Raw genomic sequence first — 106,598 nt, 5'->3', positions numbered from 1 at the left:
TTAAAACTGTTTTTAAAAAAGAATTAAGTTATGAGATAGAAGTGAAAATTCTATTAATGTTTAATGAATCATAGTTAATATCTAAATGTTTGAAAATTGAAGCAGCCTAACATAAAAAGCCAAACAATCACAAAGAAAAGAGGGCCATTCCATTGTTCTATCAAGCCAGTTGCTTCAAGATGACGGGGAACATGGTAAAACCAGGTGATCTCACAAGCATGGGCCCATCGCCACACTTCATTTGCTGTGAAGTGAATCCCTAAATCTGAAGTGATGCTGTGCAGGGTACTATGCAAGTGGATAAAGCCTTCTGTAAGTCCATCACTGGTCATTTTGGCAGAAGCAATGTGTGCTGGGGAGGCAAATCCATATCAAGAGTAAGTGTCTATTCCAGTGATAACAAAACAGTGCCATGTACTTTCCATGCTGGAAGTGGAACTGACCTGCCACGAGTTTGGTGGTGGTTCTCCCGAACAAATGGTACATACTTTGGACTTAGTGTTAGTCTCTGCTGCTGGCCAATCGTGCATTCAGCAGTGACAATATCTAAGTTGGCCTCTTTGAGTGGAAGTTCATGTTGATGAGGCCAAGTAGATCAAGCATCAATATGGATTCACATTTAGTTATTGTACACACAGGCAGTATCTATAGAAATAACTATAACTGTGTTTGCATATATATATATATATATATATACACAGGATATGTGGCAACATATATTGCCACAGGATGCTGCAAGAATTAACTAAAAGAGGTCCCAGTGGACAAAACTGGAAACATTTACAATAAATAAATCAGATCGTATTGAATTATAATTGAAAGTACAAAATGAATATTCTTATTAGGTGCTGTCTAGTTGGTGGTTCTGACGCATGGAAATCCTGTGCCTGTGCTTCCTAATTTTTCATGTGTTTGAGCCCATTGTGGCAGTCACTGTATCAGGTCATACATTGAGGAAGCATACTCTTCTTTGCTGACCCTCTACTTTACCATGCAACATATCCTTCCCCTGAAACTGGTCTCTCCTGATAATATAACCAATGCATGCAAGACAACGCCGCACCATTTTTGCTTCTCAGGAACGTTCTTGTAGCATTACTTCCAAGACAGATCTGGGTTTTCTTCTGGCAGTCCAAAGCACTTGCATTATTCTTCACCAACATCATACACATTGGGCTGTTGATCGCAAGGTAAACAGTTCAAACCCACCAACCCTCCGGAGTGAGAAAGATGAGGCTGTCTGGCCCCCGAAATATTTTGTGGCTCCAGGTAAGATATTTGTGACTCCCATGATTGCCCACCTAAAGGCTATCTCTGCAGAGGAGGATTTTAATAATCAAGTGGATAGATAACATGGTTGGTAGAATGAGCTCACGAACACAGTAGCTATGGTGGCAAGATTAGCTGTTATGCTTCAGAATCTTCATCTTTCTCCCATGGAGGTGCAGGCAGCTTTGAACAGCTCACCTTGCCCTGAGCAGCCAGTGCATAACTACACCATCAGGGTCAATATGAGCTGGAATATACCTGATGGCAGGGAGTCCAGTTTTGAGTTAGACTAACGTACACATATATAGATCTAGAGTTATTTCTATAGGTAATAACTAAACATGAATTTGTACTGATGTTTGAGCTAGTTCCAACTCTGCTCTAGTACCACATTCAAACAGTGAGAAACTTGGCTTTCACTATCTGTTATCCATTTACTTAGTTGTCGGATACCAACACTCATGGATTACTATGATTAGAATTGCTAACCTCTACCCATGTGGGACCCTACCTTACGAACGACAATGCAATTTCACATATAAGTGCTTCCTCTCTCCATTAGTCTTACAGATTCCACCAATGTCCATACACCTTTCCCCCCACTTCCTTTATAAAGGTTGCCTCATACACATGCATAGTACAGTTAAATTCTTTTGTCAAATTATTCATTCCACCCTGGGACCCTAAATAGCATTTAAGTTACATGTCAAGGTTCACTCCTTGTACTGTATATATAGTTTGATGAGTTTGGGCAAATGTTAACTGTATCGTATAGTCACTATTATAGAATCACGAGTAGCTCTACCACACTGCAAATTCCCACACTCCACCTATTAAATGAACCATCTCTACAATTTATTTATCTGCTTACTGTCTCTATAGTTTTGCCTTTTGGTGAAAGTCGTATAAATAGACTCATTCACGATTCAGTCTTTTCAATTGGTAATGAACCACTGATCCATTGATATTCAAGACCGAAAATGTGCTTTTTATCAATAAATAGTATTCCATTTTATGACTCTAGTGCCTTTGTCCGAAAACTATGAAAATAAATGTTGGTCCTTCCTACTTTTAAGCAATTTCAAAGAAAAATACATTGGCGTGCAAGGTTAGTGTGAAGCTATTTTTTGATTTCGTCGTTGGATTGCATGGCAAACCTATGATTCGCTTTGTAAGAAATTCCCAAACTGTCTTCTAATGTCCATGTTGCACTCTCCCCAGAAGTGACTGAAGTTACCCGTTGCTCTGCAGCCCTGCCACCCGTTGAGATTGTCCGATGTGGGGACGTTAGCCATGGAAGCGCTGGTAGGAGCCCTGAGCCCTGGTAGTGCAATTGCAAGGTGAGCCCTTTGACCCCACCAGGCACTTTGATAGAGAAAGATGAACCTTTCTGCTCCAGTGAAGATTTGCAGCCTCGGACACGCAGAAGACAGCTCGACATGGCCCTAGGTTGCTATAGGTCAGACTCGATCCAATGGAAGTTGGTTAATAGGCCCGTATGTAGTTTTTGTATGCGGCAAATGCCTAAGCTCTCCATTAACTAGCTAAAAGTTGGCAGTTCGAACCCACCCTCAGGAAACTAACCTGGGTATCTGCTCCGGGAAACCTTGAAAGCCCCTATCCTTCGACCCTGGACACAGCGGGCGCCTGTGAACTGGAACTCCTTGACAGGAACTCCCAAACCCAGAGCCAGCTCACTGCCATGGCACTGTGCCGGCTCACCGCGGCTCCACCGGTAGCCCCCCTGCAGGGCGGGGTGGAACTGCCCCTGTGGGTTTCGAAGACTGTAAAGGGAGGCGGAAGTACTTCTTTCTCCTGTGGAGTAGCGTGGTAGTTTGGCATCATCAGCCTGGTGGTTGATACATAACTTCTGTGCCCCCAGGACTCCCGGTCAACAACAACCAGGCCCACAGAATGAGCATAGTACAATGGCATCTCATTCTTTCTCTTTTTTTTTTTTACAGCCAGTGATGTTGAGCATCTTCTTATATGCTTACTTGCCATTTTTATATCTTCTTGGTGAGGTGTCTCGTCAGATCTTTTCCCTATTTTTAACTGGGTCCTTTTCTAGTGGTTGAGATTTAAGGGTTCCTAGAAGAGCCTTCTTGGTAAGCTGTCAGGGAAGCTTGGAACAACTAACTATCAAGTCGGCCGGCAGTTAAAAGACACCAACTACTCGGGAGGAGAAAGAGAAGACTCTCTGCTCCTTTCTCTAATTTAATAAGGACTTTGGGATTATTTTTGTCCAGTCTGTGTATTGCCTTTGATTCTTTTAGTGTCTTTCATAGAAAAGAAGTCTTTAATTTTAATAAAATCCAATTGATTCATTGTTTTTCTCCCATGGATCATGCTTTTGGTATTGTATCTAAGAACTTTATGAAACCCGAGGTCATGTAGATTTTCTCATGGTTTCTTCTAAAATTGTACAGTTTTGTATTTTAGTCTCATGCTCATCTATGGTCCATTTGAGTTTTTGATGAACACTGTAAAATCTATTTCTACATTTATTATTTGGGGCATATGGGCATTCACTGCTTTAAAATGTTATCCTTTATAATTTTGTCAGCGATCAGTTGTCAATATCCCTTTAATGATATTTTTAATGATCCACTGTGAAAATACCTTGATTTGATTATTGCCTACTTTTCCAAACTGATTTTTCATTTTCATTCATAAAAGTTTTTCTATTCCTAAAACACACCAAAGTGACACTTGTTTTGGGTCCCAGACATTTTTTAATGGCATACTTTAATCAGCATTTCTTACACGATCCTGAAGGACCTCTGACATTCTTGCCTGTCCTCGCGGGAAAGAAGGCAAAATTAGCAGACTGTGACTGCTAATAAGTTTACACCAAGATCGGGAAGTTCCTTTTCCAAAGATGCCTTATTCATATTGTAACAAAGGAAGAGATAATTCAATGTTTGTAAAGTTTCTAGGAGAAATCTTAAGATGAGAAACCCTGCTGACTTACAGTTTAATGTTTCCATTTGTAAAACAGAAAAGGCTCTACCCCTACTGCCACCGATGAAGTGAAAGAAATGGGTGTGGGTGTTATCATAGCCCATTGCTTCCATAATAGAAAGAGGTCAGACCAGGTCAGAACCCTCCCATCCGCACCATGGAAATAGTCACTTGGTCTTTTCCATGGCCTCTTTTGTCCAATTGAGCTTGGCGTCTGAAGCTTCACAGACACTTAGCATTTATTCACTGCTTGGTATCCACCATTGTCCTCTTTGTGGTACTGTGGCAGCTTGTGCACTATCGTGATACTGAAAGCTATGTCACTTCAAATGCCAGCAGGGTCACCCAAGGTGGACAAATTTTATTCTAGCATCCAGATACAGCAGACTAAGAAGGAAAGGCTGGCAATCTACTTAAAAGAGTGAGCCAATGCAAACCATTTGGACCACAGAATGTTCAGTTGGGTACTTGGATCCAGTGATTGTTCATTCTGTTGGAGAAGGGCCCATGAGTTGGAGTAGAGTTGAGGACAACTAACAGGAGCAATAGCCCATCCCTTAGCAGAGAACTGAAAGTAGTCTGAATGTCTGGGTCTTATCTGAATATTGTCTTGAATTAGGAATATAGATATAGGTCTATATCTATCCTACATAAAAATCTTTCAGCTAGCCTCTGTCTCTTGGCATCTGTGAACTTCCATAGCATGTTTAAAAGAAGCCAAGGCATTTCCCTGGCAGGTTCTTCTCATGATTCACTTCTTCACCTGACCACATCATTAAAAAAAAAAAAGAAAAACTAAAATCCTTCAACTGGTCACTATGTTATTTTACTCACAACTTTTATTACTTTCAGAAAAGATGTTTTTGTTTTATTATTGGCAAGTGAAGTGATCTTTCATTACCTACCCCTACCCTCAACTATCTTCCCCCTTGCATAGACATGTTCCACCATTAGAATGTAACTTCCACAGGGACCATGTGGTAGTTGCATGATTTCATATTAACTAAACACACCTGTCAATCAAGCGGTCGTTTGATGATTGTAGGAGAGTAAGGGACTTTGGAAAATGCCCCCCTTTCTGCCGCTTCGCCTTCCTTCTCAATGGGACTTCACTGGGATTGTGTGGCTGCCTCTGAGGGTGACCCCATGTGTTCCCTCCACCCCTGAGAACTGTTGGTGCCCTGGCATGTTTCCACCACCTCGGAGCCACAAAACTCTACCCACTGGCCTGGGATCATCTTGTTTCCCGTCTTCTGCATCACTGGTCTGCATCTGCGTACTTTGTAAGAGGGACTTATGGAGTGGCATCCAACTTGTGGATTTGAGTTGGACAGGGCTTTCTTGATATATAATTACTTTTGATAGAAAGCGTTTTCTTAAGCGTATATCGATGTCACTGGATTTGTTTCTCTAGACAGTCCAGCCTAACACAGGTCAAGATCTTGGCTGTTTTGGTTATCACTATATCTACAGGAGCACTGGGTGGCTGTAGTGTGTTGCAGGTTGGACTGCTAACCCCAAGGGCAGCAGTTTGAATCCACTAGACTCTCTGAGAAAGAAAGAGGTTTCTGATCGCCTAAAGATACACAGCTTCAGAAACCCAACGGGGCAATTCTATACCAGTTTATAGAGTCTCTAAAGGGTCAGAATCTACATGATGACAGTGACTTTGATTTTGTTTGTTTGATAGTGCTAGGCCCTAAAATAAGACACAGGTTTTCCATAAAATATTTTTTTAATTACTGAGTAACAAATCAATTGAATGGATCCATAATGGTAATTGTAAACCATGCATTTTTACAGAGCCTAGAATAATTAGCATTTGAGTATTAAGTTGAGAATATTGTATCAAAGAGAATGCAGAAGCAATTAACTTACAAAATAACCTTTCCAAATAGCACTTTCTAAGGTTATGACATTCACTTTACTCTTTACAATAAACAATTATGCTCTGTTACCTAATTCACACATTTGAACATTCTTGCAATATTTCTCAAAAGCTTCCCACTGTACAAATAACAGGACAAAGATCTAGAAAATACAGGTCAAAATGCTGTTCATTTTTTTGTGCTATCATGAAGTTAATAGTACCATCGCAAGGCACTTACAGGACATTGAATAACCCTCACGTCTCCGAAAATGTTCAACTAAGAATGGGGTTAACGCAGGAATAAATTCGCCAATCCATAGAACGTTTGAATGGGAGGGTGCATTAGTGTCCCCTGTCGCCATGGAGTCGATTCCAATTCATGATCACCTTACCTGTGTCACAGTGGAACTATGCCATCTATGGTTTTCAATGTTTGAAGCAGATTACGAGGTCTTCCTTTTGCAGCACATCTGGGTAGATTTGGAATTCCAATCTTTCTGAGAGGAGTTAAGTGTGCTATTTGTACCACTTAGAGCATCTGGTGGATACATCCCCACTCATTGCTACAAGTCCATCCCAATTCACAGTGGCCCTTTAGGATGGGATAGAACTGCCCCTGTGGGTTTCCATGGTTGTCAATCATGATGGAACCAGAAGGTCTCCTCTTCATCTTTCTGAGTGGCTATTGGGTTTGAACTGCTGGCCCTTGAATTAAGCAGCCCAATGTATAACCTATTAGAGAGTTAATAACCTCCACTTTACATTCTGAATAGGAGGATGGACATATGAAGGAAAGTGGCCTGCTCAAAGGGACACAAGTGTTTATATATGCATTTGGGAACTCTTGAGCACAATGGGATAGATAAAACTAATATAATTCTAGTTACATTACACCAAAGTTAGCAGTACATTTAGAAGTTATAAAAGAAAATTTAACATTTTTTGTTATTTGCCATGGTGCAAGCCAAATAGTTGTTGTAAGAGAGCTCTGAATGAAGATGAGTGGAAAAGTTTTCCAAAAGCTCACGATTTTCACATGAGAATCCCAGCAGAGGCATCACATCGCTCTTACTTCCGTATAGGTTTGCTAGCGGCTGTTGCTACTGCTGAGTTAATTCCAAGCCACAGAGACCGCTGTGGACAGGCTGGAACCTCTAAGATTTTCTAGGCGGTGATTTTATGAAAATAGATTGGCAGAGCTTCTAGGTGGGTTTGAACTGCCAACCTTTTGGTTAGCAGTCTAATGTGTAGTCATTTAAACCACCAGGGCTTCTTAAAATCAAGCAACCAAGAATGAACAGATTACTTTTTGAATAAATTCATATTTTTTGGCCTCATTAAAGGAAAAAGGATTCTTTTCAAGTATCCTATTTTTGAAATTAGTACGTTTCTTTCATTTTACTTGTATTGGAGGGATCTTTTCATGTTGGATCAATTAATTTTCTTTTTGAGATATCTCTTAATTAGTAACAGAATTCAAGATGTGGTAATCCTAAATATAGGCAATCAAGTCCAGGAAAAGTATGCCAATGTTAGCAGTTAATTGCCCCAAAAATGAAGAAGTAGAAATCTTCCAAATTTTCTTAGCAATCTGTCGTGATTATTATCCGAATACGCTGCTATAATAAAGGCTTGGAAAGTCCTACATCCTTCACCCTCCACTCTACATTTATTCCAATTTTTTTCTTTTTTTGCATTTTATTAGGGGCTCATACAACTCTTATCACAATCCATTCATATACATACATCAATTGTATAAAGCACATCCACACCTTCCCTGACCCAATCATTTTCAAAGCATTTGCTCTCTACTTAAGCCCTGGTCCTCTTTTTTTTCCCCCTCCCTCCCCGCTCCCCCCTCCCTCATGTGCCCTTAGTAATTTATACATCATTATTTTGTCATATCTTGCCCTATCCGGAGTCTCCCTTCACCCCCTTCTCTGCCGTCCCTCTCCCAGGGAGGAGGTCACATGTGGATTCTTGTAATCAGTTCCCCCTTTCCAACCCACTCACCCTTCACTCTCCCAGCATCGCCCCTCACACCCTTGGTCCTGGAGGTATCATCCACCCTGGATTCCCTGTACCTCCAGCCCTCATATGTACCAGTGTACAACCTCTGCCCTATCCAGCCCTGCAAGGTAGAATTTGGATCATGGTAGTTGGGGGGAGGAAGCATTTAGGAACTGGGGGAAAGCTGTGTTCTTCATCGGTACTACCTCACACCCTGATTGACCCATCTCCTCTCCTAAACCCCTCTATGAGGGGATCTCCATTGGCCGACACTTGGGCCTTGGGTCTCCACTCTGCACTTCCCCCCTTCATTCAATATGGTATATATATATATATATATATATATATATATATATATATATACACACACACACACACACACACACATACATATACACACATATATACATATACACACATATATCTTTTTTACTACAGTTCTTGGTTTAATATGGTATTGTAAAAAAAGGGATCCATTTAAACAGCTATACAAATGGGAGATATGTGTTCCTTTCTTTTTTTTTAATGAAGCCTTAGAATGTAGAACACTTTAAAAAGGATATTCAAATGATTTTTAATTATTGTAGGCATTGAGATGTTAATTCCATTTCCATAAAAAGAGGGGATACTATTTCATCCATTCTTTTCAGCAATGAATTTGAAGCCTAAGAAAATTATTTCTTTTGATCCATCCTGATTGCATGTGATAAAAGAACAAAAAGACCACGTGGCTCAATGACTAGTGCTTTCATCAAGCGTGAATTGCAGAATACCAAGTTCTTCTTCTTATTATTCTTTGGCTTCCATCCTTAGGACAATGATTAGATATTGCCGTATTTTGAAAAACATTTTGTATTTGACACTCTGTGGAACAGTCTTTTAGAGGAATAGATGCTTGAAATTCTTATACAGAATAATAATATGATTTTATGATTACTTGGAAAATGTATGGCAAATTTCTAAAATCTCACTAGTTTATCTCACTTTTTCACAATGCTTTACAACTTCTCTCTAATTCTATCTCTGCCTGATGTTCCATACTCCTCCCATTGAAAGCAGTTCCTATGAATATATAAAATAATTTGAGTCCATTTTACCAATTTTAATAATAGTACTTCCTTGCATATAATTATTGAATCTTAACTGCCTTAGGCTATATCCCCTTAAAAATAAAGATCTATTACTTGAGCACTTAAACAAATCAGGTGACCAGCATAGCACAGAAATATGATCAAAATAATTTGCAAAAATCACTGTCAGTGAGTGATCTTTATAGATACTCCACAAAAAATTCTCTGTAGTTTACAATTCATTTTATTTTTATAAGCCTCCCATAAAAGTATTATGTAATATGAGTATATGGAGCATGCTAAAGAAAATGCTTTTGTAGGCCATAACCCTACTTTCTCATTGGTCATTGATATACCCAGATCTTGAAATACATGCAAAGAAAATTTAACAACTCATAATAGATGAATCATACATGCCATATGCATTTTTCTATTAAACAAGAAGTCCTTTTCCTTCTGTTTTAAAAAGGCAATCTATAAAAATTTTATGTTTGATAAACAAAAAGGTGACACTAAAGTTAAAATGTAGGTTTTCCATCTTGTTCAATATGCTTAACAAATACACATGCATTTATGATTTTAGAGAGCAAACTAAAGTTTACTTGAAAATTGGAGAATTTGGGGAACTGAAAGGGATAGTTCAAATATTTTTGTTCAATGCCCCTTCTGTTATAGATTCAGAAAGTTTACATGATTATCTGAGATTCATACAACATTATGTTTAATCATCTCTCTCCCGAGCTTTATTAGAGGAGAACTATCAACATGTCTCTTTATATCGACAGGAAACATATCTCGCTTCCTTGGCAGTTTTCTAAGATATCAATAATGTCGATGAATCCAAATTCTTATAAAGAAAGACAACAAGACAAGCAACTTGGTTGTAAATACAGTGTAAATACAGAATGGATGCAGTCCCGGGAAAGAATGGCAGCTAGAGACACAACAGCTTTAACTACAGTAACTGGGACCACGTGAACTTTTTATCTAACTCCAGCCCTGGACTCCATCATCCCTTCCCACACATGGCCTCAGAAAGTGCACCCGATCATTTGTGCAGTATCAGATGTCTTCATTTCATATGAGCAAAAATCTCCTCTAGGTACAGATTTTGAAAAGAAACATTTTGAACATTTGACTCCATAAGGGATGCTTGTCACCTTGATATCAGGCACCAGAATTACGGAATCCACTTTGCTGAAAATGTTAAAGAGAATAATGGTTAGATAAAGAAATTCAGTATAAAAACAAGCCCAAGAAATAATCACTTATCAAGGGACTGTAGTGCACACTAGGTTTTCCTCTTGTTCCTTCCACTTCTACGTTCATCATTATGGCATTTCTATGTAGTTAAGGTGCTAGCTCCCCCGACACACATGACGTGTGCCTGATAGTCCTGTCATAGTTTACAGGCCAGATTTCCCATATATAAGAAAGGCCGCGCCTATGAGTGCACCTAGGCAGGGAGGGAGACAAAAAGGCTTGGGAATCTTTTGGCGACAACACTTCCAAGGCCTGATCATGGGCTTCTTCAGAAGACCACATGTTAGAGCTGCCACGATGCCCAGGAAGACCCTTGATATAATATTGAAGCATGATAAGGCTACTGAATTAGAAAGAAAGCTGAACAGAAGAACTGTGGAAAACAGAAAATAAAAGGCAAAACAGGAATATAATTAGGCTTCATGCAGTTGACCCCACAACCTGCTAGAACATGGGTGCATGCATTCTTTTAAGAGCATTTTCCAGTTTTGACTGAAGGAGTGCGATCAGGGCTTAAAGCAGATGGGAGAGGGTTTCCCAATACAATTATCCTAGGACAGCCGTGCTGTCCCAGAAGAATGAATAGAGGCCCTCTCACAGTGCTGAAATCTGCAGTGGGGTGGCCCTGCAGGTATTTGAAAATAAAGCTGATGAAACAAATGGTGGGGGTGCTCCTCGTAAAGAAGGTTTAAGAACACTGACAATTGGAGTGGAGAGGCTGTCCACGTGAGAAGAATTCGCCACTAAAACCTTTAGGATAAAACGAAAATGTTGCCAGATTCGGGAAAACCCTCATGAACAGCAATAGCACACTGTCCGAGGTCATGCAAGAAGATTCCTGCCTCGGGGGAAAGGCTCTCAGCCTATGGCTCAGGGGAAGCTTCTTTCTCCACGTAAAGTCCACCTTAATGATGTGGATCGAGGAAAGCCTTTGGGACCTTCGCTGTTTAGACTGAACCTTTTTTTAAAAAAACACACCATTGAGAGTTTAACACAAGTGTACTACTGTGAAACCTTGTCTGCAGCCGGCCACTGATCACAGAGACTTGTTTAGAATTTAAATCTGGTTTGGTTGGAATAAACTCGTGCAGACATGAAATGTAGCTATACATTTTTACCAACGGTCCTGAGTATTTTTATTTCATTGAAGCACATTTCATCGAACAGCACCTATCGTTTGTCGATGTTAGCAAAAGTTATAGTTACTTACGCAACTTAACACGTACCCATAACTTGAGAGTAGCAAGGTTCACAGTGTATTGTCTGTCTATAAATCCAAATACTGTCACCGGCTTTTAGGTTTTCCAAAGGCTGCTTGCATATTTCACACTAAAATAAACCCAAAGCAATATGTGAAGTTTCCATTCGATGATAAACACAGAATCTTACAGGAGCACGGGGAGAAGGCTCTTTCCATTGGTTCAGCGCAGCCCCCCATCACCCTGCGATGTAGTCTGGAGCGCCGTCTCAGGAAAGGGAAAATGTCCTTGTCTATATTCTGCATTCTTAGCTTCTCCAGTAAAGTCTCACGCCAGCTCCCTACCATGGAGGTACGTTTATGGGCATATCGGCCACCTGTGTTTAAATATTTAGCTTATCTTACAATATATTTCAATTTCCAAAGTTGCTTGTGCCAATGTCTTACTCTTTTTCTCTCAATAGCTGAAGTAATATCTCAAACAAAACCTGAAACAAAATCAATGTCTGAAACAAAATGCTAGAGCTTTTTAAACATTTTGTATGTATATGAGTAAGAGTTGTCTAGGTACCACTTGCCTCGTTGAGCAAATCAAACTGTTTATCTTATAAAGATCCGGGGGTTCATGCTTCTTCCGGATTGCGTTGGTGGAAGAAGCAGTAAGGTGTGGACTTGTGCCTTAGGCACGTGTGCATGTCTACACGAGCTCACTGTTAAGTGTGGTCTACAGTTTGGTGACTTTTAGAGGTGTGTTCACCGAAGCAAATTATCGATAAGTTTGACATATTCGAATTAGTCTGGTAGTATTCCAATTCATGGCTACAGAATAATCAAGGTTTTTCTAGGAGTGTGGGGATTTTTAATTTTTCACTTGATAATACTTCATAATTAAATTAAAATTGGAAATGAATCCCCCCAAATAAAATATATAAAATATTTCCAACTTACCAAAAGTGATCATCAGGATAACTTCCTTTTTAAAAACTGTTCACTGAATAATGTTTGAACATTTTATTGTGGTAAAATATATACCAAAACATTTGCCATTTCTACCCTTTTAAATTCAGGGGCTAATTATATTCACCATGTTGTTCAACCATCATGGTTCTCTGTTTGCAAATAATTTCATCACCCTGAACAGAAACTCAGTGTCTTCCTACCCCTCCCACTAGCTCAGAGGTTTTATGTAAGTGGAGTCATACAATGACTGTCTTTTTTGTCATGTATACACACATACATTTAAATAAATATATATACTTATGCCCATATATAAATTTTATGTTTATGTATGCTTATATGTGTACCTCAAATATATACATGGTTATATATTTAAAAATAAATGTATCTATATCTTAAACTATAAAAGTACATATATGAATATAAGTAAAAATCTACATGGGCTTCAAAACTTCATAGAAAAATGGAATTAAGAGATAATGGAATTTTCCATGAACTTTTAAAGTCCCTTTTTATGTATATATTTTCTATAGCATATATATCTATAACTTTACATGTTTACATTTTGAATTTCATGCAAATTTGGATCTCTTGTCCCACGGCGAGTCATCATATTTTATATTATTATGTGTCACTGCTTGAAGCAAATCAGAGAAAAAGCAATCAGCTGACAAATGATCATACCTTCATGACTATGCGAGATAATTGAAATCAGTCACAGAATGTGAGCACTGGCAAGGACTCATGGATTTAAGCAACTGGGCATCAGACTGGCAGCATATTGGGTTTTTCTATGGAGTGCTAAGGAGACCCAGGGACAGTCAATAGTTAACAGTGATGTTGGTGTTCAAATGCACCTTATCAACCCCACTGGAAAAAACGCCTGGCAATGTGCTTTCATTAAGATTGCTCACTGCCATCCAGGCAATGATGACTCTCAGAAACGCCCTGTGGGATCCCAAGACCGTAGTTGTTTAGGGGAGTAGAAAGCCCAGTCTTTCTCCCACAAAACTGCTGGTGGTTTGACCTGCCGACCTTGCAGATCGCAGCCTGATGGGTAAACACTACACCTAAAGATTACAGCCCAAGAAACCCTATTCTGCCACTCTATGCCCCTTCCGAGTGTCACCGCCACTATGAGTAGAAATGGACTTGATGGCACCTGACAAAATATGCCATGACCCTGTGCCCCATGGAAGTGAACATTGCTCAGTCCTGTACCATCATCACAATGGCTATGTCTGAGATACAGTTTCCACTGCTGTAACAGTTCAGCTCGTGGAGGGTCTTCCACTTCCCCCTCTTGATATCCTGATCCTCAGATGGACCTCCCGATCACAGATCCAGGTATGGGAGACAACCCCTCCTTGCTTCTGAGGAGCAGGCTATACTTCTCCCACGATAGATTTGTTAGTGTTTCTGGAAATTTGTGGCATATTCCATAGTCTTTACCAACACCGTAACCCAATGGTACTAATTCTACTTTTGTTTCAAAAAGCTGATGAAGCACTGGAAGCACTTGTCTATGCCAGGAAATTTGGAAGACAGCCACTTGGGCCCCAACAAAATGCTCGAACTATAAAACAATACCATCCATTTCTCGTGCAAGCTAAATTTTGCTGAAGATCATCCAGCAGTGTTTAAAGTAGCACATTGACAGGGACCTGTCAGAGGTTCAGGCTGGATCCAGAAGAGGATCTGGAACAAGGGATACCATTGCTGATGTCAGATGGATTTTGGCTCAACCCCGAGAAGATCAGAAAGATGTTTACTTGTGTATTATTGACCATGCCAAGGTATTTGACTGTGTGGATCATAATAAACCTCGGATAATCTTAAGAATGGGAATTCCACAACACTTCAATGTGCTGATGAGGAACTTGTACCCAAGTTGTACCCAACTTGTCCAGGTTGGGTCTTCTCACCATACTTAGTCTGTATGCTGAGCAAATCAGCGGAGACGTTAACTTATATGAAGAAGAATGTGGCACCCAGATTGGAGGAAGGCTTATTAACAAGCTGTGATAAGCAGAAGACACCAACTTGCCTGCTGAAAGTGAGGAGGACTTGAAACACTTGCTGATAAAGAATTGCAGCTTTCAGTATGAATTGCAACTCAATGTAGAGAAGGCCCAAATCCTCACAACTGGCCCAATAGGTAACATCATGATGAATGGAGAAAAGGCTGATGTTGGCAAGGATTTCTTCTTGCCTGGCTCCATAATCCATGCTCACGAGAGCAGCCATCAATAGATCAAACAATGCATAGCACTGGGCAAATCTGCTGCACAAGACTGCTTTACTTTTTTAAAAAGGGTGTTGTTTTGAGGACTAAGGTACATCTGACTCAAGCCACCTCATTGCTTCATATGCATGTGAAATGTGTACATAGACTAAGGAAGACCAAAGACATTGTGGTGCTGAAGAATAATATTTAAAGGACCATGGACTGCGGAAGGGATAGACAAATCGGTCTTGGAGGAAGTGCAGCAAGAGTGCCCTTGGGAGGCAAGCATGGGCCGACTTTGGACATCACGCCTGGTGTAAAGTAGAGGGGCAGCGGAAAAGAGGAAGCCCTCCACAAGATGAATTGGCACAGGGGCTCCAACAATGGGTTTAGGCAAGGGGACGATGATGAGGCTGGCACAGGACCTGGCAGTTGTGCATAGGGTCGCTATGGGTCAGTCTGCTCGATGACACCTCACAACAATTCTACTTTGCTACTTCTCATTCATGGCTTAGCTTTCACACACATGTGACAAACCCCAAATCATTTCCATGGAGTTAATTCCAACTGCCAGCGATGCTAGGGATGGAGTAGAGCTGCCCTTTGAGCTTTTCGAGAATTTAAGTCTTTATGTAAGTGGACAGCCTCGTGTTTTTCCTGGGAGGTACCTGGTGTGGTCAAAGTGCTGAATTTATAGGTAGGAACTAAGTGCATTATGCCACCAGGGCTCCACATGCATAGAAGAAGGGCAGGTGTACTTTAGTTCTTAAAGGAACTCGGTTCCTTTTAACACATGAACAAGATCTTTTGCAGCAGATTTTCCCAATATAATATCTTTATTTATTGACTGCTCTTTCCAGGAGTGTTGACTAAGGATCCAATGAAACAAAATCTTTAACAATCTAATCATTTCTCCATTTATGTTGCTTAAAGGTCATTTTATGAGTTATTTGTTTGTTTGCTTGTTTTAATATGGAAGTGTAGTCAATGTTAATCTTCATCAATAAGCACTTCAAGTCCTATTCACTTTCAGCATGCCATATTGTGTCATCTGCATATCACACATTATTAATAAGGCTTCTTTCAATTATCACGCTATGTTCTTCTTCATATAGCCTAACATCTTGGATTATTTGCCCAGCACACTTAGAGTGGAAGGATTCAACCCTGATGCAGGTTTTTACTGATTATAAACCCTGCGGTCTCCGCTTGTTATGTTCAGAAGATTGCATCTTAGTCTATGACACAAGAATGATTAAGTGTGTGTGACTCACGTTCTTCCAACTGTTATCCATAATTTTCATGAGCCACACAGTTGACTGTCTCTCCATAGTAAAGAAGAAAAAAAAGCTTGCTGATATTTTCTAAATTCTGCCAAAATCCATCTGACACCAGCAAGATTATACCTTATCCCATGCATACTCTTCTGAATCCAGCTTGAATTTTGGGCAGTCCCCTGAAAATATGCAACTGCAACTGTTATCTTCAGCAGAAGGTTAGTGACTTGTGATATTAATGATATTGTTCGTGAAGTTCTACTTCTCGCTGGATTACCTTTCTTTAGAATGGACACAAATTCTTGTATGGGCCTCTTCCAGTTGGTTGACCAGGTGGCTGTCTTCAAAATGGCTTGACATAGATGAATGAGTAGTTCCAGTTTGTTGAAACATGTCCATTGGTCATCTGTGAATTTCTTGTTTTTGCTATTGCCTTCACTGCAGCGTGGACGTCTGTCTTCAGTGCCGTCCGTTCTTCATCAGACACTGCCTCTTGAAATGGGTGCACAGTGGTTAATTCTTTCTGGTGCAGTGACTTTGTATATTCCTCTGTCTTCGCTGGCTAATTCCCGTGTCTGTCAATGTTTGTCCATGGAATCCTTCAATATGGTGACACAAGTTCAAATTCTTTCTTCAGTTCTATCAGTTGAGAAATGCCAAGCATGTTTTCCCTTCTGGATTTCTAACTCCATGTCTTTGCACATTTTATGATAGCCCTTTTCTTGAGTTGTCCTGTAAAGGCAGCTTTTTAAAATTTCATTATTTATTCCTTTGGGTTTAGCTACTCTGTGTTCAAAATCAAGGTTCAGAGTCTTTTCTGAAATTCCTTTTACTCTTTTCTATTTTCTAATGAACTTTGGTTTCTTCGTGCTTGATGTTGTCGATGTCATTTCAAACTTGTTTGCTGTTCAGTCACTCAGTGTATCTTGTCTATTCTTGAGATGGTTTCTAAATAGGATTACATTTTTTTTACTCTTGTGGATTTGTTTTCATTTTCTTCAGCTTCAACTTGAACTTGCCAACAACATAGAACTGTGAGAAATATCAATTTTCAGGAATTATCCCTGACACTCTTGATGAGATACGTCCAAGCATTATTCAGCTTTCTAATTGCCTCCGGTGATTACATTGTGCAACCGGGGCACAGAACCACTGACATAGTCAACTGGCCCCATAAAGAAACTGCCCACTCAGTGCCATCAACACAACTCTGACGTGGCCCTACAGGGCTGAGTAGAACTGCCCCTGTAGGTTTCTGAGACTGAATTCTTTACGAGAGTAGAAAGTCTCATCTTTCTTCCACGGAGTTGCTAGTGGTTTTGAACTGCTGATCTTGCAGTCAGCAACCCAACACATACTTAACTACATGACTAGATAATTTAGATGATTGTCCAAGGTTGCAGAGCAAGGCCAGAACTAGAATTCTAGTCTTCTAATTCCTGTTTAGTGCTCACTTGTCACACCCCAAGGTATGATAGCAACACCAATGTTATTGTGAAGATTAAAAGAAAGTACATATGAAATCACAGAATGGGAAGGAAGCTCTTTACTAGTGCAAGATGAGCTACTTTGGTAGCACAAAGGTTAAGTGTTTGTTAACTGAAAAGTTGGTAACTTGATCCCGTGCAAGACCTGCAAGGACAAAAGAATTAAGAATCTGCTGCTGTAAAGATCACAGCCCAGAGTTCCATTGACTCACATCACTATGAGTTTAAATCCACCTGACAGATCCCTGCAACAATAACCCACAATTATATGTATTATTATACATCCACTCCTCATTTAACGAGATGGTTAGATTCCAGAGGCTGCATCATTCAGAAATCAGCATAAAGCAAGAACAAAACCCCTGTGGTGTCGTGGGGTTGAGCCCGTGAGTCCCTCAGATGGAGGAGGATGAAGCTGTCTGCTTCTGTCAGACATAAAGCAGGCTGGGGAGCATCGAGCCCTCACCATGAAAGGCCAAGAAATCATCACTCTCAGCTAACATGACATGTCTCACCAAAGAGAAGCTGTTCCAGCCTCCCATGAGGGCGACTTAATGAAATATTGGACCAAATATAGCAGGCAGAATTTTAAGTTGATATTTTGTATGGCCCACAAATGATGTTATAAATACCCAAATTTGTCCTTGGGGGGAAAATGTTCCCCACTCTTGACGAATCAGAAATTCCCCCGTGGTAGTGAGTTTGATTTACATGTTTTGAACTAAGACTATATCAGATCACAAAGTTGATGATGAGCCCATGGTTATATAACTGCCAAATGACTTCATTACATAACTGCCAAGGCACTGCCCAGCCAACTTAACATATAACTTGAAGTTGTTGTTTAGCCAGGTGCCACCAAGTGGGTTCTGCCCTCTGCACAACAGAATGAAACACTGCATGACCCTGCGCCGGGCCCATTGTTGCACCCAGGATGTCTATCCATGTGTTCGAGGGACCTCCTTGTTTACGCTGCCCCTTCGCTTTGCCAAGAATATTGTTCTCCGCCCGGGACGAGTCTCTCTAGATACTATGTGTACATATATGTACACACATATATATATACATCTCTCTGTACATAGGTACACTCACACCTGTGTCCGATTTCCCTTTAGTCATCACAACTAATGTAATTAGCAGCTTGCATCTAATCATTCATCATTTCCAGACATGTGTTATTAATGTATAACATGGTTGAAAGTAAATATTTTAGTACTTTTGTAAACATGAAATGTTGGGTAATGAGATAGTCAATTAGTGAGGAGTAGTTGTAATTAATCATACTCTCAACAGCAGGAACTGGGTTTCAACTATTGTTAAGCCCAGGAACACTACATAGTTTCAGGATATATAGACCTGCTAGTGGTTTTTCTCCATAATTTATTTCCCATTTTAGATTTCATTATACATTTCATGTAATAAGTAATTTATCACAATTCTGTGCTACATGTTTATCTTTTTCATATTCAAATCTCTAGAGTAAGAGTAAATAAATATGCTAGTAATCAACTCCTTAGACTAACACCAAAATAGTATTTAGAATCCTTTGAGGTTTCGACTGTAGAAATCCGAGAAATAGTTAAGTAAGGTGATGGTATTTCTGAAAACTTGAACTTTATCCCATGTATTTCATTAAATAATAATTTTATTCCAGTAATTATAGCACAACTTTAAATTTAAGCAAATTAAATAACAAATCTTTACCTTAAAGCATGTGGAATGGCAGCAAATTTGTAGTTCATCTAAAATCATTTTAGTTTCTGTGCCCAAGGGTTTCCTACAGAAAGTGCACATATCTCTCTCAATGACAGACCTATGAGACAAAAAATTTTAAGAAATCTTTTATTGTACAAAAGACAGACAGACGTATTTCCCCGAAAGCATGGGGAAGTGATATATTAGCTTTGATGATACTCTAAGAAAGTGTACAAAATCAATGCATGTTTGACTACTTTCTTCTAGTAAAAAGATTATTTTCTTTAACTATCTCAAAATGATGTCAAAGAATTAACATCTTGACAAGACTCAAATTACTAATTCATCAGCAGCCGGGAGTCCAACTGGAGCTGCACAAAGATGTTCACTGCTTCTTAATTGAAACAAGTTATAAGTATCCTTTGAAACTAAAGATGGATTTTTTAAATTATCAATTTACATAAATCTTCTTACAGAGTGCATGAAAAATTATGTTTAATATTAATATACACTTTTCATTCTCAAAATAATGATTAGATAAAAAAATAGACATTCATCTAAGAGAAGGTTATTAAATTCACACATGACTGGTCTATAATAAATCTCTTGGTGTCATTACAGACTTATAATATCAGGATGTTTATAATAAAAATGTAATTTTCTAAGGAAACATAACTGGGCTATACATTTGATGGTGGGAAAGAGTTTTTGTTTTAAATTTTATTTTAGAAAAAAACTAAAAGGGACTCAAAGTTCATAGAAAAAGAATTGGAGCACATGGATCTTACCTGGGTTTAGTCTTTCAGTCACTCTAGTAACCTCTTCCCAATGTTTATCAATAACCCCTTTCTAAGTCATTGCTCGATAGCGCCTTGTTTATAGCTTGCTGACAGACATTTTCATATGGACTCCACATATGCATACATATAGGTACACACTCACACATATGCCTGTTTCCCTTTGAAGTTGTAGGCAACTCAAGAGTGGAAAGCAGGTGCCCGATATGACCCATCCATCCATCCATCCATCCATCCATCCATCCACCCATCCACAAGCATTAGGCTAGGGGCTGGGAATACCAAATCTCACTACTAATGAATCGCTTCCAACTCAGCGACCCAGTAAGACAGGTAGAACTGCCCCTGTGCGTTTCTGAGATTGTAACTGTTTACAGGGGTAGAAAGCCCCATCTTTCTCCCGAGGAGCATCTGGTGGTTTCAAACTGCTGATTTCAGTTAACGGCCCAATTCATAATCATTGTACCACTGGAATTATAATATAGATATAAATACTTATATAAACATATAGCAAGTCTAACATAAATGCGGAGCAAGCATTAGGACAGCACAGCACAGGCAGAAAGCATCCAACCCTGGAGTAAAGTTAGGAAAAGCTCCTCAGAAAAAGTGCAGCCTGAGTTTAACTTTGAAGAAGAAGGGGCCCTCCAGGCGTACTAACAGAGATGGAGTCTGATAGAGGGATTCCATGCAAAGTGCTCAGGAGACCCACAGATAATGACCACATGAAGGCACTAGCCCATCTGGTTCAGCAGGACCAGATTTGGAATGCTAATTGTGCACAAAGGAATTTGGTCTTTAAGCTGCAACCAATGGAAAGGCATTTTGAAGGAGATTTGCATGCTTAGAGAAGACCATGAGGTCGAGGCCAATTCCAGACATCAATAGTCTAGTTGATTAGACTAATATATTATTGGGTCTTGCACTAATGACTAATAAAAAATTTCAAAGGCCACGTGAGGAACAAAACTTAACAGATATATTTCCCTCCATAAGAATGAAATTAACAGCTCAAGGAACATTTTGTGGCAGGTCCTGAACAATCCTCACAATTGTCCTTATGCCTGAGCCTATGGTTGCAGCCTTCACGTCAATCCATCTCCTGGAGCCCCTTCCTCTTTTTCTCTGCCCCTCTACTTTACCAAGCATGATGTCCTTCTCCAGGGACTGATCTCTCCTGACAACATGCCCCAACTACATGTGATGAAGTCTCATCATTCTTGCCTCTAAGGAGCCTTCTGCCTATACTTTTTTCCAGACATTTTGGTTTTTCTTCTGACAGTTCATGGTACTTTCAATCTCCTTCGCTGGCACAATAATTCAAATGCATCAATTCTTCTTCCATCTTCCTTCTGCTTTTTTTACATTGTTGTTAGCACTTGTTCCACATGCCATACAATGCAATAATTCCATTATATTAGGAAAAGCTGTCCACCATCTTCCTTATTCGATGTCTAACTTGCATGCATGTGACAATTGAATATGCAATGGCTCGTGTCTGATGCACCTTAGTCTTCAAAGCTATATCCCTTTTAAACTTTAATGCGATCAGGTGAAGCAGATGTTCCCACTGCAATGCATTATTTGACTCCTTGACCGCTGCTTCCATGAGCATGGATTGTGAAGCCGAGCAAGAAGAAATCCTGGACAACGCCAGCCTTTTCTCCATTTACCATGAGGTTACTTATTGGGCCAGCTGTGAGGATTTGAGCCTTCTCTACGCTGAGTTGCAATTCATACTGAAGGCTGCCATCCTTGACCTTCATCAGCAAGTGCGTCAAGTCCTCCTCACTCTCAGTAAGGTTGTGTCATGTGCATATCGCAGGTTGTTAATAAGCCTTCCTCTAATCCTGCTAGTGTATTCTTCTCGATATAATCCAGCTTTCCTGATCATTTGCTGCTCAGTATGAAATCAGTACTCACTGTAACCTTGCTCCTGGGAGCTGAGTTTGGACTAAGAATGGATCGAAGCAGCACATTCAAGAAGCTGTTTGGAAAGAGAGCGGCTTTGGAAAATGGCAGCGGGCGGGCTGCAGCCAGCTCAATGATGCAGTGCAGTGGAAATGCTAATACTGTGGCAGTGCAGGAGGATCCGGAAACCACCAACACCCGCGGGGGCCTTGGAGGCGGCTTTGAAAGACAGAAGTGTCCTTTAGGATAACCCACTGCCATTGAGTTGATTTCAACTCATAGACACCCTATATAGGCTTTCTCAAAGTACAAATCTTTAGGGGGGAAAAAAACAGTCTTTCTCTAGCACAGCAGCCAGTGGGTTTGAACCTACAACCTTGCATTATCAACCCAGGACCTTCTTTAGAATAAAGGACATAGCAATCAAGTGATAGTAACAGTGAGAGATAAAACAGGAAACAAATTCTTGGGTGCAGAGGTTGCCGTGAGTTGGTCTTCGCTGCATACTTACCAATCACCATCCAGGCTGCCAACTCCAAGGACTGGAGTAGCAAGAGTATACACTTTTATGTACAAACCGTGTGCACACTCACCTATCAGAAGTGGAATAAACCGTTTGAATGTATTTTCCAGAATTATTTTCTGCATTCACAACTTTTGGTGTTTTACTAGAAATAAACATATAGATGCATGAGAATCAGGTTATTTTCTCAAGTATTGATGTATATACCCACATGTATGTGAGGAAATGTATATGTACTCTCATATGGTTACATTATTATTGTTCCCCATGATGCTATAAACCAAGACAAATTCTGACACCTTTATATTCATTCATTATAACATTATCATTATCGTTAACTCTGATATTACATGCCAAGACAGCCATCTTTCCTTCCTTCTTTCCTTCCTTCCTTTTTGTTTTTAAGTCTGGAAAAATATTGGTACACAAACATCTCACTTGACATATCTATGAAATATAATTAATATACATAATATGCATAAATAGTTAACCAGCTACTGTCGAGTCAATTCTGACTCATAACAACCCTATAGGGAAGGATAGAACTACCTCTATGGGTTTCTGAGACTGTAACTCTTTACAGGAGTTGAAAGCCTAGTCTTTCTCCTGAGGAGTGGCTGATGGTTTTGAACTGCTGACCTTGTGATTAGCAACCCAGATTCTTTGCCACTACTGCTACCAAGGCTCCTTGTTGTTCACTATCACTGTGTCAATTATGACTCATAATGAACCTATAGGACGGGGTAGAACTGCCTCTGTGGATCTCTAAGATTCTACAGGAGTAGAAACTTCGTCTTTCTCCTGCACTATTTCAGAACAGAATTGTGAAAATTTCAGGATTTTTAATGACGGCTTTTTAATAAATGGAGCATCAGGCCTTTCTTCTGAGGCATATGTGGGTGAAGTCAAGCTTCTGATTTTTCTAGTTAGAAGCTGAGGGTTTGGGTTTTTTTTTGCCTTTTTATCCCCATTTGCACCAGGCATGAAAGTATCTAACAGAGTAAAATAAAGAATACAGGAACAAGGGTGAGTAGGAAAAGAAGTGATCATTTTCATGAGATTTATTTACTCATGAGTAAATAAAATTTACTCAATCAAATGACTGAGTAAATAAATAAATAAGAGCACCTCGCTTATTTACTCAAGGAAGGCTACATGCACTGACATATGAAATATATAAAATATGAAGAGCCAGGAGTAGAACCACACTCAAACTTATGCCATTTACAAGGAGAAACAGAGAATCTGAGAATTTTGAGGAAAAATATAAAGGTTTTTATTTGTACTTAAAATAATCCCATAAAGAATAATTTCAAATGAAAGCAAAAAGAAGATACTATTTTCTAAATTCCCCCTTTCCCATTTCCACATCTCTCTATTTTCTGGAAATAAATAAAGTCCGTGATGCAGTTAGCTGACTGCTCACCATTGCTTCCGAAACACTGCTTCCTACGACGGACGTTACTAGTAATATGTTACTGCTAGCTCATATTTTATGCAGTGAGTGAGCATGCTACAAACACACAACTTTTTAAAACGAGAAATCTATCTATCCCTCTAAAATCCCCTGCAATCAGAAGAGAAAATAGCTTCAGAAAATTACCCACAAAGGCTAAAAAAGACTTTGCATGTAATTATGCATGAAAACATCTGCTGTTGCCTGCATTTTACAAATGGGGAATGAGCTTGCTGAGCTTAAGTCGTTACGTCAAGTTTATGTGGCTGGTCAATGAAAACCAAGGACTCAAGTTCAATCTGACTCCAAGTCCTGAGGCTTCTGGACTGTGCTACACTGTCAGATGATGATCATCATATTCTTGTAGAAGTTAGGGATATGATAAGCAAGTAATCCAATAAACTGGACTATTCAGATGAATGAAAGATATGATTTGTGGTATTCTGTAAACTTCTGATTTAAAAATATATTTCTAGTAAGTTATACATTTAAGTTGTTACTCATGTGTTACTCATATGTCTATCTTTTATAAGTAATACATATTTTTAAAGGAAAAAAGGCGTAGCATCAGAATTAGGGAAAGGCACCCCAACAAGCTAGTGTATGCAGTTGACACAACCTGCTCGCTGAAATCGAGGATTTGAAGAAGATAGGGATAAAGATCAGACTACAGCCTTCCGTGTAGATTACACCTCAGCATAGAGCTGACAATAATCCTCAACATACGATAAACAAAGAAAAAGTTCGAAGTTGTGAACAATTTTATTTTACTTAGATTAACAATCAATACCTATGTTTTCAGCAGTCAGGAAATCAAATGATAAGTTGTGTGGGTCAAATATGTTGCAAAAGACCTAATTTTAAAGTGTCAGAAAACAAAGATGTCACTCTGAGGACTAAAGTACACCTGAACCATGTCTAGATGTTTTTAATTGCCTCGAAAAAGAATCTGCATTTAAATGATGGGACTGGAGAAGAATATTGAAAATACTGTGGATTGCCAAAAGAGCATACAAATTTGCCTTGGAAACTACAGTCTCAGAAACCTACAGGGGCCAGTCTACCCTGTCCTATGGGTCACCACGAGTCTGAATTGAACTGATGGCAGTGAGTTTTAAGTTTGGTTCTATATAATAAAGAGACCTGGAAGCACAGTGATTCAAGCGGTTGGCTGGTGACTGGAAAATCAGTGGTTCAAACCCATCAGTGCTGTGTGTGAATAAGATTCTCCTTCAATACAAGTTAAAAGCCCTGGAAACACGATGGGGGGGTTCTACTCAGTCCTACAGGGGCTCTGAGTTAGAGTTGACCCCAGGAGAGTGGTTTGGTTCTATCTAATTATATGCAGCATGATCATGACTTTATTTGGGAGGCATTTAAACTATAGTTTTAAAAAATAGTAAAAATAGAATTAAAAGAATAAAATATAGCAATGATAGTTAAATCATTTACGCATATTTTATGCTTGACATGTCCATAAATCAAGCTATAATTCCTTTATTCGGTACATTTTTAATGAGCTATCATGATAATGGAATATTTGTAAGTCTAAAAAAACAATTTTTCATGCATTGTAGTACGGCAGTTGCTCGGCATTGGCTCGTATGACACTGACTTGTTTAAAAAGCAAAACACACATTCACTTTAATCTATCTGTCAATATTTGGTCTCTTGCTTTCACTGTAATATTATTTTGGTACTACTTCTCTATTCAACAATTTCAGACTTAGTAATTACTTGATTTTTTAAATTTTACTCTGAAGATTTTTAACGTACGGTTTAATTAAAAGAAAGCAAGAATCATCCCTGAACACGACACAAGGGCTAATTATATTAAGAAAAAACAAATCAATGTTAAGGTTGTATTTTACAAAGGAAATTACACATGGGTTTGAGGAGCCCTTTCTAGATTTTTGTTCATCTTGTAAAAAATATTATTGTGAATTTCCTGGAACTTCCTCAGGCCCTTTCTCCACAAAAGGGTTCTAGAATACTTTCTCTTTGACATAAAAATGACTTGCTATGCCCATGCATGTTTGCATGCCCTCCATTGCATTTACTCACAGTTAACTCTTGCTAAGTAAAACCTGTGGAAGCCAAAACCTATGAAGGGTAGAAATCTGTCAGAGAAGGAAAACTCAAATAGTATCCACTAAAGAGTGGTTGAAGATTGGTGACAGTACCCTGTCAAAGGTGGAAAACATGACAGTCTTGTCAGTTCTGCCTCCCAGAGGTTTCAATGTAGTAACTAAGAAGAACCAATAAAGCAAACTCATTGCTGTTGAGGCGATGCTGCGTCATAGTGGCCCTACAGGAGAGACCAGAACTACCATCGGGTTTCCAGGGCCATAATCATTACAGAAGCATACTGCCAGTCTCTCTCCCATGGAGCAGCCTGCAGCCTAGAAAAACTGGACAGACTGCAGCCTAGAAAAAACTACGGGACACTTCTAGTCTGTCCTATGGACTCACTCAAAGTCGGAATCTGCTTGATGTAGATAACAACAGCAATCCTGTTACTCGTGCGCGTGTTACCTTGAGATGTTACGTACGTGATTATTTATCAACTATTTAATGTTGGAAGCATTATAAAGAACTATATACCCAGGACTCAATATACCTTTAAATGGTTTTCGGTTTGTAAAAATCATAACTAAAAATAACAGTTTATATTTTAAAGCATAGATCATTTCAAAATTATAAAAAGTAAAATACAATATTCGAAGTAGCGTATACCTATTCTCCACATATGTCCTTGTGTACACAGTTGTATCCTTGAGTCCTGCAGGACTGGCTCCAATATGAGAGCTGCAATAAAAACAATTTTTAAGATTGACTTGTACCTATAAGAAAAGCCATAGGACTGCCATCTAAGATAATGCAAACACATGCTATATTCTATATTTTTGAAATATAAATATTACAATTATATCGATCCAGTTTGCAAATTTGCTTTATTGTATGTCTCCCATTTTGTTCTTAACTTCACTGCCATCGTCTACTCCCAGGTATGACTATGAAAACTGGTCACTCAGGAAGTCTGCTGTAGAGTCCAAAGACGACTCTGAATAATTTTGTAATGTATTTTAGTGTCTGTTTCCCTGACGTCCCTTTCTTATTTGACAATTGTTTGCATAAAGCTCAACCAACAACTGGACTGTAATTAATAGTCATGACGGCCTGTGATTTAGTGACTTTTTCAGATCTACCTCCAGAAGGTCAAAGGAGTCGTGGTGGCCCAGTGATTAAAGTGCTCACCAACCACTTGGCAGGAGAAAGAAGTGACAATCTTCTGCCTGCCTTGAAAAGCCTATGGTCACTTCCACACTATTTTAAGGTCACATCCCTGCTTTCTATAGTATAGCAATAGCAATGGAGAGCCTTACTCGTTCAATGGGGCCTTTGAGAGGGCTGGAATCTACTCCACGGCAGTGGCTAGTTGCCTGGGGAAATTGTGTCTAACCGGTCTGTTTGGTAGGTCACTATGAGTTGAAATCAACTCAAAGGCAGCAAGTGAGTGAGTCCTTTGAAACATAATTTTATAAGAATTTCCTTCCCAATCATTGTTGCTAAGTATAATTACCACCCTTATGATGCTTTGTTCTAGTCTCTCCTTTTGAGGGTGTAGGGTAATGCAAGATATCATTTATCTTTTAAAAATCCTTTTACCAAGCGTGCAAACTTTTAAGGCAAACCCGCATTTTAGTTACATAGCTTATACTTTCTGATTCAGATAGCATAAGGTGCAAAGAACATCTTGTTAATTTCCCACCTGCTTATAAAGGTGTTTAAAACAACGCTTGATCAAATTGGAAATCTCTTTTTCTCAAAAAAAAAGGGGGATGATGTGCGGGGGTGTGGGGAGTGGCATTGGATGTTATTTAAAAACTAAAGGTGAGCCCTCCTGCCATTTGTTTTGTAATTGACCGTGGTATATGAGATTGTGCCTTGTTTCCTAAGAATAGATAGTGGTTCCAGTGACTGGTTGCCTAATTGTCCACCAGCTTGTCCATTTTACCTCGAAAAAGCAAACACAAATATTTGACGCTGAAAATTAAGACTACTTAGAATGTCTTCATTTTATTAAACTTTTGCTCAATTTATATGGTTTGACATACAATAAACCTGGGCATGATAGAATGGATTCTTCAGAGGTAAAATACAGATCATTTATACTATTTTATGCCCTCCTCCATAGAATCATTATCTCACTCTTGAGATTATGCCACTTTACCTAACTCTAGGATAGAAAACCTTTCTAGCAAGGGAGGAAAGTAACTGAAATAGGTTCTAGTAAGTTGTCATGTCAGCAGTGTCATTTTAGAAATCTTTCCTTGTGCAATATATTAGAAAGTTCATGTTGTAGCTGTGGTGGATCCGTGCCTTTCTCTAGTGCGAGGTGTCCAAGGTATTCCCCAAGGCCCTTCCTGCTGAAAACCTACCACAGCACAGCAACTAGAGGTACATCTTCACCGGCCACGTAAAGTCAGGAACTGTGCATTTCCGTGATACCCTTTACACTCAGAACAGAACAGCAGGTGCTACACCAGAAATTCTAACAGAATTAGAAATTTGATCATTCTTCCCTATTAACTTAGCAGTACTCTATCCTACTGTTCTTTGTATTTAGATGGTGTTTCTAGAGAAATATTGTAATACAATTCCACCCCCAGAAAAACTTCTAAGAATATCTAATTTATACAAGTTCACATGGAATTTATAAGAATTCAAGCAAATTAGAGAAATCTTACCTTCCATTCTTATTTTGAGACATATTGGAATTTCCTTTAATTAAAATTTCCAGGTCCTCGTCTCTGTAGGGGAAGAAAGCAAATATATACACACACAAAGAATGGTAAAAAAATCTAGTTACAAAATAATTTCAGAAAATGAACCAATTAAAAAAATAAAAACAATCAGTAGGTGATTTTTAATACAAGTCATTATTGGTAGTCTACAAAGATAGGGGCAATTGGAAATCTCAAACGGTTTGAGCTATTTGATCTATAAACTCAATTATGAGATCATGCCTTGTGTTCTGAGAGAGAGAGAGAGACATAAAGAACAATTTCTTTGGAAGGATAAAAACAAGTGATTTATATTTACACTGAAATAACATTTAATGAATATTAACTTTTGTCATTACGTACTAAATTATGGAAAAATTAATTGAAAAAAGCAAATCTCACAAAGTCATGTGGAGCAATGCTTGAAGCTCAGGAAGAATAAGTGACTTCCCAAAGCAAATTTGTGAATGAGTAGAGGTTTATGGCACCTGCCCAGAGAAAATAAATCCTTACATTTTTAATTAGAGACGTCATGTAGGCTTCCAAATCACAAAATAAACGAGAGTTTGAGGAGGAGAAACAGGAAGATTTGATCCTCAAATTTGGGATTGCATAAATGATTTGACACTCTTTCATGAGAAACAATGCCCTCTGGTAAGTCATTTATGTATTACTTATTTTTATATTTAAATTAACTCAGTGGCCGTGGGTAGCTATTTATATAGTTGGTGTCGCTCTGATTGCTTTGAACCAATAGAATCATGACAAAGGCATTTCCAAACTAATGAGAAAAACTCTAAAGCTTTGCTTAGGAGTCAGAAGAATAAGATCCAGTTCTCCCCCACTGCTTCTTGAGGGAAGTTATTCAACTTCTTGGAATTTAGCTTAGTAAAGTAGGACCATAACACTTAATCTCATAAGGTTGTGGTGAGAATAAATAAGCTACTGTCAATAAAACTGGAAGCACAACTGTCACAGTTTGGATTAACTGAAAAGTACATGACAAATTATTGTATTGAATTTAATTGAAGAAGATACAGTAACAGTTTTGATAGCCGCAGCATAGAACTAAGTGCTATTTGATTCCACAGCTTTGAAGGATGACTTTTAAATTTTTATTTCTGTGTTACTTTTTCTTCCTATTGATCTACCTGCCTGTGGTCTTCAATAGTGGAATTAAATAAATTTATAGGTTGACTTAATAGGAACAGTTCTACTTTGTCCTTTAAGGTTCCTCTGAGTCTGAATTGACTTAAATGGCCCAGGATACAGAATCCTACTCAGAAAATTAATTACCAATAAGGATGCAAAATATAAATAAAATATTCTTACTTATATGTACATTGAAACTGAATGATAATACTCTTTTAACATTATGTAGTAGATAAAAATCTATAAATTAGACAACAGCTCATGGCCATGCTTTGAAATACTATCTGCATACTTTTGAAAATGTAGAAATTAGGTCATATTATTTTTTAATGTACGTTATTATAGAAAAATACCAATTCATGTTTGTAAAAATACACAGCTTCAGAAGTAGCTCAGACATAAAATCATTTGATTCTATAGTCTAAATGATGTAAAATTAAAACTGAATTCCTAAACATAACTACTAGACTGTATAAAGACATCTCCCATAAAGACATCTTCCAGCTCATCTCCTTCAAATATAAAAGCCAAATATGGCATTTTGTATATCCCTAACTCATTACTAGAGTCACAGTTTTGGCCTCAGAGACCACTCTACTATCTTCATTACCTAAACATTAAATGATCCTGCCTTTAACATTTTAAATAATGCTGCATACATACTCGGGGATAATGTAATCAAACCAAATAGAGAAGCATAGCATTCTATGATTCAGTTTCCCAGGAATGCCAAAGTGGAAGCGTTGGCAGCTGGAGATCCCCAAGAAGTGTCTCTGTGGGGCACTAGAACCTTGCTTCATAGAGTGATTCTTTCCTACCGTTGACCTTGGACATCGGACACCATTCTTTAAAGAAGGTGGTGGTTTTTGTTATAGTTTGAATATAGGGTCATATTATCAGGGGTTAATACACATTACAAAATAAAGGCCTGACAATCTGCCTCAGTAAAGATTAAAGCTAAGAGAACCCTCTGGAATAGTTCTTCTACTCCATAACACTTGTCCCCATGAATTGGAATTGACTCAACAAGGTTTTTGGTTGGTTGGTTTGTTTTTCGGAGGGGAGGGGGTTAACATGACCATCCACATAGAAGCCTGGTGGTGTCGTTGTTAGACATTGAGCTGATAACTGCAAGGTCTACACTAGTCATCCTGCCAAAGAAAGACGGGGCTTTCTACTCTTTTTCCTAGCCTCAGAACCCACTGGGGCAGTTGTACCCTGAAGTATAGGGTCACGATGCGTCAGCATCAACTCAATGGCAGGGTGGTTTGTTCTTGCACATTGAAGTTGCATAAATAGTTGTGGAATTGCTTAAATTAAATCGCCTTTGTTTTTCTCCTTTCAAAAAGACCTCTTACTACATCACTTATCTTTGAGGAAAGATAATCAAAGGGTCTCAGGGGAAGATGTCAAGCTAAGACCTAGATTAAGGAAGTCCGGTCAATCCACTACTAGATAAGTGTGCATCAAACAGAAAAAGATCAGTAAAGCCAATTATAGACCTTTTTCTCCATTTCACCCATGACTTGCCTTCCTTTAATCTTGAATTGTACATGATTCTTTTTTTCATATGGCTTGAAACTGTGACGTTCCCCCTGAATTTTAGTTCTGCTCCTGCCCTCACAATAGAATTAGGTTTCGTTCTATTCTTGATTTCTGCAGATATTGTATCTGCTCTGTCTAGAACTTTCCCCCTACAATTATCTACCTGGACATGTACATCTACATATGTATATGCTCTGCGAAGGCTCTCCTGTGTTGTAGATCCTGCCACTGGCTCATCCTCATCCAACATTCAGGTCTTGGAACTTGAGCTTTCAGCCTATCATCTGACTTCCAGATTCAAGGATTTCTCCGCTTCTTTAGCTTTGTGAAACAGTGGCCTGTCATGTGGTATGTCAGTTGGGAGATGTGCCAGTTTCTGAAGTCCCATGAGTCAACAGCGTGTCATGAGTCATCTGACTTACCTTTTATAGGCTTGACCATTCCTGGGGTCACATGAGTCAAGAAACGTCTCTGTCCTGATACCTGACACACAGATTTGGGTCTTCTCAGCCTTCACAATTACATCAGCCATTTTCCTGAAATAACACCCCTTCACAATCTTTCTCTCCTCTGGATTTGCTTCTCTAAAGAACCCAGCCGAAGAAATGATGTACACTTCAAAGAAGTTTTCAACCAAAGTGATACAACAGTGAACTATTGAATAAGTCATATTATTAGTAGCTTCATGGCATTTTTCTATGTTCGTTAGGCAATATTATACATTGTTTGGTAAAATAGATTTGAATTTTTATAGGGTTAATCTATGATCATAGGCGAAACAAAATAGAGAAATCCAAGTTTTGTAAAGTACAAATGTGTATTGCTTTGGTTGTTCCTCCTGATGAATGTCATTAACTAGATTTGAAGATGCAAACAAAAAAAGTTCAGACTGTCTATAAATGTCTCAGGTTAAAGACTAAAAATAAATTTTTGTTCCTTAATTAAGACATCTATCACATGGTGTCTTTTATCTGTGATAGAAGACAAACAGCTGTGAGTCAGAGTGTGAAAAAAGGAGATTATTATAAGAAACCCAACAAGATGCTGCATGGTAGAGCAAAGAGATGATTCTGAGCACTTCCCGTGACAGTGACAGCAGAAAGAAGGTATACGTTTGCATATTTATGAGCAGTTGTAATTAATGTCAATATACCACCAGTTCCCTGTATATATAAAGGAATGTTGATGAGCTGATCGTTAGTAGTTGCTACCGAAAACAATTTTTTAAATGTAGATTTCAAAGTGTTTGAAAAAGAAATGAAGTTATCTGTGGTTTAAAGCAAGGACCCTTGTTGGTACGATGATTAAGTGCTCAGCTATTCACCAAAAGTTTGGGAATTGCAGCCTACCAGCTGCCCTGAGGAAGAAAGATCTGTCGTCTGTATCCATATGGTTATAGCCCTGGAAAAATGTATGGGGCAGCTCTACCCCATCGTACAGGTTAGAGTGGGTTGGGATTCAGCTCAATGACACTAGATGTGGTTGATTTGGGAAAGACTAAAGCGAACGCACAATATTTGGTTATAATCATTTATCCATATTGTAGTAATTTAATTAATTAACACTCCATTAAGATATATAGTATTCCATTACAGAGAGAACTAAGAGAAAAAAATAGAGATTCTAGGGACCTATAAATGATGCCTCTCTCTATACAACTTTTCCTCGGATAAGCTCTGCAGAAGAGAAAGCTGCTGACTCACTGCTAATGCCATGCTTCTATTCTCTGGGAGGGGACATATGTATCAATCAAGCAGTAATGGTTTTCTCTCTCCACAGATTAATATGAAATTCGTTTTGCATTGTTGCTCACATTTACAAAATTAAGAGTCTCCATATAAAAATATACTATGGTATTTCTCTTATGCCAGGAATTTTGATGCCTGACATAAAGCTTAAGCGTAGAACTTTAGTCTAAAAGAACTATTTTATTTGTCGACAAAGGAATACAGAATTTGGTACAATAATTGGTTCAATTCTTTGATTCTATGGATGTTGGAAAATGAATCAATTTGTGTGTGTGTGTGTGTGTGTGTGTGTGTTTTAATTAAGCACTGGACTGCTAACCAAAAGATTGGTGGTTCAAACCCATCAGTGGCTGCAGAGGTCTTTCTGGTGACCTGTTTCATAATGTTACAACCTAGAAAACCCTACAGAACAGTTCTACTCTGTCACATGGGGTCACTATGTGTCGGAACCACGATGGCACCTAACAACAATACATTATGGAGTGTAACAGTTCTAGAAAGAAACTGAAGAATGTAGGTACTTTAAACATAAGATATGACCAAGAATTTTAGAGGTTTTGATTCATCGCAGCTTATTGAGATTGTTACGAGCAGGTTATTCACTGGCCTAAGCAGGGAGACCAGTCATAAGAAATCAAATGATTTTAGAATTTACATTTACTCACAGAGGTGTTGAATATGAAAATTGGAAGATGGAGGATGTGCTTCATTTAGATGGCTTGCCATAGGACCATGATTAGTTTGAGATGCTGTCTTTATTCACAGAATATTTGTCTAGACATGTGGCTAAAGTAATGAACATGGCAGAACTGGGCCCTCTCCTGCAGATGGTGTAGTCAAAGAGAGATGATTTAAGAGACTTCTCTAAGAGGCGAGCAGTGGAGAGAGGAAGGAACATGAACTTGAGAAGACCTGGGAGAAGTCTCCATGCAGATATGATGGGTGAGGGAGGGCTTCTCAGAGACGAAGCTGAAGGCACCCAGCTGACACAGAAAGAAGGAGCTGTTGTTAGGTGCCATCGAGCTGGTTTATGCCCATAACAACCCTCGTTTGGCTCTCGTGGACGTCTTCAGCTTTAACCTGAACTTACATACAAGCAATTGATGGTCTGTTTACAATCAGCCCCTGGCCTGATTTTTAAATGCTGATAACTGGGCTTCTCCATCATCCTTTCCCAAGATATACTCAATTTTATTTCTGTGTATTCCATCTGAAGAAGTCCATGTAAATAACCACCTTTGGTGTTGTTGACAACTGTTATTTCCTAAGAAAAAGTTGACAGTCTTGCAAAATTCTATCAAGAGATCTACAACTTCATTTCTATCAATAAGACCATACTTTCCAACTACTGCTTCTTCCTCTTATTACCAATTTTGGTATTCCAATCATCAATAATTATCAATGCATAGATGCTATCGATACACCAGCACTGAGGAGGAGAAAAGAGGTGCAAGTCAGAGGTGTGCACATGATGGGTCTCTTTTGGGTTGAGAGTGATAGGGAAGGGGAGAGAGGAAGATGGCCCATGGAAGCCAAAATATTGTTGACTCTGGAAATCAAGTAAAGGAACATGACTGTGGTCCAATAGCATTGAGAAGCAACAGAATGATTTTACTAAAAAGAACAGTATAGTGAGGCAAATAGAGGAGGAGTCAGAGGATACATACGGATCAATAAAGAAGCTGCAATAATCATCTAGAACCTAGAAAATAGCGGTGGCAGGGAAGGCAAAGTGTGCTGGACTAATGCTTGAGGTAATTAGAAACCAGCAAATGTGGTTGATTGGTTGTGGGTAATGAATCATCTGAAAGAGTCATCTTTACCCCTAGGTGTGCATCTTGAACAAAACTCTGAGAAACACACAATAAAAAGAAGAAATTCATTTTGTAAGACATTTACTTTGTGCAATCAGAAAAATTAGAAGGTATCATTTCTCAGCCTTTTGGCTAAAGTCAAGTGTAAACACTTAGACATGTGGCTTAGCAAATGTTGTCTGCAAGTGAATTTTTTCTGACTCACACTGACTTTAAATCAGAGTAGAACTCTGCCATAGAGTTTCCTATGCTGGACTCTCTAGGAGAACAGAGTCAAGTCTTTCCTCCCATGGAGCTCCTGGTTGACCAGAACCATTGTATCACTTGGAGCATTTGCTTTAGAAATAGGAAGACTTTAAAGAGTTGATAGCTTATACTACACACAAACTCACCAAGCTCATTTTTATTGAGTGGGTTCCAAATCATATTGACCCTATACGACAGAATAGAACTGCCTTTGTGGGTTTTCGAGACTAAACCTTTAAAGGAGTAGGAAACCTTATATTTCTGCCATGAAGTAACTGGTGGGTTCAAACCACTGATGTTATGGTTAGAAACACCCCTCCTAACCCACTACACCAATATAATGAAGCATTTTTTGTATTTCAGATACATGGTGTGTTTGCTAATGGTAAATGTAAAGACATAAATGTCACTAGACACATGAAAATTATTTGAGGGCAGTAACTTAGAGCTTTAATAGTCTAGCAGTTCATAGGCTACAGATAACTGAATCTCTCTCTTTAACCTGGACCATTCAAGTGTGAAATTAAGTACCAAATAAATACAAATATTCGTTATAAAAATTCTTCTCTTTACATATAATTGATTAGGAATTACCAAAATGGGAACTATATACTTTAAAAATTAACCTTTTTCTAGTGCCATAAAGGAAAAAAATCTCAGAGGAAAGTTATCGTTGTCAAGATAACCATTTGGCAGAGGGCTAATGAAGGGAAGGGAAAGAGGCAGAAAGGGAGGGATGCAGAGGGAACAAAACTATCACCGCTCAGACACGGGACATAAAAGCCATTATTAGTTACAGTTATAATGTGGTTATAAAGCCATTATTAGTTACAGTTATAATGTGGCTATTATCACTTCCAACCTTATTGGAAGCCTACTAACCCTGCTCTGGTACAATAAAAAGTCTACTCCAACAAATACCATTTCAATAGTTATATTGAACAAATACATTCCTTCACAATTATTGATGACAGGTCCCACACCAAAAATCCACAGGCATTCTACTATTAGAAAATATCCAGATGACAATTACTATCTCTTTTCCCTGTCATTTTAACAACACTAGAATAAATGTATCTGATTGTAATTAGTTTACTGCATGTGAAGAGATGAGAGAGAGCCCTGTAGGAGGTATGAAGAATGTAAAGGAGAGTCTGAGCTAATTCATTCACAAAGTTTTTGTTTTTCTTCAGGGCAATGTAGTTAGAAGGACCTGGGATTAAATCCAGCATGTGTTTTTGTTAGGGAGCTAGCATAGGGACTGGGGTGTCCATTACACATGCTCAGAGGTCTGAGCTACCGGCTCATGAAGGAGTGGCACACTGCGCATGCGCTGGTTTCTGGCCAGGTGGGTGGGCGCGGTACCTGGATTGGCCTACCTAGGCCAGGTGAATTCAATTCAGCCAATGGGATTGACCAGGGTCGTCCACCACGCCTCCCCGCGGAATAATTAAAAAGGCAGGAGCCCAGAGCCCACTGCATGACTTTCTGAGCAGCATCTAGGGAGGCTGCATGGGGTCAGGTGCCCTGCGGGTGCCTTTGTAAACCTGAAACTTCTTCTAACCAGGCTTCAGCATGAATTCTTTCTCTTGTGGAGCCCAGGACAGAGGTATATCTCTCCCTCGAGAGATCTAACATTTTCTTTCTTGAGATGTTATTTACTACTCATATATTATGGTTTCCTCTTCAAAAGATAAGGTGTATAAATAAATATTTTCTTATGGGATTAGTGTGAAGATTAAATATATACAAATGTTCAGCAACACCATGTGTGTTTCATAAATGCTACTCTCTAACTAGCAATTGTTCTCAAACTGCTTTAGTCCCATCTTGTTTCAAAGGCCCCAATACCCTCATGATAAAAATGTAGAAACCAACCAAGTAAAATAAAGTTCGCACACAGGACAACTTCAACTAGGAGTGATCCACCCCAGGCCAGTGAGAGTATTGTACTCTTTCCTCTCTTACCTTTTTATTTATTAATTTGATTTATAAAACTTTGATTCCTCATGAAACCAAGCTGGGGAGCAAAAGCAGAGACAGCTAGACCAAAGACAGAAGCAAGAGAGGCTCCCCTGTATAACTGAGAGAGGCTAGAGCTCAGAGAAACTCCACGAGTAAGGCCTTCTCTCCCTTAAAAATACTTTTTAAAGTATTATTGCCTCTGAGACTGAGAACCAGCACCATCTTGAGACCTACATTCCCCAGAATCCCTTGCACTTGACGCCATCTATTGGTAATAGAGAAATTGTACTGTAATTCCCAGAATCATTCATTCCCCCACCCCCAACTTTTAAGTTCCTCCTGTACTTGTGCAAGATGAGCCATGTCTGTTATTTGACCTCTCTAGCTTTTTAGGGCATAGTACAGCTCTTCAGCATTGTTTCTATGGCTGAACAGAGTCATTCCTTTTCTTGGTAAAAAACAAGAACCTCCTTCTAAAAACACTAGCAATAATACTTATTATGAAAAAAATCTGAAGTCAGCAAAACAATTTGAATTCCCATATAGTATATTCTTGAATATTTTGCCTGTTAATAGATTTTAGGCCAAAGATATTACTGTATGTAATCGATTGTAAGCCCACTCAAATATCAGCCGAGTCACCTAATTTTACCACGAAGCTGCATAAAATGTGCTTTACATGAGTACATACGGTACCTCAATATGTGAATGATATTTACTGAATACACAATGGAAATGTGAGGTTCAAATCTATTGCAATAGTTTGGGAGCCCACACTAGTTGTGTATTTAAGTTTCTGAATACCCTCAATATCTTTTCAAATACTCTACAGCCCTGGTGGCATAGTGGTTACACACTGGACTGTGAACCACAAGGTCAGCAGTTTGAAACTACCAGGCACTTTGTGGGAGAAAGATGAAGCATTCTACTCCGGTAAAGAATTACAGTTTTGAAACCAACAGGAGTAGTTCTATTCTGTCCTATAGGGTCATGATGAGTCACACTTGACTTTGTGAGTTTGCTTTTGAGTCTTATGTAAAACGTAAGTTCGGTTCATATATATATATATTCCCCTCATTTTTTATTGCAGTCCTGTAATTTTATTTCCTATGCATAACAATCACAAAGCCCATTAGGGCAAAGCAGAAGCACAGAACTAATTCTAAGACAGCACACTTGATTTCAGAAGAGTGTAGTAGTGTTGGCAGGAGATACTTATTGCAGGTGATAAATATGCCCTGCTTTGTAAAAACAAATGAAAATCTTTAAGAAAACAAATAAAGAAACAAAGTTTCTAATCTAAACTTGAGAACATTTCAAGAAAATCAGACAAGGTCATTTACCGCTTATTGTTTCTGATAGCTGAAGGTTTCACTTTAATAAGATTGTCCAACTCGTCACTATTTAAAACAGAAAGAGACAGAAATTCAGGTTAGTGACATACATTTTGATTGGTGTTTGTTCATGAAACAAAATCACAAACCCCCCTGTACCGAGGGGCAACAGGTGACGATATGAAATGGTTGACGTCATAGGCTTACCTCTGATTGCTCCTGATACTTGCAGGGTTCACTTTGATGAAGCTATCAAGGTCTTGGTTTCTTTAAGAAGAGAAATAAAAAGATAATAGATTAATTATAAAGATATTGGATAATCTCATTAAGGTTATAAGTCTGTTTGAAGAAACAACAAAATAAGATATTCTTGACCAAAACACATGAAAATAGATAGTTTCTATTACCTTTGGTTGTTCCTTAGAGTTTCGGGATTAACTTTGATGAGTTTATCAAGATCTTGGTTGCTTTAAGTGGGGGAAAAAATAAAGCAGCTTGCGTTAGAGAATATGGGGGTTTAAGTCACTGCAAATGTAAAGGATTGGGTATTTTAGCATTTAACATGAAGCGTATTTGCTTTGCCTACACCAGCCTTGAAATGAATTTTCTAACTGATCCAGGGGAGGGCAAATTATGTTGTATCAAAAGAAAAGTTACCCTGATTTTATGCACTTTATTGGCTGAGCCTATCTGCAGGGGCCTATGTACATAGGATAGGATTTCCTTGACTGAAACTGGACTGGGCTAGACTGGACTAATTTACAAGGGAAAACTGGTTAAGTATTACACAGTAAATATCTAGTGGTTTTAAATTTTTCACTATTGACTATTTTAACATTGTGAAGTTCCAAAAGCTTCTAATGTCCTTGTCATTTTTAATCTGTATTTACCAACTAATGGTGTAATTTTTTAGAAATCTGGGATTATTCTTTTCCTGATTTTATTTATTTTTTATTAATCATTTTACCGGCAGCTCTTACGGATAGTGTAACAATCCATATTTTAATTAGATCAAGCATGATTTTACAACTGCTACGACCATCAGTTTCAATACATTTTTTCTTTCTTCTTGAACTCTTTGATTTCAGTTCCCCTTTATCCCTCCCCTCCCCTTATTAGCCATGTATCCATTTACCTGCTATTCTGATTTTTGTTCCTCTCAAGTGGGGTTATACAGTCATCATTGCTGTCAGCTTTCTCTTCCCCTTCTTTTCCCCAACCCCCATGCCCTCTCTTCTCTTACCCTCAGGGAATCATTCCTCCCGTTACTTTTCTGAAAGGTTATCTATCTTGACTTTCATACATTGAGTGCTCTTAATTATACCAATGAACATATGCCGGTCTACCAAGATTAATGAGGTAAAAAAAGAGTCATAATAGTAATAGACATAAAGAACTAGAGGATAGTTACATGTTTCATCAGTACTATACTGCTCCCTAGATTTATTATCCCTTTCATGTGGCCTTTCTGTGAGGGACTGTCCAATTATCTTACATTTTTTCCACCCACAATTGATTATTTCTTCAGCATCCTATGCTATTCACTGCCTCAGGACATAGCAAGAAATCACAGGATTACTAGAACTTGATTTTGCTATCATCTTGAATAGCACTCCTTCTTCCAATGATCCTTTTTCTTAAATAAAATTAAAATATATCTTGTTTATTATAAACATTAACAACAACAAAAAAATAAACAACCCAATGAAAACTAAGTGGGGAAAGACTAATATAGACATTTTTCCAAACAGGATCTACAAATGGCCAACAAGCACTCACATGAAAAGATGCTCAACATCGTTAGTCATTAGGGAAAGACAAAGGTCTAACTCGAATCCTTCCCTGAAGAATTCTGCACCTTGCATAAGCAAAAGTGGTGAAGAAAGCTCATGGTGCCCGGCTATCAAAAGATATAGCGTCTGGGGTGTTAAAGACTTGAAGGTAAACAAACGGCCATCTAGCTCAGAAGCAACAAAGCCTACATGGAAGAAGTACACTAGCTTGTGTGATCATGAGGTGTTGAAGGGATCAGGTATCAGGCATCAAAGAACAAAAACTCAAATCATTGTGAATAAGGGGGAGTGCAAATTGGGGACCTAAAACCCATCTGTAAGCAATTGGACATCCCCTTACAGAAGGGTCACAGGGAGGAGATGAGCCAGTCAGGGTGCAGCATAGCAACGATGAAACATACAACTTTCCTCTAGTTCTTTAATGCTTCCTCACCCCCACTATCATGATCCCAATTCTAACATACAAATCCAGCTAGACTAGAGGGTGTACACTGGTACAGATTTTACTGGTAGGAATTGTAAACACAGGAAATCCAGGACAGATGATCCCTTCAGGACCAGTGCTGAGAGTGTATGGATTGTGATAAGAGTTGTACGAGCCCCCAATAAAATGATTAAATAAATAAATAAAATAACAAAAAGAATCCTGCACTTTTTGATTTGCACTATTGTCAAAACTATAGTTTGCCATTCTTTTTCTTCTATCTCCATTCTTTTTTTAATTTTTAAAAATTGGGAGTTAATACATCTATCAAATCATTCCATAGTTCAGTCATGCAAAGCAGAATTGTACAACTGCTACCGTACACAGTTTCCAAACTTTTTTTTCTTTCCGGACTCCTTGACATTGTCTCCCTTTTCTATACCCCACCACTGTACACCACCCCCCAACACCCTTATTCTACATGCTGTCCCTATAGTCTCATCAATCCTGGGTTTCATGTTTTGTGTTATATGTTTTTCTATTTTTTAGTATATGAGACCCAGGATTGATGAATCTGTAGGGCCAGCAAGTCTGGCATTCTCGAAGAACTCAAATAATGTTCTTTCTCAATACTCTTTGAATTTAGGTAACCAAGGCCATATCGTGATGAGGTTGGGCTTCCTAATGAAATTGTCCAAGGGCATCCCTTACTAGCCTCAAAGAATAAGCAAGTGCCTTATCTTGATGGAAAAATAAAACAAATTCCTCACAGAACTTTCTTGACCTTTTTCTCACAAATAACAGGTTTTCATTTCCTTAAAAGTTCATCCCTATGTTCATCCTGTGTTCTTGGAGAAAATCTATCAAAATTACCCCTTTGGAATTGCAATTCTGAGTTGACCTTTCCATCTTGACTTGAACTGACTTAAATACCCTTACAAACTACTGTGATGACTAGCCGATTTTTAAAGACACCTTAAGGAGCCCTGGTGGTGTTGTGGGGTAAGCATTGGACTGCTAAGCCTAAGATTGGCCGTTCAAGCCTAACAGCTACTCCTTGGGAGAAAGAGAAGGTTGTCTGCTGCTGTAAGAGGGTCTCAGGAGCCAGAATCATCTGCATGGCAGTGGGTTCTGGGTAAATGAGACTGAGGCAAGTGTGTTGCTGAGAGAATTGGTCTGCAGTCAACCACTGATCACAGAGATAAATTCATGATTTTTTTCCTTTTCAAATGTGATTTGTTTGAAACAAACTTAGGTGTGTATGAATTGGGATCTTAGTAGGAACACTTTTTAATCTACCTCATACATGTATAATTTGTGCTATCACTACTTCTGAAAAGAAACACCGTATGTTAATGAAGCAAGGATGATGTCATAATTCCAAATTGCCTTGACTGACAGTATAAAGCAATGTGTCCTCGTTAATTGAAAAAAAACAAATAGAGAGAATGTTTTGAGACCCTAGACTTTGCCAATACAGAAATGCTCTATCTAAATTCTATTCATGGAATGAGTAATATTTCCCACACTCAATTTAATGAAAATATTTCATTTGCTTGGCTTAAGGATTTATTAAAGGATACATTCGAATATTGAAGCATTAACACTTTAATAATGTTTAAAAGCTGTGAAATTACTTTGAGTGATTTGCATATTTGTGGTTTTGTCCCCTGTGGAAGGAGCACTGGTGGTGCAGTGGTTAAAGCACTTGCAGTCAAGGAAAAGGTTGGTGGTTCCAAACCACTAGTGACCGTAAGGGAGGAAGAGGTGGCAGTCTGCTGTCCTGATGTTCATCCTTGGAAACCGTAAGGTGGAGTTCTACTCCGTCCTCTAGGGGCTCTGCTATCATGAAGTTTGGCTTTGTTTGGTCCTTTATGTAGTAATCCTTCAAGTGACTGTGTGAGAGAAATTAAAGACACTTTCTGGCCATCCTTTGGGAAACTGCGGTAGTAAGCCTCCCCAATTGAGGTGCGTCATTAGCTTTTCTTTGTTTTGAAATCACATTCTGTGTACTGTGATGTACAGACCAGGAGTTGAACCGGCAGCTAGGACTTACGGAAAACAATGAGGCTTTGACCCTCTCCTCAGTACTCTGACCTATGAAATGGGGAGAGTGGACTAGCTGATTTCTATGGTTCTGTTCATCTCTACTCCTAGGAGTCTAAGAATATGAATTTTACTGCTTGTGGCGTTTATTAAAGTAGCTAGTCAAGGTCTCTTTTTCTTTTTCAATGCAAGTCACTGACAATGCATTCGATATTCAGTAAGCGGTACAGGAGTGTTCCGAAAAGTAATATAGCAAATTGACAACTCATTGTCTTCTCGGTGCCTCCTGCTCCGTAATGAGCTCTAGCCTGTGAGAATTGTCTACTGCTAGTAAGACGGGGATGTCTACCGAATTCTCATTTTGGTGTTCATGGCCTAGTTATAAGTTGTGAAGCCAGTGGGGGCTCAGCAATGATTTGCTGCCTAAGAAACCACAGACTGCTATCAATCTTCTTCTCTAACACAGGTCAAATTATTTAACCTTTCAGAGCCTTAATTTCCTCTTTTGTGAAATGTGTAGGTTCAACTGTTACAGTGAACATCAAAATGTGTTCAAACTACTGGGCTAAGAGTTCCCCGATGTCCCTTCCACCTCTAACATCTTCTGAGTCATATATACCAACAAAATTAAAATATATAAATTATGTAAACATGCTAAAGATGTGCAATGATATAAAAATCTTTATACAGCCAGAGACAAAATGTGAATTTTATTATCTGACAGATATGATTCAAAGTATTTTCAAACATCAGTCCATCACCTTGTTGGAAGCAGCATATGATCTACAGCAAGGAACCGCATTTAATTTCTGCTGATTATCAGAAAATATATTCTTCCACAGTGAGGTGAAAAATATTGTTCTGATGTGCCTAATGACGTGGACCCATCTTTATTTTTAATTGATCCTCATTAGTAAGCTTTACTCAGTTCCAGAGAAAAGAGAATTAATATCAAACAACAAAAGCAACATAAGGCCAACTCCTGTGTTTCAAGTCATCCCCATTATCTGCTTCACCTGAGTCTAAGTGAAGCTGGGTTTCTGTCAGCTGCCTCTCTTCCTTCCTATCTACCAAACTAAAACAAAACAAAACCAAGGCTTCAAATTACGTCTTCCTGGTTCATTCAGAGCTGGTGAAGTGAATTCAACAAGGACCTGAATTTGTACCAAGATGATAACTGGAGTGGGAAAAAGAATAAATCAAAGTCCTGCTACAAACTCAATCTCCCTTTTGGGGGAAAAAAAGGTGGGGGGCAGTGTGAGAGCCCATGCGCAATAACCAAGTCTCTCTGCGGGCAGAGTGAGGCAGGAAAGTGCTTTGCTCAAAGATGACAAACAGCTGCGCTGCTCTGAATGTGAGTTGTTCTCCACACTCTCAACAACGATCCAGTCTTCTGTAGCATGCTCTGAAAGTGCATCTTCCAAGGCTCGTACTCACCTGTATTGTTTTTATACTTAGGTTCAAACTGCTATACCACTGTAAAAGCTTCAAGTTTTTATTACATCTGTTGGCTTATGTAACACATATGCTTTAGAGAAAATGCTCTATATTAAATCCAAAGGTCCTATTTTGTGTTCATTATTATTTCAATAACTGAGAATAGTTTTCAAAATTCACCTCTCAACTTTGGAAATTTTTTAGGCAAGAGAGAATAAATGATAGGGGAAGAAATGAGAACTTTTCTTTCTTTAAGACTTTCCGTTAGGGTGTTTAACTATAGGAATTATTTTAGTGTATCATTCCCATGGATAAACCCTTCTCTTTTTAAGGAAACCTAAAGTGGGGAATTCAAGTCCCGAGCTGATAATAAATCATTTCAGTATTTTATGGAATTCTCTCCCCTCAAATAAAGCCCACAGCTAGGGAGCCTGGGACAGGTACTTGAATACCAGTTTTCAGATACAAAGCTGTGATTTGGGTTCATCATTGGTTGCTTCTACACTGGGTCAGTAAATTCCACCTTACTGTTAAAGTTACATAGAAAAGTGGGGAGAGAGAGAAGAGCTCACCCTTGGTCAGTTCCACTTGCTCGAGGAACTTCTTTGATGAGCTTGTCCAGGCTCTGCCCCCTTGAAAACATAAAAGAATTGACCACGTTAGTTATCAAGTTCCATCACTAGTTGTAAGTATTTATTAAACCGAGAAACAATTTCAATCATAAAATATTTTATTTAAAAGTATTTATTAAAATAGACCATCTTAAAGGTTTTTTAAATCATTTTATTGGGGCCTCATACAACTCCTATCACAATCCATGCATACATCCATTATGTGTCAAGCACATTTATACATTTGTTGCCATCATCATTCCCAAAACATTTGCTTTCTGCTTGAGCCCTTGGTATCAGCTCCTCATTTTTCCCCCTCCCTACCTGCTCCCCCTCCCTCAGGAACTCTTGATAATTTATAAATTATTATTATTATTTTGTCATATCTTACACCGTCCAACATCTCCCTTCACCCACTTTTCTGTTGTTCATTCCCCAGGGAGGAGGTTATATGTAGATTCTTATAATTGGTTCCCCTTTTCTCCCCCACCTTCCCTTCACCCTCTCAGTATCACCACTCTCAGCACTGGTCCTAAAGGGATCATCCATCCTGGATTCCCTGTGTTTCCAGTTCCTATCAGTACCAGTGCACACCCTCTGGTCTAGCCAGATTTGTAAGGTAGAATTGGGATTACGACAGTGGGGGCGGGGCAGGAAACTTTTAGGAACTAGAGGAAAATTGTATGTTTCATCGTTGCTACACTGGAACCTGAATGGCTCATCTCCTCCCTGTGACCCTTCTTTCAGGGAATGTCCAGTTGCCTACGGATGGGTCTTGGGTCCCCACTCTGCACTCTCCCTCATTCACAATGATTTCATTTTTGTTCTTTGATATCTGATGCCCGACCCTTTCAGCACCTCATGGTCACACAGGCTGGTGTGCTTCTTCCATGTGGGCTTTGTTGCTTCTCAGCTCCATGGCCGCTTGTTTACTTACCTTCAAGCCTTTAAGACCCCAGACTCTATACTTTTGATAGTAGGCACCATCAGCTTTCTTTACCATATTTGCTTATGCACCCACTTGTCTTCAGGGATCTTGTCAGGAAGGTAAGCATCATAGAATCCCAGTTTAGTAGAACAAAATATTCTTGCATTGAGGGAGTACTTGAGTGGAGGCCCAATGTCCATCTGCTACCTTAATACTAAACCTATAAATATATGCAAATATATCTATTTCCCCATCCTCATATATAAATATATTTACATATGCACATGCCTTTATTTAGACCTCTATAAATGCCCTTAGCCTTCTAGTTCTTTCCTCTATTTCCTTAAAGCATTTTTTAATGGTGATTATATTTGCATATATTTGGACCTAACTCTAAGCAAATAAGGAGCTCTGGTGGCATAGTGGATTCTGAGTTGGTCTACTAACTGCAAGGTTAGCAGTTTGAACCAGTAAGTCACTCCTTGGGAGAGATGAGCCTTTCTGCTCACATAAACATTTACAGCTTCAGAAACCCTAGAAAACAGTTTACTCTGCCCTAACTCAATAGTAGTGGATAGGAGAAAAGCTGAAAACGGAGCCCTGGTGGTGCTGTGGGTTGGGCATTAGATTGTTAACTGAGGAGTTGGCTGTGCGTTCAAACCCACCAACCGCTCCGCAGGAGAAAGATGGGGCTGTTGGTTCCCATGCAGATTCACAACCTTGGAAATCTTACCTAGGATCGCTGTAAATCACAACCAACTTGATGCCAATAGGTTTTGCCTTAGCATAAGAATAATGAGCAATACTTAATGCTTTTGGAAAATGCAGGCATGTCAAGCACTGATTTAAGTGATTGATCTAATTGTTTAAAGCTTCATAGCAACCCCACGGCATAGAAACAAATGATCATTTCAATGTCATGGAAGGAGAACCAGACACAGAATGACAAAAGTTCCCATTTGCCTAGTAGCAGGTAGAGCTGGAATTTAACCCCAGGAAAGTGATCGTTTCATGGGAACTTCGTAACGGGGTTAATGTTGACAGTGACTGCGGAGCATCTGGTCCACTTTCCTAACTGTAAAGCTCAGAAGACTGCACTCTAAATGCCAAGTGACTGTTCCGAAGGAACACAGTGAGAAAGAGGCAAAGCCAGGCCCGAGATCCATCTCTATGGGCTCTGAACATCTTCTCATTCCCTACATTTGCCATTTTAAACAAACAAAGAAACAAGCAAATAAAAAAGCAGAAATATCCTTTCTAGGGAACTTATTAATCCAAGGTTGCCTCTTTTATATTGTGATTTAATTGACCTAAATCTTCATCATCTTTAGGAAAGACATGATAGTTTAATTATCACCTTGAACATTGAAACGAAAAGGAAAATATATTGAATATTACCGTTGGTCAACTTTTCCTGTCCTTGGGCTCACATTGATCAGAATATCGAGGTCTTCATGGCTTTAAACAAACAAACAAACAAGCAAAGCAAACAAAGGCACAGTAAGAAAAATTGCAATTCAGTCACAGGTTATTTCAATATAAAAAATAGATGCGCTCAAGATGAATTTTATTACTGTTTCAAGAGAAATATTGATTTATTTGTGTGTTTTATTTATCCAGTAAGGCTATGACGGAAATAAAACAAATTGATCGCTTTAATAAACAGCAGTTTATTTTCTCACAGGTTAAAGGGTTAGAAATCAGACTTCCGCATGCAGACTCAAGGGGAAGGCTTTCTGTCACGTTCACAGGAAGGTCCTTGTCTCTCGAACATCTGCTCCTGGTGCATCTTGAGGCTTGGTGCAGTCATTTCATTTCTCACCCTGACTTGTGGCAGCTTGTTAGCTTCCCTAATAATCCTACCCTGATTCTGTTTCAGTCACATAACAAAGACACTGCCTCCCAAATGGGATCATAACCACAGGCACAATGATTGAGATGAACATATTTTATGGATATGTTTTACAAGGACAGAATTCAAACTAAAATATTTCTCTATTTGGTGCCCCCAAATCCATGTTCTTGCTACAGGCAAAGCACATTCACCCATCACATCACCTCAAAAGTTTTAGATCAACTTCAAGCCTGAATCTCACTGCATGAATCACCTAAAACAAGCATGGGTGAGACTTTAGAGATAATCCAGATGATGGCAGAATTTTCTTCATCTGTGAACCTCTGAAATCCAGACTACAAAGTATCTATTTCCAAGGCCCAAGGTAAACATTTATATTATAAGTCGGGATAACCGACACCAAGCAAGCCCAAAGCCCAGCAGAACACTTCACATTAGCTCTCAAGGCTTGGAAATAATTCTGTGTCCTCTGAAACTACTGCTACAATGGCCCTACCCTCCAGGTTCTTCATGTTGGTCCCACGCCCTCTGGATTCTGGGTGAAGGCCAACTTTGCTTTCCAGGCCCATTGAAAAGTCAAGTCTAGTCCTTGGCTTTGGGTGGCCCCATTTTCCAAGTTCATTTGTAACTTCACCCTCTCGGCCTCTGAGGCCCTGTTCTTCTACTACCTCTTCAACCTTAGAAAAGGACTCCATTTTCCTGGTATTCATGAATGCCCACATATCAGCCCACATACCAGCACCAAGTTGGTGAGAATATTTCCTTTGGAACCTCGGCTGCCTTAACTAAACCCTTTGAAACCTAGAAAGCCTTGCATCTCACAGTCCTTCCCAATGTTCTGCTGAGCTCCAGGCTATTCCTAGGTTGGCCTTTTGCTTTTCTTGTAGCACAAGAGATGAAGCTCCTTTGGTCGGCTTCCAGAGTGTGGACTTCCAATAGGCAGACTTGCACTTACTTCTTATTTCATTTATTCTTTCTCTGTCTCTCTCAGTCTAACTGATGGATTTCTGTAGTTGGTTCAATCCAGGAATCACAGGCCAAGTCTCTTTAAAAAAAGATCATGTCGTCATGTCCTTGGGAAATTTTTGAGATATGTGCCCTTACTTTATATAAAAACATTATGAAATATTATGTTTTGTTTCCTTTGGCAGTAAGTAGAAATGACACAGTCCCTTTAAGACTTTGCTTAGAAATGTCCTCAGCTAGGAGGCACAGAGAATCCAGGGTGGATGATACCTTCAGGACCAGGGGTGTGAGGGGCGATACTGGGAGAGTAGAGGGTGAATGGGTTGGAAAGGGGGAACTGATTACAAGGATCCACATGTGACGTCCTCCCTGGGAGATGGACGGCAGAGAAGGGGGTGAAGGGAGACTCCGGATAGGGCAAGATATGACAAAATAACAATGCATAAATTACCAAGGTCACAGGGGGGAGGGGGGAGCGGGGAGGGAGGGGGAAAAAAGAGGACCTGGTGCAAAGGGCTTAAGTGGAGAGCAAATGCTTTGAAAATGATTAGGGAAAAGAATGTATGGATGTGCTTTATACAGTTGATGTATGTATATGTATGGATTGTGATAAGAGTTGTATGAGCCCCTAATAAAATGTTTAAAAAAAGAAAGAAAGAAATGTCCTCTATCTGATCAGAGCACACGGGAGCAGATGAAGGGGCAGGAGGAGACAGTGGAACACAGCCTGGCCCACGAGGCCGTGATGATGATGTTCCTGAGTAGAGCAGCCAGTCCACAGAGAGAACAACATGGCTGGCCCTATGAGACATGATGCCCCTCAGTGCCTAAGGGCGATACAGGGGACAGCACCGGAGACACAGTGTGGGAATTGCACCTGACCTGATCCCACCACACCGAGGCAAAGCACTGGGGGAGTGCAGTGGAACAGCAAGGGAATGGAGTGGCAAGGTCCCCAGGGAATGCTGAAAGTGGACTTTGGGACCAGGGCGTGGTGCCCCAACAGACTGGACTGGAAAACGCTCCTAAGGGCCAGCAAACGATCCTTGAACGAACTACAAGCCTTTGTTTTGTGAAGTGTTTTGTTTTGTTCTTTGTCAGTGGTTTGTTTTTGTTGTTTTATTGTCTGGTTGTATACTGTTGCTTTGTTTTCCTCTGTCTTGTTTTTGTGCATGTTAGTGTCTCCACAGGTCTGTCTGAATAGGACAGGCTGGATGAACTATCTGGAGGAAAAACAATAGGACAGACAGTTCGGGGGGGGGGGGGGGACAGACAGATCTGGGTGGGGGAGGGGAGGAGGGTAAGGAAGTGGTGTTAATAAACACAGGGACAAGGGAACAACATGGGACCCAAAATGGTAGTGAGGGGGGAGTGACAGGCCTGATGGGGAACGATCAAGGGTAAGGTTGCGTAGAGAAGAGGTATAGCTGTAGCCCAGGTGGGGACGGAGCATGGTGGTGGGGCAGGAGGAAAGTCAAGGGAGAGGGAGGAAGGAGCTGGGAGTCAAGGGGCATTTATGGAGGTCTAGACAAAGACGTGTACATGTAAACATATATATGAGGATGGGGAAATAGATCTAATTGTCTACATTTATAGGTTTAATATTAAGGTGGCGGAAGGACCTTGGGCCTCTACTCAAGCACTCCCTCAATGCATGAATACTTTCGTTTATTAAATTGGTACTCTATGATGCCCACTATCCTGACACAACTGCTGAAGCCAAAGTGGGTGAACAAGTAAATGTGGTGAAGAAAGCTGATGGTGCCCGGCTATCAAAAGAGATAGTGACTGGGGTCTTAAAGGCTTGAAGATAAACAAGCAGCCATCTAGCTCAGAAGCAACAAAGCCCGCATGGAAGAACACACCAGCCTGAGTGAGCGAGTGATCCCAAAGGGATCAGTTATCAGGCATCAAAGAACAAAAAATCATCATATCATTGGCTGCACACCTCCATGATAGGATCGCTGAAGACAAATGGGTGCATAAGCAAATGTGGCGAAGAAAGCTGATGGTGCCCTGCTATCAAAAGAGATAGTGTCTAGGGTCTTAAAGGCTTGAAGATAAACAAGCGGCCATCTAGCTCAAAAGCAAAAAAGCCCACATGGAAGAAGCACACCAGTCAGTGTGATCACGAGGTGCCAAAGGGACCAGGTATAAGGCATCATGCAAAAAAAAGAATATATATATATATATATATATATACCACATCGAATGAAGGGGGAAGTGCAGAGGGGAGACCCAAGGCCCTCATAGAGGGGTTTAGGAGAGGAGATGGGTCAGTCAGGGTGCAAGGTAGTACCGACGAAGAGCACAGCTTTCCCCCAGATCCTGGATGCTTCCTCCCCCCAACTACCATGATCCGAATTCTACCTTGCAGGGCTGGATAGGGCAGAGGTTGTACACTGGTACATATGAGAGCTGGAGGCACAGGGAATCCAGGGTGGATGATACCTTCAGGACCAAGGGTGTGAGGGGTGATGCTGGGAGAGTGTAGGGTGAGTGGGTTGGAAAGGGGGAACTGATTACAGGGATCCACATGTGACCTCCTCCCTGGGAGAGGGACGGCAGAGAAGGGGGGGAAGGGAGACTCCAGATAGAGCAAGATATGACAAAATAACGATGTATAAATTACTAAGGGCACATGAGGGAGGGGGAGCGGGGAGGGAGGGGAAAAAAAAGAGGACCTGATGTAAAGGGCTTATGTGGAGAGCAAATGCTTTGAGAATGATTGGGGCAGGGAATGTATGGATGTGCTTTATACAATTGATGTATGTATATGTATGGATTGTGATAAGAGTTGTATGAGTCCCTAATAAAATGTAAAAAAAGAAAAGGGAGAAAAAAAAAGAAAGAAAGAAAAGAAAATGATGAGGGCAAAGAATGTACAGATGTGCTTTATACAATTGATGTATGTAAATGTATGGACTGTGATAAGAGTTGTATGAGCACCTAATAAAACTTTAAAAAGAAAGAAAGAAATGTCCTCAGCTAAATATCCAACCCTAAGATTTAGAACTTCTCCCTTCCACAAAACATTTTAAAAGAATCCAACCAGGTACTTTGCTACTATATAAAAAGTCTCGCCTTTCCATTATTGTCCAATCACACAGTCATTTTCTTTTAAGGCCTAGGCAGAACACATTTAAAGTCCATATTTCTGGCAACATTCTGTGGTGGATTTCCAAATGTTTTCTGTGACATGGCAGACTTTCTCTACAACTATTTTTCTTCTTCTTTTTAAAAATCATTTTATTGGGGGCTTGTACAATTCATCACAATCCATCCATTCACATCCATCCATTGTGTCGAAAACTATTCTGGCTTCTTTCTGCACCCTCACCAGAAAATGAACGGATGATCAGAAAGTTAGAATCATGGAGCCCTAAATTCTTTTGAATCACTCTGCCAATCGAAATAGTCTCCTTTCACCCATCGGGAAGATTACTCCATCTTTCTCTGCTAAGTTACCTTCCCCAGCAAAACTATGATCCTTTCTACCCTTCTCTGATGAAATTAACCTAACAAAAAGTCAAGTACCTACCACAGTGAGAGTTCTAGGAGCCCAGTGATTTGGGGCATATCAAGATATCCCTCCTAAAGTGAAGAATAAGCTGTATCCAGAGCATCCCATAACTAAAATAAAGGCGCTTTACCTGGTACACTTTTGGACTTTGTAAAGCAAACTATTCGATTTCCGCTTATTTTTCAAGTGACTTGGAATACAGCTAGTTTTGAATGGGGCCCAAATTGCGAGAAGGCGCTGACATAGGTTCCGGTTGCTCTACAAATGGGCCGCCTGATCCTGCAGCTCCGATACTGCTGAAGTGCCAGCAGGAGATAGAAAGGATGTTTGGGGTTTTGGAAGACCCCATATGGCAAATCGCAGCCCTGACACTTAGGAGTTGGGAGCAACCGTTGTGCTATCATCTGTAGATAACTAATTTCCTTTTGATAAACAACAGCGTTTGCCTTGTTTAGGCCTCATTAGAGACCTGATAGGGCATCACCATGTAGCTTGAGCTACCCATCGTGACCCAGAAAATCCTAACACCGGACATGCACTACGGCAGCCCGTCATTCAGTGGAAGTACTCTATGAGACTGGGCGCCAGGTACAAGGAACCTGCAGGGAGAAGTGACCCAAATGCCGCTAGGCTCCACTCCTGTGGCCTCATGGGAGTTCCTACTGATCCACTGACTGAGGAAGTGAAATTTATACTTGGTTTATCGGTGTTTCTGCATGATATGCAGGTACCACTTCCAAATGGACAACAGCAGCACTGTGGCATCCCGTGTGGGTCCTCCCTGAAGGACAGTGGTAAAGGGAAAGCCGCCCAATGTGCAGAACTTCAAGCAGTGCACCTGGATGTTCACTTTGCTGAAGTGCTCGTTGAGGATAAAGGCAAAATAGAAAGGATGGGAAAGGAAATTTGTTCTAAATACCGGCTATGACCACATAACCAATTGCAGAAATGTGGACTATAATTATCAGGTGCTCTTTTTATTTTGTGTTTATGTGTGTATGGTAAATATTTTTCTTCCCATTCTTAACATATTAATATTTTCATAAAATATGAGATATGAACAGGACTAGTGCATTTTTGGTTGTACATATATATTAGTTGCATCATGTTAGGCTCACATATGACCTTCATTTTCTTTATTTAGAGATTATGTATGTTTTAAGGAGATGTACATCAGTGCCCAATTGGTAAGGGGTGGAATGTGATTGCTAATTTTATGTGTCGACTCAGCCATGATTTTCAATATCATTCAATTATCTTCAATTTTGTGATCTGATCCAAGGGGACCTTCCTTGGGGGTGTGGCCTGCATCTACTAAATGCACATTCCAGTAAACGTCACTCACTTTTGATCTGATTCATCATCCTCTGACAGCTAATTCTTGGGATGTGAGCCAACAGCCAGGAGCCCGACTGGCACATTTTGAGTGTGTCTGCCTCTGCAGCCACATGAATCAGGATACAGCCACAGACATCAGGAAATGTTCCCATTCCTCTACACACTGGATTAGGGGGCTTGCCAGCCTCCATGGCTGTATGAGCCATTTCCTTGAAATATATGTATCCTTCACTGGTCTTGCTCCTCTAAAAAACCAAGTGTAACACACAGTGGCCTTAATTTAAAAGTGTATAAAGATCAGCCTCCATACAAACAATTGGTAAATTGACACAGTTTTTCATTTACCTCCAAAATAAAGCCATAAAATCAGGACCAAGATCGGATTTAAAAAATAATAAATTCAGTACCAACATTATTACTTGCCCCAAACCCTTATCTGGCTCTTTTAAATATTCCATCTAATGCTGAAGCTATAACTATGTATTTATATAGAGTTATATATTACACTTACATGTATATTTGAAGTATGTACAGTATTAACAAAATAAATGTATGTGAATACACATGTTTTAATATATAGCTATATATTGGTTTACCATATGTACAAAATATGTAACATATAGGTAAATAAATATATGTTGCTATATATTTTGCTAATACTTTGTGTTCAAAGTATTTTTTGTTTTTAAGGGCTTTATATTATGCCTCTTCATTATTATAACAAGTGGCATAAATAGAACAGACTTTATGATTTTCATTTTATAGTTAAAGAGTTGCAAATTGGTCAAGGAACTTGCTCAAAGGCACTCAGGTAGTCAATTGTAGGATTCGGACTTTCTGATTGCAACACCAACTTTTTGGACACATTTTCTCTGATAAGCAGTGTATATTGCTGGGGAGGGGAAAGAGGAAAAGTGAAAGTTAATCCTCACCCTTTGTTTCTTCTGTTTACCTCAAGGGTCCCTTTGGTGAGATTGTCAACGCTCTGTCCCCTTTACAACAGAATAGAGATGGTGAAGTTAATGGTAGATTAACACGAAGCGGACAATAGTATTCATTAAAACTCAGAAACAGTATAAATGCTCATTGAGGTCTTCCCAAGGAGTAGAAGACTAATAGAGAAAATTATGAAGAGGAATTAAAAAATCATTTTATTAGGAGCTCTTACATCTCTTATCATAATCCACACATCCATCCATTGCATCAAGCACATTTGTACATATGTTGCCATCATCATTTTCAAAACATGTTCTTTCTACTTGAGCCCTTGCTATCAGCGCCTCATTTTTCGGAAGAGGAATTCAGAGAATTATACAGCTCTTAAACTCATGGACTCTTGGTGAAACAATATCTCATTTTTGGAGCCTATAGGCCCCTTACAGACACTACACCAGGATCCTGCCTCTGTGTTCACCCATCTACTGCTCTGTCCTTAAGAAGCCTTTGCCATTTATATACTGAAACATGTTTCATGAACACCTCTTTATGACTAAAATCTCACTATCCAACATGCTGTGAGATTTTCAAGTTAACTTTGGAGAGCTTGAGTTTCATAAAATTGACAATCACTAACATGAGTTCATCATATAATATACATGACACTGTTAAAAATTCATGATATGCAACTTATTCTCTGCTTCTTTGACTTAAACTATAAATGTTTATGAGTTTTGCTAGCAACAAGCAGGAGGAAGAATAAAGACTATAGAAATCATAAATGTCTTGAAATGTAAGGTATTTTTTGGGACTTAACAAAAATTCACAGTCACTGAAAGCACATCAGAGATTTGTTAGCGTGTGGTGTACTTCTGCCTCTGACCTAAATAGAATTCTGCTTTACCTTTTGCGTCGACATGTGTTTACCATGTGCACAGAATCAACAAATGCCCTTGTGACCTACAGAAGATGCCGCATGCAGAAAAGAACACCCACAGCGCGGTGTTTCACGTCCAGTGTCTCCACACACTAGGGCCCTATGAACGTTTTACCCCAAAGTCTTAGCATCTATCCCACATCAGGAATCTAAATCTTCGAGAACAACTAGATATGGATGAAAGATTATGATTTGTATCTAGATGCTAAAGAATATGGATAGCTGCTGACTCTCTCTCTGACTCTCACTCTCACTCTCACACTCACACTCATACTCTCTCTCTCACACTCTCTCTCACTCTCTCTCATTCCTTGATCATCAGACCAAGGAACACCTCCATTTGCAAGCTACATAAAAAAAAAGAATATGGATAGCTAGGCAAAAAGCCAGTAACAACAATAAAAGAAACCTACTGCTGTTGGGTCGAGTTCAACTCAACAACGCTCTATTGGAGAGGGTGGGGCTGTCCTGTGAGGTTTCCAAGACTCCAGTCCTTAAGGAAACAGGTGGCCCCAACTTTCCCTGGCAGAGGAGCTGATGAATTCCAACTGTTTCAGGATTGGACCACCTGCCATTTTGGACCCTTTTAATGCAAATAATGGATCAATTAACCCAACAGGAATAACTATTCCATCCCAGATTACTATTTGCTTATTTTTATCTAAATGAAGTATTTGAGATGTAAGAGGAAAAAATTTCTTATGAGTCTATTTCCAGATTTGAATATTAATCAGAGAAGAGGAGAAGGGTAAATATGATAAATCCTACCTTAGAGTTAGCTATGAAGTTTAGTTTGATTATATTGTTAAGGTCCTGTTCCCTTTAAAGATATTAGATACAACACAGAGTGCGATTGTCTACATTTTGAAGAACATAAAATCAATAATGAGAATGTGCAAAAGGTAATAATCTGATGATTTTTTTCTATCTTAACTTGAACGAAAGCAGTATCTATGAATGCACTTATCTTTTATATTTACAAGTGTTTTTGTGTTTTGTTTTCTTTAATCTACAACTCTTTGTGAGCTATACGCCTTATTTGGACATCTTGTCAGGAGAGACCAGCACCTGGAGAAGGACCTAATGCTTGGATGGGGCATCTGAAAAGAAGAAGGTCCTCAAGGAATGGAGTGACACAGTGGCTGCAACAATGGGCTGGGCCATGGGAACAATGGTGAGAATGGCCCAGGACTGTACCACGTGGCTTCCCGTTGTGCATGGGGTCGCTATGGATCAGGACCGACTCGATGGCAGCTAAAAACAACAAGGTCTGTTCCAAGAGCTGGGGTCACGATAGATAGATAGATAGATAGATAGATAGATAGATAGATAGATAGATAGATAGATAGATAGATAGAACAACCCCCAAACCTCAAACTCACTGCCATGAAATTGATTCATAGTGACACAATAGGACAAGGTAGAACTAACTGCTCCTGTGGGCTTCTAAGACTGTTAATCTTTATGGAAATAACCTCTTATTTTGTCCTTAGAGAGGCTAGTGGTTTCAAACTGCTGATCTCGCTGTCAGCAGCCCAACATCTATCCCTCTATGCCACCAGGGCTCCTTATGGGCAGGAGGGAAGTGAAAAATGGAGATGCAGGTTTAGCATCCATGAGACTTTCATTCTGACTGGGGATAGGGAGATCCTGGCAATAAACAATTAGCCATAGAAATAAATACAATAGTTCCAAATAGTAATATATGCTATAAAGGAAATAGATAAAAATATACACTATAAAACAGTGGTTCTCAACCTTCCTAATGTCACAAACCTTTAATAGAGTTCCTCATGTTGTGGTGACTCCCTAACCATAAAACTATTTTCATTGCTACTTCATAACTATAATTTTGCTACTATTATGAATTGGGTCACTCCTGTGAAAGGGTTATTCAACCCCTAAAGGGGTCACGACCCACAGGTTGAGAACCCCTGCTATAAAAGTTCCAAAAGCGCCTGTGATACTAGGGCTGGAGGGGGCAATAACTTATATAGTTAGTGGTCAGAAGCTTCTCTGAGAAAATGACAATATGGGGAAAGCCTTTCGAGAAGTGGGGCTGTCATTGTGATTAGACTTTCTTGAGCAAGTGAAAGGCTACAGCCAAGTATTAATTAGAGTTGTATTCTACCTGATATGGGGTAACATTGAAAGGTTTTAATAAGGAAGGAACATGGTATCATTTCTATCTTTAAAAGATATATAGAACTTACTCATATTCAGAAAGAGAAAATGACAACTATTGACCTTATGAGATTTCAAGAAACATGTGGATGACCACAGACACACAATGTACATGCATGCATGCATGCACTCTTGTATATCCAAAGGCAAACATCTATTTATACATATGTATGTGTATAAATAACACATATGAACACATATACACACATCCATGTAGATGGACATTCATGAACGCCAGCACACAGACTGTCATATATGTGCATGAGTTCACAAAACAGTCATGTACACACAAACAGGGCTTTCGCACATATGCATATACACATACACACCCACATATGCACATCCACTTACACATGCACTCACCCATACACACACATGCAAGCATATAAACTTAAGAATCTACTCATGAATACACATGCATGTGTGTATACATATGTGTTCATAAACGTGTAAGGACACATAAACCCATGCCTATGTGCACTCAAAGGCATGCATCTATATATATATACAAAGGCATGCATCTGTATATACAAGAATGAATATTTTCACACAAATATATGCATGCATTATATGTATACATGCATCCACACATGCATGTAACACACATACCAACATATGAGGAATAATACTTCACATTTTAAAATACCCTAATAAAATAGGAAAACATGGTAAATCCAATATTCCCATACTAAGAAAACATAGTTCATATGAATATAATTTCTCATAATTAGATGTGCTCACTATGCGCCGAGCATGCTATTGTCACTGATGGTTTAGTGGTTACAAGTTCAGCTGCAATTCATGATGTCAGCAGTTTGGTACCACCAGGCAGTCTGTGGGTGCAAGATGAGGCTTTCTACTCCCTTAAAGAGTTGCAGTCTCGGAAACGCACAGGGTAGTTCTGCCCTGACCAGTAGGTTCGCTGTGAGACGGCATCCACCGGCTGGCAGTGAGCTTATTGTTTTTGTAACTGGAGCAAACAAGGGATAAGTTGGTTGCCCTACTGACCAGAGCTAGCAAATGGCAGACCCCAGGTCTTGCTCACCCCTACTTAAAACCACCACCTCCCGTGTCCTCCCTAAAGCACCCAGAAACCCAGGAAAACCAATGCTTTCTTTTTGGTCTCTTGATTGTGAGAGTGTGCAAGTCTCTCATTGGTTTGGTGGCCAGACCTCTGACTGTGCCAGTGCAAGGCAGCTCGACAGTACGCACACCATGCCTTTCCACTGACTCTGCCTTCTGGGCCTGCAGATGCCAGTGACATGTTTTAGAACCAGCAAATTATACCATGGAGCGAGTTAACTGAACGGAAAGGAATTCAAAGGAAACCACTGAGAATTATTTGGTACACTGTAAACATGTCACACACTTCATTTCAAATTTATCCCATCTGTTTCTTATAAAGCAAGAGGACATATGCTCTCCAGGTTTATGCAGGACAATTGATGTGTAAGACAAATCTTTCAATAAAGAGTACATATATAATATATACACACTGCATAAAAATGCTACATATAGCATTCAAAGTCCATATTTTTATATATAATAATTTCATACAATGCATACATAGACATAGACACACATCCACATATAGATACACACACATACACACAAAGAAACAAATAATTTAGTTCAGTAAAGATCATGCCAAATTACCATTTAAATTTCTCTGAATCTACCTGATAGTAAACTTCACCCAAGAATAAAATTCAAAAAAGCCTCTTCTAAGTATCAATTTCATAGAATTGCTTAATGTGTTATGTTTGGGGAGGGAAAAAAACCCTTTAGTTTTACTTTGAATTTCATTTTACTCCTAAATATAAACACTGAAATACCCAATGTACTTTTAAATGCCAAAGAGAGAGGGGGAATCTCAAAAAATCTTACCTCTTAATATTTTCAGTTGCCTTAGGAACCAGCTTAATTAACCCATCGAAGTCTTGTTTCCTTTAAATATAAGGAAGAGTTTTAATGAATACTATCAACCTGAAACACTAATCAAATTAACAATGATTCGAAATGTTAAGAAGTGGTCAAATTATAAGTTCATTAAATCAATGTAGTTTTAAAAACTAAATGCAAATGAACTTTTCTCTTTCATATTAATTTGATGATGGTGAAATTTTCCCATGAACTTTTTGAAATCCACTTCTACATATAAAGGGATTCAAGCAAGATTTCATGTGAAAAGATCCTTAGAACAAGGTCAAGATGTCAGTACTGAGGGGCTGTGCTGCCCCAACAAAAACTGTCGCAGAGTAATTTGATTTCGTTCATAAAACCAGTCTATTGCCCACTTCACCAGCTGCTTGAACTTCCTTAATTTTTACATGTAAGATAAAAGCTAAAGGTCATATGGGACATACTCTTCCTTCTTAGCAGAGGAGGAAACAAATCCGCAGAGGTTAAGAGACCTGCCTAATGACAAGCTGATTGTTGTTAGTGGCAGAAACAACATCAAAATACCTGTCCATCTCTGACCCTGTCTCACCAGCCTAGTTCTTAGCATGCATTTTTACCATTATTTATAATAGTTATAGAAATGAGGAGTTTTAATAAAATCTTACCCTTTGCCGTATTTGTCTCTGCAGGAGTTCACATAGATGAGATTCTCCATGCTTTTGGCTCTTTAAATACAAAATAATGCAAGTGAAAGGCTGTGTATTGAAGGGAAATTGTGTGGCAGTATGAAGGGTCAGAGACAATGAACATTTTTCATGAATTACCCATTTACTATGATTGGATGAAACAGAGAAGTCCTTCTGGTCACTTATGCCTGAACTAAATTTACACCACTGAGGCTGCGACACCCATGTGTGCCAGTTCATTTCCATGCCAAAGGATACAACCCCCTAACAGCTAATGTCTAAAAGAAGACAAGCACTCTAGGAATAGAAGACACACATACCTCTTCTCTTTCTCTGCCTTAGAACTTGTTCTGAAGAGACCATCCAGGCCTTGATTCCTTCAAATGGGTTATATTTAAAGGGGAAAAAAATCTCATCAGTGGCAATAACTCATCCTTAACTTTATAAAGTATTTCTATTTAAGACCAGAAATAAACTGGTTGGGAAAGGTGAGTCTCGGTTCTTGAAATGGCTTTATTCCAGACAAGTCTTTATAGAGACTTGACTGTGAATTGCAGTAGACACAGGATAAAGGATACAAACTGGTGAATGCCCAGCTTTAGAAGGTCTTCAGATTTGTTGTTTGAGTTCATGGAGTGTTTTGATGTTTTTAATTAATTTTTTATTTATTGTAAATTAGGTATGTGTGTGTGTGGATGTTCTATTTCAGACCATCAACTCTGTATTCAATCGTTCAAACCATTCATCAATAGCCGCCCCCCACACACACCTCCCAGCTATTCGATCCCACCCACTCCCCTGGTTTCTCATCTCAGTGTTATGCATCTCCTTCTTCCCTATCACCCCAGTCAACTTTCTAGTGTGTTGCTGCATTTTCCCACCCTTGGCCTCCCTCCCTTGACACCTCCTTTGGTATGCAAGTCTTTGTCTTGGATTTAACCCTTAGAAATGGACTCATGAAGGAGCTCTGGTGCCCCAGTGGTTAGGAGTTGGGCTGCTAACCTCAAGGCACGCAATTCAAATCCACCAGTGGCTTTGCTCTGCTGGACAAAGTCCAGGCTTCCCACTTCCATAAAGAGTTACAGTCTCAGAAACTCACAGGAGCAGCTCTACTCTGTCCTACAGGTTGCTATGAGTCGACATCTACTTGAGTGAAGTGAGTTTGTTTTGTTTGGATTGGTCTCATATAGATCTGCCTTGTTGTGGCTCATCAACTTCAGAGTGGTTTGATTTTTTAATGAGATCCAGCTGCTGCACTTCACAACTTGAATTGTCACGATCTCCTGAAAAATCGAATGCCCTGTTACTCTAGATTTGCCTTTCCTTCTGCAGCAACTGTCAGCTGGGGCAAGTGGTAGGTGAATGCTCACACAGGCATTGATTCCCCTCTGAGCCTCAGTTCCCCAATTCTTTATCCTTCATTCATTGTCATCTGCCGGGCTTTAGAAGGTCCTAAGGTCTCTGAGGACTGATGTAAGTAAGGCCAGGCCTCCTTTTAATTGAGGAAATTTAGAACTAGCAATTTTAAGAGACTTGTTATTAGTCAGTTATTCATCCTAAAACTGTCAGAATAGAATATTATATAAAAAAAGGATCAGGATCTTCAGATCCATGAATTCATTAGAGAATTGCTTTATTGGTCCCTTCTCATTCATATCTGCCCTTTTAATATGCTAGTATTCAAAGAAACAAAGGCATAATCAAAACTGGACATACTTCTAACAAACTGCAATGATTCATTTTTTCCCTCAGCATATTTAGAATTATTCAATACTAAATGATTCAAAGACTTAATGTTAACTATGAAGGTCGGTGATATTTGTGATGATCTACGTTAAAAGTGTCCAGTGCCTGACTTCACTGTTACTTTGGGGTGTAATTGAGTTGGTTTTCAGCTCATAACAACACCACTGACAGAGGAGAGTTGCCTTACATGGGGGTTTCTAGGTTGTAGTCTATGGGAGCAGCTCACAGGTATATTTATATTTCAGGAAGAGAAATGTGGTTGTTTATGTAGCTATCTTAATAAAAATTAAGTTAGATAATAAAAGATACATTAATACCCTTTAGATATTAGTGACCATTCATAACAACAAGGAATTATTTCTGCTTTCGTGGTTTAGACAAAATATGTAGATGTTTTTGACCGATGAAATGTTTGGATTCTCATGCTCATATACAGAAAAAAATGTAAAAAATCATGGTGTAAAGTTCAGTAATAAGAGAAATATATTGAAATCTTACCTATTCAGGCTTTTATTCATTTTGATGAGATTATCGAATTCTTCACTTTTGGAGGAAAAAAACTGTTATGAGTAAAAGTTTATAGACAAAGAGCAAATCCACCTTAGAATGACTACTTCTGAATTATCTGCAATGCAATATACACCACCCTTGTTATCTTTGGAAAATTCTTCACAGGCTCCCCAACGAGCCTTCCAGGCTCTTTGCAAACCCTCCTTCCTTAAGAAGCCTTTCAAGGTCCTCCCATGGAATGGATTTAGAAACTTGGATAGTTTTGGCTAATGAGTATTGCCCTTCTCGTCATAATCCTTTATGTAATATAGTGTAATTCCTGACTCTAATGCCTGCAGGTGTAGTCTCATTTTAGAGGGGCATTCTCTACTATAATAATGGACAGAATTAGGGCAAAATTAAGACTTGACCTTAATATAGGGTATGAACCTAGCTATACCCTTTGTTTCCTCGGGGATCTCTTTGACTCTAGCTTAGTAGAGGGCGTGACTTAGGACACCATCCTTTGTTGTCCTTGGCTGGGCTGGATAGCTATCTATCTATCTATCTGTCTGTCTGTCTGTCTGTCTGTCTGTCTGTCTAGCTAGCTAGCATCTATCTATCCTAGTATTACTATATCATTCTAACACTGATCACTGTGAGAAACAGAAAGATTTCTCCCAAGTCGTCTCCCCCCAATATATGTTAGACTTTAGGACACTGCTTGCAGCTAATGGTAAATGATTGTCAGGTTACCTCCCGGAAGGCAGTCAGTTGTGAGACTACTGTCTGGTCCCACCACACATAGGACCCACTCCCTGCTGTGAAGGACAATGGGCTACTTCTCCCTAAAGGCATGGCCCTGTAGATGAGGTTTACACCCTACTCATAATGGTTTACAATGGGTTTTTCAATGGTTTACACCCTAATGATAATGGTTTCTATAGTGAGCCAGAGAACAGATCAAACCTGACATCCAAAGTAAGACCACCATCATAAATCTAGGGTCTGCCCATCTTGTCACATGTATATCCTTATTCCCTCATCTTCCAATAGCGTATGAACCCCTATATCACCCTCCTCCCATTACTGCATTACCCATAGCACAACCCTTTCCTGTGACATATGTCTTCACCTGTATTTAGGGGGCTTTAAAAGCCTTGGTTTGCAATGAATCTCTCGCTCTCCTCCCCCCACCCCCACATGGACCACCAAGTGAGGCTGAGGTGAGCATGCTATCACGAGATGTGTCTGACTCCATTATTTCAATCTCTCTTCCATGTCTCATGCTCTCGATGACTTTATTGTCATCTTAACTTATTATCGCTGTACAATTGCCCCTAATGGACCTGTGATGACATGTTAGAGGCTGGTCTCCCTCATGGATCACCTCACCTGGAAAGATACACTTCTATTTCCTGACGGAATTTTGGTAGAATCCAGAAGACCTACTGTGCCTCCTGGACAGTTTTTGGCTGCTGGCTCTGGAGTCTGCATTTGGCTGCTTCTGCCTGCCTTTTGGATTTGGGACTGAACAGCACCACCGTGTGAGACATTCCCTCTAAGTCTCCTGAGTTTCCATGGGATGTTGCGGTGCATCGCAGAGCCCAGGAACGTGAGGGAGTGCACGCAAGGGAGGAGTTGGGGGAAACGGAACAGAATAGCATCTTGGAAGAGTTATACATTTTGGATATCTTTAATATCCAACTCCTTGGGATGCCAGAAAACAACACAAGACAAAAATGCCCACAGTCAAAGAGTCTATTCTGACCCGTGCCAGAGCACAGGGCAGGGTTAGAACGGCCCGGTGGGTTTCCCATGCTGTGACTCTTGACGACAGTAGGCAACCTTGTTGGTTTTGAACTGCTGAGCTCATGGTTAGCAGTTCAGCGCATAAACATTATGTCACCAGGGCTCCTTTATGCAGTTAGGCTCCTTGACACGAGCCTGGTAGTGATTCTTCTAAAAGAAATTACTACAGTTTGGTTTGTTTCTATATTTCACTATGGTCCTTACCTTCCTATACTTTACACATCTCTCTCATGTTAATGACTTTGCCCCTACGTGCACGCACACACACATTTAACATTTAGAATTGTACTTTAGAATGTATCCTCTGTGTTCTTTAGCACCATGTCTTTCATAGCTGCCACCCTCGCGCCCCCCCGCCCCCCAAAAAATCCTCACTGCCATCCAGTGGATGACAGCTCATAGTTACCCTGGAGGCCAGGGTAGAACTGATCCCGCGAGTTTCTGAAACTGTCATTCTTTACAGGAGTAAACACCCTCATCTCTCCCAAGGAGACCGGACCTTGACCTTGTAGTTAGCCGCTCAGCCCATAACCACTCAGCACCGGGCCCCTTGTTTCTCATAGAGTGGATGCTTGATACAGATGTTCAATTGTACCAACAATGACAGGGATAAAATAATCATAAACGACAGCTTTGAACAAGGTAATTCCACGAAATGTTGTTGTTATTGTTATTGTTGTTAAGTGCCGGAGAGTCCGTTGCAACCCATAGTCACCCCTGTAAACAAAACAAAACACTGCCCAGGCCTGCACCATCATCAAACTTGTGTTTGAGTCCACCGCTGCAGCTACGGTGCCGATCCAGCTTGCGGAGGGTCTCCAGCTTTTCGCTGCCTTGTTACTTTGCCAAGCACGATGCCCTTTCTAGCGCTTCGTCTCCACTGATAATGTGTCCAAAATTTTAGCAGACAAAATCTTCCAGTCTCCCTTCTAATGAGCATTCTGGCCATATTCCTTCCAAGACAGATTTGTTTGTTCTTTGGACGGTCGATAGGAGCCCTGGTGGTGTAGTGGTTATGAGTTGGGCTGCTAACTAAAGGTCAGCAGTTCAAAACCACCAGATGCCCCGTGGAAGAAAGCGGAGGCTGTCTACTACCGTAAACAGTAAGAGTTTCAGAAACCCCCAGGCAGTTCTACTCTGACTGATGTGGTTCAGATGAGTCAGTGTTGACTTGATGGCAGTGAGTTTGATTTTTTGGTTTTGATGCTTCATGGTGCTTTCAGTATCTTCCACCAGCACCATAATTCAATTATATCAATTATTCTCTGGCTTACCATATTCAATGTCCAATTTTTAGATGCATACGAGGCAATTGCAAATACCGTGGCTCCGGTCAGATATCCTTACTCTTCAACACTTTTAAAGGACTTGGGCTGCAGATTTGCCCAATGCCAGGTGTGATTTGATGTTTTGACTGCTGCTTCATGAGCATTGATTGTGGGTCCAAGAAAAATGAAATCCTTCAATGTTTTCTTAGTTTACTATGATGTTACCTGTTGGTCCAGCTGTGAAGACTTTTGTTTTCTTTACACGGAGTTGTGATCCATATTAAAGACTGTCATCCTTGATCTTCATCAGCAAGTCCTTCAAGTCCTCCTCACTTTCAGCAAGCAAGCTTGTCGTCTGCATACACGTATTACTGAGCCGTCCTCCATTCCTGATGCTGCGTTCTTTATACAGGCTAGAGTCTTGGACTGTTTGCTCAGCACACAGCTTGAAGAAGTGTGATGCGCATTTCAACCTTCGCACACATCGTTCCTAATTTTAAACTGTGCAGTATCCCCTTGTTCTATTTGCACAACTGCCTCTTGATCCGTGTGTAGGTTCTGCATGAGCACACACAGTGAAGTGTTCTGAACTTTCCGGTACTTTCGATGCTATCATAGTTCTTTATGATCAACACAGTCAAATGCCTTTGCACAGTCAATGATCGCACAAATCAGTTACTTGGAAATTCTTGTTCACCACTAAGTCTGTCCGTGTTTGAGAATGCAGTGCCTTTGTGCACGCGTCTTCTGGAGCAGTCTGTTTGAGCTAAACCTCTGTCATCCAAAAAAGCTCACAATCAAATAAATTCTGCTCCTTACCCAAGACAGGTGGATTCTCTGGGAATACTCTTCGGTTCTTGCTTTTGTCAGTTACCCAAATAATTCCTCTCCTTTATTCTTTTCAGTTTTCTCCCCAACTTCGTTATTCTCCCCCCTTTCAGCCTACAAACCCTCATTTTCCCTTATTTTTGTTCTAGTATCATGTTTTCCAGCCTTTCACAATAATTCACTTTCTTCATCTCTCATGTTGACCAGGAGACTCTGTGGCCCAGGAGCTCAGAAGCGCCAACTTGGATTTACCATTTCTTATCTGGTAGCCCTGTGCAAGTTACCTAAATCATGCTGCCTTACTAGTCCTTACTAGCTGTGTTGTCATGGCTGTGTATCCAGTGGAATCCAACTAGGGTTTTTTTGGCAGTAAGACTGACGGAGCTGATCAGAGGTCTTTCTCCGAAGGAGCTACTGTGTATCAGAACCAATGTGTTCATAAATATATGATGATGAGCATGATCCCTAGCAAATCATAAACTCTCAATTAATTTTGGTTATTATAATAAATAATGTCTGTGCATTAACTGTAAAATTTTAATTAAATATTCATTTAATTTACTTATAAAACTACATGCAGAGGAACCAAAACTTCAGATCACCCTTGGGAAAGTATAGCTACTGAATGACTTCAAAGTTCGGGGTGAAATCAAACATTCTCTGCCATCAAGTTGACTCTTATTCACAGGCACCTTTAGGGCAGGGAAGAGCTGCTGCCACTGTGGGTGTCAGAGAGCCTAATTCCTCAGGGAGTAGAAAGCCTCATCTTTCCCCCATGAAGTAGCTAGAAGTTTTGAACTCCCAGCCTTCTGGTTTGAAAGCCAACGCATAATCTACTACACCAACAAGATAACAAAAACAGGAATATTTGCCAGGAAAGTAGTTGAATATTTGCCAGAAAAAATAGTAGAAGCCAATGAGTAGTAATCCATTATGTCAACAGGATAACATAAATAAGACTGTTTGACAGAAAAGGAGTTTCCATTGCCTATGGATACTCTGACAATATATTAAATTAACCTGGATCACAGAATGGATCTTATAAAACACAGGTTTCCATTACTCCCTTTTCAGGAAAAACAATAATAAAATTTACTCATTCCCCCTAGGCCAGTGGTTCTCAACCTTCCTAATGCTGTGACCCTTTAATACAATTCCTCATGTTGTGGTGACCCACCTCCAACCATAAAATTATTTTTTTTGTTACTTCATAACTATAATTTTGCTACTGTTATGAATTGTCAAGTAATCCATCTGATATGCAGGATGGAGTTTCATTGTTACAAATTGAACATAATTAAAGCATAGTGATGAATCACAAGAACAATATCTAATTATATATTGTGAAATATTTGTTTGTAATTACAAGGGTTGAGATAGCTTCTTTCTCACCAGATCAGCATTTCTGCATGTGGGCAGATCCACCTGGAGACGGATAGAGGAGCAGTATCTCCATACCTAAGACCATCTGAAATATGTGTTTTCTAATGGTCTTAGGCTACTACCCTGTGAAAGGATCCTAGGCTATTAAAACCTTATGCACTGAAGCCGATAATCCAGGTTAAAGCGTAGGTATCTGTTTTTGCAGCCTCCCTTGGTAATTCCAGCATTCACTAGAGGGGATATCGCCACTTTGAAAAGCACTCTTTGATATTAGTGATTCAGTGGTGGGATTGGAGGCAAAGTGCAATCCTGTAATGCGCAGGTTGCTGACATAAAATTCATGAACACTGTCCTTCTGTAGGACAAGCACTGCACACACGCCCTGACACACACGCCCGCATCACTGTTTCTTTGTTTGACATTCTACTTGCCAACTCTCAAACCTGGAGATTGTGTCCAGTCCCCATTCCGGGGCCAGCCCCACCTCGGCTGAAATAAACCAACTCTCAGGAATCTTGTTCATTTTAGCCCCAGTCCTTTCTGGCTGGTGCAAGAAAAGATGGTGAGATGACCTGGATTTCAGCTTGTGTGTTTACACAACAACACTTGCATATGTCCTAAAAGAAGGCACTCTTGTGGTGAATTAAATAACATAGAGCGTATTCTCAGTAAAGAAACTGAGCTTTTTAAATGACGTTATTGACAAAAAGTTCTGATCTTACATTTCAGCAATGCATTTACAACAAATCAAATGCTCATCAGATTTCAGAAATACTCCATTTTACAAAGAAGCATCACAAAGGGTAGCTTGGATAAATAAAGCTATTTCTGGTCCTTGTGGAGGGTCTCCAGTCACAATACTCTTTAATCTGCACAGCTAAGAAACTGCCAGTTTCCCTAGATTCCTCTCTCAGCAACCACTCCCCACCCGCAACCCCCAGGATGAACGGTTTTGGCAGTGGGAGGTGTGCACTGTTGCCAGGGAGGGGGGAAGAAAGTTAAAATTAATTACAGCTCTTGTTTCAGTTTCATTTGTGCCCTGTAACGTCCTTTCAATATCCCTCACCAATCTCTCCCTCAAAGGAAATGCAAAACCACCAGGTAAGGCCACAGACCCCCAAAATAATCCAGATCGTTGGAACAGAGGAAAAAGGAAAACAAATAAATACAAATGAAGCACTCAGTATAATTTCTACCGTCTATTTCTGGAATCAGAAGTAGGCTGTAGAAATTTTCTTTTCTTTTTATATTTTTAGCTTCCTGACTGAGACTGCAATTCCTAGCAAAATCATCAGAATTACTGAATTTTATTTAGATTTTGGGGGGTAATTTTGGGATTTAAACTGTGGAACATTTATATTCAAGATTTTCTCACTACTGATTATTCATTTATGATAATGTCTTATACAAACATCTACTTCATACAATACATAATGAATATGACAGAAAGCTCTGCCTTCACAGATTTTGGACATGATAGATGCAGATTAGACATTTATACAAAGAACACAAAGCAAAACCAAATACAATTAAGTGCTATAACTGTAGATAGAATTCTCATCTTCCACATGAGACCCAACTTCAATGACCAGCAAATGCATTGACTGGGAAGAAAGACCCCATGTTCTACTTTTAAAATTCAACCACTGGAAACCCTATGGGGTCCCCGTGATTTGATCTACAGCCCCTCATGGGGCTGGCACAGTACTGTAGAGCAGCTCTTTCTGCTGTAGAGAGAGCACCACGAGCTGGGGGTCAACTTCATGGCCACGGACAATGATGATGACAATTTCTTAGAAAGGCAGAAGCCCGATCTCACTAAGTCATTCAGGGAAGCCTGCAGGAGGGAGGTGATAGTTCAGCTGCAAGGAGAACGCGATAGCAACTTTGTACGTAGAAAACCCATCAGATAGGTATATGGTTTCAACAAAGGCAGGCTATTTTAAGAAGCCGCAAGAAAGAAGTGCATTCATTATATTCGAATGTTCCATTAAGGTTGGGATGAAAGAAGTTAGGAGAAATGAAATATTTGATAGGAAATTTGAATAGGGCCTTTAAAAAGCCAACTGCTGGGAGGTGGACTTGCAACTTACGGTGCCTTCCTGTGCGTGAAAGTAGAATTGTGATCGACTGAATTTGCGGTGGATGTGATGTGCGTAGCAAATACAGTCTAGGAAAACCTAAATGCAGGGTGCTGGAAAAACATAAGCTGAGATCTAAACCAGCAATATAAACGTAGTGCTAGAGATTTAGAATGAGGGTTAGAGCCAGGGCACGTGCGGTCACTGGAATGAGTAAAGCCTCCGGAGGAGGTAGCCGAGATAGAGGGTATGCAAGAATACCATTGACACCCAATACGGAGCCGTATTTACACACTCGCCTGCTATCTTCCTTCAAATCATATAGTTACCAGTTATTTTGTTAACATCTGAAACTTTTAAAGGTACAGGCTAAACAGTTGGTATCATAAAGAGAAGACAAGAAAAAAAGTCCAAAGCTCTGAGATCTCACCCTTTGTTAGTCCTCTGAGATGACCTGGCCACTCGGACAATGTGATCGAGATCCAGACTCCTGTAAACAAGGACAAAAATACAAGTCAATGGCAATAGTGTGCAGTCCGAAGGCGTGAAAGTGTTATATCTGTGTTCAATGAATAAAGTTTTATTCAAGAATTAGTTAGCTTAACAAACTGTTTTATGACCACCGTCTCCCCCCTCACCCCCCGCCGATGGTATAGTCACCACCCTATCTACCACTTTGCCATTCCATCTGGATGTTTGCTCTGCCATCTAGTGCTCACTGAAATAATGACAGTTTCTCCCACATTCTTGGCTACACCCAAGTTCGAAAAGGGAAAATAGACAGTAACTGTGCCAGGAAACACAGCTGTGTGTTTCTAAGTTTTAAACACAATGACTTAGGCCACCGATTGGAGTGAAGTACCTGTGTTCCTAGGTTTGCTAGGAACCTCAACACAAGCTGGCATAAAGTCAAGGCCACCACCTCATCAAGCTATAGGACAGGGTAGAACGGCCCCTCGGGAAGCCCAGGCATAGCCCGGTCCTACCCAAAGGCAGCAACAAAACTGGTGCATGTATTTCTGATGATGCAGGAAGAGGTGGACATGGCTTTATACAACCAAATGTAGGCGGCAAAGCTTTTGTAAAACACACTCAATTAAAGGGCTGTATGTCCACACAACGCTCTATATATGCCTTGGGACAAATGCTGAAATTACAGGGGTGAAAGCGCTGTCCTACTGTCAAGGGGCTTTATTTTATTTTGCTTTCATGTGAGCACAGTTTTGTTTTTTCTTAATGTAAAATTTAGAATAAAAATAAAAGAATGAAAATGTATATATATTAAGATAAAGAAAAATATATTCTAAAATAAAACAATAATGTTATAATTAAAATGTTACAATGTTTATAAGAATACAGTTATGCATCATTTTATTTCTTTCATTTTGAGATTTTATATAAAATGGTTTTCCATTTATTGAAGGCAGGTGAAAATCTATTTATCTATGTAGTTGTTACTTGTATTTTAAAGACTTCTTTTAAAGCCACTTTATTACTTCTGTAGCTACCCAGAGATAGGTCATCATACCTTGTATTTCTTTCAGCAGGTCTGTTGGTTTCAATAGATACAGTTGGTTTAAGGGGATATATTTGCCTATATTTTTTAAGGTAAAGAAAACTTGTTAGATAAGAATGTATTTCTCTGTTAAATTTATATTAAAATACATATTGAAAACATTAAAGCATATTACAATCATCGCACTACCTGAGAGTACCAGCTTTATACTGCTATTTTTGTTTGGCCAGAACTCAATTATCTAATACCTGAAATCCCACAGAGTTCACAGTCTATCAATTTTGATAACTATTATAAACCACTGGTTAGGCCTAGACATTTCTATTTTATTATGTTCCATCCCTCAATAAAGCATTTTCCTACTTGCCCCTTGAGATAATCACAAAGTATTTTAAATGACTGAGAATCCTTTTTTGTTATTAAGGACCAAAGGCATGTTTTTTCGTAAAGAATTATCCTACTTGATGTTTCACAGTGTATATTTGCTTAGATAATATAGAAAGTGTGTTTATATTTTAAGTGAACCCCCATATTGAGAATAAACTTGTAGTTGACAGAATTAAATGTTTTGATGTTCAATTATGTCCCAATTTATGATAAAATACTTTTCTTTGTTCATTTGCTAAGTATCTGACTGACCTACTTACACATTCTTGCATATTTTCAAGAAATTTTATTCATACTCCTGAGGACATGTGTTAATTACAAAAGAAACACTTCCCTTTCATATTCTTTCATTAAAATTATCTTGCTGTGATTAAAGTAATTTAGATTTAAAGCATGCAAATCACTTTAATTTTACTTTTAAGATCACTGGTGAAAGACATTAGAATAAAAATGGATTAAACCAACACCCCTAAAATTTAGTTGCTTTGGAATCTAAACAAATTCACTTCTCCAGAGTTGATGATTTTAGAATAAAATTTAGGCATTGCTGAAATCACTTTCTTTTAGACCCTCTAAAAAACTCTATTCAAAGTAAGATTTAATTTGCTTAATACTGTAGGAGTAAAAGGGAAAACAATGTAAGTTTAAAAATTAGGAAGTTATACTTAAGACTAATTATTTTACCAACTAAACATTTTTAATCTGAACTATATTTTTGTTTGTTTTTTTGAAAACATTTTATTAGGGGCTCATACAATTCTTATCACAGTCCATACATATACATACATCAATTGTATAACGCACATCTGTACATTCTTTGCCCTAATCATTTTTTTCCTCCTCTTTTTTTTTAAATTTTATTAGGGACTCATACAACTCTTATCACAATCCATACATATACATACATCAATTGTATAAAGCACATCCATACATTCCCTGCCCCAATCAGTCTCAAAGCATTTGTTCTCCACTTAAGCCCTTTGCATCAGGTCCTCCTGATCTATATTTTTAATGAATTCAGCATGGATGCATTTTCTTGACTCATTACAAAAAAATAAAGAACCTACTCTCTATTCCAAGGACAAGAGTTCAATATCTTATGAACCTTAATAGAATAGATATTCTGATCTGGATTTTTAATCCAGTAGGATGAACACCTAATGTTACATAGGTCTACTGTCCAGTCAAGACGTTCTAGCTTAAGCTACCCAAGTTATCCTCTTTCTGAAAAATAATGACAGTTCTCTAACTTGGTTCTAGATGACGTACACAAAAATCACCCTCAAGACGACAAAAGAATTTGCCTTCAATGAGATACCAGGTGTGTGTTTTTTTTAATGCTCAATAATAATGGCACTATGCAATGTGCGTTGTGGAAACTGGTTTGAAATTAGAATACACAGATATCTACGCTTTGGATAAATAAGATAAGCAGTTACTTTAGTTCCATTTCCCTCTAACTTTCTTACCTTAAGAAGACATTCTGGGCTACTGGTTCTTACCTGTTATCCTGTCTCCGAAGGTGAGGAGAAGAAGCCGGCAAAGTGGGCTTTGGAGGGATTGGAGGGTGAATATCTGACTCCCTTGGAAACAAACACAATTATTTTTACTATGGAAATTCGGCAAATTCTATCACACATTAACAAAGCACATTGCCGCCATGAAGAACAACCTCATGCATCTCACAACCGCTAAGCATGAGATATTTAAAGGGTTACAGTTCATGGAGCATTGACCTTGAAAGAAATCAGATAAAACTGTGATTATTTTTTAAATGTATTTAATCAAGTTTTTTAAAAAAAACATTATTTAACTCTATAGCCTGGAATATATTATAAATATATTAGCTCCATATTTTGCTAGAATATATGGCTTCAATTGTGCTATATGGGGCAGCAATATATTAGCATAATAAAGAGTCCATAGACATTAATGTATAAGTTATCAGTCTAATTCTTTCAACAAAGTACCAGGGATGTTCCTGCCCCTACCTTGTGTACTGCAGAAACTAGAGGGTTATTGGAATCTAGAGTATAAGAGTCCTCTTACTAAGCAATCTGGAGTTTACTTTAAGAATAATAGGGAACCACTGGGAAGTAGGAGGAGTGACACGTAAGGACTGATTCCATCAAAAACAAACAAACAAACAAATCCTTAATTGTCCATCCTTGGTGCTTTGTGAAAAGAATTAGACTAACAGTACATATAAATTTTCTTAGCATCAAATTGGTCAGTGCTGACAATATTTAAGACAGATTTGGTTAAGAGAGTTTTTTATATTAAATACCTTTATTGGGAGCTCTTCCTTACATCTCTTATCACAATCCATATATTCATCCATTGTGTCAAGCATATTTGCACATACGCTGCCATCATCATTTTCAAAACATTTTCTTTCTACTTAACCCCTTTATATCAGCTTCTCATTCCTGCCCTCTCCCTCCCATGCCCACCCTCCCTCACGAACCCTTGATAAGCAAATGTGGTGAAGAAAACTGATGGTGCCAGTGTGGCAGTCACCTAATCTGGTGTCAATTTAAGGATTAAGAGTGTAGGGGTGGAGTCAAGGCTGTCAATCTGGAGAGAGCCAATAAGACTTCTGTGTGAGAATGGCCTTCTGAGAATTCTGGGAAATCTGGTACTTCCTCCTTGGAGATGGAAGACACACTCTCTCTCTGCTACTTCCTGGGAGACATCGCAGAAGACAAGCCTCATGGACACAACCAGACCTAAGAAGCCAGAGAAGCCACAGAGAGACCCCTGCCAGCGCTGAATCCAAAGACTTTCTACCCACTGGCCTGTGATCTTCTGCACTTGGCATCATTGCATGTGTTTCGTAAGTCTGAAGAGGACTTTATAGATTGACATAGGAAATATGGGCTAATATTTGACTTATGGACTTGATCTGGACTGGGTTGGGATGTTTTCTCAATGTTCAATTGCTCTTATATATAAATCACTTTCTTATACATATATGTGTGTCCATGGATTTGTTTCTCTAGTCTACCCAGACTAACACACCCAGCTATCAAAAGATATAGCATCTGGGTCTTAAAGGCATGAAGATAAACAGGCGGCCATCTAGCTCAGAAGCAACAAAGCCCACATGGAAGAAGCACACCAGCCTGTGTGATTATAAGGTGTCGATGGGTTCAGGTTTCAGGCATCTTAGACCCAGGACAAAATCATACCCAATGTGAAGGGGTGGGGCATGGAGTGGAGACCCAAAGCCCATCTGTAGACAATTGGACATCCCCTCACAGATGGGTCACAAGGGAGAGATGAGCCAGTCAGAGTGTAGTATAGCACTGATGAAACACATAACTTTCCTCTAGTTCTTTAAAATGAGGGAGCGCTGTCTTCCCAAAGTAGAATTGAGCATAATGGCATGGATGGAGTAACGCCCATGGGAGTAGACCCTTCAGGACTTCATTTGCTGATGGGCACAACCCAAAATGAGAAGACGCAGCTGAACACATCAATTAATAATGAAACTTGGAAGGCATTGAGTTTAAGTCTCAGGAAGTTGGAAGTTGTAAAAAGTGAAAGGCGCAGTGGGGATCTGGAGGCACAGGGAATCTAGGACAGACGAACCCCTCAACACCAGCGGTGGGAGTGGCGACACCAGGAGGGAAGGGCATGTAGAAAGGGAGAACCAATCTCGGAGATCTATGTGTAACCTCCTCTCTGGGAGATTGTCAAGGGGGAGGCGGGTGAGGGGAGACGCCGGGGAGTGTAAGATAAAATATAATAATCATTTATAAACTATCAAGGGACCAGGGGTGGGATCGGGGAGGGAGGGGGATGGGGGGAAAAATGGAAACCGAGCTGATTCCAGGAACCCAATTGGAAGGTGAATTATGAGAGTGACGAGTGCATCGAATGTATAAGGGTGCTTTGCTTAATTGATGTATGTACAGATTGTGATAAGAGCCTTATGAGCCCCAATAAAAAGATTTTTTAAAAAAGTGAAAGGCATAAAAACAGTATTTTAGGTAGTACTACACGGAAATGGACTGGTACTGGCCATTTTGAATCATAGAATCATATGGTTTATTGTGCTGTGAATGGGACCTTCAAAAGGAATTGGATTGACCTTCAAAAAGAGAATTTCAAGATGCTTTTATAGTACAGTGCTGTCTGTGATAAGATTCAATCTGTCCACATTCAAGGAAATCCAAACAATACAACTATTATTCAAATTTTGCACCAGCCACCAAAGCTAGTGATGATGAAACTGAAGAGTTGTCCTAACTTCTTCACCCTGGCATTGATCAAACATGCCTTGATAATCATCGATGATTGGAATGCAATAGTTGAAAACAAGGAGAAAGCAAGCGTAGTTGGAAAGTGTGTTCTTGGTGATAGGAACAGAACTGGAGTGCACACGATAGAATTGTGCAAGGCCAATGACTTCTTCATCACGAATACCTTTTCCCACAACACAAGAGGCAACGAAACTTCCGTGCCTTTCTCCAGATGGGCTACACGGAAATGAAACTGACTACATGTGTGGGAAGGATCTAACACAGAATCCGGCACATAGTCCTGAGAGAGGAAGAGACACCTCACGAAATCACCCGCGGGACTCCTTGCTAAATTATCTCGGAAAGCATTCAGGGGAGGATTGTAGGCAGGCGAAATGTGTAGGCCAAATTAGTAGGTGGGCACAGCATGCAGACAAGTAAAAGCTGAAGTCCACACCGTGGAACAAAAAGGAAGTCTTGAGTTTTCAAATTCCTTTCAAGCTGCTTGCCAGGAAAATCAGGTCTAAATGTGTGTCGCAGCGCCGAAAGGAGGGACCAGCCCATCTTGGGGAACAATTGGTTTGTATACTTATTAGCACAGCCCAGCTTATTCCGGAAAAATCCAATCTTTTCCTCAAATTTTAATGACCATGTACAACCTCCCTGTTGTGCCTGAAGGGATAAGATCCCTGAACCCCACTAGCTTTGATGGGATCAGGGTATGTGCCGCACGGGCCCTTATTGTCCCCACCAGCTGGATCCTTCTCTAATCAAAGCTGGTTTGTATCACAATTCTGTGCCTTTCCCGCTCTTTCTTGGTGTGGCGAAGGCAAGAACCCTCCTTTGGATGGCTAGAATAGCTTGCAACAAGACCTTTAAGAAAGAAGTCATAGATTGAATTATTAACATTCTTAGTTAGAAGGAGGAAGATTAGGGGAAAAGAGGTTGTCTCCACCGAATGCCTATTGTGGCCATGCCACAGTAAAGGGGTTGGAAAGGAATCAGGCACACATTAGACACCTATGGGGACAATCCAAGGGTGGGGATACTCCGACCAAGGTCACCTAGGTGCAGGTAAAGGTCAACCTGGGCACGCACACTAGATATCAGCAACAATACATCATACATTCACCTGAAATCAGCCACTAAGAATGGCCATTACCTTCAACCACCACCCCCAACCCCTGAGAGGGGGTGAGAAAGGAGAGGTAGCAGAGACTAAGGCCAGGCTGCTCCCTCTTTCAGGTCAGAGGGTGGTATTTCTCACACCCTCTCGGCCTCAAACTCTCACGAGCTCTTCCTCCCGCTTTGGCTCAGGCACTGTTTTGGGCTCAGTGGCCTCCAATTTCCAGCCATTTTTCACGAGGTTTTTCATGCTCCTCCAGAGTGAACTTTTTTGGACGTGAACTTTCCCACGGCCACCATTGTGCAGCCTTGCACGCTTTTCAGAGATAGCTGTTCTGTATTTCCTGAAACCTCCCTTTCCCTCATCAAAGTAACTTGCATTTATAAAAGTGCTTCTGCCAGGTGAATTCTTTCAGCATTGAGGAGCAAGGACCATCCTGGACACCTAACACCAGCCAGAAATTTGTATCACAAGATGCCTGCCCAATGTTTTCTAACGTTACTTACAACTACTGCTCACAACAAAATAAAGTTAAAATAGATTCTCATCGGTCAGGTACGGTTTACGAGGACTTTTACCAGTCTTCCCACCCTGTGCTCCCTGTTGACAGCTCTGCTCTCCACGCCTGCCGCCTCCTTACTACTCAGTGTTTGCTGGGTCCCTCGAACCCCAGACCTCCCTCCCAGTGAGCAACATCTAGTCAGAGCTGCACACTCACAAAATTGCCTCCTATTTATTCCACACACCCACAATTTATCCGACACATTCTTCCATCGAGTTACACTGCAATTATACCTGACACCTTCCCCTTACCTTCTTCTTGTTCCTGGGCTTGCGGTGACATTAAAACCAGGAGGGGGTGGTGGAAACCAGGACTGTCTGTTAAGAAATGACATCGGTTAGCAATCCGGTGCTTATCCCACCCACGTGTCCGTGACAGGAAAAAAAAAAAAAAGCCTGGAAAGATGGAAGGGAGCTGGTAGTTTAAAAGCAATGTGATTGCTTTTGTATAAGGTCATGAAAATTATTTTATAAATGAAACACAAAGTAACCTATACTCCAAGCTTTCTCTTTTGACCCTAGAATACGTCGACATTTTCTGAAATATGTTATAATATGAATAGTAATCATTTGAAACTGTATTAGAACATCCTGACCAGTAAGGATATTAAAAATATAAGTGAACAGCACAGAGATTAGCGAAGGCATCAGCAATTAGCAAAGGGTTGGCAATAGACAATTAAAACATAACTCCAACTCGAGAAATGTCTTCACCCTCTATAATTTTAATTGGCAGAATGAGAACGCCTAGGTTAAACGAAGTCCGGAGAGAAATCTGTAAATTTTTGAATTAGCTGTATTGTCTGAGGCATCGCAGGACAGAACTAAGAGCAGATGGGCGATAAACCAAGGCAAATTACAACTCAAAGGAAAGAGGATGTTCAGGAGGGCTAATCAAAAGGGCTTCTCAAAATCGTCATGGTCTTATCACTGCTTTCAAGGTCCTGCATGAAGTCTAACTTGCACTAGATAGGGACTATTCAGGAGCTGGGCTCTTTCAAATCACTCTGACTCATAGAAACCCCACAGGATGGAATTGAAATGCCCCATAGATTTGTCTTGGCTAGAATCTTTATGGGAGCAGGTTTCCAAGTCTTTATCCCATGGAGTCACTGGGTCAGTTCAAACCTTTTAAGAGATTAGCAGTTTAGCATTCAAATGTTGCGCCACCTGACCTTAAATTTCTCTGCCAACTTTAGGATTCTTTACCTAATAAACAAAGGCTTGGAAAGATGTGAAATTTGGGACCAAGAGAAAGACAAATCACATTTCACAAGATTCTGTAAATTCAACCAGAACCCTAACTGCAGGAAAAAAATAGAATCAATCATTAATCTCTCAGAGGACCAGGGCACCAGGGCAAAGATAGTCCATGCTTTATCAAATATTTATTGGACCAGGCCTGGTTCTAAATGCAGGCAGAGGCAGCAAGGGGGAAACCCCACCAACAAAAGCCAGAGGGTCACGGAAACGTTCCTGCTTACACCATGATGCACCAGCACTGCATTCCCACCATCGCTTTCGTCTCACGATGAATGTGTCTGCCGTGATTCCACAGCACCCACTAGGCAAGTGGAACTTGGCAAGAATGGCACATGGGGGAGGGGCCAGGGGCAGCAGCAATCTACAAACAGGCACGCCTCCAGGCAGAGCCTTTGGCTCTGTATCTGGAAGTAGGGTCACATCATCTATAGAGAAAGACCTAGCAAAATACTTGCAAAAACCAAACCATTGAAAACCCTGTGGATACAATTATATTCTGAGACACAGGAGTTGCCACAAGTCAGAATGAACTCCAAGATAACCGCTTATTTTTAAAGAGAACTGGAGAAAAGAATATATATATATATGTATATATATATATATATAATGAAATCATTTTATTGGGGGCTTGTACAACTCTTATCACAATCCACACAGACATCCGCTGTGTCAAGCACTTTGGTACATTTGCTTCCCTCATCATTCTACATTTTAGTAAGAGATTTGTTGCTGTTGTTATTCTAATGCCTGGTAACCTTATGTGTGCAAAGTAGAACGTCACAGAGGTTTCAATGGCTATGGGATTATAAGCAGATCTTTCCAGGTATCACTGGGTGGAGTTGAATTGCCAATCTTTTCGCAAATAGTCAAGGGCTGAATTGTGTGTGCTACACAAGGACCCCAAATGCCAGAGCAGTAGGGGTGGGGAGCATAGGGGTGGGGTGGCAGTGGAGTTTTGGAGATTGAGGACAGTAGCCAGATGCAAGCACTAGACCTCAAGGATAAGTGAGAGCAAAGAGGACATGCCTCTGAATGATGGTGCTTGGAGACTTGGTGAATGCTTGAGTTCAGAAATCTAATAAAGGACATCAGCATATTAGCTAGAGGCAAACACAACCAGCCCACCATACCTCTTTTTCTTAACAGGAATAGAAGCAGAGGCGGAAGCTGTGGTCTTGGTAGTGCTTGTGTTGAACAAATCACCGGGTTTCCTGTTCAAGAACATAATCATATTCTTGAAACATCATTCTGCTCCAACTTTGAAAGACCTAGCAATTACCTCAGATTCCTCATCTGTTCTCAACACACCACAAAATACTTAGCTTAAAATTTTGACCAAAAAAAGGATACTCTCCCTCAATTTGATCTTTTTAATAAATTAACAGTCTATCAGGTAACGAATTAAAATAGAAGGAATTAAATGATTAGGTCATTCATCATATAACATGATTTGTCTAAATCCAGACAAATCAATGGTGGCATGCTAGGGATTCACACACCACACATATACACACACCACACATACACACACACACACACACACGTGTGGGTGCATGGGAGGGGGTACCTAGACAAACGGGGAAAAAAACCTTCGCCGGGCAGACCTTTCATTTAATGCATTTTCCCCACTGGGAGAGCCTCTAGCAACTCACTCTAAGTTAGTACATCTAGTGGTGTCTCCTGGGAAGGTTCTCTCTGGTCACAGTAAATTTTTTCATAAAAGCAGTTTGACTTGAACCTCGCGTTTTATGATGGCTGATTTAAGAGAATGGTGTGCAGCTGTGCAATATGGTGTCCTGGCTCGGGAAAAGTGCCACAGAAAGGGCTGTGATGCTGATCACAGCTTACAAGGACAGTGCTGTGGGAAAACTCAAGTGTACGAGTGGTTTTTTGTTTCTTTGTCGATTGATGGCAAACCTCGTTCTGGACTTCCATCAACTTCCACAACAGATGAAAATGTCTACAAAATTGGTGTGCTTGTGCCTGAAAACTGACGATGGACCATTGAAGAGATGGGGAAGTTATCTGGACTATTTTGGAGCTTGGTTCAGCGAATTTTAACAGAATATTCGGGAATGAAAAGGGTCACTGTGAAATTTGTGCCTCGGGTTCTGGCTGACCAGAACATGACCGTGGCGTAGAAACATGTCATGCTTTGAAAGGACAGCTCTGAAGCAACCCGGACGTTTTTTCCCAGGTAACTACTGGTGGAGACATGGTGCTAGGCTTACAACCCCAAAAGCAAACATCAGTGGAGCCAGTGGAAGATGCCATCGTCACCTTGCCCTCAAAAAGCTCGTCAAGTGAAATCAAAGATTAAGATGTTGATCATTTGTTTTGTTTTTTTAATGTGAGGGGGATAGTACATTTGGAGTTCATTCCACCAGGTCAGATTGTTAATCAAGCTTTCTATTTAGAGGTTCTGAAAAGATGGCATAATAGTGTGTGACAAAATGGCCTGATTTGTGGGAGACAGAGGACTGATTTTGCCACCACAACAATGCACCTGCACATGCAGCCATCTCAGTGTGCCAGTTTTTGGCAAAAACAAACAGCATAACTCTCTTATCCCACACACCTTACTCACATGACTTCACTCCATGCAACCTCTTTTTGTTTCAGTGAATGAAGAGGGACATGAAAGGACAGCAATTTGACAACTTAGAAGGGGTGAAGAAAAAATCAAGGGAAGTGCTGTCAGCCATCCAAACAGATGAGTTTGAACAATGTTTCCAAGAATGGAATTGCAGATTTGACAGATGTATTAAGTGTAATGGAGAGTATTTTGAAGGTGAGAAGGTTGTTTTATTTTTTAAAAATTAAATACTTTGAACAAAAATACAGTTTTGGGGGGTACCCCCTCGAGCAACAGTCTGCTAACTCTTACTTTAAAAGTCCACACAGTAAATATTTCAAACTTCGCAGACCCTTTTGGTGTCTCTCCTCATCTAGACAAGTCTGCTAGAGTCAAACTGGCTGCCATCAAGATCCCAATTCACAGAGATCCCAGAGGACAGAGAACTGCCACACAGCATTTCCAATGTAAATAGCTGCAGATGCAGACAGCCGCATCTTGCTCCTATGGGGTGACCGATCAGTTTGAACCACCAACCTTTTGACTACCAGCTGAATACTTAACCAGTGAACCACCAGGTCTCCTAGTCTGTGGGTGTGACTGTGCTCCAATGAAGCTTTAACCTCCAAACTTCTTCTAGCCTAGACCATTACATTAGCACGTGTGCACAATTAAAATACATTTTAAACTTAAAATGTAACTTGAGACAGAAAAGTACATACGCCTTTGTTGCTTCTGATGATCTAAATGTGGATAGGCTCCTGGTAAACAAAAAACAATGTTTGAGAAGCAATAATTAATACTTGCATTTGCCTGCAGTTAACCTTGAATTTCAAGTTTTATTATTAAATTGTAAATGTAATTTGAGAATGAGAAAAAGGAATACATTTTATAAGGTGATTCCAGTTTGGTGTTTTTTTAAATCTCTTATACCAGACCCCAAAGGAATAGTTTTTCTTTAAAAGATTCAGCATCAATTAAGTCTAGTATTTTTATTTGTAGGATACAGCACTCTTATTTAGCAATAAGAATATAACATGTACATTTGAATGTATTTCATCATCTTGCCACCAGGACAGATTTAAACAAAAACACAAATGTAGTAAGAATGATATCATGAAGTTAGAGGCTTTCTTGATTTATTATAAGCCTAACAACAAAATTTTGTTTTTCTCATGCCATACTAGAAAGGACTAAGAGCTTTTATTCTAGAATTTTAGTGTCAGAAATATAGAGTTAGAAGTTACAGAAAAGTTATTAAGTCAGAACAGAGCAGTGGAAGTAAATAAGTAGTACTTAGAAACAGTTTGCTTGAGCCTTTCCCAAGTTAGTAGATGCTGGTACCTGCTATTTAGTCGGTTATCCAAGGTATTGGCCTTATGTGTTTCAGCAGCATCTTTTCTGTCTGAGATCCTTTATAAAGAAGCAATAAAAATCTGGGTAAGTATTTACAGTACTTAACTCCTTCCTGAACTCATTCTTACTAGAATAACTTCACAACACAACGTTTCTTTAATAACAAGCATTGTTTTTCAGGTGTTAACATTTTAGGAAATTTTATAGTTAAAAAAGCTATTTGTGACAAAAAGCCCATTTTTAAATGCTTCAGAATTTAAAGTATTATGCTTTTCTATTTGCCTGTCTGCACACTGAAATCATTATACTCCTTTTCAGTGGAATGCTCAACTGTGATTTGAGTGTTTTGTGATACAGAAAATGCCATGTATTTGTCAAACCCACTTCATTTTCCTTCTGAGCACATAGGAAGACCACATTTCTCAACTTCCTTTGCAATTAGACTGAGGTCACGAGCTTGAATTCTAAGATAAAGAATGTGAACAGAAATGTGGTCTGCCACTTCCACACCCCACCCACCATCCTCCTCCTCCAGTGTTATTGTTCCCATTCCACGATGAAGTTCGTGTGCATGGGTTAAAGATCGCAGCACTAAATCATAGAAGAAACTGAGGTCGCTGAGTGACTGCGTGCAGCAAAGATGCGTTCTACCTGTCACTCTCTGGCCCATCCCACTGGACTCCAGAGTAAGCCAGCAGTGATCCTCTGTTGTACGAAACCATGGAGATTCACAGTGAGGGGGTTGTAAAATTGCTCTGTACCCTAACAAACTCACTTGCTGTCATTGGTACAGTTAGTTAAGAATTCCAACTTGATCAGTCTAGCAAGCATGAAGATAAGAGCAGGTGGGGCCATTAGAGGTTTTAATTTCTTTACACTCAAGTCTTATCAAGGAAGAATGATCTAAAAGCCCTGTTTTGTGTGGGTGTGTCTAGGGACAGGAAACACCAATCTCTCGGTATTGGCTATGACATCAAACAACAACAGGCTCCATGATCTTATGACTGCAGCCCCTCTTCCTCGCCTTTCCGTCAGAGCAGGTTGAAAGGATTGTCCTACGAGTTTCCTGGTGCCAGCTTCTGGAGCATTCTGCATGCTTCCTGAAACTAGACTAGCAAAGTTTCCCTCTGGAAACACATAGTGTGGCAAGTCACTTCTGTTGATTCCTTAGTATAGGGCAACTCTAATTATCCCTCAACTTCCACCTCTACTATCTACCTTACTGCAGGGGCTTGTGAAACAGCATAAAATACAGAACTTTTATAGACTTTTCTTGCTAAGAGGGAACCTGACTTTGACTCTTTTTAAAAAATAGTGGGGGAAATTTGATTTAGTTATATGGTAGAAATAATTATTTTTACTTAACTAAAATACTGGGTTCGTAATTCAAACATTGTGAATATTCCATAAAACAGTTTCTGCTTACAGTGCACGATGCCAGGAACCCTTAACATTTGAATGTAAAAGAGAGGATGATATCGCAAACACCATAGTCTCAATACAATGTTCACAATACAGTGTTCACAATACAGTGTGTATAACAGAATGTTCACAATACATTGTGAAGAATACACTGTGAATAATACAATGGTAACTTTTAAGACTCCCGACACCATGTGTAAAAACGTCCATGCCTAATGTGAGCATCAAGCTAAAGACTATGATCATATCATGTGCACAAACTACCCATGAGAACCCTCAAATGTTGACATTGGAAGTACTCTGGTTAAGTCATAGTGAATCATAGATAGGATACCAGGTTTCCTTGAAATCTCTATTCAGACTTTATAGCCATCTCTGGGGTCCTCACGTAAGAAAAACAAGAATCTTAGGAAGTTGCTGTTCTAATACACTGAAAATGACAATTTGTGTAGAGCAAGGAAAATACCAAATATCCTCAAGTTTTAAATAAAAGTGAGTTTTGATGTTAAAAGTAAATGAGACCAATGAAAGCGCAGTGTGAATCTATGCGAATATTATCACATCTACTAATAAAAATAGCAGTCATCTGATATATTTTCCTCTACTTTCATAACACTTTTTAAAAGCAGGTATAATTATTTTCATTTTCTAGATGAAGAAGTGAAATTCCAGAGCAATTGGGGACTTTCGGTCACAATGCTAAAATATGGCACACACACACACAAAAGAATTTACAGGGAATAAGTCTATCTCCAAACATTTCCCACTAAGACCCAATGTCATACCTCACATCCTATATCATGATTGCCCAAAACGATCACAGATTAGGTCAACATGTCTTTCTCTAGTTGTTATTATTCACGTGCCACAATCTCTGCTAGGACACTGGAGGTCAGGGGGCTGCAGGGTGGGAGGGATCAAAGGGCATGTGGAGAGAATCTATTTATAGTAAGAGATTCTAATATATATTTCAATTTCTTAGAGAGATGAAATTAAGTTATTGTCAACTTTTCATATGAAAAAGATTTAATAGGAATTAATGTGGAGACAGGAAATACCTAAATGATATAATCCTAAGAGCCCAGGGGAAATTATACTACTACTGTACAATACTAAATGTCTCCCGAACCTACTACTATACAGTCCTAAATGTCTCCCGAACCTACTACTGTACAGTCCTAAATGTCTCCCGAACCTGAGTTTTCTAAGTTCAGTTATTCATCCTTCAGGATCTGGGCGTGCCACATCCACCGCGGGGATGTGAAGAGGGTGCAGAACCAGTGCTGCTGTCTTTGAACGTAGGGTCACTATGAGTTGAAACTCACTCAGAGGCAAACGACAATATACACTGCCTCTGCGTGCTCCAGTAAAGGTGCTATCAGTCAGAATCAACAGTGGGTTTGTGCATGGGTTTTGTTTGTTTGCCCATGCATGACAGTGTAGATGGATATCCTTTGCAATTACTTTAACAAACATGTGCTTATCAGAATGATAATTTAAAGGAAAGGCTGTTCCTTCAGGGATACCTCTACTAAGGCGATTGACTTAGAGAACCTATTAGAAGTGCGGACATCTACACCTTTGCTAAACACTACCATAGAATGTAGCACATAACACATGTAGACATGGTAAGTTTCAGCATAGCTGCTTAAAATCTATCCAGTGCCATTTTTATCTGTAATAGTAACATATCTTTAATGCTAGACAGTGAACTCAACTATTGCTGGTCTCCGTGTTCACTGTATCTTTGCTCCAATTAAAGATGTTAACTTTACACTTAACCTACACTTTTAAAGCATCTCTAACAAATTATAATGAAAATGCGATTTGTAGTGTGAACGCTTTAGCCAGAATGGAAGCTTCACAATTTTCTCTATAAAAAGATCCCTAACCCTCAATACAAAACTAATGACAAACATCATAAAGGACTCATTCTCTGTGTTAAATGCTTACTTCAGTGTTGAGAAAGTAGTTTCACTTTCTGAAGCAATGAGCTGATCAGTTGTATCATTCAATTAGTTGTATTTGAAAATCACATTATATCCTTAAATTTTATCCTTGATTTTTAAATTTTCAAAAATCAGTTGCATGGTTAAATTTTACAGTGTCTCTAGAAAGCAGGTGGACAGAAACTGCTCTTCTTCTTTTGAGAGGGAAGAACCCAAAGCTAGAACAATGACGGCTCCTAGTCACACAAATAACTACACACTCAGTGTTAAATCATATAACAGGCGCCAGCCAACATCCGCTGTAGGTATATACACCACACTAGTTTTTCTCAGATGGCTTATGTAAATCTAACATTAAAAATATTTACTCATGAAATAATATATCTAGTCAAGATTTTGTGAATTTTGGAGGAGGAAATCATTTAATCCTTCTGTCACTTCTATCTCTGAATGTAAACTATTAATGCTTCATTGGAGTAACTCAGAACTTTATAAGAAAGGGGAGTCAACATATGCCATGGGCTCTGCTCAGATAGTTCAAAACACCTTACCTGTCTAAAGTCTCATCAGATTTGTAACGACTCATTCTGGCTTTCGGCTCAAGGCTCTCACTGGTTTTCCTGTAGCCAAATACATAACCAAAATATAAATAAATTAGCAGATAATTCATAAGACTTGTCATGCATTTTGCAAAACATTCACCAATTTGGGTAACAAATGCACTTTACCAAGAAAAGGGAAAAATTGAGCACCCAAGTTCTCCGAAGTTTGATGTAGAATAAATTACATCCAATCTAATTCTTCGTGCTAATAAAGGATTCTTCTTTGCCCCCAATCAGTTTCAATGAGAATATGATACATGCAAACTAGAGATAAACATACAGAAACCAAACAATACAATACATAAAATGGTTGCTAGTTAAAATGTACTCTTGTCAATGTTTTAGATTTTTATATAATAAAAGCTCCTCACTCTCTTTGTTTTGCTTCCAGAATTTTACCAGTGCCATAAACTAGAACAATGGGCCGAGTATGAAATTTCTTTATTTAAAATTAAGCACCATGGACAATTTTGAAAATAAAAGGTCCTGGCAGAAGGAAGGGAATGGAATAAAAAGAAAGGATAGAATCAGGGAAAGAAAGAAACAATTAAAAGAGGAAAAGTGGAAGAAAGAAAGGATGAAGGTAGTATGCAGAAGAGAAAGGAGATATGGAAGACAAAAGAACAGAGGAAGGAAAAGCAAGGAGGATGGAGAGGAAAGGATGTAAATGAGCATGAAGGATGAAGAGAAGGAGGAAGAAAGCAGAAAGAAAAGAGGACAGAAAAAAAACAAAAGAGGACAGGAAATTCAGGATTAGGAATCAGAATAATCAAAGCAATGGAAGTGGCTTGATGAGACTGATAAAACCGAGGGGGTGAAAAAAAAGGAGAATAAAATGTGGAAACGCATTTAAGTAGGAGCCACAGTGGTGTAGTGAGTTACAAGTTGGGATGCAAAACACAAGGTCAACAGTTGAAAACCACGAGCTGCTCCAAAGGAGGAAGAGATGGTTTTCTATACCCCATATAGTTTCGGAAACCCAAAGGGCAGTTCTAGCCTGTCCTATAAGGCCACTGTGAGTCAGAATTGACCCGATGGCAGTGAGTTTGCTTGGTTTGTTTGTTTGTTTGAATGCCTCATGTAACCTTGCAATACAGGGAAAGTCATTTAGGGAATTATCCCAGGAGTTTTGGAGTTAAGGTGCTTATACTTTACAGTATCATGTGAAGCACGGAGATAAATCATATTGGTTCACAATAAGTACTGAGCACATCTCAAGGTACTAAATTCCCTGCAGACACTGTTGGGGTTTATGAGCCTTATTTACGATATCTACTTGATCTGGTAAAGGCAGTAAAGTGTCTTGAATTTTGGATAGTATAAAGTTACTTTCTAAGGTGATGAAGATGTATTACCTATTTTCCTTTTCTTTAAAGACAAGCTATGAAATAATTCATTACCCTCCTCTCTGATTCTGAATTATTTGACAATCATAACCCTGATCATGTTCCACCTTTGCTTAAAGAACTTTGATGGTGACTCAGGGCATTAGAATGACATTTCCATCTCTCCCCGTGGTGATCTCCTCCTATCCTGCTTAGCTGGCACTGCCTCCTGCTGCTCCTGGTCTTTCCACCTTCACTACTTTCATCCATTTGCCGTCAGTTCCTCTCCATGCTCTTTGCCCATATTGCACACACCAACCCCGGTTGGAATTTCTTCCTTCCCTATGTCATTGAACAGCTGTGGTGTGTTAATTTTATGCACCACCTTGGCTAGGCTGTGGTTCCCAGTAGTTTGGCCAGGCAAAGACTAGTTGCATTAGCAAGGGAAGGCAATGGAAGACCAGGTAATGCAATGTAATCCACTCCCACAGTGCAATGCACTTATAATATGATGAATTTCCATAATTTAATCTAATCTCCTATAACTACCCAATCAATTGAAAAGGGAATGTCCTTAGGGTGTGGTTGGCTTCCAGACTACAATAGATATTTTGGCAAAACTCTTTCTTCATTCTGGACTCTTCTTGTCACTAGAATCAATAGATTTGGGGATGCAAGCTTATAGAAGTTTCCAGAGCGCTCACTAACCTATGAACTTTAGATTCACCAACCCCCATATCCTGTGAGTCAGTTCATTAAAGTAAATCTCTGTCTCTCTCTTTCTCTTTGTATATATATAATATATATGGGAAAATGATACATAGTTTATTGTTATAAATTACTAACCCTATATCTATCAATCAATCAATCAATCTAGCTATCTATTCTGTATTACTGCTTCTATGTCTCTAGAGACTAAACCATCAACTTTAGTTGCTTGGAATACTTGCTCTTCCTCCTGAAGCAATGACACTAACACAGGTGCCCACTTTCTTGATGAAGTTTTCTCATGGCTTCCTCCTCTGTATTCCTGTAGCACCCTTACACATGCCTCTATAATAGCAGTTTTCATAGTAAATGTTATGAATTTGGCTTATTGACCCTTTCCCCCTGCACTAATGCGAGAAGGCCTCAACTTGGAGGTTGTGTTGTCTGTAGCACCTGATATGATGCCAGCACACGGCAGGTGCTCCAGGATGGCTGGGGAGGGAACAGAATGGGGGAGACGTGGCGGGCTCGGAAGCCCTAGGGTATACCTTTGCTCTAGCCTGTGGGGTTGTCATGCATCAGACACGACTAGACAGCAACAGGTGTGGCTAAAAACGGGTTTAAAAAATTTACAAAAAGTCACAAACAAATACTTCCAAAGTAGACGTATTTATGGTATCACCTTAACATTTTAAAATTCACACAATGCAAAACAATCGTATTTGTTTGCCAATTGCCTCTTGGTGACAAACCTAAACAGGCAACCAGATCAGACGCAATGTGTGCCTTCGAATGGGTGCAAGTGTATGACGTTTGTGAATGTAAATGAGTTTGATTAAAAGTCTTTTCTCTTTATTTAATCAATCTTGATTTACACCTTGAGCTGCTGACCACAAGGTCAGCAGTTTGAAACCACCAGCTGCTTCTGCAGAGAAAGACGGGGTCACTGTGAGTTGGACTAGGAACGGCAATGAGAAGCGAGGATCCACAGCACGGTGTTGCTGGGATCGTCTGAGTTTCCTGACAGATTCACCGTCATCAATCCATTTGCCATCGGTGTCTGACCTGCTTTTTCCACAGCCTGTTGTTTTCAGAAAGAATTGCCTGCTAACCTAGTAAGCCCTGGAGTTGTTATTCATTCGTATATGTTAGGGTTCCTCCCCCTAAGGTTCAGAGATCTCTTATCTAGTCCCATTACCATGAAAGCACCTTGGCAGGAGAATCAGCAAGGGAAGGTGTGCAGATTACACTGGTACAAGCAGAAGGCGCACGGAATTTACCCTATGATTAATGACGTGTGCACTCTTCGCAAGCGGCCAGCATGTCAGTGGGAGCCTTAAACTAACCACAAATGCTCAGTTGTCTTGGATACATCTTCTCCTAAAATGCCATATCGATCTGTTTTTGCTAATAAAAACACCCACCTATCCAAGGCGTCTTGGGAATTATGCCGGTTGAGCGCCGCCCTACCGTAATTTTCATCTCTGTAAGGAAAAAAACAAAGTATGTCACCCAACGAGTCACCCCAGTATTTGGGAAGTGCCAAACAAAGGATGGAAGCAAACAGCTTGCAACGCTTGGCAAGGTTAATTAGCTTTATTGCAGACAAGAGCACACAAGTGTCTGTTTGTTTTCAGCAGTCACCACCATGGGAAGGAGCAGGGCAAAAAGAAAAAATATATCTGTACAAGTGATCATGATCCTAACAATGGAATGAGTGTGTTGTTCTGTGGGTTTGCCTTTTAATCAGGGTGTGGGAGCACAGAAAGTCTATCTACTTTTTCCATATTCATCCATGACTTTTGAGTAGATGCTCACGCATGGAAACCTTATGTGTTAGAAAATATAACCCCTCTATATGATTGTCTTGATTATAATCTTTACAAAGACATAGCACCAGGATGAGTTTGAACCAACAACCCTTAGGTTAATAGTTGAGGGCAAACTATTCACACCACTCAGAGACCTTTTGAAAGGTCTTTTTTTCTGCTGGAAATAAAAACTTTCTACCAACTCATATTACATTTAATGAGGATTATTATACCTGAACTTCTTTATTTGATGAACTTGCCAGTTCACCTGACAAAAAGCAGAAAAATAAGTACCAATATTTATCTTTTAAAAAAATTGTTCACTCACAGGGGCATAGCCCATTTTGAACTGTTTGCCTCAGTTTGTCCTTAAAGTAATGCTATAAATTTGGTAGCTAAGACAACATCCATAAATTTGAGGACATAGACTCCCAAAGCCTGTCTTTCCCACTTTTCCCAACAGATTGGAAAGTAGGGCAACTTTAGGAAACATCGAAACACCGAGTGGAGCATCTGGTTTGAAGCCGGGGGAGAGAATAAATACCGGAACACTTTTCCTGTCAACCCAACCAAACATGAAATACCACATTTTCTGTGGCTTTGCTTTATGAGCATGACTCAATGCTCAGTAATCACACTTTTACTAAAGCTATATAAAAACACTTTAGGACCCAATTAATATTTTTAAAAGATTAAGAGTGAAACTGAAGTAATGCCAACAAGCATATGCCTCAGCGACTCTGAAAGAACTCCTCCATTTCAGCGGGTATCTCATTCTGAAGCTTGTGAGAGAGTGGCAGCCACTAGCCAGTATTTTTTCCTGAAGGGGAAAAATCAAAACACAGAGAACAGAAATGGGCCAGTGGGCGTGGTGGAAACATCAGAGCCAAGTTTTCTTCACTCGGCAGCTGCCATGGCACCCAAACCGGCTTCGATAGCCTAACAACTCTGATCTGTCTTAGACATTCTTAGATCCACCCATTTGTGTAAATCTTCACAATCCAAAATTTATGGCATTGCTTTATCACCATGGGAACATGGAAATGCTATATTAGGCTCTGATTGAAATAGTAAGTACTGCTTCCTAGTAGGAAGTCAATGCTGTCCAATGACCTGAGCTCCAAAGGAGTCCTAGCAATAGAAATCACTTAAGCACTTGGCTCCAACAGAAAGGTTGGTAGTTTGAACCCACCTAGCAGCTCAGTGCGAGGAAGACCTGGTGATCAGTTCCCATAAAGATGAAAAGCCAGAAAACCCTATGAGTCAGTTCTACTCAGTCACATTCTGTGAGCCAAAATCAACTTGACAGCACTTAACACCGACTCCAAATGTTTGTGTGATTCTCTCCACGCCCTATGTACCCTAACAACGATAGCATTTAATAATAGAAGCTAATATAGGCATTGATTTTACGAGTCACACCATATGTTTCTCAAATATTCTTATTTGCACAGTTTTAAAGAGAGTAATGCTGGTTTTCTCAATCTCGGCACTACTGACAGGATAATTCTTTATTGTGAGTGTTATCCAGTGGGTTTAAGGAGATTGGGCAGCTTCAAGTTTGTTGGGGTTTTAGCAAAATCTCTTTCCCTGTATCCAAGAGGATCATTCTGAGCTGTGACAACCCCAAAACATTTCCAAATGTTGCTAAATGTTGACCGAGGGGAAAATTTTTCCCCAATTGAGAAAATGCTCTAAGGGAGAGAGATGGGCTATGTTAAAATCTCAGCTCCACCACTTAATTGTGCACCATCAGAAAAGTTACTTAAGTTCTGTAAGACTTACAGTGGATTTCTTTTCCATAAAAATAAGACTATGATTCTTATTTTAAATGGTTGATGTGATATTTAGCAGTGGTCACTTAAAGTATCTAGAATCACATTTGGGACATGTTGAAAGGAGAGACTAGTTCTGGGAGAAGGACATCCTGCTTGGGCCGCCACAGTGGGCTCAAGCATCTTTCTGTGGTGCCTAGGGTCACTATGGGCAGAACCTGCCGGATGGCACCTAACAACAACAGCAACAACAACAACAACAGCATCAAACCTGGCACAAGAAAACATATTCAAAGGTACATATATATCACATATAATAAACCTGATTTGGACAGATTTTGCCAGGAAGCTATCTGTATTGGCAAGGAAGCTATCTGCCTATATTTTTTCCATATACAAGTAGTATAACTAATGCTTTTATTATACAGATAAAACTTGCATGGTGGTGAAAAGTAACACCTCTGCAGTGACTAACTGTCTACTATCTAAGAGCCCTGGAGTGTAATGGATTCTAAGTTGGGGTACTCACTGCAAGGTCAGTAGTTCAAACCTACCAGGCACTCACTCCTCTGTAAGAAGATGAGACTTTCTGCTCTGACACAGCTTTACAGTCTCAGAAACCCAAAGTGGCAGTGCTACTAAGTTCTTCAGTGCTACTTGCTGGGAGTCAAAATATTGATTCAATGGCAATGAGCTTGTTTTCTTCATCCTAAAGAGAGATATGTCCCCTCAGGATTAGAATAACCAGAAACGTCTATCCAAGAACTCAAGGTGACTTGTGATAGATCTTTCACAATTAAATTTATCAGTTGAAATATACTATTAGGAACTTCTAAAGAGCAGGAGTCCTGCTGGCACAATGAAGTGCTTGACAACTAATGAAAGATGGGCAGGTCAAACACACCCAGCAGTGCTATCTACGGGAGAAAGATCTAGCAAGCTACCCAGTCTACAAAATCCTAGGGGATGCTTCTCCATAACACCACATTGCTATGAATAAACACTTGACCCAGTGGTACCTAAGAATCACCACAACAAATTTTGACTGATATGGTCAACATATTTCAATCATTTCCGTACCATAACTGCTACCTTTATAGAAACTGGAGAAACCACGATTCCTCTAGTTCTACTCAAGAATTAACTGTGAAGTCCTGTTCTCTCTTGCTGATAACTCACATTCCCTTACGTGCGTCGGATATTTAAAATGGTAGCGGTATTCTTGAAAAACCTAATGTAATCAATGTATGCTTAATACACCTCACCAAATGGTAAGCCAGACAGCGAGGTACACGAGAAGAAATGTATTTGCTTTTCAGATGGTACTTTTTACAATATCCACCCACCCCTCTTCTCCATCCCCTTACTTTTCTCCTTCAGGGAGTTTCTTTATCCAGCTGTTGTCCTGTAACAAAGGCCTTCTTTTGTTCACGTCCTGAAAACCCTGTTGCTTCAGCAGGGCCCCTTGAGTAGCACTCTTCATACCTATCAAAAACAAAAAACCATGTGAAACGGAGAGCTGTGGAATCGTGGGACAGACTAGGGCTGTGTTAACGTGAATCTCTCCGGGGGGTGGGGAGAGGGGTCTGAATGGTCAGCCTGAGTCTTCTAGGTTGGCAAGCCCAGTACTGTTTCAAAGTAGGGCTCGTGGGCAAGAACAGACAAATCCACACCTGATCATCAGAGATAACATTCAGCACTGCTCAGGTGCCAAATGAAACCGCCAGTGCAGATCATGGGCCCCATCCAGCTGCAGAAATGTAGAACCACCAGCTGGGTAAAGGCCAGACACAGCTTGCTGGATTTCCTTAATAAGAAGGGCTAGAAGCACACACAGAATTGTTTTTATAATACCTAGGAAACAATAGTCGATTAATCACAGTATACTGAATTATAAGTAACATTTCTTTGACCCTATATGAGCCAGAAGCAAAGAATTCATCCCCGAACATATGTCTGCCCCCAAGGAGCATTTTTATTGATTAAAACAAAATCTTTAGATGGTAATTACACAACTAAAAGCCACAGCACCCTTACCTTCTGCTGAGGCCTTACATGCTAATTAAATTAGAAGTCTTCAAAAATCAAGATGTCACTTTGAGGACTAAGGTGTACTTAAATTATGAAAATCGTTATTTTTGAATCACCTAATATGCATTGGAAAGCTGGACAATAAATCAGGAAAACCAAAGAATTGATGCCTTGAATTATGGTGAGTGAGGAATATTGTATCTACCATGGACTGACAGAACAAACAAATCTATCTCAGAAAAAGTACAGCCAGAACATTTTTTGAAGTTTAGAGGATGATGACGTTCCATCTCCTATACTTTGAATATGTTATCAGGAAGGACCAATCCCTGCACGGAGTCATCATGTGCGGTGGAGGGTCACTATCTAAGAGCAAGGCCCTCAGAAGGATAGGTAGATGCAGGGGTTACAACAATGAACTTCAGCAGCAGCAATGAGCCTGACCTCACTCCACGCAACTTCCTTTGATTTTTGCAAATGAAGAGGGGCATGCAAGGACAGCAATCTGATGATGTAGAAGAGGTGAAGAAGAAAAAAATGAGGGAGGTGCTGTCAGCCTTCCAAACAGATGAGTTTGGAAAATGTGTCCAATAACGGAATCGCAGATTTGACAAATGTATTAAGTGTAATTGAGAAAACTTTGAAGGGTTATTTTATTAAAAAAGAAAGAAAGAAAGAAAGTAAATACATAGCTTGGCAGGGGATGGGTTCTGAGTTTTTCTGGGTATCCCTTTTTTGGTGGGGGTACCCCTTTTTCTATAGGCTGCTAACCACAAGGTCTAAACCAGTAGTTCTGTGGGAGGGAGATGAGCCTTCATGTTCCTATAAAGACTTACAGCCATAGTATTCCACAGGGGGCTCTGGCCACAGGTCACTGGGCATCAGCATTGAATTGACTCCATGGCAGTGAGGGTTTTAACATCAACTGAATGATCATATTCCTTTAAATATTCAATATCAATATAAAATAATTAGGCCCTTTCCATTATTTCTATCCCAGAGATTTCATTTTTCTACATGTAAAGTGATTAAAATGACCATTTCTTCTGGGAGGAATTTTTCTCATGGCAAAATTTGACATGATAACTTCTGATAAGGATCTGATAGATAAATGAGGAAGGTGAAGAACACAATACTGATTCTGAAAATGTACGTTACTAATTAAGGACTGAGTTATCTTTTCCATGACATTGACAAAGTCAGCTGGTCTATGATAAGGGATACATGATATGAAGTGTCCCCCCCAAAACCTGAATTCAGCTACTGCAACCTCTTTACTTACAGATGAAGAGAGAGATTCCTGGAACATTTAGTATCATCAATGTAAAACAACATGCAATTGGCAAAATCAAGCCATGCAATATAATTTACTCAGTTGATAAATGTATTTTGAAGGCATACTATGTGCCAATCACTGGACAGGGGCTGCATACAAAATAAAAGGGCTGTTTCTGGTCTTGGTCAATGGAGCAAGAGAGGCACGGATGAGTCGTCAAGCACCATACAAAGAGCACCTAAGAAAGACGTGTACAGCGTCTAGTGAACACCGTGAAGATACACTTGACCAAGATTGGGATCCGTAGCCAGGGTCCTGTTGTCCCTACCATGAACTCATGTCCTAAAGAAATTGTCCTGTCCCAGAATGGACAAAGAATATTGAGCATTTCCCTGCTCAGGGTCAATGTTGCTTAATTTCTTTAAGCTGTTGTAAAGATAAGTTATGCTTTTCTAATTCATAGATCATTCTGTCAACAAGGCCAAGGGCTCTGTGCAGTCAGCGTAATTCCCTCATCACCTTACATTGCGCTTGAAAAGCATTCCTAATGTATGGATGATAAACAGAAGCCACATCACATCGCCATTAAATTTATTAAATACATTTGCATGGAAAAGGAGCTTACTTTCGCTGATTTTCAATGGAATGAATTCTTTTATTTCCCAAAACCTTTTTATTGGAAGCTAATCCAGATATCTTCTGTAGTTCAATCACATCGAGCAGTGTTGTACAGTTGCTACCACATCAGTTTCCAAACATTCTCTTCCTTCCTGGATTCTTTAATACCAGTTCCCCTTTACCTCCACCCTCACCCCATTATTCCCCCCAGGGACTGTTATTCTACTTGCTGTCTCAATAGGTTCATCTATTCTGAGTTTTGTACACTGCAAAAACATATAAGAAAAATGCAGGAAGATTACCCCTAATGACAAAATACATCTGATATAAACCACAATATGAAGAGAGAGAAAAAAACACAGAAAAGATTGACAGCCAGATCAGGCCCAACATATATTAGAGGGGGTTTCAGCTGATAAGGCTTTAACCCTTCATGTCAGGTTAATCATTTTGTTTGTTTTATAATTTATTAGTAATTGGGATTTAATACATAGATGATTCCATAATTCAATCAGGTCAAGCAGAATTGTACGATTGCTACCACAATCAGTTTCCAAACATTCTTTTTCTTCCTGGACTCCTTGACATTGCCTCCCTTTCACCACCCCACCACCACTGTACTCCCCACCCCACCCACTTCCCTGAAACCTTATTCCACGTGCTGTCCCTAGAGGTTCATCAATGGAATTAATCCTTTGATTGCAGATTATTAGAAAGGGTAATAAAAAAGCGTTCCTCTGATGATAATAATGATTACTGAAACTTTGAAATATTTTAAATGAACACTGCTGACGAGACCAGGTCTTTAGAAAAGCTTCCACTCTAGTTAATTCTCGTGGCTGTAATATATCCAGTGACAAAATTGTTTTCTTTGAGAATATCACATACTCAGGATTCTCTCCTGTACAGAGCACACTGACAGAAGGGACAGTGAGGTACAGTGAATTATTTGATCTGGCTCTTCCTGTCATAGGCCTTGTAATCCTACCAAACAATTGGGTGGGATTGTGCAGATTAGGTATATCTCTTTTCCTGCTGGATCTGGGTAAGAAAAGGTGGGGGAAATTCTGATAGGATTATGCGATTCAGTTACATGTGATTGTTAATAGTGATTATAAAATCTTCGAATTCTAAGATGGGGATCAATCAATCTTATCATCCTGTTGAGTATAAAGTGAACCATCTCAGAATCCAGAATGGGGAATATTGCTCCTATTAGTTAAAAAGTGCCAGGAGCAGAGCTTGATCTTCAGACACCAAGATGCCTGTGTAATGGACCTCCTTGATCCAGGAGAAAGTGAGCCATGAAGTCAGAGATGGGAAGAGAAGCAGTTAAGTAGTCACAGCAGAGTCCGAGCACCAAGGGCACAAAAGCAGTGGGATTCCTGGCCCGCGAGCGAGGAAAGTTTAGTGTCCTTGGACCGGAGGTTACCTTGTGGAGAGGGATGCTTTCAGACACTTACTTGGGGAGCTAGATTTGCTGACAGAAGCTAGAGCTGAGCACATTAGGTCTAAAACTTATGATACGTGAAGAGCCCTTTGGGCATTTATCTTAAGGAGCTTTGTAACATTTACCTGATCCAGGCAAAGGCCAGGGGTCTTTTACCTGAGACTCTAGAGATCAGAGAGGCATGCCCATGGGCACAGCTGAGCCTTGATTGTAAGAACAGTATTCTAAGCCTCTCTGAACCTGAATTGCAACCTGTTAACTTCTCTAGTAAACCTCACAGTCATGAGTGCTCTTTGTGAGTTTTGTGCGACTATTGAACCTAACACAAAAATAGAGAGTGCTGTGTGAGGGTTATATGATATCGGAAATGGTAGAGAAGGTTGGAGGTGGATACATGTGTGACCTCCACATCATAGAAGATTGAGGCATATCTGGCCTCCACTTGGACTCTTGCTGAGTCTGATTCTCCTTCTCCCTTGTGAAGTCAGACACCACCCTCATCTCTTCTTACCAGCAAGCAGGTCTTTCTTGCTGTCCCTAAAACGGGTCAGTGATATCTAATGCAAAATAAAGTCACAGGTGTTCAGGGGACTTTCCAACCATCGCTCAGGCATTATTCTTCATGATGCCGCCCTACACTGTACTTTGTAGCTTCTGACACACTAAAATGAAAACACCTGACGCTATTGAACTGAATGAACTCAGTGGCCTTACAGGACATGCCCATAGGGCTCCCAATCCCGTGATCTGCGCAAAAACAGGCTGTTACGTCTTTCTCCCATAGAATATCTGGTGGGTTTAAACCACCGACCTATCACTTAGAAGAGAAACACTTCAAGCATTGTTCCATTAGGGCTCCTTTATTTTAGAGTAGGAGATACCATATTGATCTCTAACTGTCTGAGTGTTTATTATTTTTACTTCACTGAGTAGCCACAAAGAAAACAAAATGGTTTTCAGCCTTTTAGTCCCTGAACCTAAAATAGAAGTAGAAGCATTTGTTGGCTGGATGTTATTTATTAAACAGACTACCTAATTAAACAAACATTTGAGAGAAATGAATTGAAACAGAATCAACAGACCAAGTGAAAAAATGTGCTACCCATCTCAATCCTTCTGAACGAATGTAGGTTGCCTACAGGACTGGCTGCAAGGAGCGCTGATGTCCTAGCGGATTCCGCATGGAGCTACTGGCCACCAGGAGCTGCCTGCGAGAACGCTTAGGCTCTTGTAAAGCGATTAGGTCCTGTAAGTTCTACCCCTTCCTGTAAAGTTGAGGAGTCAGAATCAAGTCGATGTGGTGGGTTTTACTGGGTAATAGGGATAGTTGAGAACTAAATAAGCACAAAGCTGGAAAACATCCAATGAATACACTTTCTCTTTCTTTATAACTCTGTTCTGAGTTATTTCTATAAATCCTCCATTTCCACTTTACTTTCCAGATATGGGCTAATTTGCTTGGATGTATTTTGAGACAGAATGTCTCGCAGAAACATCTTTAGTTCACTAAACTGAATGGAAGATTTTGCAGGGGCCCTCGGGGCTAGCGATGCACCGATTTCAGTCCACATACTTCCAGAGAAAAAAAAGTTGCGTGAACTTTAAAATATTTTTATTATGAATTAGATGGAGTTTACATTTCATATAATCAATTTTGTATTCAGCAACTTAAGCTATTTATCAAACCCCCCAAAGCTTTCCCTGCTCCCCTTTTCCCACTTGATTTTCTTCTCCCTCTTATGGAATATCATCGTACCCTTCCTCCACATCAGGAGCCCTGGTGGCATAGTGGTTAAGCATTGGGCTGCAATCTACAAGGTCAGCAGTTCGAAACTAGGAGATGCTGAGGGACAAACATGAGGCTTTCCACTCCTGTTAACTCACAGGGGGCATTTCTGGCCTGCCCTGTATAGGAAACTGTAAGTCAGCATCAACTTGCTGTCAGTGAGTTTGAAGTTTTTAAAATGTTCATCCCAGTCAACCTCTGTCTGCCCTCTAGCAAATTGCTTCATCTTTCCTCCCTTGCCCTTCTCTGCCTCCCTCCCCGACCTTGCAACCATCCAAGTCTGTTTCCTTTGGTGTGTTGGTCTGGGTACATTAGAGAAACAAATCCACAGAAACTCATGTATAAGAGAGAGTTTTATATAAAGGTTAAGTGCGCATCAAGAAAACATCCCAACCTGGTGCTTCCCAAGCCCACAAGTCCAACATTAACCCATTAACCGATATATCCAACACCAAGCCATAAAGTCCTCCTCCATCTCACAAAACAGATGCAATGACGCTGACTGCAGGAGGAAAGCCGAGTCAGTGAGCATGTAAGCATCTCAGCGCTGGCAGGGGTCTCCACACGACTGCTCCAGCACCCAGGGCTGCATCAGGGTAGTCCATATGGTTTCTCTTCAGGGATGTCTTATAGGAAGTGAGCCTTGCCAGCTAAAGCAGGGAACTGGGTAAGGCAGCTGCACCCTTGCCCGACCATCACAAAGCAAGAGACCTGAGAACTCAAAAGACGAGGCTTACTGAAACATTTATCTCTCCGCCCTGCAATTAACCCCACGTGTGTTTATCGGCCAGGTTGACACAATAAACTAACTACCTGATTTACTATGAAAGCTTTTTCTAGATTTTTTCTTTATAACAGTGGTGTCATACAATATTTCTCCTTTTGTGATTGACTAGTTTCACTCAGCATAATGTTCTCCAGGTCAAAACGTACTTTATTGTTTCATCAATTGTCTTTGACGCTACATAGGATTCCATTTTGTGTATTTTCCCCAGTCTGTGGGTTCTCCTTTTATTGTTTGGGTTCAGTCTTTTGATACACAAAGTTTCTGTATATATTCTTCCACTGATGGGCATTTCAGTTGTTTCCATCTTTATTATAAGTGCGATGATTGACATGGATGTGAATTGCGTTCTATGACTCTTCTTTAGGGAATACATCCAGCAGAGGCATTGTGGGTCATATGGATATCCCTTTAACAGTGGTTGTACACATTTAGAGTCTCACCAACCAGCATGTGAAGCTTCAGATATCTCCACACCCTCTGAAGCATTTGTTATTTTTGCTGTCGATTCCAGTGAAAAGTGGTACCTCTCCTTGCTTTGATTTCCATTTCTCAGATGGCTACTGAACAGTAAGCATTTTCTCATGTTTGTTGGCCATCTGGATATCTTCTTTGGCAAACTGTCTGGTCATGCCCTTTGCCCATTTTTTAACTGAATTTTAACTGAACTCTTCAACTCTCTTATGGTGCTGAAGTTTTCTAGAGATTAATCATTGTCTAATGGGTTATTGGCAGAAAATGTTCCCCTTTCTGTGGGTTCTTTTCTTAAGTTTGATGAAGTCTTTGATACACATAAGTGTCTTATTTTCTGTTTGTTTGAAATGACCTTGTAGGTCACTAAAGACTCCAAGTCCATTTTAGTTTTAATTTTCGTCCTTTCCTTTTCTTATTTTTAAGCCACTCGGACCAATATTTTGGTCTGAAGAATAAGGAATTTAGAGAGGTTTATTTTGTTTGTTTTCTTTTGAAAAGAAGTTCACTGCATATAGTTACAAAGATCATCTGAAGAAATCAAATCAACAGCCTTATCCTGTTAAACCTTCCATCGATGTGGTTCTTTCTTCCCTCCCTTCACACTCTCTCCCTCCCTCCTCAATATCCGACCCTTCCCCTCTCCCTGTTCCCGCCTTCATCCCGGTCTACTCATAGACATCAGTCTTCTCCTTTAGTGTTATTAAATAATGGTGTTATTAAATATATATCTGTGTAAAATTGACTACGTTTGCTAAGCATAATATTCTCTAGTTTTATTCCTGTATTGTGTTTAAGAGAGTGATCATTGATTTTTATTTATGCAGAATATTGTATTGTATGAACGTACCAGAGTTGGCTTATCCATTTTTCTATAATTATGTTTTTGCATTATGGATATTGCTGCAATAAACACAGGTATGCATATGTCTGTTAAAGCTGTATTCTTTATTCTTTAGGGTTTATACCCAGTAGAGAGATTGCTGGATCATACGGTGCCTGTATTTGCATTTGCTTAAGGAAGTACTATGCTGATTTCCATAGTGGCTACACAATTCTACAGTCTCACTAGATTGTAAAAAAAGTTCTGATCTCTCTGCATCCTCTTCAACCTTTATTCTTTTCTGTCTTATTGAATTTTGCTAAAAGTGTTAGTGTGAGGTGGTATCTATTGTTGCTTTGATTTGTATTTCTCTTATTGCTAATGAATGCAAACATTTCTTCATATGGTTGTTGGCTGCCTGAATGTCATTTTTAATAAATTGTCTATTCATGTCTTCTACCAATTTTTAACTAGGTCTTTTGTTTTGTTTTTCTTTTTAAGATGGTATAGCTTTCTTTTCTTTACTTTTTAATCATTTTATTGGGGGCTCTTACAGCTCTTATTACAATCCATACACACAGGCTTTAAGGTCTGGGAGTGAAAGGGTCCCTACCTTGTTTTTATTTTTTAATAGTATTTATTTAACCTAGGCTTCTTTCCTTTCCATATAAAGTTGGTGATTAGTTTTTCCATTTCTTTGAGGAATTGTGGTGCAATTAGGATAGGAATTACATTGAGTTTGTGAAATAATTTTTGTAATATTGACATTTTTACAATGGTTTATCTGCCAATCCAGCAACATTGTACCTTGTTCTATTTGGGTAAGTTTCTTTTGATTTCTTATAAGTGTTTGGTAGTTTTCTTTGTCTGTCTTTTGTTTCTCTATTAAAGTGCATTCCTAAATATTTCATCTTGTGTGTAATTATTATAAATGGTAGTGTCCCTTTAATATCTCTTTGGTATTATCATCTATAATATACAAGAATGCAACTAATTGCTGTATGCTGATCTTATAGCCTTAGAGCTTCAATTAGTTCAAGCAGTTTATTAGTTGAATGTTTTGGGTTTTCTGTACATAGGATTATGCTGTCTGCAAATAAAGAGAGTTTTATTTCTTCTGTGCCTTTGTGGATACTTTTAATATGCTTTTGATGTCTTATGGCTCTAGCTAAAACTTACAGGACCATTTTAAATAAAAGTAGTGGTAAGGGCAACCCTGCCCAGTTCCCATTAGAAGAGGAAATGTTTTCACTTTCTCTATATTAAATGAGATGCAGGCCATTAGTTTTGCATAAACAGCTTTTATTATGTTGAGAAATTTCCTTTTTATATCTATTTTAGTGAGTGCTTTTATCAGGAATTGATGTTGAATTTTTTAAATACCTTTTCTACATCAATTGATATAATCATATGGTTCTCCTTCATTTTGTGTATGTGTTTAATGACACTGATTGTTTTTCTAATATTAAACCACCCTTGCATATTTGGCATGAATCTCACTTGAATGTGATATGTTATTATTTCTTTTTCTTTTTGATACTTTGTTGAATTCTGTTGGGTAGGATTTTACTGAAGATCTTGGTGCCTACATTCAGTAGCAATATTGGCCCAGAAAACTCAGAAATAAATGCACTCACCTATTCACAAGCAATTTTTTTTTTTACAAAAGGACAAAAAACAAAATGGGAAAGGAATAGACTCTTCAACAAAAGGTACTGGAAAATCGGATCTTCATCTGCAGAAAAATGAAAGAGGACTCATACATCACTCCGATCCACAAAAATCAAGTCAAGATGGATTAAAGAACTAAATGTAAATCCCAGAGCTGTAAGGATCATCAATTTAAAAATTGGTACAAGATTAAGAGCTTTATTTCCAGATACAAACATACTACCAAATAAAACAAAGAAAGCATATACAGTCAAAGACAAAATCTATAATTGGAATATACTAAAAATAAGACACATGCATATCAAAAGACTTCTTTAAAAGAATGAAATGAGAGCCATGTACTGGGAAAATATTACTAGCAATACCACAAAGGACAACTAAACTACTAATTAAAATCTATAGAATTATGCAACACCTCAAGAAAAAAACACATTAAAAAGTACACAAAAGACACAGACAGTTCAAATATGACATTCAAGTGGTTGACAAACATGAAAAAAAATGCTCACAATCACGAGCCATTCGGGGCTTGCAAATCAAAACAATAAGATGTCACCCAACAAAAGAAAAGAAAAAACAACAAATGTTTGAGAGAGTGCAGAGAGATCGGAACTCTTGGCAGCTGATGGTGGGCTTGTCAGCATGTCCAATCACTATGGAAAGTGATGTGATGGCGCCTAAAGCAACTGGGAAGAGAAATACTATATGACCCACAATACCCCGGGGACATCCCCCAAAGAGTAAGAGACACAAAACAAACACACGTACACTATCCCATGTTCTTCTCAAAACTGTTCGCAGTAACAAAGATCTAGAAGCAGCCTAAATGCCCATCAGTAGAAGAATAGAAAAAGAAATGCTGGTACATAAACCTCATGAATCCCTGAAACAGTGATGAAACATCCACGAAACACCCCAGAACCTAAATGGGCCTGGCAACCACCATACCACGTGAAGATAGTCAATCACAAACGGACAATTATGATATGATACCACTAGTATAAGGATAAGTTCCGAGACAAAAGCAAGCTTCTTTTCTCAGGTAATGTCATCTTCTACTCTGGTCTCCCAGGCAATAATGCTCCTGCCTAAGGCTTGTGATCCATATATCACCCAAAATTGGTACATCTTAATAACCACTTTGACAGAAGGAGCCTCACCCCACTTGGCATCACTTTCTCATGTTGATAGGAGAAGAACAAGCAGTTCTTGCCATATAACATTGTTAAAAATCACTCTAAATCAGCGCTTGTCAGCCTATGGGTCACGTGTTTCTGATGGTCTTAGCAAGGAGACACCACCCCTCTATCCGTCTCCAGGTGGGTCCGCCCACATGCAGATGTGCCCACATACGAGTACCCGGGGTGAAGACTGTTACCCATGCGACACCATGCTTCAAGACAAAATTTCATTGATTTGTAATTATAAATAAGTATTTCACAATATATACTTACATATTGTTTTGTGATTAACCACTATGCTTTAATTTTGTTCAATTTGTAACAATGAAAACATATCCTGCATCTCAGATATTTACATTACGATTCATAAGAGTAGCAAAATGACAGTTATGAAGTAGCAACAAAAATAATTTTATGGTTGGGGAGGTCATCACAACAAGAGGAACTGTATTAAAGGGTCGCAGCATTAGGAAGGTTGAGAAAAACTGCCCTAAATCAACAGATACTTTTACAAGAGCATTCAGTGAATCTTACTGGAAAGTCAAGTCCAAAGATTGAATATGGTTATACCTCTTGTGTCAGTCCAGGTAGACTAGAGAAATAAATTCATAAACACGTACATGTGAATAGGAAAGAGCTTTACAAACAAGAGCAATTAAAGATTGTAAAAACATCCAGCCCAGACCATATCAAGTCTTTAAGTCTACTATTAGACCATATAGCCAATCCCAATCTAAAAAGTCCTCTTCAGATTCACAAAACACATGCAATGATGCCAAATGCAGGAAGATCACAGGCCAGTGGCTGGAAAGTCTTGTGGATCCAGTGATGGTGTAAGCATTTCAGCACTGGCAGGGCCTCCATGTGGCTTCTCCAGCTCCAAGGGCATGAGCTGTATCAGCATAGCGCCATGTATCTTGTAGTAGAGTGCCTCTCAGGAAGTGAGCCGAGAGAGAGAGAGTGGATCACTGAAGACAAATAGGTGCATAAGTAAATGTGGTGAATAAAGCTAATGGTGCCCAGCTATCAAAAGATATAGCATCTGGGGTCTTAAAAATGCTTGAAGGTAAGCAAGCGTCCATCTAGCTCAGAAGCAACAAAGCCCACATGGAAGAAACACACCAGCCTGTGTGATCATGAGGTGTCAAAGGGATCAGGTATCAGGCATCAAAGAACAAAAAAATCAAATCATTGTGAATGAGGGGAGTGTGGAGTGTGGACCCAAGACCCATCTGTAGGCAGTGGACATCCCCTTACAGAAGGGCTGAAGGGAGGAGACAAGCCAGTCAGGGTGCAGTGTAGCAAGGATAAAATATACAACTTTCCTCTAGTTCCTAAATGCTTCCCACCCACCCCCACCCCCACTATCATGATCCCAATTCTACCTTACAAATCCGGCTATACCAGAGGATGTACACTGGTACAGACAGGAACTGGAAACAGGGAATCCAGGACAGATGATCCCTTCAGGACCAGTGGTGAGAGTGGTGATACCGGGAGGATGAAAGGAGGGTGGGGTGGAAAGGGGGAACCGATTACAAGGATCTAGATATAACATCTTCCCTGGGGGATGGACAATAGAAAAGTGGGTGAAGGGAGACGCCAAGCAGTGTAAGATATGGCAAAATAGTAATACTTTATAAATTATCAAGGGCTCATGAGGGAGGGGGCACGGAGAGGGAGAGGAAAAATGAGGAGCTGATACCAAGGGCTCAAATAGAAAGCAAATGTTTTGAAAACGATGATGACAACAAATGTTCAAATGTGCTTGACACAATGGATGTATGTATGGATTATGATAAGAGATGTACTAGCCCCAATAAAATGATTTACATAAATAAATATATATTTGCATGATAAAAAGGAAAATTTGGGGAGCCATTAAGCACACACAGACAACAGACAACCATAAAGTCAAACATGAAGAGTAGCAGAGAAAGTCAGAAGGAGCATTGCTCACTGACAGAGTCAAAGATCTCCTGTAATAAGCTTGGACTATCCATCCCAGATTTCTTCTTGCAAGAGAAAAAATAACCTCCTACGAGATGACTTATATACATATTTATTATTCAAGTTTAATACCTTCACATATGAGGGTCTCATGGAACAAACAGGCTACAGTGGTTTACGCATATAGGATTTTCAA

The 106,598-nt window shown here is 39.6% G+C and overlaps 1 protein-coding gene across 1 annotated transcript; it reads right to left on the bottom strand.

Moving 5' to 3' along the window:
- Nucleotides 1-11,661: 11,661 nt before the first annotated feature.
- On the bottom strand, nt 11,662-93,844 carry SCEL (sciellin). Its single transcript, XM_075562699.1, has 22 exons — nt 93,729-93,844; nt 90,200-90,259; nt 86,692-86,760; nt 82,752-82,826; nt 79,969-80,049; nt 77,828-77,893; nt 73,144-73,224; nt 70,169-70,228; nt 62,376-62,420; nt 60,452-60,508; nt 60,111-60,170; nt 59,431-59,490; nt 54,419-54,478; nt 44,838-44,897; nt 38,973-39,032; nt 38,773-38,832; nt 38,575-38,631; nt 28,726-28,788; nt 26,711-26,782; nt 22,589-22,663; nt 19,297-19,405; nt 11,662-11,775 (listed from the first exon to the last, which is right to left on the bottom strand). Exons 1-22 carry the CDS (start codon nt 93,842-93,844, stop codon nt 11,662-11,664), a joined length of 1,560 nt encoding a protein of 519 aa, XP_075418814.1.
- Nucleotides 93,845-106,598: the final 12,754 nt, after the last annotated feature.

This window comes from Tenrec ecaudatus, chromosome 11 (genome assembly GCF_050624435.1).
Source record: "Tenrec ecaudatus isolate mTenEca1 chromosome 11, mTenEca1.hap1, whole genome shotgun sequence".
NCBI classification, from domain to species: Eukaryota; Metazoa; Chordata; class Mammalia; order Afrosoricida; family Tenrecidae; genus Tenrec; species Tenrec ecaudatus.
Note: the sequence above shows the minus strand (reverse complement) of the source record. Positions and strands in the feature narration are given on the sequence as shown.

What these genes read in the sequence shown, in the direction of transcription:
- SCEL (XM_075562699.1), bottom strand. Translation starts at nt 93,844, where the DNA reads ATGAAGAGTGCTACTCAAGGGGCCCTGCTGAAGCAACAGGGTTTTCAG. An exon ending in CTTCGGAGACAGGATAACAG is followed by an intron (nt 70,229 to 73,143) that starts GTAAGAACCAGT and finishes CCTTGTTTACAG; the next exon opens with GAGTCTGGATCTCGATCACA. An exon ending in TCTCAGAGGACTAACAAAGG is followed by an intron (nt 62,421 to 70,168) that starts GTGAGATCTCAG and finishes TTCCTCCAAAAG; the next exon opens with TGAAGAATTCGATAATCTCA.